Source organism: Emydura macquarii, unplaced genomic scaffold (genome assembly GCF_026122565.2).
Source record: "Emydura macquarii macquarii isolate MOO-44397 ecotype Brisbane River unplaced genomic scaffold, CSIRO-AGI_Emac_v2 contig_691, whole genome shotgun sequence".
In the NCBI taxonomy this organism is placed as follows: domain Eukaryota; kingdom Metazoa; phylum Chordata; order Testudines; family Chelidae; genus Emydura; species Emydura macquarii.
This window is the reverse complement of record NW_027130828.1, coordinates 5322012-5466190: the sequence shown is the minus strand read 5'-3', so window position 1 is coordinate 5466190 and position 144179 is coordinate 5322012. Positions and strand designations below refer to the sequence as shown.

Below are 144179 nucleotides of genomic sequence, written 5' to 3'. Positions count from 1 at the left end.
TCACTGCACATTTGTAGAGCATGTCTCTAAAGAACAAAGGTAGGAGTGATTGAAAAGAGCTGACTTTAGCGGTAGTGTCCAAAGCACACTGGTAAGACATAATGCAAAAAGGTGAATTGGGGGGAAAATGATAAAGGGAGAAATCCGGCAGCTCAGACTCCCTGTCACTTTGATGGGAATTTTGCCAGAGTAAGTAGTACAGGATCTGACCCCTAGTGCACTGATGTTCAGGAACTGAAATCTGCAGGCTTGAATCTCCTCTTGCCACAGAGTAACTCTGTTGACTTAACTGGAGTTACTCCTTATTTTCACCAGTGTATGGGGAGATCAGAATCAGGTCCGATATCCGTGAAGCCTGAAGGTCAAGTCTTCCAAGATTCATTCAGTATAAATTCCAACACTGCTAAGGTTGAATTAATATCCAGCATTTATATAGGGATTTACACGTTCAAAGATATCAATAAATTACTTCTCAAAACTTCCCTGTGAAGTAGGGGGGTAAGTATTATTATAGTACAGTGCGACAGAGCGGTGTAGTGACTTGGCCAAGGTCACGCAGTGAGTTAGTGGCAGAGCTAGAATTAGAACGCAGAGCTTCCTGATTCCCAGCCCTGTGCTAATGCCGCTCATTTTCCTCTATAATAGTCTGTTCGTTTGCACTCTGGAGGATTCCACGATAGACAGTGTGGGCAAACACTGACCCCTCCTCTCGCTATGTGTACATGAATGAAAGGTGCCCGATACCTCCAGCTTCCTACTAAATCCTGAGCTCTGCCTGTTACCACTGATGTGAACTCCACACTGAACGGTTTAATCTCTGGGGAGCTAATGTTGCCTAGTTGATCAGGAGAGTGTTAACAATATTAAAAGTCCCTGATCCAATTAGACCAGTTCCTGGGTCCAGCAGACCAAATGGCAACAGCCCTCCTCAGCAAAGAAAGGTTTCTTTCAAATCCTTTTGTTTGTGTCTGAAATGAGACGTGAAGATAGTGGGTGACACATTTGATCTGAGGCTGTTCTGTCCTCCGACTTTGCTAAGGCAGCAGAAGGGAAGAAAGTGGAAGTGGGCAAGAACAAAGTACATTTCTCCCTCCCATATAACTCACCTCACTCCCTCAAGGACAGGCTCTTAAAAAAAAGTATATGTTCCAAGTCACCTCTACCATCCCAAACTTAATTAAAACTGCCAGCTTCTAATTAAACCACTTAATTAAGTCCTACATTGATAGTAGGTAGAGAAAAGACAGAACGGACTTAATTATTTAACTTGACATAGCAAAAAAAAAAAAGCATGATAGCAGAATACCAGATTTGTGAGCATTGCTTATCCAAGTGTAGGACGTTTTCCAGTTTCCTGCTATTCCGGAGCAGGGCATCTCAAGTTGGGACCCCAAAAATTGAGACACCCCAAATTAGTGATCACTTCTGAAAATCTTGGTCTTTACATCAATACATAGTAATTACATCTGTGGAAACTCAGTGTCTGTCTGTCTCTGTCTATCCCCATGTACATTTCTCTATCTATCGTTCTCTGAGATATATTAGAAATGGACCTGATCCCAAACTGTAGAATGGAACAAATCCCCTGAACTTTTTCAATGACCAGAAATCCAAATTCCGATCTAGATCTGAATCTTGCAACTGGACCATCTATCAAAACCCTAGGGATCGCCCCATTGAAGTCAATAGCAAAATTCCCATTGACTTCAGTGGGGTCAGGATTTCACCCCAGATGTGAACAGCCCTGAACTTTGGAGTGTGGAATGTTAGTTTAGCTTATTCAGTCTATAGGTAGCTAGATAGGGAGATAATAGAAAATAGAGACAACAGATAGTCTATTATAATAGACTGTCATTGACACCTATCTGTTAGTTATTTGATCTCGTTTCTATCTCTATTTTAACGTATCTGGACAAATTCTCCTGCATGCACTAGAACTGTAGCCCTACGTGACCCATGGGCTGGCATTCTACTAGTAAGATAAATGGAAAGTCTTGTCAATAAATCCATAAAGACCCAAAGCCCAGTGATGAACATTCCGAGGGAAAAAGCAATGGTTAATACATTCAAAATAGGCCCCAGAGCCTTAGAGTGCAGAGAAAGAGCAAAGCAACAGTGACCCTTGTTAATCTTTTTATTGGCTCAAGCAGCTATTGGCACCTTTCCTCAGCCTAGAATTTGCAAGCCTTCTGGGAGCAATGATTGCACAGTCAGGGGTCTCTTTAAAAAAAAAAAAAAAATCCTTTCGCTCCTAGAATGGGACCATTCTTCCAAATGAAAATTGACATTTTCGTTTGAACTTCACGACCTCTAGTAATCACACTAATGGCCGTAGCTGGGTGGAAAAGGGGGAGCTGGCTGTATCAGGGCTGATGGGTCTGTACAGGTTCCTGAAGGCCAGGGTGGGAAGGGGAATTTGAGAGGTTGCTAACATTGTGCTCTAACCGGCCGAGATGGTGTGCATTATTTCTGGATGAAGCAGAGAAGCTCCCTGGCCTTTCCTCAGATTCGGGCTTAATCAGGGCTATTGGCAAAGACATTGGGAAAGCAATTACTGCAAGTTCCCTCCCTCCATCCATCCATCCGTGCCGAGCTGTACAAGCTAACGAGTAGCACACAGATCTGCCTGATTAGCAAAGAGGCTGTTAGGGGTGGGTGGCTGGCTGGCTGACAGCAGCCTCCCAAGGCAGATGCTATGCATTCATTCTAAGGTTTGAGGAGGGACAACATAAGGGTTTGGAAACTGCATTCTAAGTCTCTCAGGCCAAAGGCTATATTCTGGGCAGGCAGCTTCAGTTCTGGTGCCAGTGAGGTTCCTTCTAATGGACAGGTGGATGTCAACAACATCATCTTTCTCTTCAGTCTCTCTGACTAGGTCTCCAATCCCTGCTTCTCATCTTCTCCCCTCCAGCTCTCTGTGTTCTCCCAAACCTCCATAGGATGGGGGCCTAAGCCAGCACTTGGCTGGTTGGTTCTGTCTCAGACCAAACACATATTCAGCAACTTGCGGTTGTCCATGAACTGCTGTTTGGTGCAGTTTACCCTTGTTTCGAGCATGGTTAAGCTCCATTCATGCACATTGCAGTTTATATAATTTTACCCTCACTACATTAGTGGCTGGCACTGGAGGCAGCTAGACCAGTGGCCTTGTCATGGATGGCTGAAATCATCAGTGTAGACTTCAGCCTATTTCTGCATGTGTACAATGGGGACAATTATACCTTCCTTTGTAAGGCACTTGGAGATCGAGACATGAAAAGAGCTAGGCATTACTAAAGGGTATCTAAGAGCACTTTGAGAGAAAGACAGAAGACCAAAAGTCTGAAAGGTGTCACTTGGCTCAAAGAGACGGTGACAAAACTCTGATAAGAAAAGAGATGTCACAGCTGCACATGTTGACATTGTATAGCACTTTACATTTACACTGTAAAACATTGATGTCCCTATACCGAGAAGCAATATGGTCTGGTCACAGGATTAGGGGACTGGGAGTCAGGACTCCTGAGTTGCATTGTCCCAGCTCTGGGACTGATTAACTTTGTGTCCTTGTTTGTAAACTGCAGAAATTAAATTTGTTAGTTTTTAAAGTGCTACAGAACTCTTGTTGTCTTTGCTGTATACAGACTAACACGGTGACCCCTCTGGTACTCTACTTTGAATTCCCTGGATGAAAAGTTCTACATAAGTGCAAAGTATTACTGTTATTGGGGAGTTTATTCTGTTTCAACTGAGTAACTGGATGCTCTCCAAAGGAAGTGAATTGCACAACCAGTTAATACAATTCCTTTAATATGTACTTTGCACAATGAATGGCATTTCAAGAATCCTCTCAACATCTTACCTTACAATAAAAGAGAAGTATCCTGCACCCAGTACTTTACATTTTCAGAAGAATCAGGTTAAAGGAAAAGTTCTTCACTCTTCCAATTTACACAAACCTACCACACATCAGAAGCCCCCGTCAATCAATCCATTTAATACAAAGGACTGATTTTTAAGTAGTATTGAATAAATTTAAATGAAGTTGCTGCTGTCTAGAGGTGTTATGCATTGCTTCTTAAACCAGTTCCACTAAATCTGCTGATGGACAGCTGCAAAAGCACGTGACTCCTTCAGAAGAGCTTGCAACTAAACTTACATGAAGACACTTCCTTCTATTAGTGTGAGAGGAAGGAGGGGTCTTGTGTGTAAATTACTGCACTGCACTGGAACTCAGGAGATCAAGACTCAATTCCTATCTCTGCTTTTATATGCTTTGGAAGTCACTTAATCTCTCTGTGCTTCAGTTCCCCATAAGTAAAAAGGGGGCTAATAGGAATAGCTTTCTTCCTGCTTTCCTCTGTCTTGTCTATTTAGAATGTAAGCTCTAAGGGGGAACAACTGTCTCTCACTATCAGGATGGATACAGGGGGGCTAGCTGGGGCCTTTAGGTGCTGGTGAATACAATTAAATAATAGCATCCAAATAGAGGAAAAACTGGTAGCGTAAGGTTATGGAACAAACTATCTCTTGAGGGTACTATATTCCAAACAATGCTCCCCGGGAAGGAGCCTGGCTTTAAGAATCTGGCCCACTATTAATTACTGACCCCGTCAGAAATGAGCCACAGCGAAGTCCAGCATGGAAATGAAGCACTACTGACAAAATAAACCCTCCCTTCCTGCCCACAGGCCTCACTACGCTGCATCCATATTAAGTCTGGATGGGCTGGTTAAGGTCATCAGGAATGCCCTGCTCAGCACTGGATTTCCTAAAACCAATCCATTTTCCATAGCATAGGAGCACAGAAGAACCTCCCAAATGGACCTTGTTAGTTTTAATCTTGTTTTTTTACAAACTGGATGAATTCAGAGAAAATGGTGTTGTTTTGCTGCACTGAAAGCAAGTTATCCATGTGCCAAGGTAACAGGCAGGGCACTCATAATCAGAGATGGGCCTCGGATCCAGATCTAATCACTCCTAAAATCTGGGGCTGTCCTGATCTGGGGTTTGGAGGGAATCCATCTCTATTTTTAATATGCCTTCAAACTGCAAACTATAATGGCATCTGAGCCCCATTATATGTCAATTGTTTGTTTGTTTCTCTTGACCTAATGTCAAAAAGAGAAATTTATTGTACAAAACCCTCTAGTTTCAGACTATGGGCAAAATTCAGACTTGGTAGAAGCAGCTGGAAGGAACTCCAGTGACTTCAATGAAGTTGCATTCATGCCAGTTCTGAAGTTAGCCAAGTACATGGGAGGCAGGGTTGACTAGTAGTCAGAACACAGAACTGGCCTCCATGTCACTTAAGGCCAGATTCTTATAGGGACTACTCCTGGAGTACAATGCTGCTAAACCAGAGTAAGGGCACCAGATTCTGACCCTTAACCTCTCTCTGCTTCAGTTTCACCATTTGTACAATGGGGATAACACTTCATTTGGTAAGAGGACTTTGAGATCATCAGATATAAGTGCAAATTATTATGATTTTTAGTGTATTATTGTTGATGTGTCAGGAATAGGCTGTAGCTAAAGATGCAAGATGGGTATTTTATTATTATTTGTAAATACCTCATTTAGTAGGTTAATATTCTGTGTTATATTTAGGCAGCTTTTTCCATACATCTGCCACCCAAGCCTGTACAGATGTTTTAGGATTCTTTAATCCTAACAAAGGACTTAGTGTTAAGGGAAAATAGGTTACATAAAGATTCTTATCTCCTTAAGAAATAAAGCATGTTTTGTGCATATTGTACACGAAACGAGACTAAAATGGAGACACAATATTCTGGGGCCACTTACCAGATGTCCATGTATGAAGGCCTTCTTTTTTTGTTTGTATCAAGGCCAGAATTCAGTCAATTGCACAGTTATTGTTAGAGCTGGAAGAGCAATGAGGGAAAGATCTGCTAACATAAAACATGGGTCGTGCTTTGGCCAGACAACATTTTCTAGCTTTTTCACAGACATTTGTGTGACTGTGGTTCACAGGTGTTTTGGGAAAAGCTTTTTTTCATAGAAGTTCACATATCTGTGCATGAGCCAGTGCATTTACTCTCACTTTATCCAATCAGGGAAGAGAAAACCGTGCCATGTGGCTTTATTGAACATTTGAATGGTAAATTTTGAGCACTCAATACTCAACAGAATGCTACAATCATGACTGATGAACGGATTTGGGAGAATAGTGAATGGTCCGTCACCATGCTGAGAATAGAGAAAATGGGCCATACCTGACAGAAAATTGCTAGCAACAACGATTTGGACCAGTTCTACTTATTGGGCTAGCTCCTCAGCTGGGGTAAATTGGTAATGCTCCATTGACTTCAGTAGAACTATGCTGATCTAACGCCAAATGTTTATGGCCCTTTTTTTTGCTTGGTTTTCAGAGCGGCTGAATATCTTCAATGCATGTAGTGTAGTTGTAGCTGGGTCGGTCCCAGGATATTAGAGAGAGTAGGTGGGTGAGGTAATATCTTTTATTGGACCAACTTCTGTTGGTGAGAGAGACAAGCTTTAGAGCCACACAGAGCTCTTCTTCAGGTATTGGAGTACTTTGTCCAAAGCTTCTCTCTCACCAATAGAAGTTGGTCCAATAAAAGATATTACCTCACCCACCTTGTCTCTCTATTGGCTTCAGTGGAAGTTATAGGTGTGTATTTGACGAATGAATTTATTTTTAACTAATCAACGCCACACAATACCTTTATAAGACAAAAGATATTATCCCTGTGTTACTGATGGGTAAACTGAGACACAGACAAGTTAAGTGGCTTGCCCACAGCAAAATCAGCAAGTTGATGGAGCTGAGAAAAGAATCCCAGAGTCTTGACAACATTTCTTCCCAGCTAAGCAGTTTGATCTTACAGCAGGCATCAAAATTACCAGCTGCAATATATAATGGATGAATAATTAAGCACCTATGACAATATACCTGACCACAGATAATGTAACATTGAATTGGACCATTGGGTTTCCCAGTATCAGCGTTACTTTCCTCCCGCAGAACAGAAACCATTTCAAAACATAAACCTCTTCTGCTAGTGGCTCATATTCCCATATTACATCCACGTTCCCTGGGACGAATGGCCCCTCCTTATTTCTCGTTCCCTCCTGACTTGCTTGTTGTGAAATATGGTAGCAAGAGCAGCCACGGAAAGGAGGACGGGTTGATATGTAATCAAAGGTGCTGCCCAGCAGGCACATATTGAGATGGTTAAACCTCTGACTTATTTTAAGACTTTAATAATAAAGGATATCCAAGGCTTTGTCCCATCCCATGATCTGCTCTGCTGCAGATGCTGCAGGACATTTTAATCTAGCCTGTGACCTCAGATGCATCTCGAGTTCAGCTGAAGGAAACAATGGCATTCTTACAGGCGTACCACATATGAGGGAAGTATGCTTCCTGTCTGCGACTGTGCTGCAGTTGATCGGATTTTCTCTCACACTTGAGCCATCAGAATCTCTTCTGAGAAACAACGAAGCAGGCATTCCTTCCATAAGGGAAAGAAGCAAACGGAGAGGGAATCAGGATTTCCCAGTCTCCAGGGAACAGGCCTGGAGAGCCCAAGTCAGAAGGCAAGAGGGAAAATATGAGGGTACTAATATAAATATGAGAGGATTTCAGCGGAGCCTGGCATTTCCCAGCCATGGAAGACTATCTCCAATCGGTCCAGTATGTTCAACTGAGATGAGCCTAAGCCACAGAATACTGGGGTCCAGATTCTGAAATAAAACTCCCCCACAAAGTTAAGAGGTGCACAAATTCAGGAATGGAGTTGGTTTAGGCCCATATCTCCATTCTCTGCCATATATAAACAATATATGAAACACAGATCTGTGTCGCTAATGTACTCATCTCTCTATAAATACGTCCTTATGATTTATTTTTCATTTGTACTTAACAGGCCTAGTTCTCAGAAGAGGGCTTTTTAATAATAAGGGGCAGTATATTAGAGGCACACAAATTCTGTGGGTTTTAGTTCAAAGGCTGTGCATGGGGGGCATATAAGTCAAATTAACATGTAACAGAGAAAGGGTTTCACAACATAGTCCTTGCTGCTCCAATTCTTCTCCCACTGGTCATATTATATCTTGAACAGACCACCAGCCCTGGAAATAAACGACAAAGAGAGTAGGAGCTAACACTCAACAATTTTATGTTCTGGCCAAGAACGGGATTCCCGTATCTATCATGTCTCTATCATTATTATATTAATAATTTATTTATTATTATTATTATTCCAGTAGTGCCTAATGGCACAAACTGCAATCAGGACTCCTTTGAGCTAGGTGCTGTACATACACATAATAAGAGACAGTCCCTGTCCCAAAGAGCTTACAATTTAAATAAACAAGACAAAGGGTGGAGAAGAGGAATGATTATTATCCCCATTTTACAGATGGAGAACTGAGGTCGAGAGAGTAAGCAACTTGCCCAAGGTTACACAGTCAATGAACTGAATCCAGATCCCCTGAGTCTGAGTCCAATACATTACACACAAGACCATCTTTCCTTGACCAGTGGTATTTTTAAGGCACCTGTCACTCTACTGCCTAAACTTCCTCAATAATCTCAGCCACATGATTTGAATTCAGGTATTTCGCTTGGGACATGATTTTTACTTGGTAACTGCCCAGACTGATGTGTTTTGTCTTGGTTTGTTGAGGGCAGCAAAGGTCACCCCAATCTATATTGCTCTTTCAACAATGAATTGTAAGCGGCCCAGGATTAACGTACAGTATTTCATCCTGTAAAATTGACAAAGTCCTCACATATTTGTGACTTCCTGATTGATGCAGCCCCATGTAAATTACAAAAAGGAGTCTCAAGCCTCCTGGGCCTGATGCAGAACATCAAATGAGCACAAGCTCTTGCTGCTTTAATTAAAACTTAGTTTAATTAAAAACCTTGAAAGCTTTATTAGACTCAGTAATTGATTTAATTTTCTTGTGGAATTCTATTACAAAATAATTCCAGCTCATTTGCTTCTGAAACCCAGCAACAAGAAAAATCCCCAGTCTGAATGTCTCTTTTTCCTTCGCTAAGGTGTTGTTTAGAGTGCAGTCACACTAATGCTTGGCCAACAAAGTGCAACAGCTGGCCAGGTTCATGACAGAATATTCCTGACTATACAAGAAACCTGCTTCAAAACTTTCATCCTTTTAAAATTCAGAGAGTTCTCTTCATTGAACTAGCGGTGCCATACAGCTCACTCATTTTCAGATATTATTCTGGCAATGACATGGTTGATCATATATACACACAAGGCCAGGGCTCTATAAATGGTCTGAATTTATCCGAGTCATCTTTTGAAGTGAATGAGCTCGGGCAAAGAATGATTTCCAGAATGATGAAGACCACAGAGATTACTTCTTATCAGTTAGGAGTGACTGGCTGACTTTGCTGTTGACCTTTGTGTGTTGAGCGTGTTGTACCAGTTTGTGCCGGGACTAGCCAATGGAGACAATGGACTTGAACTTGATTTGAGTTACCCCATAGATTTTATCTTCAGTTTTCTTTTCACTCATGTCTGTCTTGAAGAGTTTTATAGGATGTCCATAAGGCTGCCATGTCTGCATGATCTGGATGTGCAGGGCCATTCTGTTGATGTGGAGCAACTGAGACATATACGCAAGGAGCCTTCCAAGGACAAAAAGCTATCTCCCCATTCTGAGAGACAAGAGGTGGGTTTATCCCTGAATTTTCCCTTTATGGGGAAATATCCCTATCTTCTATCCATGAGAAATGGTCCCTGAGGATGTTTCAGATGATCCAGAGAACTGTGCTGCTTTGCTGTTATTCAATTCTCTGTTGCCATTGTATTAGCTCTTCTGTCAGGATGGGTGAACAGCAGCCAAAAGTTTCCTCTCTGCTTTTCTAAGCTAAGCAGAGCTTATGCGGTGGCAATATTTGGATGTGAGCCCTCCAAAGAGTGCCTACTCTGGTGATTTTACCAGAAAATGATGGTGGTATTTTAACAATTGACCATCTTCCCAGTGAAATAGATCCCAGTTCATCATGTGCCTAAATTTAAACTCATTAATTGACCCATTAAAGTCAATGGGATTACTCCTACGGTCACAATTAGCTTCTCCTTAAGTATCATGCTGAATCTGAGCTTTCATGTTCAACCAATGTCCCAGCAAGACGATAGGTGGCTTCACACTGCTCAAGCTGGTGTCTTTTGGATGAGATCCATAAATGAAGCCCCTACACCTGCCAATGCAGATTTCACAGCACTTTTTGAAAGAGCAGAGAGGCATTCTAGGCAAACATCATGGTGCTTTAATCTTTTGTCTCCCTGTACAATCGCTGTGGTTTCAACTGGATTTGCCAGTTGCTGCTTTAACTAATGTGTAGTGTTGCTGTGCACTGTTAAACAGCTGCCATATTTCACCACAGCAAAGGTTGCATTTCCATAGTCAGTGAAATGATCCCTGAGAAGAGTTTAGAAATAAAATGCTTTGACATTCTTTAGGATGAAAGGTGCTGTGGAAAGGTCAGGGATTGTTATTCTTCAGATGGGTTGCATTAGTTGGACACTGTAAATTCTCATTATGCCCCACTGTTGCATCCATTCAGCAAAGCACTTAAGCATGTGCTAAGCCCCATTGTCAGTGGGACTTAAGCATGTACTTAAAGTTAAGCACATGCTTAAAGCCCGGATCCAACAAGTTATTTAAGGTTGTGCATAACTCTTTAAGCATGTGAGCACTCAGGTGTTTAAAGTTAAGCATGTGCTTTGCTCAGTCAGGGTCTGTGCCTAGTTGTAAAACCTTGCCCCAGACCTCAGCTTCACCGTGGCAGTAGCTGGCTAATGCTTTAGACTCTGTCAATGGGATGCTTCACAATATAAGCTTCCTGGCCAGGACGATAGGAATCAAACTGTAAAATAAGAATAAATAAATAAAAAAACATCCAGCACACAATTGTTTAATCTATATTATTTCATAACATCCAGAATTAATAGGATACAGGAGTTAAAGTAACCATGGCAATTGAATGCAGAAAGGGTTGTCCTTGTAAATAAATGAATTCATAAATAACTCACAAGTATCGATATAAAAAGTCCTGGGAACCTAATGCAATGCTAATGCAATTCAAGTTTTCCCTCTTTTACATGCAGTATTATAATATTAGGTATGCTCTGTGCTACAAGTGTCAGTCCTAAGATAATAGAACTTGCTAATTGTAACAGGAGCTGGAGGGAGATGATTGATGAGGGCTTTTGTTTTTTGTCTTCTCCAAGCTCTCACTAACAAAATGTTGCATCTTAAGAGTTGATCTGCTGTGAATAATTGCAAGCAAATAAGTTAGGCTGGATGAGTAAACGTTCCACTGCTGTGTGTTTAAAATGAGGATGTTATACCAAAAAGGACGTTTACAGTCTGCAAGCGGGAATCTACCTGGAGTACCTCAAATAATGAGCTGAGCCAGTTGAAGGTTGCCGTGTTGGCAGCAAGGAGCTTTCTCTTCTATGATTTGGTGGTTTGGTTATTAAGATTACTTGATCTACAATTAAATTTTTCTTGTTTTGGATCAACATAGATGTAGAGCCCCAATCACCAGAGAGATGCTTGTGATCTGTGTTGAGCTATAGGGGTCAAAATGTCTAGTGGTAAGTACAGGAGTGTCAAGTGTGACACTTGGTGTTTTCTGTTTACAGGGATATGTGCAGTCACTTCTATCGTTCTTCATCCATGTGGGATTTGCTGACCCCGGGCGTTTGCTTTGTGTGTTAGGTTCAACAAATCCCACATCAAAACTCAGCCCAAAATTTTACTTTTTACCTGGCTTTATGGTAAAATCATGACTGTCTACTTTCCCATCGGAGACAGGTCTGAGCATACTTGGATCCAAAACCTTGAGAGCATAGGCAGTGTCAATGCCGTGCTCACAGTTGTAAATGGCACATGTCTCCATAGTGGGCCTAAACAGCACGCCCAGAATTGAACATCCTACACTTTGGGGTGTTTAAGCACAGATTCAGGCTTAGCAACTTGGGTGTCATACCTTAAAATCAGTCCCACTTCTTTTCAAACCAGCCCCTGGTTCGGTGTGATGATCCATGCACCTTCCAACGAGCCTGCTCTGAGTTCTGAGTTTGTAACCAAACCTGATGAATACAGTTTCCTGGGGCTTGGGGTAACACTGCGAATAATTCACACAGCTCATCTCAGGACACCTGGCTTCCATCTGCTGTCTCATCATAGCAAATCATTTAACATCTCTGTGTCTGTATCCCTATTGACACAATGGGCATAATAATGACCTACTCAATGTGCAAAGCATTTGCAATCCTGAGATCGTGGGTCCTCTATAAAATAATACTTACACTTGCAGACTGATTTTCAAAAGTGTCTAAGTGATTTAGGCACCTAACTTCCACCTACATTCATTGGGCATCTCACTCCTCTTAGGTTCCTTTGAAAAACTCAGCAGTACAGCATAAGTGGAAAAAAATATATTTTTAAAAACAAATTTCTGAATTTTTTATTCTATTATGATGCACAATCCCAGAGTGTCTGTGGGGGCTGAGAGGAAGTGTTTGAAACAAAATTGTAATTTCTTAGTTGCAGAGAGATGCACGCAAGCCGCAACATTTGTTACTTTCCCAGAATTTGGAAGTGTTCAGAATCTGGGGGTTTGGACCAGATCTAACTACAGGTCAGGTTTTAGCACAGAGTAAATGTTCTCTGCCAAGTTTTAAATCCCTGAAAAACCGGGTTAGTAGCGCAAGCATTGGCATAGCCTACGCAGCTCAGATTTCGCATTTAGGGACAGATCCTGTGCAGTAATTTTACCTTTGTGAGTTGTTCCACTAAATTCAACAATATTGCTTGTGAGTAAAGTTGCACGTGTGCTTGTGTTTGCAGGATGCAGCCATTGGTGTTAAGCGTAGATAAATTTGGAGAAGTGTTTGTCTTACAAATTGGCCCAGTGAATCTTCTATTTCCTTTTTCGGGACCACTTTTACCGTGAGGACTTTATGAGTGTGATGAGGTCGCTAACGTGGTGTTTTCCCCCATACAGACGTTCTGCACATAAATAATGTGAAAGAGATTCTGAAATACGTTAAGTGACAGAAATCTATTACGTTTACTGTGTAGGTCCCGGTATACAAGAGAGACATGCCAGGATCCTGGGCAAAGGTAGGTGGAACTAATGCAGAAGCTCAGGAGGCAGAAACAACCTGCAGGGTTCAGAGTCAGTATCAGGGTGAGTAGTCAGGCTGAGGGTCAAGCCAAGGGTCAGACTAAACAGCAAAGCTGGAGACAGGTCAGGGATCAGACCAAGGGTCAATACCAAGTATTAGAGTGAGGGTTCTAGGGTTTGAGCAGAAGTCAAGGTCAATACCGGGAGTTCGGGAACAGAGACTGCAGGGTGATCATGGCAGCTAGCTACTAACTGCATTTCTGGAATACCCCTTGGGTTTATACAGGGTGGGAGCAAATCAGGCACCAGGAGGCTTCTATCTATCAAACCCCTTGAAGTGGGACTTCCTGTGGTCTGTGCATGCGGCGGGTTGTGGGTATGGGAGCGCAAGCTGGTTACAGCTGCGGCCGGCTGTTGGTCACTGCCTGGCAACTCTGCTCAGGTTCAAGACCTTACAGACGAGGTGGGTGAAGTAATAACTTTTATTGGATCAACTTCTGCTGGTGAAAGAGAAAAGTTTTCAAGCTCCTTAGATAGTCCAAAGAAAGATATCACTTCACCCACCTTGTCTCTCAGAAATGTATTATGTGAGGTTCCTTACACCAACCAGCTTGGCATTTTTCTAAATTGCAGGCTGAATTTTGCCCATAGCCAGTGCAGATTTCAGCTATGTATGCAAGGCCAAAATTTAGCCTTCCAAAGGGGCCAAGAATTACAAATAATTTTCCCAGCAAGAGCATGGGAAGAGTTCTCTTCTCCTTCTTAATATTATCCCCCTGCATGCGATGTTGTAACCATCAGGGTTTAGCAGGTTTAAGCTGATTTCTTAAGCCTTGCATTTGGAGTAGGAAAAAGGGAACAGACTGATAACAATATATGTGGATAGAAAAGAGAGAAACAGAGGCTGAGTTTCTATAAATCAAAAGGATTGCTTATGTGGCCCAAACACTATGCTTAAGTTGAAACCCGCACGTTAGAAAGTACTGGAGCAAGCAGAAAGCACTCCAACAGGGGCACTGGAAGTGATGATGAATGGGTGGCTGTGATACTGAGGGGATGGTGCATGTGATCCATCATGCTTTTGGGGATTGCTTACAACCAGCAAGGTGCTGCAGGGTAAGATACAGGCTCCTAGAGTGCTCTCTGGGAAGGGTGAAAGGCCTCCACTCTGCTCCAGAGACTCCATCCTTGGTCTAGGAACTTGGAGGAGACGCAGAGCCATCCAAGCCTCGACATGCACAGTGAAGACACTAGACCAGTGAGGCTTCTGGAGTGCTGCAATGTAAGATTTAAGGTTCCTGTTGTGTTTCTCTTCCCTCTTGTGATCCTTTTCTTCCCCCACTATTGTCCACCTGTCCTCCCCCTCTCTCTCAGCTTCTGTTGTGATCTCAAAATCAACAGCACCGTACAGCACTAGCCCAATAGCTTGAGGAAGCCCAACCCCAGGAGGCGAAGGGATGGATCAGATGGAGAGCAATGAGATGGATCCTCAGATCAGGGAAGCAAGACAGGGCTCAGAGATGCACCAATGTGTGGCCAACCTACCTGCATTAATTCCCATGAACAGCAAACAGAAAGGTGAATTCCTCCACCTTTGCTACCCTATTCCCTCGTCTCCCTTGGGTCTGTCTCGCCATCTGTCAAAAGAAGGCATAACCTTAATCAAGGGACTCTGAGTTAAAGATCCAAGTTTCCAACAGCAGTATTAATTTGTTCTCTTCCCCCACAAAGGACTGTTTAATAAACAAGGGATCCTAATTAATATCCACTCTCTGAAGAACTTTGCCAAGCCTTGGATACAATGTTCTGAAACAAACACCCCTTTGTCCTTAACCTCCAATTTCTCATGCTGAGTTTTCCCTTCTTCCTCCTTCTTTAACAGACTTTTAGATGCCTCCAAAAATTTTGCATGTTCACAGGGTGACTGAGCAAATTAAGGTTTCAATACTCACAACCCCCTGAACTATGTGCAGCAACCCTTGACTATCGGGCTTTAATCTATGTTGGCACAACAACGCTCAGCCTGGAATGGAACATCTTTTGGGCAGGAGCACCCTCTGGTGGTTCGATGTTAGAACATCTTCTAACTAAACAATTTCCATAAAGTATCGCACATTTGAAGGGATTTTTTATTTTAATGATGTCTTATACACATTGTAGTGCAACTTCTTGAAAATAGTTACAGCATTGGTAACATAAGGGTTGTGATCTTGGAGAAGTCAAAAGCAGAGAAACTTATACATGCAGGAAGAACCTCTGTCAAAAGGCACTGACGGGCCTTTGTTCTGCAGTTCATACCCCCAGGAACAAAGGCAAATGTGGCCTACTGATAGGAAATGGACCAAAACCCAGGATCCAAACAACACCGTGTTTGAGAAACCAAACTGCATCTAGATAGAAATTTTGCAATTAGCCCCCTCTCCCTAATGGTTTGAACTATAGTGGATTGAAAAGCTCAGACCCAAACCCTCCCAAACTTTTCTATTCTATTCTGTATCGGTTTTTATACCATATTCATCCTGTAGTATCTGAGAGCCTCCAGCAGTGCTTTAAGCAGTGTGACAAATATCTGCCATGTTTTGTTTGCTCATTCTCTCCTCAAGGGGAGAAGCACATACAGTGATGTGTCTTGTTTTGGTAGTTGAAGGTTTGGATCTTTGCAATCTGGATCTGAATTTTGCAGCTTGGAACCATCTCTGTTAACAACCTGAGCAAAACACTGAGACTCAGAAACCTCTCAATTCTAATCCCAGCTCTGCCACTGATCCACTGTGTAGCCTTGGGTAACTCACTTCATCATTCCCTGCCTCCGTTTCCTTAGCTGTAAAGTGGAAATAGCAACATCAGCCTATCTGGATTCATTAGTTCAATGGGCAAAATTCACTGCTGGCTTGAGGACAATTTCATTGACCTCAGCTGAGTTATATCTGCTTCTGCCAACAGTGGGTTGGGTCTGGTGCTTGTTAAATGCTTTGGGAGATGCAAAATACATGCTAAATTGTGTATTACTGATGAAATAACAAAGACCATTTACACCAATGGACAAACAAACGCCAATCAATGCAAAGTAGGGTTGGAAGAAAAGTTTTCATCAAAAAATATTTCAGTGGCAAATGGCTTTTCAAATGAAAAGCTTCATTTTATGATTTCATTTGAAATTTTTCTGCAAAAAACAAACAAAAAGTTCAAAATAAACTATTCCAAATTTCAGTTTGGGTTTTCCCCACCCCTTTTTCTCCCCCTTTTTTCTACTGGAAAAGTTTCATTTTCAAAAAATACTTTTTGTTTGTTTTTTATTTGGATTTTTTTGTTTTGTTTTGTTGGAAATTTTAAAAAAAAATCAGATTTTCCTGGGGAAAAAATAAATTTACTTTCTTGCCCAGCCTAAATCAAAAAGACTCCCTACAGCATTCCTGAGATGCTGAAACCTCCAGTCCTGAAAATGATGCTACCATGAGCAATAACGACAAGGGGTAAGAGTGAGCACTGACTGATGCTTTCCCATAATGATGCTTAAGAAATATGGGCAAATCCTGCTTTCTATTGATCTCAGGAAAATTAATGCTATCTCTAAATTTGACATTTATCCAATGAAGAGCAGATGACCTTATTGATTAGCTTTGGGTGGGGGAGAAGCAAAGCATCCTTAGATTTTAACTCTTGTGGTAATGCACCTTTTGCAATCCCAGGAGGTTTGTTCTGGCTCTCTTACCAGTCTCTCTATTTTGCAAGGGGTCCTGCCCCTCTCCAAAGGTGAATGGACTAAGTCTTGAAAATCAAGATGCACCATAGCATGATGTGGTGACAACCCACAGGTCTGCTAGAAGACCTCTCAATCAGACACACCAAACCCAGGATTTGTGGTTTATCTCTGCCAAGTAGAGCTGATGGGAAGAAAACCAGATATTTGGTTTTGTACATTTGAATGCAACCACATGGCTGTAAATGTCTAACATTCAAACACCTAAACAGGAACAGAGGGAGTATTCCCTGGAGGTGAAGGCTAGAATCAACTTGAATATCTCAGTATCTGTGTTTGTGTTTCTCACTGGCTGTTTTTGCCACTGGAAGTCATTTATGCAGACAAAATAAAGAGATCTGGTCTCATTGCAAGAATTTGCACCATCTAGAGGTTAAAACCACCTGTGAAGACCAGATCTCATGTTATTTCATCCCTATAAGTGACTCCCAATGTGATCATGAATTAATATCATCATTTAGTTGCTGATTATTATTATTATTATTTATTTGTGTTGTATTAGCACCTATAAGACCCCGCCATGGACCAGGATCCCATTGCACTAGGTGCTGTATAAACACAGAACAAAAAGACAGTCCCTGCCTCAAAATGTTTCCAGTCTAAGCAACAACACCATGCTGGGTGTGCTCCCCATCACATTAAAAAACCTGTGAAAAATGTAAACGCAGATAGGAATCCTGGAAACGCCAATACAAATGCTTAACCCCCTGGGACATCCCTACTCGTGCAGAGATGGGTGGGGGGCACCAGGTGTCGAGTCCCAGTTCTGCCACTGCCTCGTGCAAGTTCATTTTGCCAAGATGGCACTAAGATGGCATCTTCTAAACTGACTAGACTGATAGAGCTATGAAATGGGTACAAGAGCAGTTACTTTGCAGGGAGGCTGAATGAGTGAATGGATGAATGGTGAATTGAGACTCTCCGATAAAAGGTGCTTTAAAGTATTAAAATATTATTGCTATCTTTTCTGTTGTAGGAGCCTGTTGCTGTATTTGAGTGTGCACAGTTCATTCATAGGGAACTGTTTTCTAGAGAGAAATATGCACTAATAAAAGGATATTTCCCAATGCAATCAGCCTAGAAGGGAGGTTAACTGGCTCATTACAGCTATTCCGACAATGGATTTTCTCACATTTTCCCATTGTTGCCCTACAGCCAGATTAGCTCCACCAATGGTATATGAAAATCACTGGCAGACAAAGCTAAGGAGCCTGATGCTATTCCAGAAATACGGGGTACCATGGAAGACAATGAAAAGACAAGAGTGGAGAAGCATGCAAAGGGAGTGGTGGGCCAGAGTGAAGGGAGCAGTATGGAAAGGAAGCAGAGATGTCAGCAAGATGAGGGGGACCGGAACCTGTACTGTGAGGACAAGCAGCTTGTGACTCTAAGGCAGGCAACATTAATGTGGGGAAAAAGCTCCCAACGACTTCAGCTGGAGCTGTAGGATCTCAGCACTCCTGAAAATCAGTCTCAGGTCTGGGCACCCAAAAATCAGAGGCCGCTAGGGAAAATGTTGGTCTTAACATCTCCGTCCCTCAGCCTCCCACTCTGTAAAACAAAGACAATAATCCCAGTTTTTCAAGGATGCTGGGAGACCTAGCTCATTATTGTTACTAAAGCACTTTTAGATCCAGGGATGAAAGCCTCATGATGAGCATAAGAATGACTTCTGGCTGGCGAGCCATTCTTTGTAGTACACAGTTTTTTGCAGGAGGTAAAACTGAACTCTGGTCCCTTCATGAACTCAGGTATCTGGAGAAAAGTGTTGCCAGATACACTAACCAGAATGCAGCCAAACTTGGCCAAGAAAAACCCAGCCTCAGAGAGCAAGTGTGGATTGGACACTCTGGTCAGTCAGTAATTCCAACAGCGAATGAAAACCCTTGGAGCAAAGGAGCAGCCTCATTAACTAACAGAGATTTAAATCTACCCTGATGTACTCCCATTGGCCTTGGGGTCTGTAGTCCAAGAATGCTACAATTGAGCCATTTTCAAGCTTGCGTGGTCACAGACACTGGCAGCAGGACTCAAAAAGCCGCAAATTGATGTTCATGTTTTAGATAATAAAATAAAGAGCACAGGGCTGCTAAATCAGTAGGAAAATCACAGACCCAGCAGTACAGTACAGCACAGCACACACAGACACAAGCAGGCAAATATACTGCTCTCACACTGAATTAACCCCTTCCAACAGCACCAGGTTACCAAGATGGCTTATGTGTCATCTACAGCTGATTAATAAGGAATCTGCTCATCTGCTGTTACTCACATTGTGCAGGCATGGACTGGTTCTTTTAACTCACTGCAGAGCTGTGGTTGACTTCCATCCTCTGACTCAGCAATGACCCCAGTATGCAATAACCTTCCATATAGCTTATCCTTCTCTCAGTGGGAACAGATTCCATGAAGTGGCTGTAAGGGACATTCAGAGCTGATATACAGAACACTCCTGAACAAGTGGATCTAGTACACCCAAGGCATTGGCTCACATTAACAGTGCCCTTGCAGCAAATATTTGTGTTTGCTTGGTGTTATCTCTGCCAGGCTTTGTTCTGAGAAATCCATGACACTTCCCTTCAGACTTTTAACTGGAGCTGCTGTGTTTCCACTAGGGCAGACAATGTTTCCATTTGATTTCAAATTCATTATAGTCCTTACTCAGACAAAATGCTCACTGAGGTCAATAATTTTGCCTAAGTAGAGACTGAAGGGTTCAGCCCATTATTTTTTACCAAACCTCTGGTTTTGGATGCCTTGGATTTTGGGGGCCATATAAGAGACATCTTGGGCCTTATGTTGAGAAGCACTGAGGACCTGCAGCGCCCCCTCCCCCACACACATACACACACACTGACTTCAGCTGGAATTGTAGGCACTCAGCACCTCTGGAAATTAGGTACAAGTTGTCGCCAGTTGGGATCCCAAAATTTAAAGTGATAAAAATGTAGTGTCTCCTATTGAAAATATCGCTGTATTTTTCTAATTTAGACTGTAATCTCCTCAGGGCAGAGGACTTTTCTGATGTGTACTTAAAGGGTTATGAATTCCTATGGTGTTTCTTAAATTATACATAATAATACTGCACCTGGTTCACCGCTGATTTAAGCCTCAATGCAGTAATGTAAGAACGAATGATCCTTGCTCCAAAGGAAAGATGAAAAAATGTAAGGGTGACCACTAAAGAGAGTATATTTCATATGAAAGCACTTTACAAAGATTAATTCATTCTCTCAACACCTCTGGGAGGTAGGGAGAGAAACAGGCAAAGAGGGTAAGGACCTGATTTTCAGAGGCGTGAGCATCCACAGCTCTCCCTTCCTTCACATGGAGCTATGAGTGCTTAGGATCTCTGAAAAACAGGCCCTATGGCCTTGCTTACAGTAGCAGAAATCAGACACACATCAGTGGTACAAGGGTGAAAGCTATTACACACAGGGGTCAGGCCTGTTGGTATGTGGCTGCAATGGAGCTGCACCGAGGGAGAATTACAGGTTCCAATTTTGCCATTGTAGATGCAGCCTGAATGATATGACCAAGACCAAAGAGAGACTGTATCAGAATCAGAATTAGAATTCTGAAGTTCCTGGCGCCTAGTTCAGTGCTCAGAGCACCAGGCCATACCCATAAAATCATTCAAAAACAGAGCAAATGCCAATACTAGCACATGAAACATTTCATTTTTTAATTCATCCTTAAATAAAATAAAAGAGGCGACTACATAGGTTAACATACAAGACAGTAATTTATCTAAAAAGTGTGCCTCCTTAATAGACTTTTGAAATCTTTATTTGAAACAATATTCCAGAAGAAATTATAGCAAAGAAAATTTTTCCATTATAAAAGGGTTGTAGCATCTTAGCTATTATTTTCTTTCCTCTGAACCCTAGAAAGCATTTCTTGCATTCTTGTTTCAGTGCACTACCTTAACGTCCCTTAATGTGCAGTACCATAGTAATTCATCATTACCCAGCCTCCAAATTATTCTACTGTTGATTAAATTAGTAAATGCAATCACAATCTGAAGCAAGTTAATTGAGAGAATTTATTTGGCCCTGACAGTTTTATGCATGTTTGATTAAGTATTATAAGGTTTGTTTTTGATTTTGCATAATTTAACTTTAAATCCTGCACTTGAGGGGAGGGGGCAACAACTATTAATGACCAAAATAAACTCTTTTAAGATGCATATATTTATGATTTATTTCTAAACGCAATATCTTCCAGATTTTTTTTGTTCTGTTGCCAAAGTGACAAATACGCTTAAAGTAATATTTTGAGCCATTCGGTTGATGCTATAAATCTTCGGAAATGTATACAATTCATTAAAAATTTTGAAAGAAGTACAAGTTAGCATTTATATTGCAACAAGTGACATATAAATGTATATGTTTGTCTTCTAAGCATGCCATAAAATATATCAGCTCTAGCTGGCCACTTTGACTAGTACTAATGGCTTGCTCTCAGGGCCGATGATAGGTTTCATCACAAATCTTCAATCCTGTCAACACAAAACTGTTCAATCAACAGGAATATGAGTTGTGTCTTTAGTAAAATTAGCACAGGAAAGAAATACAACCAATAGCCTCACCAAAGTGCATATGGATGGATTCTCATTGGATTGAGCTTACAAGTGTTTGTTTAGGATCTGATCTCTTATCTCTTTGAATGTCAAAGCTTCAATTCCCACTTGGCCCTAGAACGTTATATTTATGAGGACACTCATTCTTTTAAACCAAAATACCACAAGCAGAAAAGTGGATCCTACTGTCTGCTTTTTGTAACTGAGACCTGAAAATACAAAGTAGCATTTTAAACCTATCACTGATATGGCTGCTGTCAGGGGTTACCTTACCTTACCTTACCTGCGTTCATTCCATATTGGTTCCTGGAGTCGCTCAGTAGAAGTGGCTGAGAACTGGACATTTCTAGAACTTATCAAAGGCATTTCTTTATCAGTCAGAGGGGCAGCTAATGGACATTAGGAGGCACTGCCATTTCCCCCGAGAGCACTCAGATTCAGCAGCACCCCTAGCATTTTCCAGGCCAGATGATGGGAAACCAAGACTGGGATGGGGACAGATCTATTTTCATGATTTTGTTATTATGCACTAGCATGCCTGAAGTTTACTTCTCTCGTTCCCTCACTGTGAGATCCAGTTTCTGAGAGTTAATTCCAGGGAATGCCTGAGGCAGATAAATGGAAGGCTACTATCTTGCTAATCTTAGTCATTGAGCAGATGTTTCCAGTTTTGAGCTATTGGGAAAATCTATGGACTTTGCACCTCCTCTTCTCCCTCCCACCACCAGGTACGTGGGAGAAATAGAAAGGGCAATTTGCTAAGAGTATAAGGCTGCCTATTGCCTTTGCTATAATTTTTCCACAGCATACAACAGGAACCCTTGTCTCTCTTCCTATATGCAGATTAAAAATACTCTCCAGTGCAGACATAAGCAAGAGAGAACATTGTAATAACCCACAAGACGGTATGTGCATTAGTAAGTTATGGTACACCACTACAAAGGGCTTGGCCCTGTGCCTTCAAATGCCCATGCAATGTGGCTATAATTTCTAATGATTAGCATGGTTTATTAGTATTAGCAGATGGCTCAAACTTTTCTTGTTCTTTGCCTTGTCCCATTAATTAGGATCAGTAGCTATTGTTCTTTGTCTCTAAGAGTTCTTGTCGAGTGCATCTTCCAAGCTGACACCAACCTACTTCATGTCTTCCTTCACCATCTCAAACCATCTTTTTCTTGGTCTTCCTCATAGCCTTTGTTCCATGATTACTAGATTTTGTGCTCTCTGGCCAACATATCCGCATCTCGTTGTCTCACATGACGCAGTCATCTTAGTTAATACCCTCTCAGCTTTTCCGTGATCACCTGCATCATGGCTTGCAGATGGCTCAAATTATTATGATTTGTTTATATTGTGGTAGAGCCTAGAAGCCAAGAAGAGCAGGGGACCGATGTGAGTTTTGTATCCTTTGATTCTGGAAAGTAGTTCCTAATTCAAGAGTAGGAGAAAATAGTAGGGAAGCAGTTTTCTTTTCCTGTTTTTAATATAGAAACTTTTTCTGACCATTCAAGTCCCACATAGACACCATCTGGAACTAGCCCAAGGCACAACACCACTTCTGAAGGCCTTCTTCCAGGCCACAAGACCTTGGTAAAGTCTTGAAATCACAGATCAGGATGATGGATTAACTGGACTGAATCTGTGCTTCATCAGATGTATTGTGGTTTACAGTAGGTCAAATCTTGGGCCTAATCTACCAGACAATGGCTTTTCAACCATAATCTTTATAATGCCTGACATTTCTGAGTGGTTCTATATGCTAGGCCAATTTAAGCAGTAGCATCCTACCTAATATTGTCTAGTTTGTTCCTGACTGAGCCATGCTTGCCATGCAAGATGGATATCGATGCACTGGAAAGGCTATACCACCTATTGCTCTCTTTGGATGTGGGCAATTCCCTCTCCAGCGACTGAACTATATAATAGAAACTCCATTAATTTAAATTTGAGTTATCTGTTGCCCTCTTATGGGTTGTCACAGCGAACACATGTACAATTTTTTTCCCCTAAAAATTTCACAGGGTTGCTACCACTGGTACAGACTCATTGAAGATAGCAATAGTGGGAGTTCTAATGTATTATTATTACTATTATATATTTGTATTGCAGTAACAGCTAGTAGCCCCAGTCATGAACCAGGACCCCATCGTGCTGGGCACTGTACAAACACAGACAATGAGATGATCCCTGTCCCAGTGCATTGGCATACACGACCAATTTAACTGTTTTGAGCAGAAGCCTCAAGTATTTTTAAAAAAACCTCAAAAATAACATTGCACACAAAATCCACATTAGGAAGCATTAGACTACAGTTGTTGAAATTTCATTTGACAATTTTCTACAGTATTGTTTTGGCTAAATAAGAATTTAGTAATGCAATATTTCCAGTTTGAATGTATGTGAAACTGAAAGCTCATTTCACATTGTTCTCTGAATGAGGCTGAAAGGCTGGATTGTGTGAAACTGAAAAAGATAATAGGCTAAATTCATCCCTGGTGTAACTCCATAGATTTCCATGGGAAAGATGCAGCCCATTATTTTTGTTATAATATGTATATTCCAGATCCTAGTACATATATATGTATATATTTATGAAAACCCAAAAACCCAAAGGTGTAACTAAAATAAATAATTCAAACGACTGGGAAAAGTCCACTTTCTCCGCAGGTTGCTAAAAAGATCATTAATTTAGTGACCACTGACTCTTTCCTTTAAAGCGGCACCTTTAAAGTTCTTATATATGGTAATTTACCAAATATTCACACCGTTTTGTAAGTTTCAAACTGTTCTGCTCTTAGAACAGCTGCTTGGACATTGGAGTGGATGCAGGGCACTTGAGGTCGTGCCGGCGAGCTTTCCTGGAGCTCTCCCCTCACCAGGAGAGGAGCGGCGAGCATGGCTGTGCTGTGCTGGCTCGGTGTAGGGAGCACAGAGCAGGGCCGGTGTAGTGCCAAAAACTGAGAACAGACAGATTTTGCGATTCAGGATGTACTGAGCATGCTCAGTAACATCTGCTGCAGCCGCTGCCCTCACCCTGCCCTTACTCCGAGTCAGACTCCATTGCCCGCTCTTTAGAGGGGCTAAAAAGGGGCAAAGGGGGCAAATTGGAGGCGGGGATGGGCAGGATCTGATCAGGGGGCAGAATTTTACTGGCCTGGGGGGTTAAGCCGATGGAGGCGGGAGTAAGAGAGGGGCTGAGGAGCAAAATCAGGGAGGAGGGGGTATGAGCCGGGGTTAGCCCAGGGGTGAGGCGCTGCCGGCCCGTGGCAGAGGCAAAACCCCAGCCCAAGGAGGGGCAAAGGGGGTAACAGTGAGAGGTCCGAGATTGTGACAGACACATGCCATCAGGCATCCTGTCTGCCAGAAAGAGGGACAGGACAGACACTGTGGCAGTTCCGCGGGGGTCACAGGTTTGTCTGGTTTGGGCATCGGGCAGTGTATGTGCCAGAAACAGAGACGGGTCCCAAACTCCGCTGGACGGAGTTTATGGCGCTGCACCCGGCTGCAGCCCGCCGGCCCCCCCAACTCCGAGCTCACCGGCAGCTCCGGGCACCCGCCGACACGGCGCCAGGGGTTCAGGGTGCAGCCCCAGGGATCTCTCCCCGCGCGGCGGGCGCGGGAATCGGAGAGTAAGAAACTGGAGGCGACAGAACCAGCGCCTCCGCCCTCGCCAGCGTTTCCCCCACTTCCCGTGCTGGTGCCCCCATAGGCCCCCCAACTAAAACCCTCCCCGCCCCCCGCTATTGCCCTCAACTCCCCTGGCTGAAACCCCTCCCCCCCGCTATTGCACCCATGCTCACCAACTCCCCCCATTATTGCCCCCCACCCCCATAGCTGAAACCCCCTTTTCCCTCCCCTCCGCCCCGCTATTACCCCCCCGACTGAAACCCCTTCTCCTCACCCATTATTGCCGTCGTGGCTCCGCGCCTGCTGTTGCGTCCCTCCTCCGTTACCCGGGCGACGAGCTCCCCTCCCGCGGCGCTCGATGATGACGTCATTACATCGCGTCACCCCCCCCCCCCGCCTCAATCGCCTCTGCCGGTACCGGCCGGAACCCGAGCGCCGGCGACCCGCACATGCGCAGAGCAGCGCTTGACCTCCGGCCCGGCCCTCCCCCCAGCCTGGGCCCGGTATACGTGCCCCCCAGTAGCGGCGGCCATGGGCAGCGCGGTGAGTGTCAGCCCTGGCCTACGGCTGAGGGGCAGTGGGGGGTGGGGGCGTTGGACGGGAGAACGGCCTCACTGGGGTAGCCCAACGGTCCTGTGGCCCACAGCGGGCGGTGCCCGGTGGCTCCGAGGGAGCGAACAGAACAGAACAGGGCAGTCGTTGAATGACCCAGCCAGCCCCTGTCAGCCAGCCAGCCCCAGCCCCAGCCCCAGCCCCAGGCAGTCAGAGGCTAGGGACTCCCGGAGCACAGGGCTGCGTCCCTGCCTTTCTTGGCTAATAGCCACTAATGGACCTTTGCAGGATGCTGAGCCGGCCACCTCACCCGGAAGGGCCCCTCAGACCGTGTGTTAGCTCCTCGTGCTGAGCAGCCTCTTCCCCCCCGGGATGTAGCTGTGTGGCAGCCCCCATGCCTTCCCCGGAGCTGAAGAAGATCTCTCTGTGGCTCAAAAGCTTGTCTTTTCTCCTACCAATAAAATATATTGCCTCCCACACCTTGTCTCTCCTTTACGGACCTATCCTCCATGAATGCGGTGGTGGTGTAGCTATGTCTGTCCCAGGACATCAGAGAGACGAGGTGGGAGAGGTAATTTCTTTCATTGGACCAACTTCGCTTGGTGAGAGAGACAGGCTTTCAAACTACACAGAGCTCCCCTCCATGAATTTATCTAATTCTCTTTTTGAACTCAGTTATATTTGGCCTTCACAACATCCCCTGGCAAGGAGTTCCACAGGTTGACTGTGCATTGCATAAAGGAATACTTCCTTATGTTTGTGTTAAACCTGCTGCCTCTTAATTTCATCTGGTGACCCTGGTTCTTATGTTACGTGAAGGGATAAATAACACTTCCCTATTCACTTTCTCCACACCATTCATAGTTTTATAGACCTGTCATATTCCCCCTCTAGTTGGAAGGAGGGCAGAGGCCACAGAGAGAATGAAAAAGAGAGGGGAGGAAGAGATGGGAGGAAAAGGATGTAGAGGAAGGTAATGGGCAGAGCCTAGGGGTAGTAGATTGGGCAAGGTGTGTGTTGGGGGGTATGTGGATTAATCCTTCTCTGAAGGCGGAGGCCCTGTCCACAGCAGCTTGTTCTCTGGATGGATATTGCAGTAGATTCTTGCTCCCGTGCAACTCCAACATCAGTCTTACCGCTAACAAGTGTCATTCTGTCCAGTGATACATTGTGATTTGAGGCTGTACCAAACTGTTTGTTTATCTCACAGAAGCTTCTTTGATGTTGTGAGTGTGCTCTGCCAAATATGTGTGGGCACGTGTGTATAATGTGTGTTATTTGGTGTGTGTGTGTGTACATATAATGGTGTGTGTCTATATATGTATACGTTTATAGGAATATACGCATTGCCAGACTGGATCACCCACAGCTCATATAGTCTAGTATCTTGTCTGATAGTGTTCAGCAGCAGTTGCTTCAGAGGAAGAAAGAAGCCTCATATTAGGTACATGTGGGATTCTCTGCCTTCTCCCCTATTTCCCCCCGTTAGATTTCCTAGTCCGTTTAGTTAGAAAAAGCATGAGGTTCTAATATTTCTCCAAAATTTTGTTAACGCCTGATCTACCATCATTATTTTATGTATTTTTATCATGTCTCCTCTTTATTTCTAAAGTAAACAATCTAAGTCTTGTAAATCTCTTTTCGATTGAGAGTTTTTCCAGGCCATTGATCATTCCTGTCACTCTTCTCTGAACTCTTTCTAATTCTTTAATATCCATTTTGAGAGGGGGTGACCAATACTGCACATGGTATTGTAGATGATGCCATATCATTGATTTATATAATGACATTATAATACTCTCTATATTATTCTTCATCCTAATCCTTATGCATCCTAATATCATGTTTGTGCTTTTGACCATAGCTGCACACTGAGCCAAGGTCTTCACTGAGTTGAAGTGACACCCAGATCCTTTTCCTGAGTTGATATTCTTAATTTTGAATCTTGTAAGGGTTATCATTCTGAGGTGATACTCCCTTGCAGCAACAGATCTTTTTTTTTTTCAAAGGCCTAAATCATCAAAGTTGGGTGCATAAAATTAGGTATCCAAATCCATATTAAGTACTTAAACTTTCATATGTGTGTGCCTAAATATAGATTTAGGTGCCTAGCATTAAACACACTATTAAAAATTTTGACGTATGTCCTGCATGGTCTGAAATGGACATTAAACATACTGTAGTAAGAAAGGGAAGTTGCCTAACAGTTCCTGTAAAAATTTCCCTTCCCCATCTTGTACAAGATACTCATGCATCAGCTTCCTGATCCTTTCTATCCCTGTAGCAGTTGTATTTTATGGAGGAGGATGAATTTAGGCAAGGATCATCTAGTTAGATCCTTGTGAGTAGAACACTGCATTTGTGCTGATCTTTAATGACTTCTTTGGAACTTCCTCCACACAAATCAAAGTGATTCAGTAGCTTTGAGGAAGAAAGGTGCTATAGATATGTGAAACATAATTTGTTACATGCTTGCAGAAAGCTAGCATTATTACAGTGTTAAGGCTAAGGCTAGGTCTACATTATACACTTACATTGGTATAATACGTCACTCAGGGGTATGAAAAATCTACACCCCTAAGTGGCATATTATACCTACCTAAATCATGGTGTACTGTAGATAATGCTATGTTGATGGGAGAGCTTCTCTTATTGATATAGCTACTTCTTGCAGAGATGGTTAGACTATGCCGACGAGAGAAGCTCTCCCGTCGGCATAATATTGTCTTCACTGAAGTGCTACGGCGGAGCATCTACACTGTTACAGTGTTTTAAGTGTAGACCTTCCCTGAGAGATCAAGCATAATACAGTACAATATAAGATGGTATTTTAGACAGCCATATATGCAATAAACTACAATATATTCTTCACACTTGGCTTTATTTATTTATTTATTTTTTTAGTCTCAGTGAGATAAGTAACAAGACAAGACAATTGTTTTAGTAGTTTTGAAGTTATGACTAATTCAAGCCAGCAATCTGAAACTTATTTTTATTTGTATTTTTTAGACCAGCTCAAACCTAGAAAACTGTGAGGCTGTGAAGCACCGTAGCAATCTCTTTCACTGTACCTACCGGATTGGTTGGCACTTGAAAACGTCAGATATTTTTTCATTGCAAGAGCTAAATTGCATCCAGAAAAGCTAACTGATTATCAACCTTTTGCTGAATGGGTAGTTAAGCTATTAAAAATGTAATATTTTTAAAAGTTTACATTTCATCTTACAACACCCCTCCCACAACTTCTCTGGTGTCAGTACTAAGTTTATCTAAAGAACCATAGACCCATTAAAAGTCATTTATGTTTATATGATGGGCACACAGCAAATGAGAACAAGCTGTTGCTATTAAATGGCTTGGTCAGCTCAGCTGATGGCAACAGATTTCAGGTTAACCTGCTGTTTGTTTCATGGGAGAGAATAACAACTCTTCCTCTATGACACGGCTTGGACATAAAGCCAGTATCTTAACTACACCCCAGCAAAACAGCATGGAGAGGGGGAGCGTTCATGGGCAGCGCAGATACAGAAGTCCGTTTTAGTGCTTTGACCCTTACACTTACGAATGTACTTAACTCTTAAGAAGGTAAGTAATCAAATTGACTTTAGTGAGGCTAGTCATCTGAGTAAAATTAAGTAGGTGCATAAGAGTTTGCAGGATCAGGGCCTTAGGGAAGGATTTTAGAATACTGTATTCAGTAACGCCCCAATTAAAGGTATTCAAGAAGAGAGAGTTTCATTTTAAAAATACAATAAAAATAGTATGTAAAATATTGTTGATACTGCTGTAATTGCTATATCTAATACCTGAGTATACCAAGTTCTAAGTTTTGTGATTTGTCCATTCACAACATTTTAATTAAAAAAATCATTTAAAAGTAGTACAGTATGTGGAAACACACGAAGTTACATATACTATCATGTGTAAGTTTTAGTTACATAGCATTGCATCTGTTAGAAAGATACTTCACATTTTCTTAATCATAAGATTAAGAATGATTCATAATATGATTAGAATAACAATGCTTTGCATCTATGTATTGTCTTTCACTCCAGGATCTCAAAGCACTTTAGAAACTTGAATTAATTGTATGTTGTGGGCTTTTTCTGTAGTGTTTGTGGTGATAGACTAAATTTGTTCCTATAACACTCTTGTGAAGTAGGAAAGTATTATTATTCCCATTTTACAGATGTGAAGCTGTAGCAAAAGGTGGGGAAGTGACTTGCTTAGGGTTATCCAGGGTGCCTCTAATAGACCCAGGAGCAGACCCTCCAGATCTCCCAAATAACTGAACCACAACACCATTAATTTTCCTCTCTGTTAAGCCCCTGGGTTATACTGTGCATTGGGTTTTAGGCAGTTTCCTTGGGGATTTCACCTTAAACAATGTAACAATATGTGGCTCTATGAAATAGGTCAGGCTTATCATCTCTACAGGGTTAACTGAGGCAGAGAGAGGTTAAGTGACTTGCCCAAAGTTATACATTGAGCTAATAAGGATGTCGTGAGGTTTGTGAAGTACTTTGATATCCTGGTATTTAAGGTGTTATAGCCTTATAATTAAGCCTGTGAGTCTGTTGTGGAGGTCATGGAACTCATGGATTCTGTAACTTCCAGAGACCTCTGTGAAATTATCCTCTTGAGCGTCAGCTCCAGGCAGCAGGGCAGAAGCTGTCAACTGCTAGGGGCTGCAGGGACCTGGAAGTGTTCAGACACCACAGGCAGCAAGGGTCCCAGAGCTCTCCAGCAGGGGGAGGGGGATCGGCCCTCAGCCATAGCAGGGGGCTCACAGCTCCAAGCCAGCGCAGGCACCAGAGACCAAGCAGCAATGAGCTGCTGCCACAGTGGGTACCCCACTGCTGTCCGCTGGGGCGGGTGGTGGGGACACCCAGCTCCAAGCCACTGCAGGCGGTGGACACCCAGCAATCTGCTGCTGTCTGCTGGGGGGGCGGCATGTAATCCCAGCTCCGAGCTGCCGTGGGTGACAGGGACTCCAGAGCCATGAGCCATGGAGGGCGGGGGGCACCCCACACTCCCAACTGCAGTGGGGACCCCTGGGCTCTGAGATGCTACAGGGGGTTCTGCAGCCCCCATCCACAATGGGTGAACCCTCCAGCCTTCAGCCACTGTGGGTGTCCCCGCCTCCCCCACCATGATGTGGGCACCCCACAATCCCCGGCCACGGTGGGTGGTGTGGGGACTCCATAGCCCCAAACTGCCACAGGCGGCCGGCCACCTGCAGCTCCCAGCCACTGCAGGCAACCCCACAGCCTCCAGCCTCAGCTGGAAGACCTTGCCACCTCCAGCCATGGGCAGGGATGGACCCCAGAGCCCTGAGACACCAAGGGGGAGCTCGGAGCCCCAGCTCTGGGTGAATTAGGCTGGCGATGATTGCTGGATCCTCCTCCTCCTCCCACAGTGGGGCTAGGGCTCTCATTCCCCCCCTCAGGCTTCAGTAACTGTGACAAAATCTTAGCCTTACATATCATTAATTAATAGTAGCCTTGGTAGTAATAGGAATTAGTTTCGAAGAATGCTGTTAAAATAAAGTGAAATATCTTGTGAGACAGTGTTTCTCATTTCTCAAAAGAAAGAATTGTCCAGGCCTGTGTGTCTGAACTTTCCCCAGCAGTGAGATGCAAACTAATAACAAGAAGCAATCTTATGGGGTGTGGAAGGAGGCTGGGGAAGTACCCCGTTATTTAATAGCATTATCTGATTAGTGTATTGTCATCTCATAATTCCTGGAAATTGGCACATTAGAAGCATGAGGTGAAACAGAGAGCAGCTAACAGACTAATGCTCATCACTGTCAAATAATAACAATGGTTACATGAAAAAATGTTCAGCTTATAAATTCTAAACACTGCAGAAGACTAAGAATATTTCATTTATCTTTGTAGAATGTGAAGGGAGAAATAAGGAACTTTTAAAACTATGAGGCACAGGCAATAGCGATGACAGTGAGCCTTCCAGGCTCATGCAAGAGGAGGAAGGTACCTCCTGTACAGCGTGAAAAAACATATTGCTTGTTTTTTCTTGCAGAATGTTCCATTGTTTTCATTTTGTTTGTTGGATGATGCTTAGCAAAATTTTAAAATTAGCAGGCGTCTATAATTCCTGCTGTCTCAAGTATGCCCTGTAGTTCATTTGCAAAGCACTTTGAAAGCCTCATTTGAATAGAGTATTACTTATAAGTGAATATGGGTCAAATGAAAACCCCATGCATCAGTGAGACTACTGACATGGGTAAGGACTGCTCATGTTGCAGTATCATGCTGTGATTCAGGGAATGTGCTATACGTTAATCAACCTTGCGAAATTGTCATGCAAATATACCAGCTCAGACACACGGTCATCTTGCCTCCACCCCATTACCATTGTGAGGTTGATGGTGGGTTAAGATTAGAACCTAGATACCATGGTGATTGGTTGCTTTGTAAACATCTAGTTAGGCAGTGATGGAAAAAATTATATTTTACCTGCCCATCAAAAAAATACATTACCCCAGGCAAGTGAGTAAGTAGATTTTGCAAGGTGGCTGTAAATAGCAGCCAAGTTGGAATAGATCCACCAGACTCACAATATCTCCCTCTGGGGTTTTTTAAATATGTTTTCCTTCTGTTCCTTCCTGCAGGCCTGTTCCTTCCTGGAAATTCAGCAGAAAGTTTGCATTCATAGGTTGCTGAATCTTTTCCATATTAATGGATGATATTTGGTATGTGCACTGCAAATCCTGCTCTGGGACTCTGTGAACTGTGGGGTGCCTGATGCCTGTAATCCCCATTCCCCGCCGGGTCCGTTCTTTCCACGGACCCCACACAACATGTCTGCATTCGGCCTGTGGCCCAGTAAGGACCACTCACTTGGTGCGCACCAAGTACAACAACTTCGACATCTATCTGAAATCCCGATGGATGTACGGATTCATTCGTTTCCTGCTGTACTTCAGCTGCAGCCTGTTTACCTCCATCCTCTGGGTGGCGCTTTCTATCTTGTTTTGCCTTCAGTACCTTGGCATCCGGATCTTTCTGCGTTTCCAGTACAAACTCTCCATCATCCTCCTCTTGTTGGGGCGAAGGCGGGTGGACTTCAGCCTCATGAATGAACTGCTCATCTATGGAATTCATGTGACTATGCTGCTAGTGGGGGGGCTGGGCTGGTGTTTCATGGTGTTTGTGGATATGTAAATAAAGTGAGCGCATGTGGGCTCAGGAGGCAACTCTCACTCTACCCCAAAACATGTGCATATCCCCTTTGCCTTTTTTTTTAAAATATAAATTTATTTATCAGTGCTACTTTTTTGATAAATTCATGTACCTGTCTCTGGCATTGGTTTTTTATTTTTTTGAGGACTGGGTGCCACTTACTTCCAATCCCTGAGTGCAAGAAGGCAATGGTTTGATTTTTGTTTGCACAGTGAGAACTATCATAATTTTTCTTTCAGTCCATAGGAGTCTGGCCTGCTGAACTGTTTCATTGGGCAACAAAAGGGAGTGATTTAACTGGAGGAGAAAAGCCAAATTTTGCACCCCACCTCTTTAATTCATCTATATCCTCTTTTTAAAAATGCTCAGTGATGTCCTATGCAAGTAATATATATTCCTGCCTACCCATTCTCCCTCTGTGTATTGGACTTTGCATTATCCTTTGCTAAATATATTGGGCCAAATTCATCAGTGTTTTCAGTAGACTTACACCAGGGATGCATTTGGCCCATTTTGATAGTTTATTGACCTCAGTCTGCAGCTTTGAATGGCTTACCCCTCTATACGCATTTACGGTGGGATTTTCAAAATCATTTGGCATTGATATATCATTCTCATTTGAAGTAATGGAAGCAATGATAGGCCAATGCTAAATGCTTTTGAAAATTCCACCCTTAGCAAGTAAACCACTGGAAAATGATAGGCTTAGAGGAACTCGTCTCCATCTCTTCCTTAATGCCTAGGATATCTGGACCTGATTCTGATTTTACTTACTTTGGGTTTACTCTAGTGTCTTCAAGGACGTTACTCCTGAATTGCACCAGTGCAAGTGAGATCAGACTGTGATGTCCTTTATCTAGAGGAACTTGAAAACTAACCAAAATCTGAATGTGCAGCACTATGAATTCTTAAATATTATAGAGTAAACATTTTGGCTTTGCCACCAGTTGTGGTAGGAGAAGGTCAAGTCATTAGATACTTTTTTTGCCAATGTAATAAAAGAGAGCCAAGTTCTGATCTCAGTCACACTGATCTTAATCTGGGGTATTTCCTCTGAAATCAATTTGCACACAACTGCAACTGAGTTTAGAGGCTTGCCCAAAGTCTCTGGTCTGAGTTACCAGCATTTATTCAAAACAAAACAAACGTGAATGTTATTCCTTTCCCTATTCTTTTGTAAGGAATAGCAGATTGTAGCCAACCTCCATACAAGAAATCAAAGACCAAGACCCATTTCTGTTTTCAGACCATTGTAACTCAATCCATTGAAGATAATGGAGTTATGCAGGCATAAAGTTAGCTTAAGTGAGATGACAATTAGGTCACTAATATATTGAAAAGAATATTTTTGTGGTCCAGTATTTGTATTGCCTTCAGCATGGTTACTTCATAGGGTCCAATGCCAACTTGGGTGCAGAGGAAAAGAGGTTGCTTTCACATTGCAGCTTGTGGGAACAGTGCCTTGTGGTTGTAAACATTTTGTTTTGCAGGCTTGTGGATGCAGAGTAGGGATGCTTCTGGCTGAAGCCTTAATCGAGAGCAAAACCAGAAATTATCCATTTAGTCTGATAATCAGAGAATACAGACTGACCACATGGTGCTGATCAAGGCTGGCAGAGTAAACCCTAGATCAGCCCTGCAGGAGCTGAGAGATGTTTCTATGGGAGCAAAGAGGTTAATCAATGTTGTGCCGTGAGCCCTGTTGTCTTGATGCTCCTTGGTAGCTGCCAGAACTCTGCATATAACTTGCTGCCCTTGGGCTTTGTTCTAGGAGAGCTCACCCAGCTGCTGTGTTTATTACATCTGCCTACGCAGCCTGCACTCATCACCCTGGCATCTGAGCACCTTACACCTTCTTAATTTGTTTTACAAATATCTTATGTTTCTTATATAAGAGTTTCCAGAATCAGTGGGATGGAGGGAGATCCTCTGTGATGCTTCCAGTCCTCAATCCTCCCATACAAAATTCTAAGGCTGGATTCTGTGCTCCAAGACACGAGTCTCGGGGCAGGGTGGTTCTCCAAGTGGTGTAACAATGCCATGTTATCTCCCTTCTCCATGCACCTCCCAGCCTAAGGGAGTGAGAGGGATTGCAGCTGGAGTACTCTGGGCACCGACTGTCCTAGCCTCCCTGACAGTTTATATAGGGAGCCATTGCTGGCAATGTAAGCTATAGTAGCCATGGAGCTCCTCTGACTAACACTGGAGGCCGTACCAGCCTCCAAATCATCCAAAATCCCAGAGGTGCAGAAGTCATCTAAAGCCATTTTTGCTCCTCCCCACTATGCCTGGCTGGCACAGCACAGAATCTGGCCCTAAATCAGGTGGAAATTCTTGGCAGAGGGGATCTATTTCAGTGCTTATTTAAAGAACAGCCAAAAGAGGGATCAGTAGAGAGTAAAGTGAGGTGCTCCCTTGATTTCCATTCACCTGCTCCAACTTCTGTGTGAGCTATCTGCAGCAGTCCCAGCCCTTGCTGATCCAGAGAGCCAGGCACCAAACAGGGACTCCTGTGTTTCAGAGCATTACATTGTTCCTAAAGCACCATGCTGGCCCTGAGTGTCCAAAATTCAATATTATGTATCAGGTGAATGTCCTTCTCAAGTCAAGTAAAAGGGTAATGTTTACCAAGTCAAGGAAAGGAGCATGGCACGTCAAGGATAAAAAGTCACATAAAAGATTAAATGTGGATGAAAATGCTGCCCTACATATGAAAATGGTTCCCCTACACCCAAATGTCTAGTATCAAAATTCCCTAAAGCTTTTCACTTACCAAAATCTGACATCAGGACTCTGTGATTCTCCTACCAAAGGTGGATAACTTGAAAGGCTGTAAGTGCATGGTGTGATTACAGCGGGCAAACACGTAGCAGGATTCCTAGGTTCTGTCCCCAGATGTGCCATTGTATTTCTGTGAGCTTGGGCAAGTCACTTAAACTGACTCATTTTCCACATCTGTAAAATGGGGATAATACCTAATCTCCTTTGTAAAGTAGTAGTAATCTTTGGGTGAAAGGTACTGTATACATGAACGGCAAAATACTATATTACAGGCACTATGCCAGTGCAAGCACCTGTATTCCTTACAATGCATAGGTGATAGTGATGTTATCAGATGCGGCTGGAGAAACAATTTCCTTTGAACACCATTATTAGCAGGTAAGAGGAAGGAGTGATTTTCAAATAATTTGCTTTAAAATGTATCAGCTTGAACATTTTAGGTCTACATAAGTAGAATAATATTTGGCACCTATATAGCACTTTTCATCTTCAAAGTGTTTTACAAACACTAGCTAATTAATCCTCACAACTTCCCTAGGAGGTTGCTGAATAAGTAAGATCTTGATAACAATTTGGGATTGTAATCAGTTTTTTAATTCCGGAATTATTTTAAGCATTTAAATTTTCTTTTAATGAAAGATTTTTCTGCAGGAGTTGAGATGTTCAAGGTGAGCTGCAAGGAGGTGAAGGTGGACTGAGGGAGAAATCTCAACCAAACTATAGCTATATGATGGACAGAGTAAATGACACAGTAAAGTGTGCTTTCAACACACAGTTTCTTCATGTAAAGCGTTCTTCATTGCAAAAGTCCTTTTTTTAAAAAAAATTGGCAGAACAGAGCAAATAATAAAACAGGTAGAAGCTGGAATTTATTCCTCTCTTTAGGTGTCAGACAAATAGCCAGTAATATTAGTTGCCAGAAATATTTTAGCCTAAGCAGGTATGTGCAAACACTACTCCACTGTGGAAATCAGTTTTCCTTTGGATTTATTCCTGTTTCCCAAACTCACCAAGACGTGAGAGGGACATGGTCAGATTAAAAGTCATTAGGAAAAAAAAAAGTTCATTATATTACATATAACACTACAGATAATTAAAACTGAAACGATTTGAAAAATTTAATCAACTTTTCACCATGGGTGCTGTTTGCTGCACTTTTTCAATTTCATCTTGGATAATGAGAATAAACTGGTCAGTTTCACTTTTGTTTGTAGGCAGTTTTCCTTAATCCTCTCATCCTGCCATCTTTAGGCTGTAAGTATTGCAGATTAATGTTTATTTGGTTTTTAAAATGTTTCCAAGGGAATTTAAGAAGAAATCATAGCAGCATTTCTATTTGTCTTAAATTTTTCAGAGAGATTATTTTTACCAAACCTACATTTTGGGCCATATTTGATCTGACAGTGTCCCTTTGGGGCCCAATCCTGCATTCTTTGCACATCTGAAACTCCCTTTGAAATGTCCTTTACAAGTCATTGAAGGTTTCAGGTGTGCAGAGAATGGAAGACCTTTATGGTTTTGAAGCAGGAACTCCCAATCTGTTACACAGGCGTAGGGACAATGATGATTGTATGTGTGGAGACAAAGTTGCATTAGCTGTGCCATTTGATGAATGTACAAACTACAATGCAAAGTGTTTGATTTGCACCATGTTAATCTTTTGAAATATGGATACAGCTCAGTGTCTTGAATGCCTGTTTGTTCTTTATGAAACGTTCCACCTTCATTAAACTTTTTTTTTAATGTGTCGATAGATTGAGTGTTTAAACCAATGAGAAAATTTAAGAGATTATAGAGATGCTACCGCTCTGCTGTGGTGTTGCTTGACACCCACGTTGCACAGATGTAAATGATTACAGCAAGTGCAAGATGCTAGAGAATCAGGCCCAATGTAATTAAACCCCACAGACAATTTGTGAGATGAGTATAATTATATTGATTTTTATAGCTGGGTAGATTAATGATGAGAAAGGTTAATCACCAAGGAATTAATGGGAGAGCTAGGTGCAGAACCTAGGAGTCCTGACTCCCAGTCCCCTTCTGTAACATGACTTATGTCTTGCCATATTCCCTGGCATGTGTGGAATAACTGCACAGGGTGCTGTCTGTTCTCCCTCTTCTAAGTGGAGATGAGGCTGCACTACAGAATTGGGACCACGACTTAGCAGTCAGTGTAGGCCGTGATCAATCATGGGGTTAATCTCAGCTGCTGCAAAAAGTGAGACGTGCTAGAGACTCCATGACATCTGCTAGGGACGTTGTTATTGCTATTGATTTTACATAGACGGTGCTCAGATGCTAGGGTGATAGGCGGCCATATACACAGATCTAAGATAGATGCTGAACGTGATTTGTCCTGGTCTACACTGATTGGTCAGCATTGTGTAATAACAGTTTATAGCCAATGAAGCCATTGGCTTCAGAGAGGCCAAGCAGGAAAAGATAAACTCCTGGAGCAGCATTTTTATGGATCCAGGAACTCGAAACTTTCACATAAGAGACACAAAGAGGCCGTAGCCTCTATTACCGCCCAAAGGGTAGAATATCAGCCAGAGTGCTTGGGAAAAGAGTAGGTTCCCCACACAAAGCCAGATTATTTAGGCTTAGTGCAAGGATGAGTAGATTTTACCCTTAATAATAAATTAAACAAAAACAGCCTTGCATGCGTGACTCTCCGACCCATTGCTTTACACCCACTTTGCCCAATGGTAAATGAATATACCAGCTGTGAGAATGTGGTCCAGTGATTGTAAAGGGCTTTGAAAGCTACCATATAAGTGCAGGTCATTGATTTATTTGTGTGAGCCTCTCTTATTTCACGAGGAAGTAGGAACTCACTTGCCCCCGCTCCCAAAACCGACTCCTGGGGTTGGTGAAGCTGAATGAGAATGATGGGAGCAAAATGGGGTGCTGGCATGAGAGCTCTGTGCATGGGCATGACCCAATCCTGAATGAGAGAGAGCGTTCTTGTGCCACATTCAAAGTCATGTACTGTGCAGGAGGCCTCGTTTAAGCCAAATTAATGAGTGTTCTCTCTGAACATACAACATGAAGCTGCACATTTCACGTCTCAATTGATATATTTTAAGAATCAGGCTGCTTTAGTTGGAGATAATGTGCTGTTTGTGTAAGAGAGCAAACTCAGACCGGATTCTGGTTGAGTTACACCAGTGGAAATCCACAGCAACTCCCTTGAAGGCACCAGTGGATGTAAAATTGGTATTTGGGCCCTTTGTAAGCACATTAGTTGGTGAAAAGCTAATTTCATTTTGCCCCATGTTCTTAGACAAGTCACAGCAACTTGTATTTATACAGCATCTATCACCCTAAAGCATTTGACAAATGTAACTAATTGATATGCAAACTGTTCACTGGGGACCACATCCTCAGCTGGTGAAAATTGGTGTAGCTCAAATGAAGTAAGTGGAGGTAAACCAGTTTACACCAGCAGAGGATCTAGCCCTGGGATAACTTCAATCATCTCCTTGCTGTATCCAGCTGCTACATTGTATTAAAAGACAGCTAAAAATACATGAACTATTTTCCTAATGTTATTCATCTATGCAAGCAAGTGCTGTAGTTACCATAGATCAGTTACGTGATGACAGATGTAACAGCGGATGTCCTAGCCAGTCATCAATGGCTGGGGAAGTGTCACAGTGGCTTCTATTAAGACATTGTGAAAAAGTCTGAGAACCCCTACTCTGAAGCACCAGGTGTTGGCCTCTTCTGGAGGCAGGATCCTGGAGCTGATGGATCTTGTGTCTGATCTGGTACAGTACATCCTTTGGTTCCTAGTTAATAGAAAGGGCAAGATTTAGTGTGGTGCAAGCCATACAATGGGATAGATTAGTTGATCAAATGCCTCCTTTAATGAGTTTGGAGCCTTGTGAGTTAACTACTTTTATAAAAGACTACCTGTGCCTCTGAAGTGCTTGAAAGCATGTTATCCTTGGCCTTGTGCCTCCCAAAGCATTTGAGGGATCCTGCCATCCTAGTAACAACCTACTTCTAGTCATGGAGGATTGCTTACGAAAACCCTATATATGCTAAGGAAATTCATACCATTGCAACCATATTGATGTAAGTCTGCCTGTTACAAGATCAAGCAGCACTGGTGCAAGCCCTGCCTTGCACTAATTACAACAGTCATTGAGGGTTTGCACTAGGGTAATTACATCGATGTATGAATTTCCTTTTTGTAGGCAGGGCCTGAGAGCCAGATGTATCTTGTAGACCTAACCCCGAGTCAGGGGCTTTGTGGACCCATGCCAACCAAGCAGAAACACCAGGAGGCATTGCCACAACTGCTTCTGGAGCTCTTCAGCGTGTGTGTGTGTGTGTGTTTCTACTGCACTTTCCATTAGGAGGGTGCAGTGTGGATGGTGCAGGGCAGTGTACCAGTTTAACTAAAGATTTTAAAGTAATTTAGTTAAGCGGGTACAAACCACTCTTAAATCAGCATAAATCTGACATATCATTTTATCTTAAATTGATTAGGAATAAATGTAAACTAAGCCAGAATAAGCCACTCTTATAAACTACTCTACTCCATGTCTGGATGTTTTTGTTTTGGTTATCAACTAAATTGATTTAAAAACCGATTTAATGAAAACTAGTACAGCTTTCTTGAGTAGATCAGGCCTAAGTCAAACCAATGCAACTTCTGGCTATAAAGAAGGTCTTAGTTCAGAGCTTGCCTAGTGTGTAATAGCATGGGGGTGGCCTCTCTATGGTTTAACTTGTAATCTTCCTTCCCTTATAAACAGTCAGGGTACCACCACTCTTAAATCATCATATGCTGATAGCTCTCCTTCTGTAAACATCCACGCATTTGACAAAGGATGCACATCAGTGTAGTTAATCAGAGTCTCTCTCGTGCACCCAAAAAAGCTTTTTTTCCCCTGAAGGTAGAGGGACCAGATAGCAAGTGTGAAAAATCAGGACAGTGGGTGTGGGCTAATTGGCACTTATATATGACAAAGCCCCAAATTGCAGGAGTGTCCCTATAAAATCGGGACATCTGGTCACCCTACCTGAAAGAGTGCACATAAAACACTGGAGAGAAATACTGAAGTCCTCGCCCAGTTATTCAGGCAAATCTTCCATTGGCTCTAGTGAGAGTTTTGCCTGACTAAGGATGTGAAGGTTATACATGTTCATGAAATGAACCACTCTTCCCTTCAGATTTCCTACTCTGTCACAGTGTTCCTACTGAGTAAAATTGCTCCCCCTGAGTAAAGAAATTTTATGAACATTTTGAACCATTTATGAACATTATAAAACCAATACATTGGAGAAAATTGCAATCCGTCTGTGTCAATCCAAAACCCAGGTGAAATTCATGAAATAAATGATTTGTTACAAATTATTTGCTCAGTAGGGAGGGGCATTTGTGATTGGGTCCTTGTAGTTTGCCAAAAGCTAAAGAACAAAACCAGTACAAAATGGAATGTAATTTCCAAGCTTCTAAATTATAATAAAAGCTTAATGCTGTCTTTCGAATGGGATATCACAATAATTTATTCCGATATCAAAGATACATGAAACCTCATAGCAGGAGACAGTAGCCACACACTTTAGCCCCTAAGGGATCCATCATTACTTCTGTCCTAAATCCATATGTCTTCCCATTGTACCTAGCATCTGCAGCATATATACACCTTCACATTATATAGGGACTATCTTGCTCCCACTGAAGTCTATGGCAAATCTGCTGCTGCTGTCAGTGGAAGCAAGATCAGGCCTATACTGGGCTTGGACCCCTGCTGTAGCAAAGCACAGATGTGCAAATTAAGAGCCTAATTCTGCAGACACTCATGCAGGTGAGTAAGGTGACTTCAAAAGAGCTATTTGGGGGTCTGATCCAAAGCCCATTGAAGTCAAAGGGAGTTGACTTCAATAGGCTTTCAATCAGGTCCTAAGGGAGTAAAGTTATATAGGAGTTTGCTGGACAGGGCCCCCTTATGTGGAGCTGTGGTTTAATTGTTGATATTAGACACCATTACTTCCATGCAGGTATACATTTTCTTTATATATTTTTGTTGTTATTGCTGGAACTTTATTGACATTGCCAGGTCAAAAGTAACTCAAAATGTGGGTTTCATAGAAGCTCAAGACCAACAGAAATATATCCAGGATTTTTTTAAACATTTCAAATGAAAACAGAGTAGAAAAATTAAAAACACATTTGCCTGCAGTCTTGGCAGCCCAGACATTGCCACTTTGTTCTAGTACATGAGAACCAGAAAGTAGAACTGACTAGAAACTGTTTGGAGACAAATATTAAACTGGTCAGTGTATTTTCATTGTTAATAGCGATGGGGAGGAAAGGGGGGAGCTAAAAGTAAATGGATTTTTTTTTACATAGATGGAATTTAATCAGTGTTCCTTTGATAACCAATACCTTGTTCCCAACAGTTATATGAACCAAATAGTCTCCTTTGGTCTTAACAGTTCATGGTGTAGGAGAGTTTTACATGTGCTCACTCAGGAGTCATATAACGTGATGAGCTTTTACCAGTTAGGAACCAGTGTGAGTTAAAAAGGCAAACTTGTGCAGCAATCTCTTACTCGAGACATTCCTAATGAGCCAAGATGAGAGTGCTGGTTTGCCAACAAATATGCTATTTACTGTTCACTGGAGCATCAGTTGTGACAAATAAACAGAAAAAAGCAGCATTTCATTGGAAGCATTTTATGTACTGATTAAGATACTCCATACGAAGAGAGCTCCTTTGGGTCCATGTGAAGGCTTAGCAGCAAGGTAGATATTGTTACACTTGAGGGGTTGCTATTCTAGTCTCAGCACTACAAACCATCTTAGAATCAAAGTCCTGGCAATTAGCCATGCATTTCTGGATCTTTCCTGTTGCAGGCCAGTGGAAGCACTTTCTTTGAAATGTTAGGTGACAGCATTCCAGAGAGACTCAGTTGGTTTAAGTTAGGTGTTTATATTTACATATTATGACAGTCTTCAAAGCAGGAGTGAATGCAGTGGCTGGTTTTGACAAAGGGCTGGATAATTTCTATGACCCATGGTGATATTATAGTTATGTGCTAAGATAAAGGCAAATAAGTCTCATGCTTCAGGCCATAAATGCTCACCACTGAAGTCAGGAAGGAATTTCTGAGATCTTCTTTCCTCCTCCATGAGAATTGTCAGGGTGTGAAGGGCCAAGGAATAATTAGCACCTTCCTTTGTAGTAGAGGTAGAAAATGAGACTGTTAGAGCCTATGGATGAAATCCTAGTTCTGTTGAAGTCAATAGCAAAACTCTCATGGACTTCATAGGATGAAATCCTGGTTTCATTGTTTCTCTCAAATAAAACTGCTCATTCTCTGAAAATGACTAATGCATTTGAAAACAGTGCTTACAGGGTCAGATTACAGCATGCATATATCCATAGATCCCAATCTCTTTGTGTCGGTATATAGCATAAAAAAGAAATGTTGGGCCAAATCTTGGAGTCCTTCCTCCATTTTTACCCAGGCCAAATTCCCACTGACTACACCACTGTTATTTCTTGCACATTATTTCAGTGCATTCTGTTGATTCTTCAGGCATTTGGGGCAGAAAAGCCCCTGGTGGTGTTCCTTATACCCTCCAGCAAATGGACTCTGGAAGGACTAAACAAGAACATTAGAAAGGCTCTTTCTGAGACAGAAACTTTATTGGGGGCTGGCTAATCTGCTGTACATATACTGAACCTTCACTGGGAAAACAGTTTTGCTATTCAAAGTGAAAGGTGAACACACACAGTTGTATTCAACTCTGGTGTACACACGTGCAACTCCACTGTAGAGACCAAAGTCAAGATATAATAAGAGGCAGGTGTGACCCAAATCTTCAAGAATCAGTCCCCCCATGGAGGAATGAAAAGTAAAGCTCCCAGCTTCTCCTCCCTTTACTGTTTGGCGTGGGGCTCATTCACAATTTGATATTGATGCGTTTGTGACCTTGAGCATCTTTTATATCCCTTATAGCACATGTTCCGGGGGAGTAAGTAGAGGATGGCTCAGTATTTAAATGTTTATTCAGCATTTGTAGCAGAGAGAAAACTTGCTTCAATCTGCAGAGATGCCAATTGATTTTTTTTATATTTTATTTTGGACGCAAGCCAAATACTGGATGGTATGAAGTCTTTGGTGGCTACTGCCTGCTTGTTCCATACCGAGCATAACTTTGTATATATTTTTATCATCAAACTTGGTCACAGGCATCTCAATGTGCTAACAAGGGCTCTGGCTGCAGGCGTACTCCTCCAAGGGGGCACTGGAGGGAACTTGTTCATTTTCCTTGGCCATTTTCCTTTAAAGATTTTCACAAGCTAAGATGTCCTTGCAGTGAGAATGAGACAGCAATGCATGCAGTCAGCTCCTACCAAGAATAACCAGTTGATTTGATGGAAATGGCAAAGTGGAACAAAGTCAGGCTCCTTTGTGGTCCCTAATACTGGCTCTTAACATAACAGTGTTTACCTATCTTAAAAGGTTAAGATGAATATGGGATATTAAATTATTAGGTTTTTTTTTTTAATTTTGTGGCCATGGGCACCTTGAATATTTGTCAGTGAAAGGGTTAATCCTCTTTCTAGCACAAGAGAGAACCACTGAGGGTGAATCATCACAAGTGTAACTCCATTGACTTTAATGGGATTGCTCCTGATTTAAGCCCTGCTACAGAAAACTCCATTCAAGAAAGCACTTCAGTGCATATTGCACTTCTGTTGAAGTCAATTGGACTTAATCACATGCTTACATTTAAGCATGTGTTTAAATGATTTCCTGAATAGGGATGCACTTAAACTCAGTGCTTTAGTGCTGGTCTGAATAGAGGCCTTAAGCTAGTGCAAGTGAGCGGAGAATCAGGCCCATTATCTCTGTCCTAACTGTTACCTTCACAAAGCCAAGGATCAGTGCTAAAGAACAGGAAGATATTTTAGGAATGTCTGACAAATATATGTACATTTGGGGACTGCAAGCCTTGAATTCATAATACCGTGCAATGTATTGAACATGACAGCGTTTTGTGGAGGATAGAATAGATTATATAATCTTGCTGAGTCAGCAGACATGATCAAGATTGTGTAGATGGCAAAAGCCAAACTAGCCTTCCAAGTCAGGACAGCGGCCCTTTGGTGGAGCCATTTGCACATCCAAATAGCAATCCATGTACTTTGAAAATGAAAAGAAACAATATATATATAGGTTGAGATTTTCAATGCAAGTTCCTGTCAATTTCATTAGGGGTTGTGTGGCTAAATTCCCTTGCCAACGCTGCAAATCTGAACCAAAGGATTTGGTTTTATGTGGGTTCTGTCAAGGTAGCCCAAAGCACAATATACAATAATAATTATAATAGTAATACACGTATAGTGTCTTCCATTGAAGGATCTCAAAAAGCTTCACCCCCAATTGTTATTGAATTGAACCTCACAACATCCCATTTGAAATAGGTATTGTTATCCCCATTTTACAGATGGGGAAGTAGAGGCACGAGACAGAAGATGCTTGCATGGCTAAGGCATTAGCCTGGGACTCAGGAGACCTAGATATAATTCCTGGCTCTGCCACAAACAACTTGGATGGATAAGAATATTTCCTTTCTTCCAAGTGTTAGTCTGTCTTGTCTATTTACATTGTTAGTTCTTTAGGGCAGGGGCTGTCTCTTACTATGTGGTTGTTCAATGGTGAGCAGAACGGGCTCCCCATATCAGTTAGGGTCTCCAAGTACTACTGTAATAAAAATAATGAATTAAATGACTTGCCTAAGGTCACACAAGAAGTCCTTGGCAGAGCGGGGACTAGAATCCAGATGTCCTAGTTCCCACTCCTGTGCCTTAACCACAAGAGATTCTAGTTGAGAAGTGACTGGGAAGGCAAAATCGCCAGTCATTGTGCATGTAGAAGTAGAAAATTCCTTTTTTTCAGTTCCAACTTTTGCTCTCTTTCTGCATCCTGGCTTTTTCTTTCCTTTGTTTCTAATAAAAGCATCAAAAGTTGCTATGGATGTCTTTTTAAATGTTCATGGTCATGTTATCCATCAGATACATATTTACAATCATCCATTAAATTAGGGTGTACATTTCATTCTTCTTTCTTAGAATATTAATGCCTACTTGTGGATGAAATGCCATATGAATATTCATTAACAAATCAATCAGTTCCTCTGCCAGGAATGATGTCATCTGAGCTACAACTGGAGAAGTAATCGAGTGCACTATGAAAAAGCAATGAATGCCATCAAATCTAATGTTTATTGAACTGCTTGTGGGTATCACAGTAGGGTTTTTGTCTGTGTTTTTCTGTGCATTAACTGGTACTCTATCTAATTCCTAACTATGCACAGCTATGGCATACACTTCCATCCCTATTAGGAGCATGTAACACTGTGGAACTGCCAGGTGTTAAGGATTTGCTCAGCTACAGTGAATGTACCTGCAATGATTCCAGGGGCGACTTGGCTAAAAACCAACCCTACAGCAACAGGGGCACTAAAAGAGAACTTGTGCTGCTATCAAAGCTATTGTTATACAGTAGAAAAAGGATAGCATTTTCTTGAAAATAAATGGGCCTAAGTGTCGTTACGCAGGCATAACTCCATGGATTTCTCTGAGCATACTTGTGGTTTATAACATTGTCCAAAGAGAATCAGGCCCAGCACCTTAGAGCTGTCTTGTCTCTTCTTGAGAAGAAAACTGTTGTGTCAAATGCAGAATAATGAAGTGCTTTGTGACTGAACGCTGTTATTCAAAATTGTATTGTAATAGAGTCGTAATCACGACTTTAAGGCCCAGATGCTCAGCTAGTGTAAATACACCTAATAGCCATGGTGCAGTGGAGTTATGCCACTAACTGGCTGAGGATGTGGCCCTAAATAATTACATGCCAGCCCCTGTGCATGTTGAAATCAATGAGAAGTTTTCTTTGGCTTTGATGGCAGCAGGGCTGGAATCTGAAGTTGTGTGTGTCAGGGATCCCTTTAGAAACCTTTCCTTTGAAGAGTTTAGAAATCAACTTCTACAAAGAAATGTTGTTATCCTTAATGTCTACCTCCCATCTTGCCCAATGCATTAAAAATCCCTTAGTCCCATCAAACCAAGCAGGAGGACCGAGTCTGATTTTAGCTAAACGTTTTTTCTGAGATGACTTTGATATGCAAGTTTTTCACCTGAAAAGGGCTATTTTTTTTTCCCTTCGCAAAGTGGAAGAGAGAAATCAAACTGAATTAAAAAAAAAAAAAAAAAAAAGCCAACGTACCGTATGTTTCCTTTTTATTTTCCTCCTGTTTTCTGCTTGCCTATTGAAAGAAACAAATTAAACTGACTTGAAAAATGAGCAAAACTTTGGCTGGTACTGTGTGTGCCGCATACATCTGGTCTTATTGGTTTTCCTGTATTAAGAAAAACCACTGACTAAGACAGTAGCATTTTAAAAAGACTGCTGTACATATGTGATCATTCTTTTCTCAGATGCTCAGATGCTGTAGTGATGTGATTGGAAACAAAATCTATCCTAAATAGAAGGGAATTCTTAGAATGTTTTTATCAAAGCCGCTAAAGTCAATAGAGGGTTGACTGGATTTGTTATCAGCTTGATGGGATCCCACTTTTACAAAGGAATAGGACTCAGGGGAAAACTCCTGAGTTTCTTATGTAGTAGTGTCCATTCTATGCATCTAGATTAGCTTCTTTGGAATTGTATTTGGTGCTTCTATTTGAAGACATATTAGCTTGAACCAAGTCTTTGCAGCTACTAATATTAATTCTTAGCCTTTTATATCTTTGGAGCACTGTACACATGTTAACAAATTCACACAATACTCCTCTAAGATGCCATAGAAATTAGGGAAACTGAGGCAGAAAAACAAATCATGTTCCCCAAACCACATGAAAATTAAATGCCAGAGACTACATAGGAGTTCAGAACTTCCGGGCTTCAATCCTCTAGATCATGCTATCTTTCTGTGTACAATGCACCTCTAGTGTTATTTCAATCTGCTTGGTACACCACAACGTCCCACAGGATCTCAATGGGACAATGAAACAGGAAGGAAGGTAGAAAGGACATTGTCTCGGCCTAACAGATAGTCTTGGAGCACAACAGCTGGATAAAAACACCAGCAGTGAAATGACCAGCACTTGTTATTTTCTGAACATCAGAGGATCTATGTCACATCTTAATGTTAATTAAATGTGGCTTTTTGCAAAATACATTATTTATCAAAGTACAGACAGAACAGGAATGTGAATTGATTGTACTCTTTGTTTTTCTAAACTGAACAATGTAACTCTGTCAGTTTCCTCAGATATCTCTATGCATAAACGCCTCCTTAATGAACACGATTGTCTTTGTTAATGCTTCTGAGCACAGCTGCAAAGAGCTGCAGAAGCGAGAACCGGCCCCTGCGGAAAGCCGTCTACCTGTATCATTATGCAAATATAGGAAAAGCACTGATCATTTTCTCTGCACTGGTTGTCTTGAATATAGCCATTTGACCTGATCTTGTGAGTTGCTGAGCACCTTCAGCCTCCCATGAAGTCAGTGGGAATTGAGGGTGTTTAACCCTCTTTTGGAGAGACAAGGTGTGTGAGGTGATATCTTTTATTAGATAACTTCTGCTGGTGAAAGAGACAAGCTTTCGAGCTTACACTGAGCCTTTCTTCAGGTCTTTTGGAGGCATTCTTTACCTTTGATCAGACCCTCTGTTTTCCTGGCTTTTTGCAGCTACTTATGAACCAGGGAAAGAATGTTTGTTTTTAAACAAACATTTCTCCTCTGTGTACAAACTGTTTAGGCTAGATAGGCCCTGTTGAAACTGATTTATTTGGACAGAAGCTTGTTGTTCTTTGAATTATGTCCATTGGAGTAAATGGAGCAGCATCTGCTTAAACCAGGTTTGAATCTGACCCAGTCACTAATTAAGCCTCATAATACCAAGTATTGCTATCTCTGTTTTACAGAGGTGTAAACTAAAGACCAGAGTGGTTAGGAGACTTATTTAAGGTCACACAGTGAATCAGTGGCAGAGTTGTGGAAGAGGTCAGGAGTCCTGATCCCCAGCCTTTTGCTCTAATCACTAGAAATCACTCACTGCAATTCTGTGTAAGGATCCCTAGGACTGGAACCCGGGACAGCTGATATTCCCATATTGCCACGTGGAGGGCAAGCAGCGCCACAACCAGGAAGCACTGTGGAGATTAGGTGCCGCAGGAAGTACTGCTCAAAGGGTCCTCTGATTGATTGGCCCATGATCACTGTTTAACCCTGTAAGGTGATCCAGGATGTGACTCCAGACCACACTTTGGCTTCTGATCTCCATTTTCTGATCCCAACCCTACTCTGACCTTGACTCTTGCCTCCTGATTCCCACCTGGTACTACCTCTGATCTCTGACCCTGCCCTGACTCTTGCTTATTGATCCCAGCTCTAGCAATTCCTTTGATCCCTGTTCACTGACTACCTTCTTATGGCCATCCTTGATATCTAGACACACACCAGCCCCACTGGGACTGCTAGGCCAAACCACCTACACCCTGGTCCCTTACACTCTGACCGTGTCCCCTTCATTTATTGTAAGGAATAGTCTTGCCTGTTCAATTGTTCAGGGAATTCAGTGTTCTCACTTTTCACCTTCAGGACTTACCCTGGAAGTGAAACAATCAAAGCATGGATCGTTCTTCTGACTACAGCGATTTATTGCATCAGTCAGATGATAGATGTTTTGAACAAATTTTGTTCTTTTAATGCAGCTCAATAAAGATAAAAGGTAACATAGGGACTGATTATTTCAGTCTTTAATTCACGTGGAAAGCGTGGAAAAATTAAGTGTGTGACTTCCTTTCAGGCATTTTACATTAGCATGTGCTGGTAACACTTAGGCATTGATGTCACCGAGACTGGAATATCAAGGTAAATTGCAACTGAAGTGTGTGCATGCATACAGCCACACTGACACACACCTCTCCTACAGTTTATTTTGTCCTTAATAACATTTGAGAAATCCATTTATAGTATTGTCCAGTATTGGAGCTGATGAGAACAATTCACACCCTGGAGTTGAAGACACTCCAGATATGGAATTGATAGTATTTGAATGGCTAGTTTCAAAAGAATACACTAAGAGTACTGTGCAGAAGTACTGGATGGGGAATCTGAATGGGGGAAGGAAATATGTTCTTGAAAAACCCTGTGGGTAGCTTACAGTGCTCTGGGAAATGTATAGCTAATTGCCTGTTTTAAGGTGACTCGAGCTGCTGAAATAAAGCTCTGTAACCATGTTTCCATGCATCTAAATCACAGGATGGCAAAGGGTTGAAAAGAATCAGCAGGGAGAGACTGAACACTATTTATCTATTAAGTGGTCTCTTTTGAGGCTTTTCAAGGTACAGGAGAACTATTACCCAGGGTAGGAAAGAGGTTGGAAGAGTGATGGCTTGTCAAGGGGTCCTAACGTATCAAGAGAATTGGGTGCAATACCAGAAGAACCTGGGATTTTATTTTTTTTTAATTCTGATTTGAGTGCCTATAGTAAATATTCTGATCTCAGTCAATTCCTAAAAAGGCCCCATAAAAGTCATGCCTGAGCTGGCAGGAAACAGAAGTTCAGATACTGCCCAATTACATGCCCAAGTAATGCTACATATCTGAGTTTCAAAATCCCAAAACTCTTTGAAGCAAATGTATGATCTCAATTACAACCTAATGCAGTAGATGCTGAAATTGATGAGAATCATTGCCTGGTCATTGTAATATGAATTAACATATTCAAAATGAACACACTTCCTTAGGGTTTTTGTTTGTTGTTTCAAATTCTGTAATAAACAACTTTTTAAAACTGCCAACATTATTCATTTTGCTGGCTGAATATAGCCACCAGATTAATTCCACGTATCTGTCTCATGGGAGATATGCAAGGTGTTATTTATTTCCACTGCCTTTCTACAATAGTTCTCATCCAAGCATCTCAAAGCACTTTACAAACATTAACTAAGGCCTTGTCTAAACATAAACTTGCACCAATTTAGTTAAACTAGTGCAAACCTCTCTGTGGACACTTATTTCAGTTTAACTATGGCTTATTAGCAGTTTCATTAATCTGTTCCTAATCAACTTAATGTAAAACAAAATTAGAGCATCTAGACATCCTTTTGCACTAGTGTAGCTAAATGACAATTTAAGTTAAACTGGTGAAACTCTGCATGTAGACATGCACTAAGCCTCACACATTTCTATTGTAAAGACTTCAGGACTTGGCTCATTAATAATTAATACTTATTCATTAAGTATTAGACCAGATTATATCATCTGTACTCATGTTGTGTAGCGTCTTATTCTGAAAGTAATTTTATTGGAATTAATGGGAATGTGCATGGAATAAGGTGTTACTCAGGAAGTAAGGATGGTAGGATTTGACTCTTGGTGCTTTTCATTTTCAAATTTAGTACTAAGTAGCTGGACAAGGCCAAAGATTAGTATTGCTGAGGCTTTTGCACCAAAATCTTCATAATGAGAGATTATTTTTTTATCCCATCTGCTGTTGTAACTGACGTAAAACACAGGAGAAACAGCAAATAAAAGGCCTCCTTACATAAGAAGAATCTCCATTGCAGTCTGTGGGAATTTTCCAAACATTAGTAATGATTTTGACTTTGAGGCCTTCATTGAAGATGATCTGTAAAAGAAAAAGTACAGCATATGCTCCATTTACAGTTCTATCATTGCTGACTGCATCTGACAAGAGCAGTTACTAATGTTACAAGTCTGTTGAAATGGCAGTTTTCTGCAAAGGTCCTGGTGTGGTTCAAGGAACTGAGACACCATCATAATTCCAATTCTAAATCTTGGACCTCCTGGTAGAATTCTGAGAGGCTAACAAAAACCCCCACACAAACAAAAAACATTTCTGGACTGGAACTAAACCCTCGGTGACCCAAGACAGATTTACCACAGCAGGGATAAAGCTTTCCCAGTGGCATCCTTATTAGAAAGTCTCCTAATGGAAGGAGAATGAAATTCCAGAATGTGAAGTGAAATGAAGATATCACAAGATGGTTTGATAGGACAGAGGCAAAAGACTAACTGATAAGAGATGTGATCACTGGGTAAGTCACTATGGGTAAGTCATTTAACCTCCGAGCCTCAGTTCCCTTCCACCCCCCAGAAAAACAGGGATAATACTTACTTTCTTTGAACAGCACTTTGAAATCCATGCCTGAAAAGTGCTAAAAATACCACACTCTATTAAAAGGTATCCTTTTTTTAAGGTTTGGCCATCTCTATGTTGAGGGCAGTGCTCTCTCGGGTCTTTCCTCCACTGACAGTGATAGTTAACCCATTGTATGTCAATTGCTGGTCAGAATCGATATATTTTTTCACACAACTGAGCTCCATGTCAAATAACTTCCATGTCAAGCTACTTCATAATGCATCACCCAGACTGAAGGGAGCCAGGAGGCACTCAACCCAGCTAGAAGTATCAAATCATTATCAGATACTCAGGGAGTCAACTACAGAAGAGCCTGTCTCTGGAGGAACAGAATAGAAAGCTACAAGGGACATACTTGATGGGTGTCTTTGCAGTATAGAACAAGCAGCTACCAAAAGCAGTTATTCAAACATCTTAAGAAGGCAAGTGACAGTCATCGGTTATTCCCTATGAAAAAGAGTGGACGCACAATTCAGCAAAGAACATAAGGATAACAAGACAGCATTCTGTCTCCCTGGAGCAAAAAATAATATGTAATAGCAAGACTGAATGCAATTATAGAGCTGTCTAGCAAGTCTCCACTGTTGATGATAGACACTGGAACAAATGACGTGGCATCACACAGAACTATAGAGACCCTAGAAGACTTCAGGATTCTTGGAAGAAAGCTGATGAAGAGGACAGTCCAAGTGATCTCCTCAGAGATCCCGTCGGTCTCATGAGTGAAAGAAGGCAAAAGGCAAAAAAATACAGAGGTGAACCATTGGCTGTGTGACTGGTATCAAAAAGATGGAGAGGTGGATTGATTACAGTACCTTCACAAGGAGAAAATTCTGGGTACTAACGGGCTCTTTAATCTAGCTGAGAAAGGCAGAATAAGGACCAATGGCTGGAAGCCGAAGCCAGACAAATTCAAATTAGAAATAAATAGGCCACACCTTTTTAACAGTGAGGATGGTTAACTATTGGAACAACCCACCAAGAGAAATGGCAGCACCTCCACAGCCTTATTGGATGCCTTTCTGGAACATGTGCTTTAGCAAAACACAAATTATGCTTTAGATGAACATATGTTAATGGACTGAATATAGGGATAACTGGGTGAAATCTCATGGCCTGTGTCATACAGGAAGTAAGACTAGATGATCTAATAGTCCTGTCTGGCCTTAAATACTATGAAAAAAGAGAACCACTTCTAGGAATTCAGGGATAATTATGGGCCATCCATTTGTTGGCCTCTGCTGAGATGGTTAGCCAAGGTGGCAGATACTACCAACTGCTGGCTTATGAACAATGTCTGATGTTGGATAAAGACCATTGCTGCTGAGCTCATCAAGGCGTTTAACACAGGCCTCCAAGCAGTCATCAGGTGGAAACAACTGTCATTAAAAATGTGGGCTGGATTTGAATGAATGATCCTACAGGTAAAGCTCTGGACAGAACAGTCCCAAGGCACCAATGCCTCTCCGCTGGAAGGGGTTTTAGTTTTGCAGGAGGACCTGATAGAGGTTATTTCTAGTCTTTGAAGATGAAAAGTACCGTATTCCATTTATAAGATATCAAACAACTCATTATCCAGGTCAATGTAGCCACAAAGCTTCTCTTCATTTATGACATAGGAGAAAACAAGCTTTTTTTTTTTTTTGCTATACATATATAAGAGGATGAAGACGAGGGTTTCTAATAAATAGTCTGTTATCTCATTTGCTGTTGATGGTGCACTGATCCTAATTAATTGTATATGGCCATAAAATCGATGAGATGTCCTCTCTATTTTCATATGAATACCAGTTATTATGCAGTTAGTTAAATGTACGTCAACATAGAGATTTATCTTAGGGGTAATCTTCTCTCCTTGCATGACAGCTCACAACTCATTACCAACCTTGGCTATACATTGTAGACTGTGGGCCTGTTTCTCCAGCATGTGGATTCACATGCATCCATCCATCACCCACCCTCCCCCAGCAGAAGTGGTAGAATCTTCCTCAAGAAATTGTCTCCTTGCCCTCCCGGCCAACCTTCCTTGAATCAAGCTCAATTTCTCTGCCTGGATAAAAGACAGAGGAATTAGTCATTGGTGCCTCAGTTTCCTCATCTGTATAATGGGGATAATACCTACCCCACAGGGGTGTTGTATGGCTTCATTAATTAATATTAATGTAAATGTATTCATACATATTGAGATCCTTGGATGGAATGAATTATGGGAGGACAAAGTATTATTACATTTTGAAGGCAATGCACAGAAGGAACATTCTGAGATAAGATAATTAGTGGAATGAGATTCTGGGGCATACTTCCCATGTACCTTTTAAAAAAAAGTTTGATCTTGCATGCCAAGAAAGTGTGTTTGTCCTTGCCTGACACTGTTTCTTAAAGTGTTAGGTGCTAATGAAATTCCTTTGCCCTAAGCATTCTGAAACATCAAATGTTGATTTGAAAAAAATATTTTTTCCCAGTCTTTAAAACTGCCAAGATTTAAAAACAAGAGAGAGAAAGAAAAGAAACTTCCAGGTGCAAAAATGCTTGATCTCAGATGCAAAATGGGGGTGGGGAGAAGGATTATACTTTATTTATTTATGTATTTACTTCTGTTATTAATTCATTTGGAACTCACTCTAATCATATTTTTAGTAAAACCTGTTCACATTATTCATACAAGATTTTTCATTAGTCATTGGTTTTAAAATTATTTCAGTTTTAGTAACATAGAGAAGCAAATCTAAATCTTTTATAATATGGAGTTAAATTCTGTCTCTGCAGAAGTCAGTGGAAAAACTCCCATTGACTTCAGTGGGGCCAGGATTTTACCCACGATTTATAACCTCTGTCTTTCTTACAACTATTTTGTGAGCTATTAAGTGTGTTAGAATTGCTACATAGATGGAAAGTAAATTACATATTTTAGGCCTGGTCTACACTACACAGTTAGGTTGACATAAGCTGCCTTGCATCAGTCTAGCTGTAGAAAAGTGTTTACTTAAATTTGGCTCCTTCCTGACATAAGTGCCTCTCTATGCCAATTTAGTCACACTATCTCCCCAAGCTGTGTACACTCATGGTTGACGTAATTAGGTCAATACAGTGTCAGTGTAGACACTGCATTGCTTACGTCAACTGTTACTGGCTTTCAGGAGGCATCCCACTATGCCCCAAGCTGACAGTAAAAACCAAACACGCGCTCCTGGTGCGGACACACACCACCGACACAAGGATCCACACACACAAGCGATTTAATAACTGCGGTGGCTGTATGCTGAAGTAAATTAAGTTGGCATAATTTTGTAATGTAGACGTGGCCTTAATGTGTGCTAGTTTAAAGCAGTCCTATGTCCTGGAGAATTTTGTTTATGTATATAACATTTAAAAGACACTTATGTCTGGGAAAATGTTATGGAAATATAAAGTTATAGCTGACTTGTAAGATTAGCAGAATCCTACATCTGGTGGCTATGTCCGCTGGACTAAATTCTATATTGACTTACACCTTGTCCAACCCCACAGACAACAACTGACTACCCACTGGGTTCACACAGCTATAAGTCTGCAGATTTTGTCCTACCTTGTGGGGAGCATCCTCCCTTGAGACTGAAACCCAGATCTGAAGAATTTGTAGACAATTTTTCTATCAGGGGCTTCATCAGTGGCAAAACTACCATTCACCTTAATAGGAGCAGGAATTCTATGACTCAGAAAGGGTCTTCCTTCTGTACTAAGCTTGTCTCCACTGGAAGGTTCTCTTTGCATGTTACTGAGTATATCATGCATACCTCCCTCTTTCAGTTGCTTTGAGATTATTTCACAATATGATTTAGGGTTACTTACCAGACTCTTAACAGAGAGCAAATCATGCAAATTCTTACTCATGTGAGTAACCCCTACTGATGCAAGTCAACAGAACTAACAAGGTCCTATTCTTACAAAACTTACGCATGTGAGTAGTCCCCTCTCAAATGAGGGCTAAGCATATTCAAACAAATTTGCCAAATCGGGGCCTGAGTTAAGAAGTGTTTGCAGGGCTGGGTTCTGTGATTGTACAGTCAACAGAGAATAAACACCAAGAAGTTGCAGGCGGCAATTTGTAATTAAAAATAAAAGTAAGACTGATAAGTGCTGAAAATCACATTGTTGACATTGACGCATGGGTATAAATAAATGAATAAGGTAGTCTCACAGGCACAATGGCCAAGTGCTAATTCAGACTCCGTAATTACATTCAGAGATGCGGTAGATCTAATGGGGAAGATGTGTACAATGGAACCGTGTATAGGTATAGATCTTTCCCATAGTACCATTTCTGAGCCAAATTAAGCTGATTTACTCATGTGAGTGATCCCATTGACTTCAACAGCATGGGGAAAGTGAGTGCATTTGGCTCTTTGTTGTTACTTATTAGTTGTTTTGCGGCAACGCCAAGGAAGCCCGAGCTATGGACCAGGACCCCACTGTGCTCAGTATTGTACAAACACAGAACAAAAAGACTGTCCCTGCCTCAAAGAGCTGACAATCTAAGTATAAGACAAGAGACAAGCAGTAGATAGATATAGACTGGAGGGTACAAGGAGACAATATTTTGCTTGGATTACATGGATAGGAACCTCTAAAAATTTTTCTTTTAAAAGGTGAGGCTAAAAGAAAGTTACAGAGAAAATGTTCTCATAAGTTAGTTATTGTAAACACGACAGGGTTGGCGGGGGCTGTGGGTTGGTTTTTTAGGGTTAGGTTTATTTCAGATTTTGTAATTCTTTATCTTAGCCTTCAGATCATAATTGAGTTCTGACAGTGAGCTTCATCTGGCCAAGATAATAGAATAAAGGGAATGTTCTTATAATATGAAATATTCCCATTCCTTTGGTGATTCTCCTCCTCCTTCCTTGACATTAATATTTTGAATGAAATTTCTCTTTTGAGAGAGAAGGGAAATTGAGAATTTGAAAGTCTTGTGATGTAGCTGTCAGCAGGATTTCACGCTTTTAGATAAAAAGATGCAGAAATATTTTAAATTAAAAAAGAAACAAAGAGAAGAAAAAAATGAATTAGGCCTTTATCTCATAAACATGTATGCAGGTGTTTCACTTTAAGCACGTGTCAATTAAGCATGTCCCTAAGCGTTTGCAGAATTGGGGCCTCAGTGAAGTGATGTTTTAATTCCAGGATAAAAAAGCATTGAGAAAATTTCCAAGTTTTGGTTCAGAACATTATTCTGGATATTTAAAAAATACAACAAATCCTGAATCAACAATAAACCTCACTTATTATGGATAACTTATGTGCAGATGAAGGGGTAGATCCAGGAGCAATGACATGAACTTGAGCAAAGGAAAATTCAGGCTGGATACAAGAAAACATTTCCAAACAGAATAACTATTAGACTGTGGTCCAGTCTTCCAAGAGAAGTGGTAGAAGCCTCATTGCTTGGAACATTTAAAACGGAACTGTAGACAATACTTAAGCATATACCATGGAAACAATTCTAAACTGGCTGGGGGAATTAACTAGCTGAGCTTTCAGGTATTTTTTCCATCTCTGATTTATGAGATTCTATGAAAACGGACCTTGTAAAAAAAGAGAATTTACATCCCCTTATTTCAAATTATAGCTGCGTCCAAGGGCCTGATCCAAAGCTCATGGCATTCAGTGGGATTTTCGCATCAGAAAGACCCTGAATGAATGGGAATTTAAATAAATTCAATTCCATTTTATTTCTTTGTATTGCCATAGTGCCCAGTAGCCCTAGTCATGGACCTGGATGCTATTGTGCTAGGTGCTCTACAAACACAGATCAAAAAGACAATCCCTGCCCCAAGGAGTTTACAATCTAAGTAAAAGACAAGACACAACAGATGGATAGAGACAGTCGGGGGAGTACAAGGAAACAATGAGACAATATTGGTGATAGCCCATCAGCAGCCTAACTGTGCTCAAGTTTGTATGGGCATCCTGGAAAGGCAGAGTTCTGAGGGGGGATTTGAAGTCGGATTCTTGGCGCCTGCCAAGTAAGAGGGGCCCCATGGGGGAAAGCACTCAGGTTCTTTCTGAAAACGTGACACGTTTCCATCAGCCCTGCTTGTTTGGTTTTTTTAAACTATGACCCAATAGCATAAGGAGTGCAGTCAGTGACAGGAGCACCTCAGAGATGGCCAGGCAGCGGGAAGCCGTGGAGGGCAGTGGAAGCTCCCCTCCCACAGGGCCGAGCCCGCAGCGTGTTCCTGCCCCAGGCGGTCGCCTGGGCCGTTTGAATAGCGGCAAATCGCGCGGTGCCCATTGCCGGTCTGCTCTCCCGCCCCTGTTAATTACCCCCCAAAGTAATGAACCGTAAAGATCGAGCTCCTCGGATCCCCGCCCCGTCCCGCCTGCTGCCCCCGGCCCGGGCGGACTGACGGACGGACGCTCTCTGGGGCTGGGACACTGACAGGCGTGACGGGGGGGCTGGCAGCTGCGAGCCCCTGCCCATGGCGTGTCACCACAGATTGGACGGGCGATGCTAGCCTACGCCCCGCCGGGATTAGGGAGTCCCCGGCCCGGGCGGGGAGCGCCTGGCTCGGGGCAGCGGGTCGGGAGGGAGGAAGAGGCGGCTGGGCGCTCGCAGGGCCAGGAGCCGGGCCCCGCGGCCCGTTGTGCGGAGGGTCCGGCTGGCCGGGGCCGGACGAAGGCGCGGGGAGGGCGGTAGTGGCCCGGGACCCGCGCTAAGCCCCGCCCGGCCCGGCCCCGCAGGATGCCTGCGGCGCTCGGCGCTGCTGGGCGAGGTCAGGGAAAGTCCATGTGAGGAGCCGCTGGAATCACTTCCTGCCGCCGAGCCGGCCAGGCAGCCGCCGCTAGGCCCGAGGGAGCCGCCGCGCGTCCATGGGGCAGCGAGCCCCGCAGGTAACCGCCCGGCGCGAGCCCCCCTGGCCGCGAGCCCCTGCCACGGCCACGCGCCGCGCCTCCCCCACCCCCCGGGGGCTCGACCCCGACCTACCCTCCCCCCCCGCCCTACCTCCCGTCAACCGTCCTCCCTCGCGGGGCACGCCCCAACCTACCCCCCTAGAGTCCCCCGAACCCCCCCCCCCCCGGCCGCGAGCCCCTGCCCTGGACACGCGCCCCGCCTGCCCCATCGGGGCTCGACCCCAACCTACCCCCCCCAGCTAGTCCCCCACCCCACCCCTTCGCTCCCAGCCTCCAACCTACCCTCCCAGCTTCGCCCCACCCTCTCCCCCTCCTGGAGTCACCCTCCCCACTCCCGCGGCTCGCCCCAACCTACCCCCCGAGTCACCCCCACTCCTAGGGCTCGCACCCTATCCTACATCCCCACCATCCTCTCCCCTGAAGAATCCCCCCCCACCCTTCTTCTCCAGGGAGACTGGTCCCCCAGCCTACACCTGCCCCCAGCGTCACCCCCACCCCGGGGGTCACCTTCCTACCACTGCTAACGGGAGACACCCGCCCCTGCTCACCCTATTCACCGGACTTGCCTCCCCATCTCCCCCCAACAGGGCAGCGCCCCCTCCCCCCCCCCCATTCCCTGGTTATTCTCTCTCTCTAGAATAATCTCTCCTGCCTGGTGCTTTCTTCCTAACCTACACCCCACAGGGGACTGAGTCACCCACCTCCCAGCCCACCCTTCTCCCAACCCACAGCAGTCTCACGGCAAACACCCCCTTCTCCCCCCACCATTAACCAGGGGACTCGCCTCTTTCCCCTGCTGATGTTCTCTCCCACCCACAGGGGACTTGCCCTGCTTGTCCCCTAGCATAGGGATCGCACCCCTTCATTCTGCCCCTTCTAACAGGGGCTTGCCCCACTAAGCCTCTCCTGCACCAGAGAGTCTCCCCCACCTCCTATACTATCTCCAAGGGGAAGTGCTCCCTCCCAAACAGGACTCAACCCCAACATATTCTGCCTATTGCACCTGAGTGCAGTCTTTTAACAGGAAACTAACCTCTACCTGTCTCCACACAGTCACTACCTGCCATGCCAGGTGATTAACCACCTTGGAGGGGACCCTGCCTGCCCCTCCCACAGGGACAATAACCCTCCCCTTTTCAAGAGGGGATTCATCCTTACCTCTGCCCTCCAACATGGGGGTAGCACTTGCCTAAGCCCTCTTCGCCCTCCATCCATGGGTCTCAGTCCTAGCCTTTTCCCCCATATGAATATCACCCTTTACTCCTTCTCATCCAAGGGAGTCACCTTTCCAGCATACTCCCTTACACACAGGAATCACCCCAATAGCCTCATTTTAGGAGCTTCATCTCAATTCTCATACCTGATCTTATTGGAGTCTCCCCCACACTTCCCCTGATCTCATTGGACTTGCTTCTGTCCTAACCTAAGGGATTTGCCGCGCGCGCCCCCCCCCCCAGAACTCATCTCCCACACCCTACCCCTGAAAAGCCACTCTCCAGTACTGCAGCTGAGTCACTCCCACATGCTTTAATCCTCTCACTGTTCCAGGGGATTTCTCCCTACTTCCCCCTGCCATCTGATTCACCTATTCAGTACATCCTCCCCAGAGGAATAAAGCCCAGTCCTGAATCTCCATCTTCCCCCACATCCTCCCTGGGGAATTCCTTCTTCCCAAGAAACAGTACAGAAACTCTTTTTTTCATCCTGTCCATTGGTAAAGTGTCACCCCCCACCCCCCTTCACACCACAATCCTTTTCTCTAAAGATATATCTTCTCCTTCCTCCCATCCCACCCTCAAAAGAACTGATAGTCCTTTGGTGCGTTTGATAAAAGGATTATGTCCAGTTGTACATAGTCATTCATTGTTCTGTACAGTGCCCAGTACTCTGCTAATGGTGACAAATAGTTATCATGAAAAGTATTTTAATCCACTCTCTAATATGGGGGAAAGGCATCCTGGACTCTTTGTCTCTCTTCTTTTCCCCAACCTCCCCAAAAAAATTCCTTTGAGGTTTTGCTGCAGTTTCCTGTTACTGGCAGGTACTGTTTTTAATTCAATTTATTGATTCAATAAAATATAAAACAGCCTTCTGACCCATGTCGTTAATTCAGTGAGCATTCAGCAAACAGGTTTTTCTTTCCCAGTTCTGTTTTTTTTTTTTTTTAATATAACAGATACAATAGATTTTAACCCTGATACTGAAGGAATAACCACAGCAAATATAACAACAAACCCCTTAACCTTTCATGGGATCAGAAACACAAACAAACATTAAGTACTTTAAGTCACATGATAAGCTATGCTGTCTTTTTGTTAATTTCAAAATTGCAGTTATTTGGGCATCTAGATAAGGAAGTGTTTTCTGTAACAAGGAGTAAAGCATCTATTAGTGGAAGAAGGTGATATTTACTTTTTCTTTTCTTTTCTTTTGTTTGGCTGGGGAGTGGGGTAGGGAAGTTGCCAGGAGAGGAGGAATGGTTTGGGAAGTATTGAAGCTTTTCTTTAAGTCTCTCTCTAAGAAAATTCTGGTAGAAATTGATTAGATTTTATGGTCTTTCCAAGTCCTATTCACCTAGCAAAATGGATTTTAGAAATAGGTTATAATTTGAAATACATTAATGAAGTGGCTACTGTGCTTAGTTGATTTTAATTTCTAAGTGTTTGTATAGATGTATGTATGTACTCTCTTGGTACTGGACGATTGTATGGCCTGAAGGGAAGGGATTTTTTTTTAAATGAGCACTCAAATGCATAGTTTATGAATAATGGCATACTATCGTTTTTGCAAAGGATGCTGTAATTCAAATGACTGCAGTTGTGGGTTTTTTCGGGGTGTGTGGAACAGATATGTATTATAATATTCCAGTATTATCTTATGCTATATCACTTAGTCAGCAAGATGCAATATGTTAAACAGCTTGTTGATGTATAAGTGTCGAAAAAATAGTAGTACTTTATTGTGGGGTGTTTTGGATGTGCCTTTCCAAATGCTGGTGTGTTATGGTACATACTGCAGTAGGCAGCATGAGGAAGTTAAAGTACATTTGCTCTGTTCAAGGACTTCTCCAAACATTGTCGCTGCTATAGGGAAATAAAATAGCAATACATTTCGCAATTTACTATGTGAGACTCACCCATCTGTATTAACAGCAAAGTACAGGATCACTTAAAACAAAGTCTCCATTACATGCTGCTTCATTAATTTGAATATTTACTTGTGTGTTTCCTCCTTTCAAAAGGCATTTGTGAGATTGTGGGTAGCTTGATGCACTTTATGCTTGCCAAGTGTTTGTCTTGTGTCCTGAGTAATTGATGATCTGGCATGCTGTTTTACTTTTTCAAACTAAAATATTAAACAGTAGTAGAAGCTGAAATCAGTAAACAAAACTGAATTATTGTTGTCCTATCAGTTGCATATTGGCTTCTAGAAGTTAATATTCCAGTGCATTAAGAGTGGGTTTCTGGAATCATGTATCTCATGTGATTCTTGAAACAATCTAATCATACTTCATACAAAGTGTTATAGTTCTGATCCGGTGAGATGCTGAGCACCTTCCAGGCCTGTTGGCTTTCAGTAAGAGCAAACAATGCTCAGCACTATCCAGAAGCAGCATCTTAAACTATATATATATGTGTGTGGTTAAAATGAAACAAAAATGCAAGACTTCTGAAAATCTACTTTCTGAAAATCTACTTTTTAAATAGCTTTAAACAAGGTAAAGCTAAACCTTTTGCCTTTTACTTGAATGTAAGTTGTTAGCCAGGCCTCGGACAGTTAGCGCACATCCTCAAGCTGTGAACGTTAGAGGTAGTAATAGCTCAATCTCTAGTAAGAGGTAAATATAAGATAATTAAGATCTTGCCCTTTATTTTTTGGGAATCAATGTCATTCCATGGGCCACTGACTATTTCATTCAGTTGTGTAAAAACAACAAATATTCTCACAATCAATGTTTCATACAGGGTTATATGAAAGAGGAGGTGGTGGAATCTGAATGCCCAAGAGAAAGAATGTATTTACGGGAGTTGAAATTGTCCTTGAAGAAAATTTTAGCAACCTTTTAAAGTAATTAATTTTGTTTAATGAAATGTGAATTTTTTTCTTTAGTACAAAAATAGAAAAATGGGCATAGAACAGTATTAAAGGGATACTCCGGTTAAATAGGATATATATTTCAGGTAAACATAATTTTACAAAACAAATTTCATTATCCTAGTTAATAAAACACTGTAGATTCTAAAATCTGGCTTAATATTGCACCATTAATGTTTATGCTTTCAACTTCTCTTAATTGGACAGTTGCAATAAACAAACAAACTGACCAGTCCATAGAAAGTTTCATCTTGTGGTTCTCCTGCACTTGCACAATATTACAGTGTTTGGTTTGCAAATACCATAGAGGAGCACTGAAAATCAAACAAAAACATTTCCATTGGAATTTAAAGAAGAAAATGCCAGGTATATAGACATTTCTATTAATTGTACATTTTGAGAAACCTTGTTTCTATAACACTTAAATTTGGGGCATAAATTTACTTGATGGCACTCTTTAATAGATCTTGAATTGTGATGTGTGTATATATAGTACCTGTAATGTAAGATGTTGCTGTGGTTAAGAGATGGGTGAAAACTTCCAGTACTGGAATCCAATTTAAAGTTAGCTTTAATAATTTTGTTCATAGAGTTTAAACTCCATTGTTCCAGCTTCCCAAAGTTTTATCTTGGAAGAAGCCTTTCTGTAATTGTGTTGCTTATTACTAGCTACACTAATTCTCTCTCTCTTTTTTTAAGGGTGTAGAAGACATGTAAGTTAAAACCATATTTAGCGTGTTGACAGCATGTGTATATACAGTATATATAAAAATTACTCCTGGAAACGATGGTGACTACTTCACACTTACGTATTTTTCAGGCTATGATAATACCTTCCTATAAAATGAAAGAAACTTCACTCCACAATTTAATAATAAATCTGATCTTCCTGGATTTTCCTAACCCTGGGAATCTTTTTGGCCTCTGACAGATTTCAGTTTATATGAAATGGTGCCATTAGCAACAGGTTGGGCTTTAGTTCTGTGAGCTCTGTCAGCCCGAAGATGTGAAGAGCACTGTTTTACTGAATTGATTGGCCTTTTCATGTGGCTCTAATCATGAATGTTAAACTGGTTTGGAGAAGATAAGAACGCTCCTTCCCTCCAAATCTTTGTCCATTTCTAGACCTGGACTCAAAACAAACATCTCTGTAAAATTCAGATAAGTCTTTTTAGCACCAGGTTTCAGTTAGGACCAGGCAGCGAAGTACCGAGAGATATGATGCTGTTTTGTGGTATTTCCAGTTGGTATTCGGAGTAGAAGTACCAAAAATATCACAAGAGAGCCTGTTTAACTCATCGTTTGCAACCCTGAAGAGATCTGGGTTAGCTTCAGAGAAACCTCCACACTTGTATGTATTTATCGAAATCAGACTGCAGACCATCGCTGTGTGGAATGGAAATATTTATTTTAGACGATCTTATAAAGTATGATTTCCCTGCCAGGTCTCCTGGAGGGTTTCTGTTCTGCTGTGTGCATCTGCAGATATGTACTTTATCTGAAAGCTGGCTTTATTGACACAATAGTTCTTAAACTGGTATATGGCGCTCTGACACCATAGGCTGGTATGTTGCTAAGTATTTTATGGAGCCATCTGATTGTGGATAAACATAGCAAAGCAATCTTACAAAATGATGATGTGACTTTACCATTGGCTATCTCCCTACAGTGTTTGTGTTTAAAAATACCTGACAAAATGGGGTTAGAATGGTGATTCGGCCGTAATTTGAATTTTCCTAGATTTTGAGTTTATGCCTAGACAACCTGTTAGTAGTAGCTTTCAGTGGGGAAAATAGAGGGGTTATTGTGAGGTAGAAAAGAATAATTGCTTCAGAGAGTTCTAGTGATGATACAAGGCACAATAGCAAAGCCACTTAAAGGGACAGTTAAACTGTTTAACATTTTAGATTGATTTGGCCAAACTCACTCAGAGGTAGAAGAAAATGGAAGGTTAAAGGCATGTCATTTTTTCTACAGACACTGATATCTTCATTATTTATTCTTTCTTTTGATTATTTAAGCTTTCTATAAACACCTGATGGCCGGGGAAAGTTCTGTGTATTGCTGTTATTCAGTCTCTCAAACTCTGCTGGAATCTATGATGCCAGCTGAGCAACTCCTGTGAATTGCAACTTTGCAATCTCTTTTCCATTGCTTACTGTAGTTCTCTGAAGTCTTAGCAATTCAGTTAACCTTTGCCCTTTATCAGAGCTTTACTAACTAGGTTTGATGGAACCCTCTAAAGTTTTTTGTTTTTTCTGAAGCACATTGAGAAATAGGTTAACCATGCTAAAGAGGGTGAGGCTCTTCGTTTTCTTTCTACCTGACTTTTTTTTTCAAACTGACAGGAATTTTGATAACCTTGTTTCTTTTTTAGCAAATCAAGTGTCATGCCACTTGCCTGTGGATGAGATCATTTGCAAAATATGTTTCCCAGTGTCTTCAGGCATAATTCATTGACAACTGTAATTGCTCATTTGCTAAGAACTGTGATTTGTTAACAAGTTTTAAGTTCAACTTGTTTTTATTTAAAAAAAAAAAAAAAAAAAGCTAATGTTTGAAAGCAGAGATTTTAAAATATTAAATTGTACACTGTATTTATCCATATATGCTGTTCTTAACTTGTTAAATTACATGATCTTACAGAGAGGTAAATAATCATGCCGAGAGACTTCAGGTGTGGGGCATTGCACTCGTTTTGCCATGTGATTTCTCTTAAATGGGGACAGGTAATAAAAAATCCTACAGCTCAGCCAGATGATGTGACATAGATCAATGCACAATGGGAACTCTCTGAGCTTGGGTCTCCCCCTTCCTTATGGAGGGCATCTCAGCCACCTCTGCCATATCAGGCCCTTTCTCATCCTCCCTCCTCATTCCAGACTGGGTGGAGGCCCCTTCCTAGAATACATGATCTGTATGAAGGGAAGGGTGGAAACATGAAGGCCTGATGTGAGGAGTGGAGGAGAGGGTGTGTGGGGAGTGGGGGATCATGCACATTTTCTTTCCCTGCCCCCTCATAGACTTTAAGGCCAAAAGGGGTCATCATGATCATCTAGTGTGACCTGCACATCGCAGGTCACAGAACTTTGCCCACCCACTGCTGTAATAGACCCATAACCTCTGGCTGAGTTACTGATGTTCTCAAATTTTAATTTAAATACTTAATCCTCTAAATGGTCTGGAAATTTGATTTTTTTAGAAAACTGCATGCAAAGTAAATTTTTATGTTTCCCTTCCCAACCAGACAAAAATGTTTCAGTGCATTTTTTTTCCCCAGGTAAATGGGGATCACTGCCACCAGTCCAGCAGTCACAAGCAACCCTATAATAACAAACCAGGGTAGGGGCTCAATAAATTAACACACTTTTCAGGAGCAAGAAAGGCTGATTTTAAACTTCAAAAAGATAATTATAAAATCTACATTTAAACAAAAGTAACTTGACTACTTTTTTTCTTTTATGTAATGACTTCAAAGTACTTTTAAAAAGTTTCTCTTTGTGTATCTTTTCAGATTACTAATTCTCTCCGACTTTAAGGGGTGTTTAAAAGCATTAACTAGAAAAGGGGGAAGTTTGTGGTAACATTGGTAGTCTGTTGACTCCTGGTTTAGTGGCACAGTTCCCAAATACTGCCAGTTTTCTTTGGAAGTAAGTGCCAAGAGTTAAGGGTAGCAGAATGAAGGGGGAGGGGGTGACTCCATCAAAGTGACCATATATAGTCATTGGGATGAGATTAAATACTTTACCTCACAGTGACATCCCAACAGCAATAAAGCCAATAATATTAATCATTTTGTAAAAACAGCAAAAAAAATTCCTCACTTTGTAGCAACTAATTGGTAGCAATCAGGGCTCTTTGAGGAATCTATTGATTAAGGGAGAGAAGCCAGATGTTTTTCATCCTTGGGAGTCTGAAGGCAAAAATTCAGCAGCAAGCTGAAGGATAGCACATGCGAAGAATTGTAAGTTAAATGTGACGGAGCCTGTATTTGTTCAAGCTGGTGGCTTTGAGCACTTGTGTGGAAAGGGGACATGTAGTCCAGTGCCAGCAATGATTTCTTTCCATTAATGCTTTAACACCACAATATTCATTAGAGAGGCCTGTGGCAGCCGAAAGCTACGTATTGTGGGTGCGTGGATACGTGCTTCGCATGCCAGTTCCCTATGCCACAGGATACTCTAGTTATGTGATGCATTAGAAAAACAGGAGGTAGGCTTGAACATATAACTTCTCGTAGCAGTGTAGAAAAAGAACATACTGTAATGTCAGTGTAACAATGCCACAGTTAAGGTGGGGATAGCATTTCTGTTATAAATTCCTGGCCCTGCAAGGTGCTGAGCCCCATTTTTAAATTATGAGGTGACAGACACAATGCCACACAAGTGCATGAATTAGTTATTGGAGTTACAGAAAGTTCTAGTTGAAAGACAACAGCTGTATACTTGGAAGGTTTGGTGGGTTATGTTGGTTTTGATAAATTAAAATCACTTGGTTTCAAAGCAAGACATAACTGGGTTTGGCAAGTACTTGAATCAAATACCTTCAAGGGAGAAAGGTCTGTGAAGCCTTGTGCCAGACTGTTTACAACCTGCAGATAGTCATTTTAGTGACAGTACAAGCAGATCCTCCTGTCTGTTGGATGCAGAAGTTCGTGGTTCAGTTCCTTGCTGGAATGGAGTCGTCACAAACAAGGATAATCCTTCATTAGATATTTGCTTACTTGGAACCCTTTCCATATTTTGCACTGGGCACATCAGGCTTTGTAATCTATATTTATTCCTGTATAATGAACTTACGCATGCTTTTTTATTATCATTAGGTTGAGATGGTACTTTTATTGAAAACCTGTATTTTTACAGCTTACAGACAATTACAGTTTGTGCTGAAATTTCTCATGCTGATTCTCATCCTAGATGACTTGTTTTGGGGACTGGACATTCAGGTAAAGATGCATCTCTGAATGTTTTGCACTCTTTGTATCGCTCCAGTGCAGCTCCACTTGCACTACCAGTCATTGGTATAAATACCTGTTCCTGCTCTACACTACTGTGTAACCTTGCTTGTACAATGGAGAAAAGACCTGTGTGTGTGACTTCTATCTTTACATACATACTATGCACTATATTTTCTCTTTCTCTCTCTCTCTCTCTCGCACACACACACCACACACTCTTCATGCAACATTAAAACTGAGGTTTTAATTGCCCAAAGTTAGGAAATAGAGAAAGATTCCCCACAGCAATCTTATGTCTTTTCTTCACATATATGCATTCCAGTATGATCATATATGCATCATTCTTTATATGATCGTTCAACGGTGAGAAATTCTCAAATTTACTGAAGTACATGATGTAACAGGCAATAATAATAATAGAACTTGCATCCTAAGATGTTGCTCTGGTAAATCACTGTAAATAAATGAATCTGTGCATTGCAATGTTTTAACTGTCTCTTTTTTTTTTTTTAAACTTTAGGTGTACATTTTGTAATACAACACGTTCTGTTGTCTTTTTAATGAAAGACTTTATTGTAGTGTGTCCGTGAAACTTTGAATTTCTTGACTCTTGCATGAAAACAATCTCTACTTTAATGCAACAACATTAACATAGTTTTCAACATCTAAGTAATTTCCCATTGCAGCACAAAGTTCCTTCTGTTAAATTTTATGTTGATTTTTGTTGTTAGTAGTTTTTCTTTTCCTTTCCTTTCCTTTTCTTTTCTTGAAGCATATAAAACCATTAGTGTGAAAGGAGATTAAAAAGATATACATTACAATTAAAATGTTAATTAAATCTTCATCGTACAACTTTTGAAACCATGTAGACATTAATCTTTATTGGTCTTGTGTATGTATGTTAACTTTGGTGATTTTTATTCTATACTGACCCCTGCTGAGAGAGTTGTTCTATAATTGGATTTTAAAAAAAGAGCAAAGCTTTTAAGAAAGAAGAAGTTGAAAGTACTCTTTGGTTTTCTATATTGCTATCCATAGAAAATAAACATTGAGAAATCAGCTTAGTAGCCAGTTATGTTACTCCAAAAATATTGGGGGGTGGGAGGGTAGGTGGGAAGAGATGTCATTTTCTATTTCTAGCCCTTAACTCTTCCTCATCTCAATGTTTTTCATTCTCTCTATATGAATACAGGCTGCACCCACTACTTCACAAAGTTTGCTTTTGATGAATGAGGTTATTGTGACTTCTTCCCTAATTACTGATTAAGAAACAAAGCCTTGATTTTTGTTTTAATTCAGATTAAGAAACAAAGCTTTGACTTTCGTTTTAATTCAGATTTTTTTTTTTAAAAAGAAAACCAGAAATTTTGAAATGTTGCAGAAGGAAGGAAAAACCTTCTTGAAAATGCATAGTTTGAGATTATAGATTACATTTTATTTACTAATGACTTGATCATGATAAACATTGATCCCAAAACTCCCGTTAATCTCAGTGCAGATGCCAGGTGCTTATTGTATAGGACCTAGGTATCCTACCAGTAGATGTACAGTTCATGGGGGTAGAGTGGTGTGCTGTGGCTAGAACAGAAGACTGGAAGACAGAATCCTTGGTTTCTGTTCTTGTCTCTTACTGACTCTCTGACAGGACATGGATAAATTGAAGAACAGAATAGTGATCCAAGTGTAAAATGAGAATAGTAATATGGGGTGTTGTGCGGATTGTTTGTAAAGTGTTTTAAGGTTCCTGGGGGAAAGTTAGAATAGAATGGCAAAGAATTATTTGCAGTAATTACCTCATCTCTTCCTCTTTCCCGCCAAAATAGTGAGGAATTTCAATGTTTCTTGAGGTTTTACAAGAGCTTTGTTAAGTGATTATTAGGGTTTCTGCAGAGTACACAGTATTTGGAATGGAGCCATCTTTTTTCCTATTCTCCAGAGCAGACTAAGGAGTAGGATTGACTAATTTACAGGCTGCGTAGTGAGTCGACCACAGAACTTCTTGATTTACCAGGCAGTTCCTAGGAAACTTGCCATGTCCTCTTCAACATAGCAGACTGTACTTGTTTAGCTTAACATTGTCAAGCTCCTAGATCATCCAGAACACTCTATTGATAAGTCCCAAATTTAAACATATTACATTCTTAGATGTTCTTTTGTAAAGTTTTGCTTTATATAATTATAAGTCTTGAGTCGTCTACACCGACTACAGGATATTAGAGAAATAGTAAGCAGAGATCCTTTGCTCAAGAGCTGAGCTGTCATTCTCAGCATCAGGACAGAGTATTGAATTGAGAATAGAATGGGTGTGCTGCTTCATGAGGCAATAATGCAGTTCACGAGTGAATAAACAAACTACAGAGTCAAAGGATGAGTACGCCCTGATGAGGGAGCTGGATTATTGCCGAGTAAAATGAAACACTCAGCCCCGTTAGCATTTATGCTGCAAGCATGAGTAAAACCTCCTAAGCAGAAATTTGCAAACTACATAGGAGAACTGATTATCTCCTGTTTGCTTTGGGTTATGCAGCAGAATCTCCTCACTTTGTCATCACAAGCTTGTTTTGCTATGGAAATAAACCTGCACTGAAGACTTTAAGGTAGTGAACGTTACTATGTAATCCTCCAAATTAGGTGAGCTGCCATCTTGGACTTGCCTGAAGCCTATGCAAGGTGACATCTTCGGGCCTTCTGAAGAAAACTTAAGTGATTTCTTAGAGGAGAAATCATGTCCTGCTTGTGTGTTGTGAAGCACTGAACACATTGTTGGCATTTAATCCCGAGTGCATTTCATTTGTTGTAAGATATGAGGTGTTGGAGAGTTTGGGTAACCAGGCCTCTTTGCTGGAGTCCAAAATCAGCTGTTCATTCCTTCTTTAATTAACATTCATTCATGTTAATTGGTCTCAAGTGCCAAATAGAAAATGTGGGGAATTTGCCTAGCAATCTGTAATTTAAGGATTATGGGTGTAAATGAGATTTTGGGGTGAGGACCCTGAGGCTGCTTGTGTTTCTTGAATGTTTGAGTCCTTAATGGAATGAGAGAAGTTGTTCGCTTCTTACTTGCTAACAGCAAGAGTTGTGGGAAGGGGTAAGGAACAGATAGTTATTTGCTGAATGCTGTGCATCAAGAGTGCAAAATATCATATGAAAGGCAACAGGCAGTTGCAGGCAGAGTTCTGATATAAGAGATTCTCAGTTTGCATTGTGCCCCGCCTGTGCAGCTCAGCTGCTTAATTTTAGGCTTGCCTTTGTGGGTGGCCAAAAATGTTTATCAGGATTTGAAATTGGATTATGCCCTTATGTACCTGCTAAGGTTCTGGGCGGATGGTTGATGGTCAAGGGAATTTATTTCCCTGACTGATTCTGAAGATGGTCCATGCAGGCTCTGAGGACACTTGATTTCAGGAGTATTTATTGGAATTGTACCATTTTATTCTGCAGAATACAGTCTTCATAGTAAATTGAATCTGAGATCATTGTATTGTACATACAGTTTGAAATATATTTGTCCTGCTTTGGTAATAGAAGTATGTGATTTTATGTGTGGGTTAGTCTGAGGTGAGATTGTGCTCTTAATGTCTATCTGAGTGTGTATTTAGATTTTTACTCTTGACCAGGGAAGGTTAGTTCATTTTTAAACTACTTGGTCATGGTTATTAAATCTTAGTCTCACATTATGCATTTAAAATGAGAATGCATTAGCTTCCTGTTGGTGTGGTCTGACAGAAATTCTCAGTCTATACCCACATGTGAATGGGATGTTACCAAACGTATTTGGTTATAGAGCATCCTTCTAGAACTCTTCTTTTTAGGTTAAGTTCCTAGCCTAATGAGGTACATAACCATGGTGCTTAACAAGGTAACAAGTGTTGAGGTCTTTTATGACTGGATAAGACTACACCTAACCTTCACAAAGAGGGTTAGCTGATTGCTATCAATGAGGATATCTTTTTGTCCTGCCCATGTTGTTTGTTATATGCATTTACACAAGGTGGTGAGATCTGGTTCTTTCAGTCTGAGAAAAGTGGTGGTGGTTGTGCAGTTTTAATTTCTTGTACTCTAGAAATGGTTTCATGATCAATTATTTGGCGTCTGGTCACATTGTCCAACTTCACTAAAACGTTTATTACACACAGTGAAATCTAAGGGACCGTGGTGAGATAAAATAACCTGGGTGATTGTAGCAAGTAATATAGGCTTAGATTCTGCCTTCCTACTCATGTCGAGAAGTAGCTTACCGTAGGTGTAGTCCCATTTAGATCAGTGGTATGGTACTACTCACCATGAGCAGGGGTGGAAGAATCTGGGCCTTAGTCGGTATGGCATTGTATTAGAACTTAAGTTCTTGATCTTCCCTTAATTTATACAGTACATCAGAAGCTCTTGTGAAATCTAATGTGCAGTAGCATCAGCACAGGAAAAAGCTCTGCCTTCTGTGAAGCCAGACTGTTGCAGTATAATTTGTTTTGTAAGATTTTGAAAGCCAGTGTTGCAATATGTAACAGTAGAATAGTGGGAAGATGGTCAGGTGGTTCTTAGGGCTTCAACAGACAGATTTCATGTCTGTGTGTTTTTGCAACACCTTTCTATAAAGGGAAACATAATTTAAAATATGATTACTTAGTGTTGTAACAGTCTTCTCAAACGTTTTTGCATTATGCAGAGATCATTATCAGAGGCTGATATTAACTTGCAAAGAATATTATGCAAATCGTTCTCCTGTTCTAGAAAGAAATTTCCTTCACAATGCAAAGCGTGACACAAAAAAATATGCAGAAGCTTTTGGCAAAATTACATTTAGAAGATGTAACTGTTTTTCTGCTTACTAGCACAATCCATTTGTGCCTTTCTACTGGATTTTTTCAACCCCAGACGATAAAGTATGAATTTTAAAATAACGAGGGTTGGGACATTGCATTGCACTGAGCTGGTAATGGACAGGAAGCTTTTTCCTTTCTAGGTGGTGGTTCTGAAGCCAGTCCAAGTTGGTACTGACCAAAAGTTGTTACCATTTAATGTTTTTTTTTTTTTTATGTTCTCTGATGGTTTCAGTCCCGTTCCTAATGGACAGATACCTATATCATATCATATACCACTACCAGTAGAGCATTTAACTGATCCATCTCTTTTTGTTAATGGTAAAATGTACTAGTATCCAAAACTAACCTAAACTTCCAGTGCTATAAAATTACCACATTATTAGTAGCCTATATTATTGTTATCAATGTAGTCAGTTTAAACTACTCTAAAGGATGAGGGGTGGGTACAGTTTTAGAGATCCAGGACTGAAGCCCTAATTCTGCCTTGAACTTTGCACAGTCACAGAGGTGTTCTTGCACAGAATTTGTTCCAGGTTTGGGATCTTTGGTTGCTTATGTCCATTTTTCAGTGCATCAGCCCATTTTAGATGAAATCCTGGCCTCATTGAAGTCAATGGGAGTTTTTCTATTGATTTCATTGGAGTCAGGTTTTCACACCCTATATTTTACTATAAATCAGCATTGTTCAGAGTTACTCTCTTTTGTGGCATATAAACAAGAGTCTTTACTAAAATGAAAGCAGAGGATCATTTTAGGAACCAGACGGAGAGTTTGCCCAAACAATAGATTAATGGCTGATTAAAACAGACTCTAACAAACACTGTAACCTGCTTAAATAACTAAAATCTCTATAGGTTCATAAATTACATTGGAGATTGAGAAGATACTTTCACTGTAAAACACAATTTTTCAGGCATTTTAAAACTGTTTTAAAAACCATAGCTTTCGGACAGAAATTTCTCAGGCTATTTCTCAGCACAACAGTGACTGAGAGAGGTCAGTAAAATTCCAATTGGCCACTGAATTACCACAGCATGAAAAAACAGGAGTGGTTTTTCACCTGCCAAGAAACGTTGCACACTATTTTTGTGCGTACGGTTAAATAACTCACTATTTTAAAATCAAGCTAAATGAAATAAATAAGCTGGCAGTGATAGCATTCATCAAGCAACTTCAGCTGGATGCTCAGACATTGACGGGCTGGAGCTCTAGCTGCAGAGTTTTCCTTGTTAGTAATGGGTGAATACTAAACCTGGTTTGTTTTCTGCTTTAATGTACAAAGAAATAGACAGATACATCTGTGTTTGTATGTTTAAAAAACCTCTTACTGAGAGAGCATCTGGATTGACTGAGAAACATTCTGCGCAGTGTAGATTTCTGTATGAACCACAGAGCTTGGCTGGATATGTGCACTTATGCCTTTTGCCAACATGAAATACATATTTTGGTGTCACAGAAGAGAACTTTAATACCCTAAAAGTGGCCTCAGGGTGTGGATATGATGTGATAATTATACTAGTGAGCAATTACAACAATTGGCTCTGCCTCATGCTCCCTGCAGCCTGCCTTGGGCATCTCATGATAACAAGTGCACCCCTTGTAATGCATCATGGATTGAATATATAGATATAAAGTGAGACCTACTTAATTAGTTGCTGCGAAGGAATAAATCCAGTTTTTAAAAAAAGTTTGCGTGGCATAGTGAATTAAGGTAGTGAGATGTTTTAACCTAAACACAGTGGCAGAGAGGAATATTTTATCTTCTGGGTTTGTGTTGCATAAATGTTTTCTTTCATAGTACAGACTTTGAAGGAACAGTGTTAAGTATATTTTAAGAGTTGAACTTTAATTCGTTTGTGGCGCCCTCATAGAAGTGTTACATGTACATTCCATTTTCCATATGACCAACGGTAAATTCCCCCTCTTTCTCTGCTTCCAGTGACCCATTCAAGTCTGCATTTGTTTACTCTGTAACACTGATAAGGAATCCTGGATATGACCAGCAGCCATCCCATCATCTGCTTTTATCTTTTCAGATCTTAAGTGAGGTTAGAAGGGAGCCCTCCAAGGAACATCTGCAGCAGGTGCGAGAGGAAGTGGTGTTTGTGATTCTTTCGGTGGTGCGCTTTCCTCTCACTCAGTACTGAACCAATGCAACATCACTGTGCAAGAATGTGTTGCGTGGTTGGAATTGCTGCCTCTCAGCTATTACCTGCAAAGTGAGGACTTGACTGTTACATATCTTGTTGCATTTAGTTTAAAGGTATTAGGTGTTAACCTCGCTGTCCTGGCTAACTTCTCACTCATGCAGTTGAATTCTGCCTTCCTAAATTTCCTGTGCATTTTCAGTTGGATACGAGAGTCCTCTTTACTTTCCATAAGACATTGCTGTACTTTTGCAGTGTGCCATTAAACAGCTGTTTGTGCTGCACCCCAAAGGTAGTTACATTTCATTTCTGGGTACTTTGATCCCTGCATATCCTTTACGTTTTGTTCCTTCTAACTGTGCTGAGGCACTAGATCACAAAATCCTGTTCCTGCATACAGTAACTGTTTTTCTAATTTTCCAGTAACAATCATTTAAAAAAAAATTTCAGAATGCTAGAGCATATCAGACTTTAAGGTTGAATTTTGACCTCAAATACTGAACTTTTTTCACTTTTAGGTCAATCTGAAAATGTGCCAAGATGCCTGACCTGTATGAGGAAAAAGTGACCGCTCAGCTGGTGCATAGTGAGACATCACTTTCATTTAGCCTAAATAATGTAGTTGTATTATGGAACCTTGTGAAGTAGGAGAAACAGAACATTGGCCAATCCACACTTGGTAGCCAAGGGAAGATGCTTCAAAATTCTTTAAAAATACAGGTGTTTTTTCCTCAAAATTAAAGCTTTTATAGGTGAGGGAAACATCTGCATATGGAAATAAAGTTTAATTTGTTTTTACAGTATTTCTGAGAAGGGCATTTGCAGTGTGTTTATCATCAAACTCTTTCCATTTTTTCCCCCTATTTATGCTCCCCCATTACCCAGTTAGCTCATTATTAGCCTGCATGTTGGCATAGTATTCACACATACTTTGCTGCAGGGAAAATCATCCCACATTTGAGAAAGCACGCTTCCAAAATGGGGTTATTACCACACATCCAGAGCCAGGTGATCCACAACAAAATATTTTGTTTGTGGCTGGAAGGTGCTTTAATGGTAAACATCTCAAAGGTTGATCCACAACAAAACAAGTCTAGGCAAGCCATTGGCTACTATATTGTTGATTATAAATCCCTACCACACCTACATTAGAACTGCACATTGTAGATGCAGTGCTGTCTATTATGCATTTAAAACACTGAGGTTAAAATTAGATTTTTTAAATTTATTTATTTTTTTTCTTTTGGGCAGGGAGGAGGAAAAGTTTTTCCTGACTAACAGAGTCAGAAACTCAGTTGATTATGCAAATTCTGAGCAGGATAAATGATTATTCCAGACCAATCTAATTTGTATGTGTAATAAAAGGTGTCTTGGAAATGAATTATAATAGTGTTTAGCACAGGTTATTCTTAAATGAATTACAGTATCATGCTTTTAGAAAAATGTAATTACTTAGTAATTTTGGAGTACTCCCCTTCTCCCTGCCTTTTGGAGTCCTTTTTGGTCAGATAAGTCAAGAAAAGTATATATTTAACCATTGAAATCAATTTGTTATTAGTTATATGAAAATTGCAGTTAAATTAACAGGGCAACTACCATATGTTCCATTTGAGGAGATGTGAGGGCTTCACAATCCACTATGAATGATTGTGACATGGAAAAATGGGTCATTGCACAGATTCAGTAAAATTCTACAAGTGGTGCGTGCTACCACACCGCTACGAGCTGCTCTGCACTGGTGTGTTCTCAGTTCTCCAACTGGTCTTCTAATGGAAGTCACACATATTACACCTTTGCTTTATATCTAATGGACAATATAAACCACTTTGTTTCTAAACAGCATAGAAAAGTAGCTATGAGTCAATAATCTTTACTTAAGAAACTAACCTCCAAATGAAAGATTAAAGTTCAGCCCGAAGAAGGTATTAAAACCATGAAGAATCCTATGACTTAGAGAAAATAAAGTTTCAAGAAAAAAATGATCCTGTGTCTGGCACGGTGGGGATATTTTTAGTATAAAACATCTTCATTTCTTTTGCAAAGTAATTAGATGAAAACCTTGGTTCTGGGGTGGCTGTGGGTTTTTTAATATTTATTCTTAAAGTTATTCTTGAAGCACTGGAAAATAATTGAGTAAAATAAAATCCACAAGGTTTAAAATTACCTCTAGCTTAATGTTTTATTTAGAAGGTTTTCTAACTGACATTCTGTTTAATGATTTAGGTCACACAGCTCTGAAGAGTGTTGTTTTTTTTTCCTTCTCTTTACATTTAAATTTGGGACTGCTTTTCTCAGCCTTCGAAATTCAGAACCATTGTACAACATTACTGGCTCCCATGAACCATTGTACAACATTACTGGCTCCATTTGCTTTGTCACTTCTTGTCTCCCGAGCTCGGAGAATCTCACTCTAATTATTCTAAATCACACTAGTGCAAATGAATATCCATGTTTGGAGGATTGAGACCGTGTTGTCATGACAATCGCTGTAAGGTCATGAGAAACTCATTGATATTGTTCACTGCCTCTCCCAGGAGACTTCCTATACACTTGCAAAACTATGAATTTTGGTGTTTTGTGTAACTACTTTCAAGTAGTTTTGAGACAAGTTTTCTCAAATGATTCTTTGATGAATAACATGCTATATCTTGAAATAATTTGTGTCAAAACCCATTCTAGTGTCTGGGAATGCTCTTACAGCGGTGTCCCCAAAACAATTGCCATATTTCAACAATCAGGTGCCCCATTATGTCTGCTCAAGGTTTTATGCAAATTGTGCTCTTTACTGCTTGATAACTGAAAGGTCTACAAGTTCAGGTGAAATGAATTATTGGCTGGCTATCATATGTCATGTGCTGCTGACTTGTGATCTTTCTTTGAAAATTAGAACTGGCCAGAAGTTGATACAAGGAAATGTTTTAGACTTTGTATTTTAGGTGACTTTTTTCCCCTAAGGGTGGGCAGTTCATAGCTCACAAATACTACTGACTGTAACAGTTTGGTATTGGTATATTGTTGTCTTCTAGGCTCACTCTGTCTATTGTGGATTGTTAAAAAAACCAAAAACCACTGTACTTTGTTTTGGTTGGGAGAGGCCTTGTTTAGATACATTTTTAATGCTGTTTCCTTAATCATATCAATCTATAGCATTCACAGTTTTTTATTCACTACTTTTGGCCAGTTTCAAGGGGCTTTAAAGGAGTTCCATGAACAGTAAGTTTTAAAATGACCTTTTAAAAAAAGTTAGGTTGATGGCAGAGAGTATTTGTAATGGACTTTACTGGAATAGGGGTCCAATCCTGAATGTACTGTGATTTTTATCAGAACACTATTTTTTAAAATTACTTATAATTAAGCTGCTGGCAAATGCAAGGAAACCAAAGTCTAAAACTCCATGACTTAGCTCTGCTGGCCTGTGCTTTACATTATGCCTAGATACCATTTGAAAGTTCCTCTAATTTCCAAACACAGTAAGGTGAATTAAGGTTAAAATTTTAGCCTTCAATACCAGTTTCCTTATTTTTGTGCCTTTAAGACACCTTCAGAGTTAGTTGACTGTGTGTAAGAGATGATACCGTTGAAAAATGTAGCCATTATAAACTAATGCAAACAAGATTTTAGGCAACATTAAATAAATGTTATTATACTGGACTCTAACTACTCTAATCATGCAGATGCTTCATACAGTTTTTTAACCTGATGCTTCAATGTAATAGTGGAGGTGTTTAAACTTTTTTTTAATTGTAAAAGTTCAAAGTACAGATATAAGTGGCAAGACAATTAAAAAATCCCTCACAATCTGTGGTTAGAGATATTCCTTCTGGTTCAAATTGGAGGGTGGTGAAGCCATAAAATGTTTTTAATAAATTTTATATTGAATCACGTCCCAATAATAGAGCTAAAAGAGAATAAAAATTAATGTGGAAGCATTGCAAAGAACAAGAGTGAGTGCTGAATGAGGGCAAAAAGGTGGCTCTGGAGAGGTGTGTCTCAGTCTCCAAATCTCGGTGGACTTTTATTTGTAAGAAAGCTAGAGTTCAAAATTTCCCCCATTTCAAAATTTATTTTAAAATTAAAAAAAAAAAAATTTAAAAAGTTTGAGCCCAAAAGATATTCAAAACACACTTACATTTTTATATACTCTGCTAGTTACAAATATTATGTGAACTTTTGCATAAGATTTCAAAATGCTCAGCAGCAATAATGACTTTTAAAAATGTTTCTGTAGTTTTATAAGGGCAGAAGACGGGGCCATTTTAAATGTACAAAATGAGTCGCAACAGGTTCTTGCGCTTCATGACCGTTCACCCATTTCTAGCAGAAAACTGAGGGTGCTGCAAGAGGATGCTGTTCTGGTAGCACAGCTGGGAGTACAGCAGTACCGTTCTGGTGTCTACAGTTTGTTAAATGACATGAGCACCAGGCTCCAAAGCCAGAAATCCCACTTCAGCATGTATTCTATCGAGCTTGGAAGAGTGGAGGGAAGGTCAAGTTGAAAATGAAGTTGACTTTCTCCACTGAACTGTTGCCCTGAAAGGCTCTCTAATTTACTGCTGACTTTTGATACTGATACTAGACACAAACTCTGTGTTTAAAGGAGAGCATATCTGAAATAGTGCAGGTGGGAGTTCTGATGGCTGAAAGATGACTTCTCACAGGGTAGGGTTCTTCGTCCTGGAACAAGATTTAGTCTTTCCCTTCCCAAGGTTTGGAAGAGGACTTCAGTCTACAGTTTAAAATTTCCCTTCAAACCTTGGGAATGAACTGCTTCTGGCATTGTTTTCCAACGCGAAAACTTACTTTTATGCAGGCAGCTGATTCAGAACTGCAGACGCTATTGGGATGACAGTGGCAGCCTAACCTTAGTTTACTGAAGAATTAGTTAACTGGCTGTGTTCCATGTAGGAACCGATCTGTCCAGAACCTCTGGAAAATGTGAGATCAGTCCCCCGGTTCCATTTTTTGAAGGATTTGAGCCCTCTATAATTTGGCACCTCTGTGTCCATTTATACTTCCAGGTCTTCATCGAAAGTGCAACATAGGCTCTTGAGGAGAGCTCCTAGCTGGAATGAATTGTCATAAACTTTATTCTCTTCTCCACTTGATCTGATTCCCATTCAGATAGTAAAGTATTTTTATTTTGCAATGCAGAGAATGAGTTGCTATATTATACCAGAGGATCGGTGTGTCTTTATAGATAAGAGGAATAATGGAATCCTTGATACTGGAAAAACATTTAATTGCATCCTCTGTAATGTCTGCATTTCTTTGGAAACCTCAGATTATTCCTTGCATTATCTTTTGTTGATCAGTTGGTTGACTAATACGTTCCTCTCTGCGTTAGTGAAAATAACATGTGAGTAAGCGGAATGCCCAAATTTCTGAGCTATGTCTTGTGGTGATTTCTTAATTTCCTGAGTGAGTGCAAGGTTCTTGGGGTTTTCAGTCCTGTGCCAGAAAGACTATTTGCTCATACAAAGTTCTTCATTGTAATAGGGGGAAAAATCAATTTGATTACTTTCATGTCAGCATGCATGTCTAATGGCTTAGAAGTTATTGCAGCCATAAAATATACAGAATCATTTCTCTCTCTCTTCCTCTCTCTGAAATTTGACAGGATTAATATAGTCAGCATGAAATCTTAGTCGTAAAGTCGACCATAAGTGATGGTAAAATTAGCTGCTGAAATCCTCTGCTTATGGAAAGCATCTTCTGTTTTTCCTTCTGGGAAAAAATATCAAGGGAATGGCATGAGAATTAGAATAGTAGTTTTCTGCATTTCAAACTCTAATACAAATATGTCTGTTTCATCTCCCTCTAGAAATGAGAAAGATAGCAAATGCTTTTAAGCTGTGTGAAATATAGAATAGCCTGAAGTATAATGGGTTTCTACAGTAGATAGGATTGCATAGATTTATCCAATGAAATGAACAGTACTGGTAGTGATGGTGCTGGTCTAATTCCATTTTCATTGGCAGGCTGGAGCCTGTAATGTCAAGTGCAGTGATATTGTATAAAAACATATTCCCCGTCAAAGGTAAACTACATTTGGTATTAGAAAATGGGAGTCTACTGGCTGGAGCTCTGGAAAGAATTCAGTGTTCAGTAGCATGTGATGTTTTGCTGTATGGCGATCCTCTCCTGGAGTGAATGATGCTCCAGGTTAGTTGTTGGCATGCTGGCCCTTCTTTCTGAAAAGCAGTGTCTTTCCATGCACCAGAGGGTGTGGTGATGAGGTTGAACTGAATTGAGATCCAAGTGAATTGAGGTGTGAAAAAACCCTTTTGAAAGGTAACTTAATTGCCATTTTCATGGTGGTTTTTAGTAGCGGTGTTCTCCCACCTGTCAAGGGCAGCCTTCTGCTTTTGATTCAGCAGCTTATTCTACTGTTCCCTTCCACCTTTACGGGACGCTTAATGACCAGATTTATCAGGCCTGAAGATGATAAAGCGGAGTAGAAAAGAACATTCCTCGCAGCTGAGATGCAGAAATTCTCAGAAGTTGAATTTCCTTCTGAGTGGGTGCACTTGGTGCACTTACAAAAAGGTCAGAGTGCCGTGCTGAGTGGCTGGCCTAACGAGCCAGTCCTGCTTCCTTTTGGTCCGCCTTCCATCAGACTCCATCAGAATTGTTCTGGGAAGTTGAGATACATTGCCCAGTTTGAACAGTTCTGACTCTGGTTATACAAAGACATGTAATATTTTACAGACCCAACTTTAGAACTCCTCACCAATGTTTTTGTTTAATAGTTCCTTGTGTAATACAATTGATATAAAATGTTCTGTAACTAGTTTTTCTCTATATTGGTCTATTTCTGTAAATATTATAATGGTTCTTGGAAACCAGTAAGAAGCTAAGGGGCATTAACATCTCTGTTATAAATCATGAAGTTAAAAGCAGGGATGAGAGATACTCTAAATGACCTAGTATGTCCACCTGCCCTTTAGTACATTTTCCACTGCTCTGACCTGTCTGTTAAATGCTGTAGACCTTTCATCACTGTTGGAGATTATTCCGCAATCAAATAGACTTTAACCTAAAGGTGTTTTTCCTGAAATTCTTGTATTTCAGTGAATTAATTTACCCATATATCTCCTGTTCTGGGTTGAACTTTAGCATCTATTTTTTAAACAAAATTTCAAAATAATTCCACTACATACAGGCATTGCATTGTTTTAAATAGATTTGCATTGCATATGAGTTGGTTGAATGTTCTTTTTTCCTTAAAGAAACATAGAGTAGTTATTCCATAATGTGCTCAATCAGTGTTTTGTGTGTGTGAGAACTGCATGATGGAGGTTTTAGTAGGTTAAATATATGGCCTCGTAGCATTTCTACAGTTGCTTTTAAGCAATTCCTGATAATCACTGATGTAACTACATTTTTTACATGTTTGTAAGATATGGATTTATAGTGTACCCTCCAGAGGCATCTTTTGATTTGTAACAAAAGATTAATGAAAAGGAAAAATAAGCCAAACAATATGCCCGTGTTTGTTTGTTTCTATTGCAGTGGCGCCTAAGGACTCCAATGAGGGAGCCTGGACTCCATTGTACTAGAGGGTTCATTTACAATTTGTACTGTTTGCCAGGAAAGGTCCCATGATATCTTCCCACATGGTCATTTCTAGGACTAGCACCCAGTCAATCCAGAACTTTCTCTGTGTTTGCAAGAAGATTTGACCATGGGAGAAAAATAGATGTATTCAAATCTGAATCTTTTAAAAGCTTCTGACTTGCAAACTGGCTATGCTAGCATCAATATCTTGGGTCCTTTTCCTCCTGTTTAGGGGTTTTTCATTCTTCACATCCCAGCCCTGCACACAAACTTGATTGAACTGGTTTCCCACCACAGGCAACCCTTCTTAGCATACCCATTGTTCAATGGTCAGAATTTAGTCATTAACCTTGATGACTCTCTATTGTCCCTGGTCTGGGGAATGCGTGACACAACTTTGACAGCACATGGCTGACTTCACATACACAGAGGCATTCCAGGATACAGCAATTACATCAACCAGAGTTCATAAGTTGTACATAGAGCGAGACAAGGTACCTGAGGTAATATCTTTTATTAGACCAACTTCTGTTGCTGGAAGGTAAAAATCTTTGAGCTACACAGAGTTCTTCTTCAGGTTTGGGGAAGAAAGCAGAGCATACCTACCACCAATAGAAGTTGTTCCGATAAAAAATATTACCTCAGGTACCTTGTCTCTTTTATGGCCTGGGACCAACATGGCTACAACAACACTGCAAATAAGTTGGACATAAAACTGGCCATACTGGGTCAGATCAATTGTCCTTCTAGCCGTCTTCCGCCAGTGGTCAGAGCCAGGTGCTTCAGAGGGAATGAACAGAACAGGGCAATTATCAAGTGATCCATCCTCCTTTGTCCAGTCCCAGCTTCTGGCTAATAACCATTGATGGACCTACCCTCCATGAACTTATCTACTTCTTTTTTTAGCCCAGTTATACTTTTGGCCTTCACAACATCCCCTGGTAATGACTTCCACAGGTTAACTGTGCATTGTGTGAAGATGTACTTCCTTATGTTTGTTTTAAACCTGCTGCCTACTCATTTCATTGGGTAACCCCTGGTTCTTGTGTTATGTGAAGAGGTAAATAACACTTCCCTAGTCACTTTCTCCACCCCATTCATGATTTTATAGACCTCTATCATACCCCCCTTAGTAGTCTCTTTTCTAAATTGAACAATCCCAGTCTTTTTAACTATCCTCATATGGAATTTGTTTCAGACCCTATGACTCCAAGATCTTTTTTGAGTGGTAACAGCTAATTTAGTCCCCATCATTTTGTATGTACAGTTGGGATTATGTTTTCTAATAGTCATAGACAGATTCCCCAGATCATTGTACTAACTCTTATAAAAATGATCAGTGTGAGATTTCCGTATCTTTCAACTAATGTACTTGAATGCTATTTTATATATCTGACATAGAAATGTGGTACTACTCCTCCCACAGCCTCTGAAATGAACCCCTCTTCTATAGTTCTTTGTTGACACCTGAAGGCTGTTTCCCCAGTAAATAGTAACATACATCTTTGTACACTAGAGACACTTGAGAGAGAATGGTAGGTGTTTCTGACTCCATACTGTAAGCAATGATGGGCAAATCAATATAAAAAAAAGAAGCCTCTTGAAATGGGAAGTACTGCAGAGAAGAATAACAAAAAGGATTGTGGGTCAGGAGACACTGGTTTACAGGGAAAAATTAAATAACTGCATATGTATAACTTAGTGTCGCATTGTGGGAGTAATATAACAATCTATTATTATTGGAAACCTTCTAACACTAAGTAGGGGAAGAAATTCCTTGGGGTGGTCCAAGGTAGATAAAGGAGGGGATAATATGATAACATTTAACAAAATCAAAACCATAGGCTAGACAATAAGAAGAATTTCCAAATAATGAGGTCTATTAGACTATGGAATAGTCTCCCGAGGGTAGCAATGGAAGCACCATCACTCAAGTTAGAGTTTTTATGTAATGTCTTATTTTGAAAGTTGGCGGTGATGGTGTCAGGCACCCAGTACTAATATACCTTGTTAATCTCTAAACTGAACTGGAAAAAGCACTAAAGACCATGCTGTAGAGAGCAATCCTGCATTGGACAGGAGGGACAAAAATATGCTAGGTCACTTCCTTCTCTGATTTCTGTCCTCCTTTGAACTTAGGTGGGGTATCAAAAAAGTGAGTATCTTCACTGAAAAATTCAAGGGTCAGATAGCTCTTAAAACAATGAGAGAAGTACACATTTTTAGCATTCTTGATTGTTCTGCTTCCTTATCCATGTTGGGAAATAGGTTTCCTTGAAATATCAGTCTGAACTGTATTGTGGTTATGAACTCCATTTGAAACCATGGCAATTAATCTGTCCTGGTACAATGTAAAAAACAGGTGGACATGACTCCTCATTGAAGCTATCATAGAAACGGTGTTGTACTTGGGAAGAGTTAATTAAAAAATTGTCAAAGAACAAGGTTTTCCAGAAGGATGTGTTATATATCTCTAGTAAATGGTTACTGTCTGTAGAATGTATAAAAGCTATGGTATCTCAGACTTCAGTCCTCCAAACGTTCCCTTCCCTTTTTAAAGAAGAAAAATTGCTGTAAGACTATTTTTGAAATGTAGCTGCTATAACTTCTAAATTTTAATAATAAATTACCATTAGTATGAGGCTTATATAATACACACCTCATTATTGCTTGCTCAGAATAATTTCACAGCCTCCTTATAGAACCTTGGAACTTTATTTGCTGAGTATAAAATATGCAGAAATGCATGAATAGTTTTAAGACTTCGTACCCTAAACTAATACAGTGTGCTTTTTTCCCTAAACCATGACTGAAGTCAAATTAACATATTTACCTTCAGTGCTCCCAGGAGTAGCATTAAAAAATTCAAGAGGTGATTCAGAATAGACTCTGATTTACTATATTTAAAGTTGGATTTCATTTCTCAATTAAAACCATGCAAACACCTGACTCCCTTTCGACTTAGCAGTCAGTTTTCTTCCTTTGAAATTCTTTGGACACTTGTAGCATTATTGGTAGCCTTATTATCATTCCCAAATGGTGATGTGTGAAGGTGGGAGAGTGATTTAATAGAAATACTATTAAAAACGTTGATTATTATTATTTATTATTATTATTTTAACTCAGAACAAGGGACTGAGAGTCAGGGCCACCTGGGTTTCAATCTTGATTCTGATTAAGAGTGTGACCTTGGATAATTTACTTAATCACTGTCTGCCTCAATTTTATCCTTCTTCCCAGACGGTTTGTAAGGCTTAATTATTGTTTTTAAACAACTTTGACATCCTCAGAAGAAAGGTGCTGTGTAAATGAAACATAAGGGGATGTAAGTTTATAACATTAAAACTATTTTTACAGTTTTATAACTAAATATGGAACCAAATAGTTCCTTTATTCTTCCTAAAATTACCCAGAAGACACTAGTTGTCTTCTTGCTTTTGCTATTACTTATTTAGAAAGCTACAGAGTTCTGCACAGAATCAAGTCCAGTAAGAGCCAATTTCAGTGGGGGAAGCTGAGTCATCTAAAGCAGAGTTTCCATGAAGAAGCCTATAAGAAAGATGTTGGAGGACGGAGGGTTGAAAAGGTCGCCTGCACCAGCAAGGTAATTCAAAGTCCATGGCTGAGAGTGTAAAAATGCAGAGGGGACCAGGGAAAAATCATTAGTCTCTTATCATGACTGGAGAAGATTGTGAGGAGCTGACCTACATTACAGGCATATCCTTAGCTGGTGTAAATTAATGGAGCTATGCTGAAAGGAGCTATTGTGAGAGACACCAGCTGAGGATCGTTCTCACCATACCTTAGAAATGCTGCTGTTTCTTTTTTCCATTCCTTCTGCAAAGCTGACACTCCTCAGCTCTGGAACCTATTTCAGCAGACATTGTTTCTTAAGAAGTGGGTTAATGATAAGGGATAAGAATTGTGCGGCAAAAACTTATTTCTGTGTGGGTTTTTGGCTAATTGCCTTGTAAGTATTACAGAGTGTTGTAGCAAACTTTCCTGGATTTCACAATTGCGATGGGTCTTTCTAACTGGCCAGGAAGATTTTAAAAATAAATAAATACAAAGAGACAAATCACTCCTACTTCTGTTTTTTTTTTTTTTTGCAGTGATAATGGCTTCTTTTGTGGTAAAAAGGCTCCAGGCATCCAGCCTTTACTTTACCCTTCGTTCATTGACCCACATTCAAATTCTTTGCACGTCTTGATTTAAGGATCTCAAAATGTGTTATCACCTTTAATTATTAAATTAAATCCAAGCAGCCCTGTTAGGCAGATCACTGTTTTAGAACTGAGTAAATTGAGGCACAGGGGTCCTGATTGTCTCTGCTAGAACCACTAGATTAGACTATGTGACCTTATGCAAATCACTTTACTGTGCCTCCGTAATTGCATACTAGTAGGAATATATATCCTCTTGGCTGACAGTTAAGAGGAAATGAGAACATCTTCATAAGGCAAAGCCCTGGTCATGTCACAGGAGAAGTTAAGATTTTAGCACTGATCTGTGAAAATGGATGTGATCTCAACCCTGTCCCAGAAGTTGTGCTCTTATTTGGGATACAGAATAATTTAGGCCATGTGTCCTGAGCTCAGGTTTTTCCTGTGAGGTGAATATTCAGAATCTGCCTGAACTGGTTCTAATTGTATCGAAGTTGGGGCTGAGGACCATTGTGTACTAAAGAGTGAGAAGCAGCATCTGCGTAGCAGCTTCAGGTATGATTCTGATGGGTCAGCCGTGGCATGGTTAAGGTTAAGATTCTGTCACCGGTATTCTTTGTAAAAGTCAGGGACAGGTTGTAGGCAATAAACAAAACATCACGGAAGCTGCGACCTGTCCCTGACATTTTACTAAAAATACCCTGGGGGAGGGAGGAAAACAGACCTGTGGGGAGCTTGCAGCTGCTCCAGACCACTGCTCCAGCAGGCTGGCTGCCAGTCAGCTGTTCCCTGGCCCGAGCTGCTCGGCTGATCAGCTGTTCGGCGGCAGCATCCAAGCCCAGCCAAATATAAATCAAATGAAAGGAAACAGTGTTTTCAGGCACAGATTGTGTATCTGTGGAACTCTCTGGTGCAGATAGTCAGAGTCAGGGGTTGGATTGAGAAAGGGATAGGATAATTTTACAACCAATAATATTTGTATAGTTATTCTTTCTTCTATCTAATAGGATAGTAGCATTGCACGCTTTGTAGCGTACTCTGATCTCTCAGATTTCAAAAGTAACTATCCCTACTGCCAGCATCCTGCCCGCTAACAACTAGCCATAGCCATTAGGAGTGCTTTTTCGCCTTCTTCGGAAGTCTCAATTTTTTATTGCTGTTGGGTTTAGGATTACTGGGCTTGGACTACTATGGTCTGATCCAGTTGGAAAATAGGATTTGTCATGTGCCAGCAATTCAGTAAGCAAGACATACATTCTAGCAAATAGGAAAGAAGGGCTTTTGTTGTTAATAATATGGGGATGGCAAGTTTTACTGTGCTGAAATGCAATAATTTGAGTATTGGCTACTAAATGCAGTCAAGTGGATGATGAATGAAGGATCTTTGACAGTTTACTGAATACCTTTATACTCTCTGGCTTTAAGATGAGATGTTGGTTTCATTGTTCTATCAAATGTAAGACAGTTATGGGGAGAAAAATGGGTTCAAACAGCTGATGTTTGGCTTTTGGGTTTTGTTTTTAGTAATCCCATTTGTCCAACACACAGTTCAGAGAAAACACTTGATTCTGAGAGAACCCCCCATACCTCTTACTTTTGAGACTGGTCGCCCTATCGGAGTGAGGACATAAAAATGTATGTTTGAGAGAGGGCAGGAAAGAGAGGGCTAACGCTGTCTTGTGTTTTCTGCTTGGATAATTTGTATCCGCAATAAATGGGATAGTGGCTGGAAGATCAGCAGGCTAAAACAAAATGGCTTGTTTGTTCACTTGAGACACATGTCGGCCTAGCTAACATTTGGTGGGCTGTGTCACTGACCAGCACTGAATCCTTACTCCACCGTTTACACTGCTATTTAGATTCCATCTGAGAACCAACATAAAATAGGAATAAATGGACTTGGCTTCATAAATTTAGTGTTTAAATATTTTCCCACGCAGGAAAAAACATTTGCTTTTCACGTAAAACATATAAATCTTGGAGAGGATCCCAAAGTTGTGTTTCACTGTTTGGATCGGTGCATTTTGTAGAGCAGAAAAACTGTTTAATCCCCTGCATGGTTATTTTACTTTTTTAAAGGGAAGTTTAAATGTATGTAAGGGAGACATATTAAGTGACGGTTGGGGTTGAACCACAGTGAAGAGGGATCCAGGTTTAATGATGATTGCTTCATTTTGCATCATAATAATTTGAAAAGCAGCCCCTTTTCCTTATCCCCCCCAGCCCAGAGAAGTGAACCACAATTGTAGCTTTTGCTGACATGTTGTCTTATGCATTTTATAGAAACATGTAGCTGGTTACTAATCTCTCCTTAACATTTACCAAAGCATATTAACTTTAGATATTGCTCAGTTGATTTGATAGTTTTAAATATTCAAAGTTCCTATGTCCATTGTGTTTAGAAATATATTTTAAGTCCCTGGTGCAAATGTTTATATAATTTACTCATTAGGAAGTTGCAGCCATCTTTATTTTATGAGAAATGGTAAGAAGGGATAATTCCGTAGTAAAGATTCTCTGATGTGGACGGGGTTAAAGTTTTGAAAAGAATGTCCTTGGAACTTCCACCCTGCTATTCTGTATCATGGGATGCATGACTCCTATTGAGCAGGACTAGAATTCAAGTTGATTTACCGGTATCTTATTTTGTAAAATCCAGTCAGATTCTAAGAGTCGTTGGGGACTCCCCCTTAAACAGAGAGAATGAGGGACTGGGACAGAGGAGGTCCTGGAGGAAATCCCTAGGAGCAGCCAAGCATCAGGAAACGCCTTCGCTTGTGGTTTGTTTTGTTGTTTGGTTATCTACCAGCAAAGCCAAACCGAGCAGGTGGTAAGTTTGGACTTATTACGATGTATGTTTACTCTGTTTGAAGCAGGATCAGAACTCGCGTGCCTGGCGCATGTACATTACAAACTGAAGCAACCATGGGACCTTACTACTATTACCCTCCTCCCTTTCACATCTGTAGTGCTAACTGTCAAGATATGTCTTAAATTAGAGCAGAATCCTGGTCACTTACTCATCTAGTTGGTGTGTATGTCTAAACTGCAACGTAAGCTCAAGCCTAACTCACTTTGCATCTACACTGGAATTGCGCTAACCCAGGGCTCGGACCCAGCGTCCCAGGACCCTGAAGAGGTGGGTCTGAGCTTGAATTAAGCCAGGACCCAGGCTCCAAGCTCTCTTGCTTTACAGCATAGACGCAGCCTCGCTTGAGTCAGGTCCCGGGAGTCAGCCGTAAGTATTCCACAATTCCATGAGACAGCTTCCTTAGTCCTCTCTCTCCCAACGATCTGCAATCCACTCTGTTGAAAATGGAGCCACACCCCTCTCTGCAAAGGGCAGCAGCTCAGGTCAGCATTAACGCCTCCTCTTCTGATCACCAATCTACAAGCACACGATAAACAGAGACCCTCCTCGGTTTGCAATGGAGAGCAAATCAAGCAAGCTTTTTGCAAAGCAAGCTGCTTTCTGATAACGTGCAGGGTTGGCAGGAAAGTTTTTCCCACATTGCACCATGGTCCTAGGGCTAGAGAGGCCATATTTCAGGAAGAGAACGGACTCTGGGATATGGTTACTTTGACTCAGCTCTGCACGCTGCAAGATGGACACCAGAGCCCTAGATTCGAACATGGGTAAGAAAAGTCTTAACATAGGGTTAAAATGTAGATGCTCAAACCCAGGGTTCCCTAACGTGGGTCAGCTGACCCAAATCCCACTAACTCTGGGTTTATGTTGCAGAGTAGACATACCCAGTGAGACTACTCACATGAATAAAGCAAAAAGGGTTTGGCCTATAAATTAGATTGAAAATCTTGTGAGACAGATACCATGTTTGTCAAGTAACATGCACATGTATGGGGCTCTGTATAGATCAAATTAAGCTGGCTTGCAACTGCTCCAAATACTTCTGTGCCTCCTTGTGTATGTTTATCTCCTACTAGAGTCACAGGGTTCAGTAGAACTCGTTCATTATACATGTGCCAACCCTGGCCGTTTCTTGCTTAAAGTGGAGTATAATGGGATTTAGACTGGCGTTCGTTACTTATCACTGGACTGTCGTGTGCTAGAAATTCAAAGGGTGGTTTTTTTTAATAGGACTAGTAGAATTATTTTTCTTGATACAGTATCAGACTTATTTTAGTACCTAATAAAATTTTATCTCTTAAATAAAGACCTGAAAGAGAGCTCTGTGTAAACTCGAAAGCTTGTCTCTCACCAACAGAAGTTGGTATTACCTCACCTGCCTTGTCTCTCTAATATCTTGGAACCAACACGGTTACAACAATGCTGCATAAATCAAAATGATGGCATTTTGTAGAAATTGGGATGAAGAGCATCAGGAACAGGCCTCTCTTTCAGATAAGTTCTTCAGATCCCGTTTTTTCTCCATGTTCTTTTTACTGCATCCAGTCACAACAAGATGATGCAATGACACATCACCGAATGACATCTAGACTTGTCATAATAGCCACCATTGTCCACAGTTCTCCTTTGATATTTGTACTTTAACTACTGCTTGTAGATTAGTGCATGCAGCTAACTTCAAGGCAAGGAGTAGCAGTGAATTAAGCACCAACCCTGTGACTTAGACCTGGAAGGAGGTGGCAGGTATTATGGTAGCTACAGAGAAAAAAACAAAAGAGGTCATTGATACAACCCTGTCTTCAGCCTAGTGAACTGGTTGATGCAAAAGGTTCCATCAGAGAGGCGCCTGACTTAAAATCCTGGCTTTATGTACAAGTGAAATGAATTTAGTGGTCTCGTTATTTGCCATTTAGGCAGAAAGTCAAAACAGGAGAATATTTGGTATAATTTGTTTGTTTTCTCAGCACGGGAATAGCAAGGAATGTTAGACAGGACTGTGATGAGCAGTATGAAGGAAGCTGGTACGGAATTTTGCTATGCTGTTGCAGGCTTTAACTAGTGCTTGTTGGACTTCGATGAACAACGTTAACTTACATTTTGAAAGAAAGTAGAAAATAAAAATATGTGACTGTCTCCGGTGTGGAGGAAAATACTGCAATAACTATTTTTAAGCGTCTCTGTATGAGCACGTATTGCATGTCTCGCTGTCTTTAATAATAACCGTTCATGAGTTATAGATGTTTAGTTTTTGTGTTCTCTTAACACCTTTCTGTTTCATAACAAGTAATTACCTTTTACAGTTTTAGCTTAAAGGCATATACAGCTAAGAAGTGGTGTCTGCCATCATTCCTTGTAATCCTCTAGTGAATCAAAGCAACTTTTTACAAAACAAGATTCTCTCACTGTTGCAAAAGAGCTTTGGGGAAATCTGGTTTTTGTGGTTAAGGATCTTACTCTGATGCACAAGGAAAATTATGTGTAGCTTTTATTTGGCCCAAAGGATTCTTACAACATTATCCGTATTTCCTTTAATTTGTGGGATTTCTAGTAAATGGGCTTAAAAATAGGTCTGGGCAAAATGCCAGGGTACATATGAACAGCAAAAAAGCTTTCTACACTCTGAGCAGCTTGCTTTCACTTCTCTCTAGATGCAGATTGTATTAACTGTGAAAAAGGGGTAAATGCTCACATTTTGGAGTTACTTGTGATTTCTCCTCTGCAAGTCCTTTGAAAGTAGAAACTACAAAAAAAGATGTTCTGCCTCTTTTTGAAAAAAACTATATCATTTTTGCTTTAGTTGAAATGGAAACAGAAGTCCCAAAAGGAGGCAGGCGGAAGTTATTAGTAATAATCATAATACCAGAACTTTGGGGGACTCACTGGGATAAAAGTGTAGTACCCCAACAATTGGTGAGGTTTCATTGCCCTGGAAACAACATAAAATTGAGAAAAGAGAAGAAAAATGTAGAGTGTTTTCATCTTTTCATTCTCAGCAGTCTCGTCTATCTTTTTTTTCTAAGGTTTTGTCTACCAAATATTTAGTCCATGGCAAACCAATCCAGCCTGCTGTGCACTGTCTGTGTGGAGCCTGCTCACACGCACTAACTGTGGTGTGCTTTTTTCTGCTCCCATTTCAAAGCAGGGTAGCACATTGACAGACTACTGTTGTGCATCAGCAGGATCCACATGGACAGATAGCGTTTGACAGGCTAATGCAGAGTAGTTTTACACTCCAGCTTGCTGAAAACTAAACGTTTGTGCAGACAAGCCCTAAGACAGGGAAACCTAAGATGGTGATGCATAGATTCAGTAGTAGTCTGACTTGAAAATGTGATTGCCTTTCTCCCTTTGGTGATATTTAGCTTATTCTTTCCTTAGAATCAGTCAGTTGAGTTCAGACGATTGCAAAATGCTTTCTTACCCGAGGACAGCCGCCCAAAAGCCGAAAATTATGGCATAGTGCACCAGTGAATGGAGTCCCAGTGGTAAAATTAAGAAAAGTGAAAAAGTTATAAAGAATGTAGATAACAGTAAACCATCTTTCCTTCATCTTAATCTGTCATGTAGCTCACGCGTTCTGCTGTTTCCTAATATTTGTCCTGAGGGAAGCTTTTTTTTTTTTTTTTTTGTCCTAGTTACTGAGATTAGGTTGATTTGATTTTTAACTGGAGCTTTGAACGTAGCTTTGTAAAAACATATTTTACTTTGAGCACCTGGATGCTTTCCTCTCCTATTGCTCCTTATTTTTTATGGACATCGAGGAAGAAGGTTTTTAGCTTCTTCAGAGCAGAAATATGCTATTAGAGTGCCTCAGTCAGAGAAGCGTTAGATGCCCGTGCATAGTAGTAAAGATAAAAATATCACTGTGGGGTCAGGGCTGTGGAGATAGGGTTATGTCTTTAAGTTTTATGGGTCACAGTTGCCAAAGAAATCTGCTTCTGGTGCTTTACATGGAGAAGGGTGTGTGTAAAAAGCATAGATATCTGTTTCCACGAGGTCACCCTTATGCAAAAATACATGCTTTTGTTAGTGATGGTCTTGGCCTTCCATAAAATCAAGACCCACTTGTGCCCATTAAAAGAGTAAGCTTGTTAAAGAGAGATTATTTATGCTGTTGACAGTAATATAGTAAAAATACTTTCTACCCAAAGAACTTGGTTTGCTTTACAGATAGTAAGCCTCACAGCATGCCTGTGAGGTAGGAAAGTATTGTTAACTTTATTTTACAGATAGGCCAATCACCACACCTCTCTACCTTAGTCACATAGCAGCAGAGTCAGGAATAAAACCTGGATCTCCTGACTCGCAATCCTTGCTTTAGTCAAATGATCATCCATTAAAAACAGTAGATTTGGCATTGATTTGAGAATTGAACTCCACACCATCGTAACACCTGGAGTCTAATCCAGTCCAGTTGGCCACTTAGCCGCACTATTAACTGCCAAGGCTCTCCAGAAAAGAGACATCAGTTTGCTCTATTGCTTTTTCTGCAGAAGAAAATTTTATGCCTCAAAAAATATTCCTTTTTCAATCACTCAAAACCTTTCCATTAGATAGCATTCTTACCCAGTTGGCTACTTGTATTTAATTTGGTCTTGAAAGACTCTGCCATGTCTCTTACCGCTGGTTGGCACCTGCAGCATCCATTTGTGTTAACTGGAGCTCTGCACTCCATAACTCTGTATAAGAATACTGGATGGACCTGATCCCATATCAGTTAGAGGCTGGAGCACCAGATCCCATCATCTCACCCTTGAATTCCCAGTCTCTCTTCCTAGCTATGGATTGAATCACAGGAGCACATTCCTCCTGCTCAGTGACCAGAGAAAAAATTGGAATTTTTCTGTGTGAAATGCAGGAAAAATAGAGAGGAAAAATGGAGCATGCTGTATCTGCAGAGTCTCAGACCTTGTCTACACTTATATCCGAGATTCAGTGGCAGTCAACGGGAGTTACGCAAGCTGCACAAAAAACTTGCATAACTCCCGTCGACTTCTCTGCTTCTCTTCTGTGTGCTGTCTTCACTGCACTGCGCCAACGGGAACCGCATTCCCGTCGACGCAGCGCTACGCCACTTGAGAAGGTGGTCTTAGTACGTCGATTTCTGGATCGACTGAGCAGGTCTTCACTTTCCGCTCAGTCGATCCAGAGAAATCGATCTGATGGCGGCGACTTTGCCGCCGTCAGTGTAGCCACAGCCTCAGTAACTTAGAAGCAGTGTTTTTCTTCTCTCACTCACAGGGCTGAGAACCATAGAATCTAGCGATCTCAGATACCTTGTTTTTCCCTGAATCTTCTGTCTCTTTTGGTTTCAGTGAACATGGCTTAGTAGCTTCAAAGATCTTGGAGATAGAAAATTCTTCCATTTCTGAGACTAACTTTTCAGTCAGGTGATTTCTTTCCACACAATCCTGCAGTGCCAAACTGGCAACCTTCAAATCTCTAAAGCTGTCACTGAATCCCAAATTCCAGCTGGTTCTTCAAATTTACCTCCCTCACTTCAGATACTGTTCTCAGCTGCCCTGAAGAAAAAGGCCTCTGTTGTTTCTTCTTAGCCCAAGGTTAAATTAGCAACTGCAGCTTACTGTAGTAGTGATAGCCGGCTCCATTTTTTTTTAATAGTTAGCATGGTGAACTGCTTGCCGTAGTGTTGGCTGATGGTAGATGAAGGAAATCCTTAACACCATTGAGTAGGAATGTTCCGGCAGTTAAGAACCATCATATGTACGTCGAGAGCTACTCTGCACCAGTTTAGATCTGTCTTGGAAGATGATAGAGGTGAAAATTTGAAGAAAAATCTAACGTTGTGGCATGCACAGATGCCACTGTTCTCCTTCTCCCCCGACCTCCAGTGTTAACGTGTGGACTCAAAGCCTGAAAACCTTGTGTTCACGTTTCAGTGTTGCAACTGGTTCTTGGCTGTATGTTTCTTGCCCTTTGGGCCCTGCTCATTGGATGCCAAACAAGAGGCTTGCTAAAAGCATGAGTTGCTACTGTCAATTTACTGTGCCTCCCTAAATTTTCTCTCATCAGCAAGCTACATACATCTAAGTTATCATCTTCTCACCTTAGGCCAGCAGGTGAGCATGTGAGTTAGCTGTTGGAGATGAGGAAGAGGTTTGATGGTTGGCACATATACCTTTTGGAACTGAGCAGAGAGATTTATGGCTCTTCTGTAATTAAACTTAATCAGTTTTACTTTCCAGATAGCACTGCCAGTGCAGTAAACAGATACGGCCACGTTAGGTGATGGGAGGAGATGCAAGTAGCTAACAAATGGCAGCAACATTCTCTGCTTTTCAATTCTCCTATTCTTGGCAGAAGGTACAAGTCATTGGGTCTTTCTCCTGGTTTGGTCAATATTGAGGTGGAACATTATGGGATCACCAGAGAAAACGTCTGAAAAACAAAGGGGGAACATCTTTTGTTTCTCCAAGCACACTGATGAAATTTGGCAAGAACACAGCAGTATTGTTTACAGAAAAGAGTTATGCAGTAATACCTTAAATATGAATATCATAACTTCCTTTATTCTCCCTCTTGCAAACAAGCTGGAGGTTAGCAGCAAGCGTTATAAATGGCAATAGCAAAGGTTGCATGACAATGGAAGTTTTGGCACCTTGATAACCTTCAGCCTGAAAAATTGACAATAACTACTAGGTAATTGAGTCCAACTATGTGGTTGAACACCTTTTTCCTCTTCCTCCCAAGGTTATAGCTTGAACATGTTTACTGGCAATTTAAGCCAATACAGTCCCTCATACATGTACATATAACCCTCTTTGCTTCTTCCTTTTATAGATAATTGGGTTTGGTTTTTTTAAAGACTTTAACTGCAAGACAGCAAATTTAATATTTTCTCTGTCTTGGATGTGTTGTGATTTACATTTGATTTTAGGCATAATTAGAAATGCAAGTAGAGCGCTTTGTGTTTTACCTCTGCTTCAACTATTTATGGCATGATATGCAAATTAACCAAGCTATGAATATTAAAGATTAGAGTATGTTACAAAGTATTGCTGTCTTTAATGAGTTCAGTAATGGGCACAGGGCTCTGTACACATTTTAATATGGGCGTATTTTATCTTGTGTACTGTATTCTCTGCTCTGCAGCTATTTATTCCATGGTTGGTTACATCCCAGGAGAGCACGACCATTATTTAAAACATATCAAGCCCTGTATCAGCTGCAGTAGGTAGGTGCTGTTTTCAAAGGTGCCCATGACAAACACTGCTGCAGCTACAAAAGAGTTTAGATGGCTTATTTCACAGAGACTGTTTCAGTTCTTGTATAGGTCAGTCCGTTTCATCTACTGCAGTGTTGTAGATGGATCTGAGAATATAAAAGTGCTTGCCGACCTTTCAAGGGGCTTTGCAGTACTGGAAGGGAATCTTAAACACGTTTCAGCAAAAATGGGACTGTTTCATACAAAAAATCTCCGTCCAGGAAAAAACCAATTGGACTCATCTGCATAGAATTCTTTTGAGTTTGTGTACACACCCCGGTCATTTTAGAGAAAGTTTTGTCTAGTGGTTATCGAGAGACTGGGAGCCAGGACTCATGGGGTTTAACCACTTACTTGCTAAATGGCCTTGCACAACTCAGTTAACATCTTTTTGTCTTGAAAATGGGCATCGTAGTGACACCGAAGGAATGCTGTGAGGCTTCATTAACATTTAAGTGCTTTGAGATCCTCAGACGTACGGTGTTATGTAGATGAAAATTATTAACTGCAAACTCAGAAAATGCACTTCGGAGAACCAGTTTAGGAACATTGAAAGTGTAAACGTTTTGGTCCTGATCCTGCAAGCTCTTTTGCTTGGACAGTCTCTTGTGTGATTTGGTGTATCACTGAGATCAGTGGGGCTCCACGTGGGTGCAAAGGCTCCAGCCACACACAGGAGTTCGCAGGATTGGGTCCTTAACGAAGGGCTAGAAAAATACTGAGATACTCAGGAAAACTTCAGTTTTCATGAAGAATGGGAGGGGGAGGTAATTATGCCACAGGGAGAGTGCTTTTCAAGCTTAAGGTATTTAAATTACAAATTTGGGTGAGGAAGATTGTCAGCAGTATTCAAAACAGCACTTAAATTCTTTTGAAACATTGTCGAGCAGTGCTGTAGTAGTTAAGAAGTTTGGCACACAAGGGTATGGCCCTGGAGCAATTTACATTTAAAAAAAAAATCAATTCATCTGTATTTGAGTATCGCACATATTTTGGGGGAAAAAAACAAACTAGGATTATACTTGTTTAAGATACTCTTGTGTTTAAGTAAAATTGGTCCATAACGTTGTTTTTCTGGTTATTGAGATTCAATTAATAGCTACTTAATTTTTCCTACAAAAATGTAATAGGAATTCATAGTGCTTTAACTTGCACCTGCTCTTAAAACAATAAAAACATTATTTAGAACATTATGATCCATTGAATTATTAAACCATGTTCAATCATCTATAAATCAAACATGGCTTTTTTAATAGGAGGTCAAATCACTGTATGCAGCTAATCTACCTACAATGTTAAATTGAAAGCTTGGAGATTTCCTTATTGTTCTCCTGCCAATCTCCAGATTTTTCTCTGCTACTTAGGGATAAAAAATATCAAGTATATAAACCTTGATGATGACCTGTTCTGTTCATTCCCTCTGAAGCACTGGCATTGGCCACTGTCGGACGACAGGACACTGGGCTAGATGGACCATTGATATGACCCAGTATGGCTGTTCTTATGTTCTAATTTGAATTTTTTTTAAAAATCATCAGGAAAATATGTATCTTGCTTTAAATAAATCTGGTCAGTTGTAGGCCTCGCGCTGTGGTTGTGGTCTGTGTAGGCTTTCTCCGTCCCCCTTTATAATGTTCGCTGGCACTTCATAGGGGCACAGCTTGTGCCCACGGCATCTGTGGTGCACCACAAAAAGTTCTCAGACTCTTGGACTGCCTCCAAAGTCTTAGAATTTCCCTGTGCCACTGGGTAGTTACCCTGTGGATTTGTAATTGTTGTTGTTTCAAGGCTGCCTCTGGGATGCATTGCAGGTATGTGCCTTGAAAATTAGGGCACTGAAATTCTGGAACCATTCTGTTCTGTTGGGTCAATAGAATGTAGCTAACAATGGCCAAGACACATTCAAAACATGCAGGTGTTGTATTCTCAAAGTACAGTTTTGTAACATCAACAGGAAAGTCAGAAATTTGAAAGTTATAGGTGACTCTCCCACCCTAGTCCTGCCTCCTTGCGACTTTTACTTCTGTCTTATAGCTCACCTGATTCCAAGTCCCACTGTGGTGATCCTTACAGTAACTAGACACAGGAAAGGGGAATATTAATCTTAATTCTCCTAGCTTTTGTGTGTGGTGTGCATACGTATTTACTTCTCTATCAGTCTTTAACAGAGGCTATGTTGTCAGGACTCTTGGGTTCTGTTACTCCTGTGATTGCCAAGTGACATAACTTCTCTTCACCTATCAGTAGGGTGTAGATCATGTGTATGGTCCAATAATGTACATAGGTTTTTTTTTAAAGCTCTTTGAGATCATCTGGCTAAATGCAGTACTTGGTGCATGAGGTTTTTGGTTGTATCCCCACTCCCAAAAATCAGTACAAAGGGATCCAAAAGAGCTGAACTCCTGTACTGTAAGACCAATGTTTCATCCCACATTCAGTTAAAAATACCATCTTTGGAGGCAAACCTTTGGGTGTATATATAAAAAAAAGGTGTTGTAATTAGCACTGTTCTAATAAGTTTCATATGGTGGTTTGCCAGCTTGCTGTAATTTTGTATACAAGGTGTGCCATAAAAAAGCCTTCATAATGTGGGCAGAAAGCACTGTATGTTCATCAGCTGCTTAGTACTTCACCTAAAATTTGGCACAGGTTTCATCATGTTTGCTCTCTACTTAAATGCCTTTGATGAACAATCAGATGCAAGAACTATCTTTGAAATAGCTCTCATATGACCATGGATGCTGGATGTGCAGTTAAATTTCTGTAGAATTGAACTTCCCTTACTTGAACCTTCAGCAGGCTTATATTTCCACTAATGATCAAGCTCATAGGCAATTGTAGCTTCCCTTTATAGAGGGTATTAAAAGTTTAATGTATAAATGCCTTCACTGGCCAAAACATTTTGGCAGTGTTGTCTGCTTACACTGGATATGGTACAAAAAGAGGCAATCTTAATAGCTTCAAAGAGATTCCTGCCCTTGAAGGGTTAATTATATTATGCCTAGTTGCTTTCTTTTAGCACAGAAAATAAACTGTAGCCAGAAGTAAGGAGTGGTTAATTTGAGACACATATGTAAGCAAAGTTCCCTTCTTTTATGCAGTTTGGTAACGGTAGACTATGCAGTAATTGAAAAGTAAAGGCAATTGAATTACAGGCTCCTGTCCAAACGGAGTGCGCTTTTTTTTTTTTTTTTTTTTTTTTTTTTTTTTTAAATACAACCTCCATTGCATCAGAACTAGGCAGTATTCCTGATGTTCTCATGTGTGTTAATGCTGACTCACAGACTAACTTGCACAAGAAAAAAAACACACAGGCAGCTCCACCATACTAGGTAATGAGCTCAAGCAAGAAGCAGCGTCTGATGTTTTGTAAGCTCTCTTAATTGACCTTTTAAGACATGTACTTATTTTAAGGTTTTTTGTTCCGTATTGCCATGATGGTAGAACTGAGTCATGCAAGATGTATGCTGCTAGCAAATGCTGTTGTGTAAAAGGAGTGAGGGTAATAAAATTCAGCATGACACTTGTCTTTTTGATGTGTTTTGGATATGAATTAATGTCTGTAATGGAATGCAGGAAAGACACTTTTGCAGAAAGCATAATAATGGTATACAGTGTTCTCACTGAAGATGCTTATAGTTATAAGTTAGCCTGGGACTTGAGAAGCCTTTATTAGATTGTTAAAATTAAATTTTGCAAAATAATTTTATTTTTATGTCCGTGCCTCACCCTCTCCCTGCAGCAATCTGCAAAAATTAAATGTTTTATTCTTCAGATTTGCTTGTCCTTGATTTGATAGGCTCTTAAAATCTGTGGTGAACAAGAAGAAGAAAATAATTTAAAAATAATGGAAATAGCATGCTTTGCCTTGATTAAATTACTGTACTTTTTGAGGCAGAATCCACTGTGAGTGTGTGACCTCGAGCGCTAGTGTTTCATTGAGGCTCTGTGAGTGACTCACCTTGCAGTATGACAGATCCCTTCGTAAATCTAATGCATGGGTGTCAGAGGCTGCTGCTGGAGTGCTTTGTAATTTCAGGGGGAAAGCTCCAAGTCACTGTTATCTTGGGCTTCTTTAATAAAGGATTGGTACCCACTTTGTTAGGCTAGATAATCATCATTAATTTAATTAACTTCATCTTTTCCCCTCTTTCCCTCCGATGGGATAGGTGAACATCTAATGTATTCTTTTCTGTGCTAATTTTTTAAAATCATAAACCAAATATATCCGTCCTGTGTGTTGCCTATCTGTACTGCATGCACTGCTTTTATGCTACTTATTAATATTTGCAAAATTAGTTTCCACTATCTTAATAAACCAGAATTAATCCTATTCACCAATTGCCACTTGCTGCTACACTAAAAATAGGGTGTATTAGCATTGGTTACTGCTTCCAACTCCCATCATTTCAAAAATAAATCATTACTCCTTTTTAATGCTTTGAAGCTACAGAAACAAATGCAGCAAAAAAAAAAGTTTCTCAATATGACTGTCAGTTGATTACTGAAGATAACCTTGTTTTCCTTCTTCTGACAGGGACTGGCATTTGCACAGTTTCATGTTTGTGACTGAATTCTTTGCACCCTCTTCGTTGAAAAGACAATGACGTGTAATTCATGTTCTTTGGAGAAACAAAAACAAACCTTAAACGTGTAATGCTGTTTATTTCCTTATTGTGGAGAGTTGTATCTCTGACCATCCTTTGTATCCCACTCCACCCTCCAACATGATACTTTTGATACTGGTATTCCCTTTTTGGTGGAGTTATTAATGATCAGACACTTCAGGTTATAACTCAGCCACCAAATGTTGTAGTGAACTGTTGCATATTTTTCCTTAGTCTTGTATAGATAATATGTTTCCTCACAAACACTGGGGTGGGAGAAGGGTCCATGCTTCTGTTAACCATAAATACCCCTCCATGCCCTTGTGGATTTACCTGAGGAATTTAGGAGTAAAGGAACTTGATCACTTCTTACACAGTTAATTCAGTGAGGATGAGCCTAAAGAGAACCATGTATTTCGGTGACCAAATTTTAAAAGGGAATTAGGCATCTCGGTCCTGCACCATTACGTTTTCAGCAGAGAGAATTCTGTTCGTTTTTCCTTCTGAAGCTGGTTCTATTGTTCCTTTGAAAAGTGCCTCTTCCATGTTAGAAATCCCCTAGCAGCCTTAAATCGAAGGGTGTGATTTTCTTTCTCTCTCCTCATTTACAGAAGAAAGGGAAGTTTCTTTTGACCCATCATGGCCTTCAAGGGCAGGACTTTTCAGCTATTTTCTTTTGATGAGAGTTTTGGCTGGGGATAGTTGTGAAAGCTTTTCTGTAAAGTTTTGTTTACGGCCCTTTGAGGGTCACTGAATCTTTTATTTTTCTGAAGTCCAGCTGCTTTTCAACACACCTTACTTTTAAGAAAGCAATTTATGACCAGGACCTTTCTTTTAAAATAAATAAGTGGTGTTTTAGTTATCTCTGAGCTTCATATGTTGTCTAAGGAAAAGACAATTTCAATACATTATCTAATTACTTCAGAATCCTAAAAGAGCTGTGGGGGTAGCATCTTATTCTAGGCAGAGATAACTTCCCCTGAGGAAAAAAGTTAACGGGGTCCAGAGCAGTTGGGCATTTAAACAAACAAGTCATTAGAAGAAGCAAACCTCCAGCGTCCAATGTGCGTGTGTAGCTTCAACAGAGCCGTATTGGGATATTCACAAAAACTGTAACAGGTCTTTATGTCAAATAATACCTAAGCTTTTTAGGAACATGTTACGACTAGGACTATGGCTTTCTTAAAAACATGTTTTAATGTAAGATTGTCTTGATAGATGCCTAAAAGTTCCGTACAAGGGGTTCAGGAAGAAAAAAAAATGATATTTTTTCTGATGACTTGCAACAGCATCTTAATTCTTTTTTTTTTTTTTTTTTAACAAAATCTAATGTAGTTAGCTTTTTTCCCCGTTTGAGCTGAAGTGTTGTGCATAGGAGGTAGGAAGGCTTTCTTGTTGTGATTGTCCTTTATTTAAAAAAATGTTTAATCTAAAAAAGATTTTACTGTGACCATGTGAAGAAGAAATTGTATTGCCCTGCACAGTGACTATGACTTGGTTACGCAGAAGTAGCCCCATTTGGTGTAGTATTGTGAACCAATAATTGACACCTATAGGACATTTTCCTTCCATTTCAGCACAGAGAGCTCATGAGGTTGATAGAGTATAAGTCAAATTTTAAACAATTTGAAGTACTTACTGGTCCTCTTTTTCAGAACAGAGTTTGGAGAAAGACTAGCATTCCTTAGGAAACATTAGATAAGACCTCTCAGGTGTAAGACAACGTTATATGTAACAGAAGCTTACACCAATTTCTTCAAGCATTTATAATGTCCTATAGTGTGTGTCTGTTTTCTTCACTCTTCCAAGATGACTTTATGTTAGCTCTCTATCCACCAGTTGGATTCACTATGATAGAATATGGGCCATAGAAGGGTGGAAGAAAAAAATAGGAAAGGACTAAAGAACATTTTTCTGAAAACTGGTCCAGGACTAGTGCTTTGAAAAGCTTGATGGTCCTGACTGCGTTTGCTTTGGCTTTCTTACAGTGTTTCTAGACCTGGTATGTCATGAAATATCAGAAATAAAATTGTCATTTTGATTACTATCTTGTCTTTTTTCCACTTGAGTTTGAATTTGATTTCAGCAGCTTTTATCTCCTGAAAATGTAGAGGTAGCAACTATTGTTTTATGCCGCCTGAAAGCCTGAGTCCCAACTCTAGGTTTGTGAGCGTAGTAGCTGCTACAGTAGGTTGAAGTGGAGAAGAGTCAAGATAGTAATCAGAATGGTGTGATTTTTAAATTTTGATCCTTCATGAAAATCATAGCAACAATTGAATGCTATATATAGAATGCCACTGGAAGTCCAGGTTCCCAGTTGCTTTGTAAGGACAAGGCCAGTTTGGACAATGGAGGTGTGAATAAGAGTGCACATCAAAGTGCTGCGCTGGAATTCCCTCATATGTGCACTGCAGGTGCAAACTAAAAGCAGCCCCAGCATGCACACAGGAAAATTACAGCACAGCAATTTGGTGTGTACTAATGTTCACAACCCCGTACACTGAACTGCTGGGCAGTGAAGACATGCCCTATGTCTGTGGAAACTCAGGTGTTCCCTGATGGTTTAAGGTAAAGTCTGCTAGTATTCCCTTTGTCTAGTTGTGTTCTTTTGGTACTCATCAAGGACTTGACTGTATCCTGGACCACTGACTTTAATTCCCTGGGATAACTATGTGGTGGTATCTTCTTGGCACGATTAATTTATTTACAGGGAAAATACAAACGAAAACCTATTCCATCGTATCTGTACCCACCCAGCATTTCTAAGAGGTAGCAAATATATTTTGAATTAAAATAGGGAGCAGACAGCAATTTGAAACCTTTAAGCAGGCTTGCCAGAGAAGATATTCTAGAATTCCATTGTAAGGGTGCACATTTTAACTTAGTTTATTTTGCATCACTAAAAGAAGTTACTTCAAGTAACTTCAAGATGTTATGGTAGATACAGAAGGTAGGTAGGCAACTAGGTGATGTGGTAGGTGAGAAAAGTTGCATGTAAACATGAAGCTTTCAATGCTGTACTCCAATCGGATTTGTGCTCCATTGATTTTTTTTCAAGGAAACTCTGTTGTAAGTTTCCCCATAAAATGTTCTTGTGTTTTAAATTCATTCCATCTTCCATGCAAAATAATCTGTCTGATATCCCCATTGATGCCATTAATTGATTAACTTAATGGTAGTGTTAAAGGAAGACAGTGATTGTGTACTGTACACTACCTTTTCTTGGCCACTTCTCAACAGAAGCCTTTGTGAAGATCAGCAGTCTTTAGCTCCTTCCATTCATGTTACATTGTCTAATTTTCAGAAGCAGGGGATTGTGATTGAGTACAAAAAAAAAGTACCATCTGGTACTTCCCTAATCTCTCTCATCTCTCTAAGGGAGCTCTTACTAAAAGAAAAGAGAGATCATTCTTGACCTAGGACTGGTTTTCCATATAGCAGTAGCTTCCTTTGTAGGAAGTTGAGGGGTAAATATTTTTTTTGCTTTTTGTTTTCTGTTGCATGAGGACCCTGACTTTGACGTGATCCACTGAGATTCAGTTCTGCTGAGGTTTCTTTTAGCATTGTATTGCTTCCTTGGGTTAAGGTTGCTGTAGTAGTGAGATCTCTTATGAGAACATGATCACAAACATTTCCTTTAGTCCCAATAGAGGTGATGACGAGAGAGAACCTTAAATAGTCAGTAATTTAGAGAGAATAACTGGTATGGGGAAAATCTCTGGTTTGTTTGTTTGTTTTTTTTTCCAGGTAGGATTGTTTTACTTTAAAAGGATGGACAGTTCTTGTCAGGGAAGATGGTGTTACGGTGGTTAGCGCATAGGATTAGGAGCCAGAAGACATGGTGTCTGCTTCCAGCTCTGCACAGAATTGTTGTGGGACCTTGGGTACCACTCTGTGCCTTAGTTTCCTCATTAGCAAAATAGGGAAAACTTGCCTACCTCACGGAGTGTTAAAATTAAATTGTTAATGTTTGCAACGCGCTCTGAGATCCTTGGTTGGAAGGATTAGAGGACTGCCAAGTATTGTTATGAGGTCTCTGGTCCTGTAAATGTGTTTGTGTCTTCTGCTGGAAAGAAAAGGAAAGCCAGGCATGCTTCCAACCCCTGTAATCTCAAAAGTGGCAGCGTTTTGCTTTGATTCTGCAGAGTTGAATTCAATGCACCAAATATACATGTGAACAGTAAAAACCAGGCATGCACACACTATATAGGAAGTGATTGGGCAGACCCCCACACATCTGCATTAGCTATAGCTACTCTTGACTAAAGGTGACCTGAATTAATCTTTATTAAAAAAGTTTAGAATTTTATCTCTGACACTATATGAGCAGAGCAATTGGAACCAACCTCAAAGCATTAATTGAAATTAAAAATGTTCTGTGCAGGAAACCAGTAAGAAAAACACCCACCCCCTTTCCCAGAAAAAGCACCAACATGCTCAATAAATGTTAAGGTAATTTAAAATCTGAATCTGGGAGACAATGTGACTAGGATTTCATTACTTAAGCAAATGGATTTGCTTTTAGTGGATGCAGCCACAGACTGAGAAGCTTTCCCTAGGGGTGAACGTTTTCCTGTGTGTGAAAGGCTTTCTTGTGTGTTAAGGAAGGGGTGGGGGGGTCATGAATGTTGCTGTATATGCACTTAGGAGCATCTTTATACTGGTTTGGGTACCCCCAGATATTACATTTTTAGATGTTTGATGTAGGGAGATTCTGGTATAGGTTTTAAACCTTGCAGCTGCCGTTGTGGGGCAGAGAGACTGGATCCAGAGTGAAGGAATGAGAAGCCGCCTTGGTGGGATGGGTAGTTTTTTTTCTGGAGCAGATGTGCTTCCTTTGACTAATTTCTTCCTCACACTGGAGGAGTTAAACAGCAGCAGTGCCAGCTCTGCAGACTGTTTGGAATAGTTTAAATGCTTTGACACTCTGGATGTACTAGATGGCAGAGGAGGCAGTTTACAGCGTAATTCATATGCAAAACTGCACTATAAATTTAAAACCTGTCTCAGTTGCCGTGGCACCACTAAGCATTTCATCAGCATACAGTACAGTATTTCTGCCATCTTTGTTTGCATTGCAGTGACTCATCAAAAGTCTGTCTTGTACCAACACTGAGAGCATTCCTCTGGCACTGATATTTCTGTTTTTAAAGCTTCGGTTTGAAACTGGCATTTACTTCAGGTCCCTAATCAAAGGGCTCTATTCATTGCAGAGAGCAGCCTGAATGTTAATCTGCATCCGGCCTATTCATTTAGATGCTATGCACTGCCGTGGAGATTTGACTTGGTAAAAGCTTGAACTACAGCAGATACAAACGGAGGTTTTGATACTATTTTTTTTCCCCCCTGAACAATCTTCGTTGCTGCACTTTGTGTAGCAGACGGGGGCGGTAAAAAGGGACTTGAGATCCTTCATAGAGCAGCAGTACCTTGGATCATTCGTTGTTTAAGGTATGTTCACATGGTATCAGAGGAGGGGGGCATAGAAGTTCCTTGCTCTGAAGAATTCTTTTTTTTAAACCATGCAGATACAATTTAATTGGCTTTGAGTGTGTTCTCTTTTCTTCCTGTTACCAATGGCTTTGCAGATAATACTTTTTTCCAGCAGTGTGAACAGAGAAGTTCTTTGTGGGTTTATTTTTCTTTCCAGAGGAGATTTTTTTTTTCTTTAAATAGCAGGTAAACTTGTTTTTGTATCATTAATCGTTAGGATTTGGTGCTCATTAAACCCAGTTTACTCAGTGCCATCAAATGCAAACATAATTTAAGATCTTCTGTTCTCTTGAGGGTTTTTTGGGGGGGGGGCGGGGGTTTCTTGGGGTGTAGCCTCTATTTGGGCTAATAAGCACTGACTGCCTTTTCTGGTGTTTTATGCATTAAAATTAACCAATTTAATCCTATAGGGTTTGTTTCAGAGCCTGCCTCTTTCTGTACAGAAAAGGAGAAATTATTCTCATCCCCAAAAGGTGCCGATATCCTAAAACACCACAGTCTGTGCTGTAATTTAATGCAAATCAAAAGCCCAATAGGCTGACAATAGGTTATTTTTGACTTGAGATTGTTCAGACGCATTCTTGATGGCACTGTTTCTGATTTCAGAAGATGGGGCTGTTCTCATTAGAGGGTGCGTGTCTTGCCTTGGATTAGATTTGTACTGTGTCACCCACAATCTCCCTTTTTAATATGGCCAGGGACAGAACGTAGGGCACTTGCCATAGGGGACGTGCAGAGACTCTCCTGCCCTCGTCTGTATTTAAAAGAAAAAACAAATGACTTGGTGTTTAGCTTACTGAAGTACATTGGTTTTGTTTGTTTAGGCTCAGTTACCTGGCTTAATTTTTACATCCTTTAAATGAAATAGAGCTTTAATTCCACTTAGAAGCAGTTTAATTCTGAATATTTTTTTTAAAACAAGTGTAGGGGCATCATCTCGGATTGTTAAAATACGTCTTCATTACAGTTACTGCATAGATAGAACATTCTATTTATTTCAGACAAAATGACACATTGTTTTGTAACTATCTCATCTCTAGTTTCAGCAGGTTTATTATCCATTTCCAAGGGTCTCTTGATTATTAATAGGACGACCTTACTATACATTCTTATCTGTAACCATCCATATTATCTTCTTTAAAGTAAATTCCAGAGGAAAGAACCAATGGTAATTTAAAAGAAAACAACTTTTGAGAACATCTGAATATTTAAATACATTTTAAAAAAAGTTTGTTTAAAAACAGCAATACGTAATTTTATTCACAGTTGGTGTTATACATCAGGTCTTTGGGTTTAGTTCTGGGTCTTCAATTGTGTTAGGCTGTTTTGTTTTTATTTGTCGGTTGCAGAGAAGTATCTAAAAATACGCTGTTCCTTTCTCCCTGCCTTCTTCATTTTTCAGATGTGCCCTACTTTGAATACGCCTGCATTGCATGTCTGAGGCGCTCCAACTAATCCTGAGCCATGTCACAGATGTTGCACATAGAAATTCCCAACTTTGGGAACACCGTCTTGGGCTGCCTGAACGAGCAGAGGCTGCTGGGGCTTTATTGCGATGTCTCCATAGTTGTCAAAGGCCAAGCCTTCAAGGCGCACCGTGCGGTGCTAGCAGCAAGCAGCCTGTACTTCAGAGACTTGTTTAGCGGGAACAGCAAAAGTGCATTTGAGCTCCCAGGTACCGTGCCACCAGCCTGCTTCCAGCAAATCCTTTCGTTCTGTTACACTGGGAAGCTCACCATGGCTGCAAGTGAACAGCTGGTGGTGATGTACACAGCAGGTTTCCTACAGATCCAACACATCGTAGAGAAAGGGACAGACTTGATGTTCAAAGTGAGCTCTCCCCACTGTGACTCTCAAACTACCATGATAGAAGACCCTAGTTCGGAACCTCAGAGCCCTTGTAACCAATTGCAGTCTGCTTCTGTGCCCTACGTCATGTCCCCTTCCATGCCCATTCCGCTCCTCACCCGGGTGAAACACGAAAATCTGGAGCTGCAGCCCACAGCTGTGTCGGGCCTTCCTGCCAAGCGACCCTTGGAGGCCAGTACCCGGGAAAGCACAGGAGGGAGTGTTTCTAATGCTGCTCCGCTGAAGTTATCTCGTGTTTCATACTATGGAATGCCCAGCTTAGCTACTCTCATCCCCAACATACAGCAAGTGCAGTACTCCCAAGGGGAGCGGACGAGCCCGGGGGCCAGCAGCATACCAACTACCGACAGTCCGACTTCCTACCACAATGAGGAGGATGAGGAAGATGATGAGGCATATGATACCATGGTAGAAGAACAGTATGGGCAGATGTACATCAAATCCTCAGGAGGATATTCAGGTAATAAACCAAAAAGTTCCCTTTCCCTATCCCCTTTGTTTCTCTTCATCTTAAGTTGCCACTTGGTCCTTTTCTCCTTCGTGCAGAATATGGTTTTTGGACTGTTCATTAGGATTTTTATGTCCTGTTTGTTTATACATTAAGATTTATGTGTGTGAATTTAATGCTGTTGAAAACAGCTGGCCTGACAGCCCAGGAAACTTGAATTCTCTATCCACAGAACAGGTGCAACATGGGCAGAGGACTGTATCAACTTCTCCAACCCCACTCCACTAATGTGCCTCTTCTCGGAACTAGAGCGATCATATGTAGGTGTCAGAGTGTAGTTCAGTGACCATTGCCTATTTAACACTTAGCCTCCTGTTGGAGTCTCAGCCAAGGGCTCCATTTTTTGTGTGTTTTTCCAACATGGACACTTATCCATTAGCTGCTGGACTGAGATTGCTAACTAATTTCACATACAGTAGGCCATCCAAGTGCTATCTCAGCTATCCAAACCAGTTTGGATTAAAACAGGCAGTCTGAAGGTGAATCCAATTGCAAATCACCTCATCCATTTATTTCCCCACTACTCCCTCCTTTTTTTTTTACAAAAATCAATTAAAATTTAGGTCTTGCTCTCTCTGACCAAATACCTCAAATAGTTCAGCTTTCTGGTATATCAGAAAGAATTTAAACAAACCTTTCTCCCCCTATCCTCACCACATATATCCCTGCCAAGATTTTTATCTTGTACGCTATCAGTTAAGTTTCCTTTTTCCCTTCAGAAATACTTGCTTGGACTAGTTAAAGGTCTTCATGAACCGAACTCCTCACCTGGTAGTACTGCCCTGTGAAAGCATTAGCTAAAGGAGAAGATTCCCTCAGCGATGAATTGCTAGACAAATGCAGAAGTATTTTGATTTTGCAGTAATAGTATATGAGGGGACATTCTCTTTTCTGCTTCCACCACAAGCGGTAAACTTTTCTGAAAAGTAACTTTATTGTCCTTGTTCATCTTCAAGATTTTGAACTGACATTTGGAAATGTCTCTGGTGCCTGATTTGTTTTGGCATTTTTTGGAGGGGTAGAGAGGAGGATAGAGGGGATGTGGTAGCAAACACGCTGGGACACTGATCTCAACAGCTAGCATTTCTTTCTCAGAGGCATTTGAAAAGGACGTGTATTGGGAGATGTATGTTCTTTCTGCATTCCAGAAAGAGAGGCTCCTGGGTGAATACAGTGGACTCTTAATTGGTGCTGCAGGTGTTTGAGAATGCAGCTTGGATTTGTATTCAGTTCCTGGGTGGAAACATATTTCATGGTTTTCTTGAGATTTGTCAAGATTGGCAGTACAGAATTTTCTTTAGTCTGTGCGTAGTGTTCACTGTTACTATTTCCCTTCATAATTGCTGGATCAAAAATGACTAATTTGAAAATATTAACTCTCTCTCACATATGCTGAAAAGTTGGCTTCCTTTCCTTGGAACCATTTTATTTTTAGAGTTGAGATAGAAAATGTTGCATTAACAGCCTTCTGTTTGATCCAGTTCTGTAATTTATGGTGATGGTAATTCTCAGCACCAAGACACTCCCATGTGTGGCCTTCCAACCCTCTCCATAAAAACAGAACCCCAAACTTCTCTTTGAACAGTAATGTCCTTGCTGTTCAAATCTGTAAGTGGATAGATGAGACAAAATCACTGCCATGTGTTTTACTGTGAGGGTAGAGGAAACTATATCTTGTTTAAACTGGCTGTTCCACTCTCACAGCAAATTCTACTGGAAATTTTTTATAAAATAAAAGTAATGTATTCTAGGGAACAGTGTATATTTATTGTAAAGTCCTTGACCGGCTAGCTAGCTGGTGGGATGGAGTGTGATGAATAGAATGTATTTTAAGCTTTCCATCTAACTGGACAGAGCTGAGGCGGTTTGCATGGATGCTTGTTTTTTTTCCTCCACTGCAGAGCATTCTGAGTGAGTAGTGTTTGTCTTCACAGTGATGAACATTTCTAACATTGTTCCTTAGAGAAACAGGATTATACCCCTGTATACAATATTTTCTTTCTCTGTCATGGGGCCAGTTTATATAGTAGCAGAACAGAACAAATTCAATAGAAACACAGAAGACTGTCATCGGATAAACAATAGGATGGTGCAGTATGCGACTACTAAGGAAGCAGGCTATTGCATATAACTTGTATTACTGTGTAACATTAAAACAGAGCTGCTCCACTCAAAAAACAGAAAACTTGGACAGCTGACTTGTTGGCTTTGGTAATTTTTCAGTTGTCCAGGCTTTCGGCTGGATCTGATGATCCAGAAGAGGAGTAATATTGTGTTTCTCCCTATGCATATTGTGAGCAGGCTTCTGAACTGCTGTGTGTGGCCCAGCCATGCGTAGTTGTTTGGGGGGGTAAGGGGAAATGCCAGAGGAACTCACACCAAGCATGAGTTTATCGTCCCCATTCTGTCCAAGGGGCACCTCCTCCTCAGGGTTATACGATATCATATTCGAGCTAAAACACGTCTCTCCTGCACAAGCACATTTAAAAAGGGTTTTCTGTTTTAAATAGCCACAGCCATAGCCCCAAGCTTCCCTGAGAACTCAGGAGGGGAGAGAGAAATTTTAAAAAGAAAATTAAAATTGAGGCTATTCCATCCATGTATGGACTTGTATAACTATAACTGTGTTTTAATGACTCTGAATAAAACCTTCCGTCAAAAGACAAAAAAAAAACAAAAACAAAAAAAAAAAGAAAACATGGAAGAGAGAGAAAAAGCTAATCCTTCTCCTGGCATGTAGATCTTGACAAGCTCACAAAAAACAGAGCAAAACAGTTTAAAATAGTGATTGCCAAGGTTTCTAAGAGCCTTCAGTAAAAACAAAAACAAAGCCAAAAAAAGAACACATAGCCAGGCCATGCACTGAATCTCATGGATATCTATGAGGTTAGACAAACACCTGTCAGGGATGGTCTAGATAGTGCTTGGTCCAGTGCAGGGGACTGGACTAGATGACCTCTATGATCACTTTTTCCTTTTTTTTGCCTCCTTGCACAACTTAGTGTCATGCAGAAAAATGCCCGGTTTCCATTGGGAGGGGACATTTGAAGCTGAAACTCAAGTTTTTGTTCAGTGTCATCTGTCGTCTTCCATCTCCATGTTGGGGCCTGGTTCTGCAAGGTGCTGCATGCTGATGTTGAATGCTCTGAGCACCTCACAGGATTAGGCCCAGGCCATACTTCATTAGGTCTGTTCTGTGAGTATTGGGTATTGTAGATTCTTGTTTATTTTTGTTTTCTCCTTTATATAAGCCTGTGATGAAAAACTGGACTGAATCTCTGAAACTAGGCACAGACCAAAGAAGAAACATGCAAATTCATGACCTTGGCAAAGGGCTTTTGATGGTAGAAAGTCAGAGTAAAGCTTAAGCGTCATTAAGTAGCTAACTTCAAAACCAATGGCACAGTGTGGTGAACCAGAAGGAATGCTGAAGTGCAAAAGAAACTGCAAATAAATCCAGAGGCGGGCAGACTCCCCTTCTAAAAACATTGTAAATGTAAGGATTAAGTTTAGGTGCCATGAAAAAGGTCCCTGGTTTTTGGAAGGAAACATAGGAATTGCCATTCTGGCTCAGACAAGGCTTCAGAAACTGGCCACTCCTCCCAACACATTCCAGCAGAGTCCGAGCATGTTAGAATTGTGTGTTAATATGGCTTTGGATATTATTATATTATTCTTACCAGGATTTGCATAACTTGTGTGTGTGCATTAATAGCATTTCCATAAAATGGCTCTTTATTCTGTAAATAGATCTAGAGTTGGAGAACATTTAGACCTTACAGAAACTCCTTAGTCTTCATATGGGCTGTAGCATTTGATTTAAGGAGTTTGCAGCTAGACAGGTTATTAAACAAAAGCTAAGTCCTTGTATCTTTAACGGTAGCACCAGTGGCCTGATCCTGAAAAGGTTTCAGTGGAACTTGCAGAGGCACAACATCTTCAATATCAAACCGTGTCAGTCACCTTACTATGTAGCAGATGTATTTTGATTTTATTCAGTTTCAACAGGCACAAGTGAACTTGCACCAAGTCTTTAAATCCTCATGCAACACGTTGCTAGAGTAGACAGGCTGGACCTGGAAGTTATGAAATACCAAACTGACAAAGGCACTTTTAAAAATTCATCTAAAATAATGGTTATAATTGCAGTAATTAGCTAATAGAATCGTTTTCTCTCCTTGCCCTCTGATTTCTTGACAGTAAGGAAAGAGGGCAAGAAACAACGTAAAATCATTAGTGCGAGGGTACATAGCTTGCTGTATGAAGATGATCCGAAACCAGGCTTAGAAAAGAAATGTTACAATTTACACCGCAGCCAGTAGCAACGATTCTGTGAACATCTTGAAACCAAATAATTGCAATCTGAATAAAACTGCTTGTATTAAGTACTGTGATGGTTCTTTCATCTGTTACCTCCTGTGCAGATCAATGGGTAGTCTGACCACTTCGGATCAGGCAGGAAGCAGTCAATAGAAGCCAAGAATTAATATGTTTTCCAGGAGATATAAAATAACACCAAACCAGGTACAAACATAGAGGAGATGGAGAGAAATGAGTCTGTGAAATGAACAGGGCATCACATTCATCAGACAAAGCCGGTCTCACCTGCTTATTATTACAAAAGTGGGAATCCTCTAATGGCTATGAGGGAAAAAGCAGGAAGGTGTAATGCCGACCAGACAGGTGGGGAAAACCTTTGGCTTCCATTGGCTGCCTCCTGTCTAACCAACGTGAATTGTTCTGAACTGGTATCAACCAAATCACAGAAAACAACTTGCAGGCAAGAAATTCTCCCTCTTCTTAAGAACTCCGCAGCCTGTGGAAACGTAAGATCTACATGGGTGTCATTCTGCATCAGACCTTTTTTGGCATTAAATTTCTAGTCCCTGTTTCTTCACAGTAAAACACAAATGTTTAATTTTAGACTGGCAGATGTTTCACTCATGTCTGAGAGCATTTATAAACCAATAATATTGTTCCAGATTAACTCTGTGTATAAATAGGACACAAATCATATCTCTACATTTTAGTGTACTTTTGCAAATAGCACTGTTAGTAAAATATGTATAGTTCTGTGGTGGATTATATTATAATTTTTTCTTCTTGTGTGCGTGCATGCATGCGTCTATTTATCTATAAAAACACATATCCGTTGCCAGTAAATCTACTAAGAATCTGTGAAAATAGCTACAGATGTTGGGTACTGTTTTCATGTCAGTTACCTAGCAAGTAAAATGTTTAAGTTTGAAAGGTAACTTCTGATTCTGTGGGTGAGGGAGGGGAACTAGCTGTGTGCTTCAATACGCCAGTCATCCATTATAGGTTAGAAGAGGATGATTTTGTGGACAAGGCAATGGTCTGGGACTCGGAACTTCTGGGTTCTTGCATAGACTTCCTGTGTGACCAGGGTCAAGTCACTTCAACCTCTCTCTCTGTTCCCTAGCTGTAAAATAGGAACAATAATACTTTCCTACCCTGCAGAAAAGTGAGTGAGAAGAGGATCCAGACAAAAACCTCTGGAGTTGTGAACCACCCAGGGGAAATCAGAATTTCTGCTCTTTGAATTTGCAAGAGCAAAGGAGTTATTAAAGTAGCTGGTCTTTATGGAAAATGGTCAACATTTTCAAATTTGGATGCCTGAAACTGACATCAAAATCTTGGCACTGATGTTCAGAGGTGCAGGGCATTCGCGATGCTCATTAAAGTCAGTGGCAGACCAGGGTGCTCGGCCCCTCTGAAAATTAGGCTACCGATATAGGTGCCTAAGTAAGCGCCGAAATGCATGTGAAAATGTTGACCACTGACATATTACTGCAAAAACAACGAGTCCTGTAGCACTTTAAAGACTAACAAATTTAATTTCTGCAGGCATAAGCTTTCGTGGGCTGCAACCCGCATATTACTGTCACTCTTTCTGAACTGATGCATGTCCATTAGGCCCATTAGGTCTGGCAAGAGAAATGTGAGGCCCTGGAACATCATGTTCACTGGGGCTCCACCCCCTCCCATTTCACCCAGTTAGACATTTGGGAGAGGGGGGCACACTGAGCTCAGGGTTCTGGTACAATTGCCTCCCTTTTTCCCCTTCTTGTCAGCCCTCTCCATTAACCTCCTCCTCATTGTCTAGGTGATCAGAATTTCATTTTTGCTTATAACTTCTACCTAAAGGTTTTATATGTACGGTAACTAATTTGTATTAGAATTTAACATCACCTGAATAATATTTACAAATGTGTAGCCAGTTGGATTATTGCTTCTTACAGCTGTGTAATAAAAGGTAATAGAAAATACTTCTAAAGACCTAGTGCCTTGTAACAGCGATGCTTAGAAATGGAGGAACTTGCATAACAGACCTGCGAGGCGGAGTGCACCTTACGGGCATGCGGACCGGAGGCATTCAGCACCATCAAGGAGGTGCTGGGAAGCGCCCAATGCCACAAATTGTTGAGCCTCACTAATTTCCATTGATTGCAGCCCTTCCCACGATTTGGTTTTCACCTAACCAGTTAGCTTTGAGGCAGTTTTTTTATATGAACTCCTGGATGTTTCCTCTTGTAGTTCAGTTGCAGCATGTTGTGAAACCCATCTAAGTTTCAGACCCAAATATATATTGGTGTCATGTGTAAATAAAGTATATCGGTGCTGCTTCGTAGCTACCACTGCCTTTTTAATTATTTCTTGTTTTCCTCTCCATCCGCGGGAAGGCTGCTTTCTTAGCTTAGTACAAAACTATATTAGACAATACCTCACATTGTTTGCCATTTCATTCAGAGAAAGAGGAGCTGCTGCCTTCTGAAGATACAGATTAATTAGAAGCAAATACTCTCCTGTTCTGTAGAGTACAAAGGCCGAACAGACTTGCTTTCTTTGAAAACATGGAACCAAAGTATACTGTACCGTGGTTCTTTATGCTGAAGTTCTGTGTGCAGTGATTAATATCTATTGAATTGATGTAGCATTCAAAAAGACCTAAATCCTTGGTAAAGTTTGTTTAATCTTGTTTGAGTTGTACTAATTCTTTAACCAAAACAAAATCCAAAAAGAAAGTGAGTGTCTGTATATAAATGTGAATTTTTGTAGACAGAGGTAGTAAACGAGAGAAACGTTGTGGAATTATCCTAGAATGGATTCGTTTGGATTGTACCATTTTAAGAGAGAATGTTCATTCACCTCTGGCCTCGTCATCGGTTCCAAAGTTTAAAAACAGGGCACTTAGAAATAAATCAGAAGAATATTTTTTTCTGCCAAAATGTCATTGACATTTCTGAATATTGTGTGTGCGTGGATCTCCAAAAACACTGTTTGGGTAGGTCCGTGTTGCCTGTACTGTTAAAGTTGTTTTTCAGAACAAGTAGCTGGATTTCAGGAAATGGAGCTGACACCAGTTTCAGCTACTCTGGGAAGTTAACAGATACTGAGGTGGTACAGTCATTTGACTGCCTTATGTTGCTTTCTTTGCATTCTTTGTTATTGCAATATCAAGACTGGTTGGCCCACAACTTGACATACCTTTAGAGTCATTCTGTGTGACATGCACAAGAACTTAACTGGGTTCGCTGTCTGTCGATCTGGTGCAGTTTGTTTGTCTGAGTGCTGTGTATGTTGTTTAACTTCCTGCAATGACTACAGCTCGTTTGAAAAAGAAGTGCATGAAAGCTAAGCTTGGTACAAGGTACAAAATATAAGAGTGGGAGAAGGAGGGGCCTATGTTCTATTACCAGACTTGTGGTATGACCTTAGGAAAGTCACTTAACCATCCTATGCTCCGTTTTTCATGTTTACCCATCATTGTAAAGTGCGTTGAGCTATATGGATGAAAGCATTCTAGACATGCAAATAATTCTTGTTGTTTGTTAATTGATTTATGGGAGGGGGTCATGTTTTAGCTCTGCCTATTTTTAGAGCTGCTAACAAACTTTATCTAACAAGATAAATTAAAATCACATCTATGTGATTATGGAAAACAGTAATTAGCCACAATCTCAGTCTCAATGTTTTTGTTTAGAATATATAAGTATTTAGATGTATAATAGGTAGAAATCACAGGGTCTGCCTTCTGTTGTGAAGTGTTTGTACTTTTGCTCCATGGGCTGCAACTGTTCAAGGATTCGTTCTCTGCAGTAACACCAGCTTTCCAACCTGACATTCATTTGTCTTTTTATAAAGACATTAACATGGAACCATTTTAAAAGCTCTTGTGCAAATTAATGCCGGTTTACACAACTTTTTGCTCTTACCGTTTTAACAGCTCAAGATTTGCCAGTTTTTAAAGTGGCAATAAATAGTTTTGGCACTTTTCTTCCAAAGCCATTAATTAAAATAAGAATCGCAGCTTCAAACAAATAGTGCACGGTGTGTGTGTGTGTGTGTGTGTGTGTGTGTGTGTGTGTGTGTGTGTGTGTGTGTGAGAGAGAGAGAGAGAGAGAGAGATTTTACACCTTTGCTTAGCAGTATTAAACCATGGCTGTGTGGAAAGAATTGACAAGCTGCTGGAATGCTTTCTCTGGCAAACTTACCCACGATTAACACAAGCAACATGAAATAATGTGGCCTAATCCTTATTCCTTGCTGTGGTTCTAGCATTTCAAAAACATTATGGCATCACTTAGAAAAAAACCACTGCTGCCTAATTTGAGTATGTGTTGACTCCTAAACATATTCTATCCTCTTCTTGAACAGGATCTGTTCAGGACACCTGTAACCTAAGTGACCCATGTATCCCCTAATGTTGTGTATGGTATTTGTGCTATACCTGAATACTTCCTGCCATAGGGAGTCATGCAGAGATGTACAGTATATAGTGTGCTCTCAGGGACTATAAATGGGAGTAAAATACTGGGCCCTTCTGCAACCATAGTATCCCTACACCTGTCTGCAGGATATATTTTTGCAGTGGCTGTTGTGGTAGTGGAGTTGGCTCATATGAGCAATTTTGGGAAAACCAAAGGGACTTTGAAAAAAGAAGAGTTGCTTTTGTCTGAATGTTAGCACTGGATAAAATGCTCTCCAGGTTTGTATTTGTTTAAATGAAATACTTTTAATATTTTTCAGTTTAATATCCTTCCCTTCTCATTGTCCAAAAGTACCAGCAATATACCAGCCCCTTTAGATTCTTCCACCGCATGAACCAGCTATTTCATTCTAAAAAAGTGCATCTGAATATTTGGAAGTTATCCTCATAGGAGCTTTGAAATAGACAATTAGTTCTGTTGGTGAACATTTCCTTATGTAAGTGAGCTGCACATCAGCATTACACAGTACTTCTACTTTGCATAGATAATCGGGCTATGCTGGTAGGAGAAATTGTGCTTTAAAATATCATCTGGATTGTTCTTCCACTGTTTGTTCCTCATCCATTCATGGTAATACCAGGCTGCTGTTCTTGGAGCACTGGTACATTAAAATGATCTTGTTATAGAAGACGCATGCTGATGCCATGGTTCTTTAAATAAAAAAACCACATCTCTCACAAACAACCAAAAACTTTCCATTTTAAAAGGCTTGACACCTAATAATAGTATTGGAATGCATTGGTAACCAATATAGCCTTACGTTTCATTGGCTTTTTACAGCTTTGTGTCCTGTAATGTGCTGTCACATAACAATACAACGTTACAGGATATGTCCTAGTTAGAACACTAACTTCTTTGTAAAAGAGTCATTTTGGTTGTGGTAATTCAGCAACAACTACACAAAAGTCTCTAGATTTGCTATTCTATCAGACGAATGGGAAAATCTATAAAACGTAAACATAATGAGAGTAAGATACATTTAAGGGACTAAGTGATGTGCATATTTGATACATAGCTTTTGTCTATCTTTTTTTTTTTTTTTTTTTTAAAGAATCATAAATCTACACCCAATTGTTTTAAGGCTGTATTTATCCTTTTCAAGGAACAGTTCTGGTTACATGTATAGAGTTTGACATACGTTATCAACACTTCTTGATCACGATAGTGCATTATATGGTTGGATGTAGTTTTATAATTTATAAATGCTTAAAATATATTGTAGATGATGCAGTTGACACCTATACACACCTGTCTGAGTCCTATTCTGCTGTGATATGTAATTTTAAGCATGATAATGGATTTCAATGATAAACATTTTTTAGAAAGCTAATCCTCTGTATGTTCACAAAACCTAGAATTGTGCAGTGTTTGTCAGTAATAAAACTCATTTGTTTTAGCTTTTCAGTATTATCGTATGCTAATAGGCAGCGGCAGCAGCCATCAGTTGCATGTAAGGAAATGTTTTAAGGGAAATCACAGCAATATCCTAGTATTTCAGTGTAATTTGTTTTTAAAACCAAAGCTTAATAAACCCTTAAGTTTTTTGGTGCTGGTGAGATAAAAGTTTACATATTTGGAAGTAGGAGTGGGAGAGGAAAGGAAACCTAGGAATCATGTTTTGATCTAGAAGAAGTGAGTGCTGATGGATAATATTGAGTTGCTAAAATTAGCTTTTGTTGGCTCAATGTGTATCTAAGGTTTTTCAGCAGCAGAAGATTAAAGAAAAGTAGTTATAGTAGTAAAATAGTTACTAACCTAATTGGCCAATGTATGTCCTTTTTGGGAAACCTGTAATACATTTGCATAACGTTTTATTTTTGGTTAGTTGCACACACTAGTTTGTGTCTTATCTTTAGAAAGCTGATTCTGTATACTTGTCCACATTTAGGGGGTGATCTCAGATGTTCAAAAATAGCAATTTCTCTAAATGATTAACATTTTAAAAAAAGAAATGAAAGCATCATTAGGTTATGCGAATCACTCCCTCAGGATCCATTCAAAGCAAGGCTATTGCAAGGGCTATTCTTCCCAAAAGAGATCAGAAAAAAGTTGGGTTTAAACTTCGGGACAAAAGAGACGTCATTCTGAAGATCACACATATTAGTGCTGACTCCAGTACTGTGGTGCTCATTGCCTTCACATAGCAAAAGATCGTGCTTTTGTATAGATGACTGTTTCCAAGAACAATGGACCTTAAATGTATTCAATGTAATAATACACCTTCAATGTATTTAATGGGTCTCCCTCCTCATGTTTTTTTAAGTGGCTCAAGAGAAGCCAGAGCAGATCCCGTTAGAGAGTCGTTCCTGTGTTCTCATCCGACGTGATTTAGTTGCTCTCCCAGCGAGTCTGATCAGTCAAATTGGATATCGGTGCCACCCAAAACTCTACTCGGAGGGAGATCCCGGAGAAAAACTTGAACTTGTTGCAGGTAATAACTCTTCTTATGTTTCCAGTAGAATGACTGAAGATTAGACACTTTTCTTTTAAAAATTCACTCCTTATCTTGCTTGAACCTTAGTTGCGATCATACATATTGTATGCAAATTGTCTTTTTTTTTTTTTTTTTGTATTATTATGAACAAATGTATCCATCACTGATCAGTGGGGAAAAAAGATAGAACATCTTAAATTTCCTTCAATTCACTGTTAGATGAATGTGTCATTAACAGGAGTTATTCAACTGAATTAATTTAGCATTTGAATTGAGTTCCCTAAGCTTGTATTCTTCCTGGCTAACATGGGCTGCAACTGTATTTTAATTTCCTATCAGAGATGAAAAGATTTTAGGGTTCTTTTTAACATATCAAATTAAAAGGTTTACAGAATAGTGGTGGTAAGCTTTATATAAATGAACATAAATTTAGACATTTTGAGTTTTAATTAAAACAACAAAAACTTTACTAGTGGGTAAAAATTTACACTGTTGGGCTTGTGGATTTCTTCCTAGATAAGAGTTGCAATAATTGATCCTTAAGGATGCAGTTGGTGTATCTGTGGCAAGGATGAGGCTGTAATCTTTTGGCTAGTCACAAATTGAACTGGTCACTTTTTGCAAGCAGTAAGACAATAGGATGCCAACGCTGGAAACCAATTTAGCATTCTGAGGACAGATACCCTTGATAGTGGGGGATGTTCTCGAGGAGGCCAGGTTTTTCAAGCATTTCGCTTTTCCCACCAGATTCTTCTCAGTCGTCACTGGTTCAGCCACAGCCAGCGACTATTCATCCAGATGCAGATTTTGGCTAAGCATTGAGAAAGCTGGGAGATGGTGCTGTTTAGGTTTGATATATTGGAGTTGTAGATCTGCATGCAGATATAATTGTAGCCCTGTCTTTTTGTGGCCATTAAACATCCCATGGCGCTGGTATGTAAGATGGATGTGTTGACTTTGACATTCCAATTTGGGTAACTACATTCTACCTCCCTAAATTCCCACTGCCGTTTCAGCTGGATATGGTGTTCTCCACTTCCTGCCCTCCATTGTTGTGTAGTGTTATGAACTGCTGTCTTCTACCCCGGAAGTGGCTGCATTGGGGTGAAGTGATTCCTATATAATATCCCTTACTAATTTCACAGGTTGTTGTGAGAATTAATTAATACCTGTCAAGTGCTTTGAGTTCCTCTGACGGAAGACGTTACAAAAGGGAAAAATGGGTTAGCACAGTTGACCCAAACCAGTTGTCCTTTCTTTCTGACCGTTTTATATCTTGGATACAATGTTATGAGTAGCATAGATTTATTTTCAGCCTACAGTTGGAATGTTAATTTCAAGAAATAGCTATACAGGTTTCTCTCTGATCAAGGACATATATTTTCATCAAGAGGCAGAAATAAAACACACACACTGTAACATAGCATAAAACAAGTATTTATTTTGTAGCTAGAATATTCATTTTGTATCTGCTTGCATTTTATGTGAGACTTCTTCGAAACAAAAAGTGTTGCAGGTTATTTTCACAGTGAGAGCTGCAAATTGGCTCTGGGTATTTTTGCTTGATTTACATTTTTCAATCTGGAAAAAAGTAGATTAATATCTCTAACTGATAGTGGCTGCCTGGGTTATTTTTTACTTATTAAAGTGAAGTTACCCTTGGTAGCATCTGGCTTTCTCTCTGATGGCTTATCTCCTAAAATACTGTTACCGAAATAAGACTCAGTGGCTAATTACTGTTTCAAACTTAGCAAAAACTGATGGGGGTGGTTCTGCCCAAAGTATATAAGAAAAATTCTTCAGTGAAAGTTTAGTAACCTCCATATACCAAATATTTTCTTTCATCTCAGATTTTTCATGCCATAATTGAGTCTGAAAAGTTTGACCAAATTCCTCTAGAAGGACCTTTAAACAAGCTTTGAAATGATCATAGGAAACTGATTGATAGATATAGTGCACAAAGCCTGGTGATAAGCTGCAAGGTTCAGAAATCCCATGGTGCCCTTGCTTTTTTCCCTTCCTTTTCCCCTCCTTACTCTTGTATTCAACAAATGTGGTGAAAGATCAAGCAGTCATCTTACTGCCTAGGTTAGAACAGTACAGATTTTGTCTAGTTATCTATTTCACTACAGAGGGAAAGGATCAGACTCTGATCTCATACCACTGTAAATCGGGAATTACACTACTGAGCTCAATGGAATTATTCCAGATTTACTCAGCGTCCATCCCACTAGTTTTTTAATGTTCTTTATTCTTACTGTTAAAGATAAGTATAGAACTAATCATCTGTAGGCTTTCCTGGAAATGCAAGAAGTAATTTTATTTCTCCTGTAGATCTCGATCTCTGCAAGAACTTAGCCCGCTGAAGCTCTAGATATGACCTACTATTTAAGCTTAATATAAAAAACTTATATTGTAACTGTGTATTTGAAAAGAAAATATGCTCTTCCACATCTTTGTGCAAGCAGGCAGATTCTGAAGCATACAGTAGGTTTGATTTTGCAAGCCATGTGCTATATAAAAGTATTTGATGATGAAAGGTTAAGAGACCTACTGTAATACACTGACAGTCTGTTTCCAAAGCTCTGGACATGTAAATCTTCCTTAGCAGAGTTGATTTCTCTATCTGCAAACATACTTTAAGCCAATATATTTGAGATCCAGCAATTCCTCATCACTAGAAACTCAATTCCCAGCTCACCAAAATTACCAAGGTGTTTTGTGCCGAGTTTCTTGGAAATAAATGGATTTGTAAAATAAATATATTTCTGTTCCATGCCAGCCTCCTTTTGTAGTCTAAATGTGTATTCTGCAGCTCTTTCCTTGACAGAAGGAAAGGCCAAATGGATGGTTGCTAGAAAGGTGGCAATAGTCTGCTATGTATCATTTTTAAAATGGAATAAATCATAGCTCTGTGTGTCTTTTCAGTAACTAGATCCTTTCATCAGACTGCAGTGGATCTTTTTTCTGTTTGGATAAAATTAGGAGATTGTTATTGACTATGATTCCCACTAGACCCTGGGGGAGAGAGGTGCCAAAATCCCATAGACACTTAACTCACTTAGGCTTTTTTGAAAATCCCAACCATTATTGCTACTTATTATTTATATGCATTACAGTAGATTACAGTAGTCCCTTGAGGATGCATCTGAGATCCTGGCCCTGCAGTACTAGGTGCTGAATAAATAGGTAATAGAAGACCACCCCTCCCCTGAAGAGTTTGTAATCTAAATAGGAAAACAAAAATATTTAGTGCTGCATTCTGTAATGGGATTTAGACTTCTGGAGGAAATAAGGGTGTGGATTTTAAACTCTCTATGTTTTAACTCTTGCAGGCTCAGGTGTTTATATCACCCGTGGGCAGCTCATGAACTGTCATCTATGCGCAGGTGTCAAACATAAGGTTCTTCTGAGACGTCTTTTAGCCACTTTCTTTGACCGGTATGTTCCTTTTTGAGTTTATACCAGGTATTAAGAATTCAGTGTTTCCTGTGTTTTAAATATACTTTACAAAAAATTGATTTGAGGCTTCTTTCCCCATACTTGTTTTTGCTACTTTACGATGGGTTAATCTGAAGCACCAGCTTTTCTGATTCCTCAGTTTAAAAATATACAATTTGGTTACTATCTGAAAGAGAATAAACTCAGTGAGGCATCACTTTAAGCATTCACTCTTACATGAAATCCTGGGTATAAGATCTGCATTTCTCTCCGTTTCTTTCAGGAACACACTTGCCAATAGCTGTGGAACTGGAATTCGGTCCTCCACTAGCGATCCCAGCAGGAAGCCCCTGGACAGCAGGGTTCTTAATGCAGTGAAATGTAAGAGGAGAGAGATTTACTGCTGCTGTGTTAGATCAGTGTGCCAAGAACAAAAGCCTAGGAAAGAGCTGACATTTAAACCGCGGAAGGCCATCAAGATTGTATAATAATTGTAAATATATACACTGAAATTGGGATTATGTGAAAATTCAAATCTTTTCATTTAAAAATTTGATTTTTTAAAAAATGCTTTACATTTTTGTCCAAAGTTAGTGTTTTGAGTTTGACAATATCATAGCGTGAAACTGAACATTATTGTTCACTTTATCTTGAATTTTGTTTGGTATTTTTTAAAACACGTTATATTTGCAGTATAATACTTTAATTAATAGATGTGATTTTTACGAAACGGGTTTTTTTTTCGTGGGCTTACATGCTGATAACTGTGAAGTTGACTGTTTCAAAGTGTGAAATAACTTTATTAGACTAGGGCTCTGATTCTGCAACCAGATTCATGTAGGTGCAGGAATCCATATTTGAAGGAGAGATTTTCCATATGTGCCCTTGGTGCGTCTCTCTCTCTCTCTCTCTCTCTGCCCCTCCTGGGCATAGCAGTATCTGAAAGGGGCAGTGCATTATGGCACACAGTTTTGTGTTCTTAACGAGTAAATTGGTCACTGGGAATTAGAAATTCTGCAATCTGCATCATAATTTGTTAATGTGGATTAATCTATTTCATCATCATGGTATAAGCATTTGTGGTAGTTTCACAGCCTATTTCCCTGAAAATGCTTTTTTATGAATCTTTTTTTATTTGGTAAGTAAAAAAGGGAATCTTGCTGCAAATAATTACATTTTAAAAGGGATGTATAATAGCAAGGATAGCTTCTTTTTTTTAAAAATCTTTTTTTTTTTTTTTTTTTTTTAACTTGGAAACTGGCCATGGTTCTGTATAATATCGAGCAATTTATCCAGTCTGTATGTAGAGGACCTAAAATCCATTTTAGAGCTGATAATGTAATAGGGTTCACCTATTTTAAAAACAGAAACTATCCCCAAAGGCCATAAGGTAAGACTGTACATTGTAACTAATAAATAATTCTCTTTAATGTCAGTGAGCCAGGTTCTGAGGTACTGGGAATGGTATTTGTGATATCTAAATGCTTCGGGCCAGCCACTGGACCTCTGCTGATACTTACTAGCTGAGAGTCTGGCCCGTTTTCTGTGTTCTGAAAATGGGCAAACTAATGGAAACCCTAATAGATTTGTTATTCTAAGAAGAGAATTTTTACACTTAAAAATATGTGCATACCAGGCACAGAACCAGCGGATAAAATATGCCTATTACAGGAATTCTTTTAAATACAAGAAGCACATCAGTAGGGCAAATGGCGCTTGGTATAGACAGCAAGTGAGGAACTCAGTGGGTTAGAAAAAGTTGGTATTTTAGTACAGTGAAGCCCATTTAATATATGCTTGATATACAGTGCAAGCCAATGTAGTCTCATACTTCCCCCTCAATGGATTCTGTCTGCATAGTAAATCTTTATGTAAATGTCTCACTGGAAGATGAAAGCCGAGTGAATTTTGTTTTAGATTTGTTAAATAAATCTTTCCTCTCCCTAATTGTTGTTCTGCTGCTGAGATCTGAGGATCTTCTAGCCCCAATCGCAGCACTGTAGGGCATGGATGGAACAGAGGTAGCAAAAGGCATCTGATATGTAAAAGTCAGAAACATTGGACTGCATTTTTATTACCCAAACCGTAGATTGTTCATGGTGCTTTACAGAACAAAGACTGAGTCCCTGAGAAGGAAGAACCTGCCAGCGAAAGGATCCATTTTGCAAGGTGCTGAGCACCTCCCAAGAAGCACTTGGCACATGTCACTACTTCTGTGGGAGATGACCACACTTTCCCAGTGTAATTTTGATGACTAGCTATGGATGCCCTGAAATCATAGTACAGGGCCAAATGGATCAAGAGAATGGAGCAAGACCTGTGTCCAGAAAAATCCCTGGGCTCTTTAGTCTGTGTGTTACCCATTTCATTATTCATAGTTCAATGAAGGAATGAGTCAAATGCCCCAAATATACAGCGAGATCTGAATGAAGTGACCACCAAAAAGTAGCCACCTGATACTGACACTGGTGGTTTACCTTTACTGTCGTGATAACGTCCCATTCATCACGACTGCAGAATTCACTCCTTCTCCCCACAACATTTTTAGTGCCAATGAACCTCCTAACTAAAGATCTGATAAAATCCTACTAGAAAAATTTGGGACCAGTTTAAGGCATGGAGTTGCCTATTGGATGGTAGTGATACCATCTGGGATATAAACTCTCATGTTTCCATGTGTAAGCCAGCTAGTAAGTGCCTGGGTTTTAGGAATAAACTTTCCCTAGGGATAAATTGTCCATTATGGGGTTTCTTGCACCTTCCTTTGTAGCATCTGGAACGGGCTGCTAGTGGAAATAGGATATTGGACTAGATGAACCACTGGTCTCATCCAGTATAACCATTCTTATCTTCTTGTGATAAAGCCATATGTTTTCTCTCCGATATAAACACAGCTGCATGTGATTGATGTCTTGTGGTACAATTCTGAGATGGGACAAAGGCTCTGATCACACAAACTTCTTTGTATTGCTTACTGTAGTTGTCCTCAGTTAAATGTATCCCTGTCTTTGCAGTGTATTGTCAGAATTTTGCCCCAAGCTTTAAGGAAAGCGAGATGAATGTTATCGCAGCCGATATGTGCACCAACGCCCGACGGGTCCGCAAGCGCTGGCTTCCGAAGATTAAGTCCATGTTGCCAGAGGGGATGGAGATGTACCGCACAGTCATGGGTTCCACGACAAACAGCGTCCCCCTGGAGCCGGAATTCCAGCCCAGCACTGCCCAGGTCTTTGAGCAGCGAATCTATGCAGAAAGGAGGAGTGATTCAGGAACTATAGTAGCTTTGAGAACTAACGCAGTAAATGTAGATCTAAGCAACGGATCCAATCAGTCATTTGAACAGAGTGAGGAGGCTGAAGGAGCTGGCTCTGTTATACAGGAGGCAGCTGGAACAGAGGCCATAGCGTCAGATACCCAAAGCACTCCGCCACCTTTCGAACAAGGTTCTGGTTCCGCTAGCCGGCCAGCGACTCCCGTGAGAAGACAAGACGGTGCTTACGCAGGGACTTTATAAAAGAGAGAAAACATTTTGTGACCTATAAGGGATCTGTAATACTAAAGCTGCTTGCATGCATTACTAATACAAAAAAATGTGATCAAGCCACTTACCTACTGAACTGCTACTGTTGCCTGAAAAAAATGTGATTTTTATTATGCTTGTATTTAAAATTTATGAAGGAAAGAATCGCATTCGTTACACTGTAAATGACTAGGTCTATGGCGACCTACTGAAAAAAAATATTGGGCTCCTTTTTGATATTCCTGAGATTAGTCTATAAGATTGTAGCTTTTTTCTTTTTCCTTTAAAGAAGGGGAGGAAAAAGGCTTGACGCTCCCCGTTGCCGTGTCACATCACCACCACCCCATGCATTATTCAGCTCCGAAGTCAAGCCATCATCAACTTCTTCCTCTAAAGAAAGTTTTACCGTCACTTAACAGGAAAGAAAGCTGTGTTAAGGTCAAAGTCATCTGACTTAGTCATTTTTGTCTGTAAGATTGGATCTAACAAGGTGGGGTGAGGAATTGCTTTAAAAAACAAAACAAAACAAACCCTTCTGTTACGTTGTCAGAGAACAGATTTTTAACATTAGTGTTATTAAGTGTGATGGTCTTCAGTGTCTGTCCACTGATTTTTATTTTTTTTCAGTTGCTCTAGGATAGGGGTGACCACACCTGTTGTTGTTGTTTTATACTTGTCTGAATAGGGAGGACTGCATGATAATTGCAGATTGAGACCCTGGGTGTGATGTTCTCTTTCAGCATGACTGCTGTCTTTCTCTCCTGGAGCTACTCCATTTCTTTTTCCCCCCTTGTCGCTTTATACCACTGGCCTTCTCGATTTAATCAGCTCACCTCTTGCTGCCCCCTCTTTTGCCTTGTGGCAATGATGAATACAGTCAGTCGACTGGCCCACTTGTTGGGCAACCTCTTGGCCACCTCTTTAATAATACTCCTTAATATTTGATTCAGGCCAATCACTGAGCCAGATTGTAACAGTTTCCGAGAGGAAACTTAACTGCAGAAATGGGAAAACATCTCTAGATCTAGATAGATGTAGATATCTATGTTGGTTTTTCCTTAAAGCTTATAAGCAAAGGTAGTAGGAGAATGATACTTGGAAGTAAGTAAAGCCTGCAGATGGAATGAACCTCAGTGAGAATTCAGCTATACGTAGTAATGGTTTGAGTGAACTTCGTTTCCAGGGGTGCGCTTGTTAAATGGCTTGGAGTGATCTGATCATGCACTAGTATGAGCTATACACTGGGTGGAATGCACCAATCGGTCAGACCTCCCTCACCCAGAGGCGCACATGATAGGGTTAAAGAAAATTAAGATCCCCCGGCCCCCCCCGCCAGCCACCCATCACCCCTTTAAAGTTTAACTGAGCCCTGCAGGAACTGAAAGTCTACAGTAGCTTTCAGGAAACTAGTTTTCAGCAAGCCACACAGCAGAATACCCTTGTCAGCTGGCGGGGATGCATTCAATCCCTCCAAAAGCAACAGGAACAGAAAGCCATCTCCCTCTTTTTACTCTAAGCAATAGAAACCTTTGCTCCATACTGGCTTGAAATAGTAACTCTTCCTCCAGCTGTGGAAGGCTACAAAGGTGCCTGGCAAAGTCAGACTGGCCTAGGTTGAAACATGGTTTCCTTGACAGCTGTGACAGTCTGTGACCTCCTAAAGAGGACTATTGCCTGCCCTATGGTTTTAACATTTCAAGTATATTAAATACAAAGGGAAAAAATCAGATTTGTTTGAATCATTTTTGGTTCTATCCTTCTATGAAGTACTTTTTCCTTCTACCCTCTCACTCCAAATACCTCTTCATGGAAAGCGTATCCAGGGGAAATATTTGATCCCTTGCAAAAGAAACACTTTCCATGCCCTTCTGGGTACATTTGATGGCTCTTGGCCCTGTGTCTAAGAAGACACTTAGGCATGCATTATTATGCAATAATACACACGATGTCGTGTCTGACTGTTAGACTCATGTGCTAGGTGCAGGCAGCTGGGATGTATGCAGGTATAGGCGCAAGTCGTAATGGAAGTTTGTCCTTTAGTGCTGTGGTTGAACAGTAAATGCGTGCACTCTTTCGATGCTGACTTCTTCAGAGTGCTTTCATTTTTTAAACCAAAGGTCAGACTAGATCAGAAATCCCCCAAAGTGACAGTAAAGCTTTCCTGAAAGTAACGATATCCCCAGAACTTCTGAAAACCTGTAGAGTACAAAGCATGGCACGCAGTCCCCAGGTTGCGCTTCTCATTACCATGCTTCTTACGCAAGTTCCATTATTAAGTTTGTTCTACTTGCAGAGGCGAGAGAGGATTGCAAGGTTACCTGGATGGGAGTTAGGGAGGCTGTGAGTATGTGCTGAGAGCCAACATGGAGACAGTGGTATGTGTAGAAAAGGGAAATACCACGTGCTCGTTGGTATGAAGCTGGTGCTTGATGATGCTGAGTTTGAATGCTTTTCTGGGGGAGGGGGAGTGATATGAAAGCCAAATAAGGCTTTTTTTTTTTTTTCCTTTTGTTTTTACGGTGACTAAAATGCCTGCTTTAACGTTTAGTTATAATTTCTTGTAAAAACAAAGTTTGAAACTACGAACCAGTGCAAAGTGCACAAATAGTCACTTACAAAGGCTCTTGATGGCTATTTATTGTTGTTTTTGGTAACTGAATTGACAGACAGCGCTTTGCTCAGGGGTTTACTCCTCTCTCTGCGTAAAAGGGGGAGGTAAGAGGGTGACCCAGCCTTAGGCCGTTTTTTTCTTCAATACTTGAAACTGTGTTTGCATCTTACTAGCAAAACTCTCCAATGCTTAATGTGTTCCAACTTCCTTCTCTATTTGCCCTGAATAAAATACACAGGGGGGTCTATTCTACCTTCCATCTCGTGTAGCTCTGAGTTTTGTATGATTGGAATCCGGCTCTCTTAGATGTAACAAAGCCGGTGTTCTGCTCTCCCCAGTCACATGGATTGGTGCCAGTAAGACCTATGCGAAGTTGTGTGGCTGAGAGGGTATGGTGTGTGTGTATTAACGAGCAGGGCATTTGTGGGCCCTATTTGCACTTTGCCCACCTCTGCAAATGAAAATGTTCCTCTCGCTATGTTCAAAATGCCCATTCGCTCCTACACGCGGTGCCCAGAGCTCGCCCCGTGATCTGTGTGCATGCTTTATCCAAGTGGCTGGCAGAATATCACACAGAGCATGCACCTTTAGTGGTGCATGGTGGATTGGTGCTTATGTACCGTTTGCCAGGCTATGGTCCCAGGAACAAATCGTATTAGGGACCATAGAACTAGGCTTGCACGGGGCTGCTTTTTTTTCAGGGAATTAAGCGGTCCAGTTCTTTAGCCATTTCGCTGTCGCCCCAGATAAATAGTGGGAATCTATCTCAGATAGACTGACCAAAACCTCATGGTAGCACATCCCAGATGAAATGAGGCTTGGTGGGTCAACAGTGTTTGCAGTGAACCTCTGCTCTCACTGCAAATCCTTCAGCTACCTGGCAAAGTTCATTGCAGGCCAGCAACTTTGCTAAGTCCAACATTAAAAGAGCTGGGAAATACCTGCCCTTGGGGAATTCAGTCCTATAATCAGAGTGACATTTTGAGCACTGACTATCCCTTTATAGATTTTTTTTCAAAATGATACTAAAAATCACCTCCTTCTTTTGTGTGGCACTTTTAGGGTTTGGTACATTTACTGAACCCTTAAATGAAGATTCACAGTTGGCTAAAGCTACTCTGGACCAACCTAACTGCAGAGTAAATGCACCTAATGCCCTGAACTGGGAGACCCTAGACTGAATTAGCAGCAGAAGTACTTGAATGGTTTAGAATGGCTTAGGACAGAGAATCTGAAGAGAGTCAAGTTGCACAGTGAAAAAATATATATTTTTATATCTAGCACAACTTCCTGTGATTTCTTTTCTTTTTTTTTTTTTTTTTTTTCCTTTCTCTTTTTTTTTTTTTTTTAAATTAGGAAGGCAAACTTTTAAAATGTGAAGAGTCGAGGGTTTTCTCCTTATCTGGTAGATGAGGGCAAGCATTTTGCACTAATGTTTCCTGTGTGTGGAGGATTAATGATATGTTTGAAAATGTATATGGATGATGATTGTATTCTTCGGGGGAAAAAATAGTCCCTTTAAAATACTGAATGTAAAATGATAACAGAGCAGTCCATTGATTGTGTGGGGCTTTCCTGAGTGCCTTAGAATTTTTTGATCATTTTTCCCAGGAAAACAGATTAAGAAAATCAGATCATAACCAAATCCTCCCTCTTCTTTGTTTACGACACCCTCTTAAATCATAGAATTTGGGGCTGCTTTATAATGTGAATATGAAACTGCATTCACCTAGGTCTGGTAGTACAGATCAAAGCATCAGTATTTATGGTATGTCTGCACCTTTATTCGTATGCTTGACTATTAGCAATATTACGTGTATATTCTATATCTAAAGTTATATCAAGCACCTTTTGAAAAAACTGAATGGCATTAAAGCTTACAAGTTATATGCAGTTGCCATATGGTGTAGAAACCGGACTCTCCTCCTTGCTAGCTCAGAGTAAAGAACAATGTCCTGATTCTAGTTGCTGTGTAGAAGGGTAGCATGACCTTCTACTGTATCTATCCACCCTATGTTAATACTGCGCGATTCCAGTTTTGGCTCAGATTCGTAACGAAAACATTATCAGCCTGGGATGGGGTTTCTCAGACTGATAGATCGGCAATCACACCACGCACCTTCTTACTGGGGGTTGAATTAATGCCACGCCCACAATTTCTTTGAGGTTGTCCAGTCTTTCCGGACCTGGTTTCCTACTCACATGCACCTGTGTAAATTGGTAGTAACTACACTGAGGTCAATGGAGTTACACTGGTGTACGGCCAGTGGAAGTCGGAAGAAAATCAGGCCCACTGTGTTTTCCTGAGAACTGCTCTCTACATGCTGGAGAGGGGGAGACCATATGACTAGGAAAAACTCCTTAAGAAATTCACATTAGGTTTTCAAAAAGCGAAAAATAGGTACATTTTGCCATGCGTTGGACTCTTTGTTTTGATACTTCCTTAGCGAGTGTAACCTTTTTGCAGTCTGTTCATACTGGCGACTCTACTAAGGGGACTAGAATTATTGCTGTATCAATTCCCAGTGGATTCGAGCCCAATCACGTGTACTTCTATGTTTCTCTTTCCTCTTATTCATTCTCTTGCATAGTGCAGTGCTTTAATGTGGAAAGAGAAACAAAGGGTTAAGCTCATCTTCGTACAATCTTTTTTTAACAGCAACACAAAACTGGAATTGTTCCCTATTTAACATATGTTTAAAGGACCATAGCATTCTAGACATGGTATTCTGCAAAGGACTGATGCATTTCCTCAGTCATTTTACTGCTAAGGTTTTGTTCAGATTGCTTATTTTTATGGAAATATCTTGCTGCAAGTGGAGAAGGGTGTATGGCCCATTAACCAACTGAAAACGAAGAGACAACCCCTGTTTGCTTCTACTGGCAGTAAATTCTAAACAGAAAATTGAGAGTTCATAGCTGTCTTGGGCTTCAACTACTGTTTCAAAGTGTTCCTGTTGTATAAATTCGTCATTATGTCAACAAGCAAGCTCCAGACGTGCATATTACCATGCCCCAGATATTCAGGGCTTGCTGAATATGATGGTTATAAAAATGAGGCTTTAAAAAAAAGTCCATATAAAAAAATGTTGAAGTCTAAAGCACTCAAATTGGAAAACCTTCAAGTGTTCTGATCAGTTTCTTCTATTCTAAGCATTTTGCACACGATTGTGATTTCTATGTCAAAATTAAAGCCAAACTTGCAATACTATTTTTAGCAGACAAAAAACAAAACACAAAAAATATCTAAGTATAAATGTATAAATATTTTTGACTTGAACATTTGGATGGCACTTGATTCAAATAGAACATTAATCCTTTGGACAGAATGTTTGGAAAAAAGACTTAAAGTACAAGGTTGTTTTTAAAGAGTCTGTATAGGGTATTAAGTAGTACTGTAATTCATGACTGTTAAAAAACAAAACAAAAAACCTTTCTGTGCTGTAAGAAAAATTTCACAGTACCACTGAGTTATGTTTCAACTGTCTCAGCCACGAAAGACGCTAGCTTTTTTTAATCGTGCTTTATTCACTAGTATTTATGTGCTGTTACTCCGTATAGTTAAGACTGTTATTTTTTAGCCATGGCTGACACAATATATCAGTAACTAAAAAAAAAAATAAACCCCAAGAGTTCGGAGTGTGCTCATAGCTGTTTTCATATGATGAGAAATCCATTTAAAAAAACTCGATGTGATCATTAATTGTAAAATTCACATTTACATAATAATAAAGTAAATTAAATTAAAAGCTCTTCTGTGCCTCTTTCTTCCCACCCCTCCCCCCCCTTTTTATTTTTTTGGAATAGGGACACAAAGGATGGTTAATCATGAATGGATGGGTTGGAGGTAGAGATGAGAAATCTCTGGTGACTGGGAGAGGCCGCATGTTGGTGTGTTGTGAATCTTGGCTTTGAAAAAAGATGACTGCTATCTTGCACTGAGAGGTGGATCAGGAGCTAATCAAAAGCACAAACAAAGATAGTGGAAGAGTAGCGAAATGACGGCTGGTTTTCCAGGCCGGGTACAAGTGTCTGATCCAAACCCACTGAAGTCAGTGGAAGGACTCCCATTGGCTTTGTATCCATGCCATAAAACCTGCAGTAAGAAAAACAGTTCTACATTCTGACCTCTGCTCAGCGCTTTTCATATGCCTGGTACTGGACGAAATGGTCCAAATTCTTAGAATTAAACAGACAAACTGTATGTCATCTTCACAAAGGCACAGACTGCTAGTGGCATGAAGTTATAAAAATCCCCCAATCGTAGGCGTGCGCAGCACATTGGATTAGGGTGTGCACACATTACCTATGAAATTTTACCTGCGTCTTACCTGCCGCCGTAAAAAGTACTAGTGTGTGCTAGGTCCTTCCCCGCTGACGATGTCCTTGTTGTCGGCGGCAGCTCGCGTCACGTGATTCCCTGCCGCAGGAAAAACTGCCACCAAGTATCTCGAGCCCTGCATTAGGGTTTGCGCACGCCTATGTCCCCAATATATACAGTCCTAGCATTGCTTGTGTGCCCACAGGAATTGTATAGAGTTGGAATGTGAGTGGGCCTATGAAACCTGCTTTGCACTCTACAGGCCTGTGCGGGCGGGTTTGTGTTTGTTTGCCATAGGAGTAACTTGCCCTCTGGCAACTGGCCAGGAAGAAGGGTGTCAGAAGGTGTGAGTGTTTCAAGTAAAGATGACTGACGTTGTTCTGCAAAGGCTTACAAGGGTGGTATAGGTAGCGTCTGGGAGCCCCGGCCATGTACTAGGACCCCATTGCACTCGGCGCTGTGTACACGCAGTATAAAAGGGCAGTTCCTGTCCCAAAGAGATTACAAAGTACAAGATGAGATGACAGATGGGCACATGCAGATTGGGGAGCAGAAGAAAACAATGAGACCATATTGGTCAGCACAATAGAGTGTGGACACAGGCAGCCTAACTGTCAAGTTTGATGTAGGCATCACAACAAAGGGGAGTGTTCGGGAGGGACTTGAAGGTGACTGACGAGGTGGCATTGCAGCCGTTTATGGGGCGCTCCTCCCCAATGGGAGGGTCAGCATGGGAGAAAGCACAAAGGAGCTTCTTTGAAAATGTTCGCAGGTGGGCAATGGAGGCTGGCATGTGGGCCGCTCGGCGTTCCGAGTCAGTTTCTGCTGCGAGATGACCAGGAAAGGGTTAATCTTTCCTTGCCTACACACACGAGAGTCAGACAATTCGGGCACTTCGGTTTCATAGCGCCTCTGAGGTATGTGTTTATACTGCACGGACAGCTGAATGGATGACTTCAGCTGACCACAAACTGTGCCCAGATCTTTCACCGCTTCAGCAGTATCCTGAATTAGAGCTGAAGCTTCCGTTGCCTCACAGGGTACAGGGCTCCCATGAGGCAACTCACTAGTGCACTAGATAGAATGGTGCCATACGCCTGCTGCTTCCTCGTGCCGATACGTTGAATTCCTTTTTACTTGACCGACGTGTTGCTGGCTCCATCACAGATTGGTCGTCTCGGGCGTTCCAATGGCAAATTCAGATGAATACGCTCATTGCGTACCATATCTGCCATTCCCTGTCCCGTAACAACAATGGGTTATTAGAATAATGTATTCGTGGTGCCAGCCATCTTTACTGGCCAAAGAATGCGCCAAAAGAAATCCCCAGCATACGCAGAACTGAGAGCCCGCCCAACGCAATCCCCCCAACCGACCCAAAATGAATACATGAAATGAATATAATATAAAAACCAATAAGGGAGACCTAGAACAATATCGTTGGGGATTCTGGCAGTTTGGAGCAACCCCAGCCAGGGCAGCGGCAGCTGAGGAATTCTGTCTCCTGGGGAAGAGTTTTGAGGACGTTCTGGGGTCTCACTAACTTCATTTTCCTTCCATTTTGCTCCCTGTGCCCTGCCCACGGCTGCTTTCCCTAGGTTTCTTCCCTGTGCTACTGGGGAGAAGGTTGGTATTTTTGCTTCTAGCTGCTCTCTGCCTCCCTCCTGAATCTGCCACTGATTCAGTGTGAGCCTGTTAACCTCTGTGTGGCTCAGTTTCCCCATCTGTAAGTGATATTTCCTTATCAAGCAGGTGCTTGAGGTTTATTTCTAAAGTACCTCTGATGGAAAGGGGTAGAAATGCAATATTGCTTTAACTTACAACTGAAAGAGTGGCTTCTGGGTAATCTATCCTTCCTGTACTTTGGTCAGTCTCTTTGCTGTCTGCTCCTGGAGTTGTTTGCCATGATTATCTGCACCGTAAATGCCTTCTCTGTGACACCACGATGCAGCGTTGATTTCAACACTGAACTTTAAATAGCACTATTGCTAGTAACTGCTGAGATTTTGTGTGTTTCGGGGAGGGAGGAGCTTTTATGATCTAGTGAGTATGTGTGCCCGCCTCTGGGAAATAGGTTTATAGATTAATTTACAGTAGCTACACAGATGAGTGTACTACATGGTGAGACTGATAAATGTGTCATGTTGGGGGTTTTATATAGATTGCAGCAGTGAGAAACACCATCACAAAAATTAGCATTCGTCTGTTCAATGTTTCCCCAGACTTGGTTTTACTGAATATTATCTCAAGCTCCCCTTCAATCCACCATCTCTTTTTATTTGCTCCACCATTTTCCATGGAAATAAATTAAGCATTGGAATCTTTTCGTGTTTAAAAAAATAATTTAAGTCACAACCCTCCAAATCTCTGTCTGGCTCTTTGTCAGATTCAACTGCCGAGGTCAAAAAGGATGCAGCGTCAGCCAAAAAAACCTGGCTTCTTTGCTTCACTGGGCACTTTATGCCTATTCACAAAGGAAAACGTTAAACATTTCCCAAAAATATAAGCACATAAATTACTTTTGTTGGGGAAGGGGCAGCTTTTGGTGTCCGCTTAACTCCTACATTGCCTTGGACACTGGCTACAGGGCAGGCTCTTAACGGGATCAGCTACACCTGGTGGAGAACACGACGGAGTCAAACTTTGAAAATCTGGACAAAGAGGGTTCCCTTCTAGGTCCCTGCCTTGAATTCTGGCCCACGTTGGTAGTGTCAGAAAGCCTTTACTGGCCAATAGCACAATGCGCCCTGTGGGAAATGAGTTTGCTAGGTCTCCGTCCAGTTGCCTGTTCATATTGTGCCAGATTAAAATGCAGCAGACTGTAGTGACTGTTTAGTAGCAATGGTTGGCACAACTGAAATTCCTGCTAGTGATGGCTGTTGCGAATGCAACCCAGGCCCTGGGGTACAGCCTTGGGCATAGGAACCAGCCGGCGAAGTACCCGATGCTAACGTGAAGGATGTTCTTGCAGGTAGAGTATAAGATTAGGAGGTGGGAGATCTGGGATAAGTCCCCAGCTTTGCCTTCGCCTGTGTGTGTTTCTTAGGGTTTTCTACAGCACCCAGCTCCATGCCTTAGTTTCCCCATCTGTAAAATAGGGATAGTCTGCTTCATGGAGGTGGGTGCAGCTGAGCTTTTTAATCATAGAGTCCTAGAGTTAAAGGCCAGAAGGGACACCAGATCATCTAGTCTGGCCTCCTCTATATCACTGGCCACCAACCCCACCCAGTGGGCTAATGTTTGTGGAGCACTCTGTGAACGTTGGCAGGCGGGTAAATTCTTGGGGAGCAGAGTTAAAAGTGGATTCATATAACGAAAGGGAATCCACCCAATCTGTCTGCAGCAGATCCCTTTAAAAAGACCATTAAGCACCATGTATCACTGTCCATTTTCCATCAGCTTGTGTCAGTGTCAGACATCATTAGCGTTTCTGGTTCTACTGCTGCGATAAAAACATGTGGGAGCGCTCCCTCGACAAGACGTTCTAATCACTTCTCTGTGCTCTGGGGCTGGCCCGCCGGTGGGTTTGTCTTTCCTGAGGATGAATCACATGAAATGTTTGCTCAGGTACGATGGCTGTCCACCATCATCCTGAATGGACCAAACACCCCGACGTCACCGTTTGGTGAGCAAAGGGGGAGAGGTAGAGAGATGCCTTATTCCACTTCAGGCCAACGAGAATTAAACCTTACATGGAATTTTTAGAAGCGGGATTGGCTGGCTAAGGAGATTGGTGGGAACTGAGCCCACCACCTCTTGCTCGTGGCTTTCAGGCTGGCGCTGCTCAGCCATTGACCTCTGACGACTATCAGGTGGCCTGTGCGCAATAAATGGTGAGTCTCAGTCTTCTTCCTAGTGGCCATCTGCACACATTTCACATCCTACCTTGGCACTTGTGGGCTGCCTCAGTAAAGAAGCGGAGACTTGAATGGGTCACATAGAACGAACTTCAACAGGAACTGAGAGCTTCACCAACCTCACTGCCTTCCACTCTGATTGCAAGGAGTACGTCCTCTGATCTGCCTTCTCCAATACAGACACGGAGCACATGCTCGTTTTAACAAAATTATCAAAACACTACCCAAACAAAACCCTCGGCAGCACACAATCCACTGGGGAAAGGACGAGAGAAAGACCAAGCCACATGTACCAGATGTTAGTCACGTTGCTTAATGCACTGCTGGAAGGTGCTCAGACATTCCAGTGACCATGGTGGTGTGAGAGAGAATAGCATAGCGTGGAGTCTCAGCCAGCCGAGAATCTTAAGCATTGCCTTTGCTTTTCATGGTTTCATTTTTTTTTGCATTTCTCTCAGCTACGACAATGAAAATCGAGGAAGTCGGTTTCACTTTTGTTTGCAATCAGTTGCATTTCCTGGTTCTTCTTCAAGTGCTTGCTCATGTCCATTCCCAATGTAAGTGTGTACGCGTCACATGCACCGGTGCCAGAAAACTTCTTTCCCTCGTGGTGCCTCTACAAGCCGGCTCTAGCGCCCCCTGCAGCAGTGCACATGCGCCCGCTTATAAGCACCACCGGCTCCCCTCCCTCTCAGTACCTCCTTGCCGCCAGTGACTGTGCTGGAACGTCTCTTGCCTTCGCAAGTTCTCTAGCCAAACCTAGTGGTTTATTCTTGGTTCCAGTGTACGTGGTTTGTTGTTTAGTTGTAGTTAGTACTAGCTGGTTAGTTGTTAGAGTCCCAGGGTCGGGGCATACTCCGTTCCCTGGGATTTAAACCCTGCGTATCATGTAAGAAGCCTATGCCGTGGAGCGACCCGCATCGAAGTTGCCTACAGTGTTTGGGGGAAGCATTTTCGCACACGGACTAAGAAAGACCGAGATATTTGTCTCAGGGCCATCCTGACAGAGTCGGCCCTTAGACCGGTGTCGGAGCCTGGTAGATCAGACTCGGCACCGAGCACGACGGCCTGGGCATACAGCACGCCTCCGGTGTCCTCTTCCTCCTCGCGGCACTGATCGCCATCTCCAGTACCAAAAAAGAGGCCGAAGAAGACTCGCACGGAGCGAGTTCACTCTCCCACGGAGAAGGCGGGAGAGGCCCTCACCAGCTGGTGGTGCCATCAACTCCAGAGGCCTTCCAGGCTATGAAGGACCGGCGCTGAGGGATGGCAGGGCGCCTCACCAAGATTCAGTACTGGCACTGGAGGGTAACATATCGAGGGACAGATCTGCCCGACAGTCCCTGTCTTTGAGGCACCATTCACCGGTGCGCAGACACTGCCCAGAGTCGAGACTACGCTCTCCGGGTCAGGAGAGTATCAGGCCGGGCTCCCGCCACCGGTCTCTGGAGGACCAGCACCGAGCAGAACACCGCTATGTGCCTTGATGCAGCAAGCCCAGGGATGATGCTGGATTTAGTAGAGCAGAGCTTCAAGGGTCACGTCCATGAACTCCTCCGGAGACACTGCTGGTGAGTCTAAACTGGGAATGGACATGAGCAAAGCACTCGAAGAAGAAAGACCGGGTACTTACCCTGTAACTGTTGTTCTTCGAGATGTGTTACTCATGTCCATTCCACACCCACCCTCCTTCCCCTCAGTCGGTGTTCCAGCAAGAAGGAACTGAGAGGCAGGGGGAGCTGCCCACACCTATATGCGGGCGATGTGCGCGCCGTTGCAGAGAGCACTAGAGCCAGCTTCTATAGGCACCACTAGGGAAAAAAGTTTGCCAGCCCCGGTGCATGTGGCATGCGCGCACACACCTAAATTGGGAATGGACAGGAGCAACACATCTCAAAGGACAACAGTTACAAGGTAAGTAACCGTTCTTTCTTACTGCTGCAGCCAATGCAGCGGGAAATATTCATTTGTTTACAAAAACAACTGTTGCTGCTGCTGTTTTAAAAAGTCCTTGAAAAGTTTCCATTGGTCTTAGGGTTTTGTATAAATCTTTTTAAAAACAAAATATAAATGGAGGGCTAAATTTCAGAGTCTCTCTATGGATGGAATTCTTTTCAGCCTAATACTTCGGTGGCTGCCAGTGACGTTATCTTATTTCCACTTTAATTCAATTTGCCATCAGAATGAAACACACAGATACAGCAGTGCATGCAATGCACTAGTGATGTTTTACCTTGAAGTTCATGCAGTAGATATGTGTGAATTATGACAATCAGACTGTATAACAAGTGTCTACAGAAATATTTCGGCCACCACTTTTGTCTAAGACCCTAATTCTGCAAATGCTCTGAAGCCAATGGTTTGCCCCAGAGCAGGAGAGCCTGAGGCTAAGCCGGCCTTGATTTCAGGACGAGCCACGCCTGGGTGAATTGGGTGATTTCCCCATATAAAAAGAGCAGGAAGTTGCTGTTAAAGGGGGGAAGCCCAGGAGATTGAGCTATGTTTGGAGATGCTGCATGGAACAAGAGGCTTCCTGCAGGCCCGTGAGTCAACAGGGAGAAAGCGGAAGAAGGAGGCGAGAGTGGGAGAAAGGTCTCCAGGTAGGGAGGCCTGGGAGAGATAATAAAGGTCAACTGGGCTGAAAAATGTGAGAGTTTGTGTTGTATGTTGTTTTGGATTAATGAGAGAGAGACTAAAATGGGATTATGGCCTAGAAGGCCTGTATGCACCAGAGGACTCAATAGGGAACTGTTTGAACTGTTGTTGACCTGAGTGAGTTGTTAAAGGGCCCTGAGAGGTGGGGAACAGGCAGCGCGTTGCAACGAGAACTCGAGCCATGAGGGGGCACTTGGGAGGCAGTTGCCTAGGCTATGCAGTGGTACTACTCACGGTGTGCAAAGTTACAACCAAGGAACATATCTTTGCAGGATTGGGACTTAAGATAGTAATTGTGAGTAAAATAGCATTTATCAGGGTGGCGGATAATGTGACATTAGAATCATAAGTAAGAGCAGGAAAAAATAGGTTCAAACGTTGGCCTAGTTCTTGAAAAATGATTCCTAAGTCAAGAAAAGAGAGAGCAAGAGAGGCTGTGAGGACTAGAATTCTGTTCTCTGTACATTTTGTCTTGATTTTTTTCCCCCTAAATGAACTGGCCATAAAATTGCTGAAATGCTGCATTTCCCCTAGTTTGTTTATATATATATATATATAAAAATAAAATTTAAAAGCCTCGCAAACCCACTAGCATTTGGGATTTCTAATCTCATCTCTGTGAAGGAAAAACACAAACTTGGATTCTCATGTACAACACATACCGCTGAGTTATATAAACCATTTCAAACTGATTTATTCTAAATGAGTTGTTATAATCAGAATTTTCCTTATGAGCAGCTTTCTTGCAAACGTCAGTATTTCAGAAAAACCATCATATGGCTGCTCCAGTATTTCAAACTGATTACTTATAAACACCATTTCTAAAATTAGGTCTTTGGTGTGCGTTATTGTCAGAGTGGGTGTATTATGATCTGCAGTGTATAAAAAGATAAATGAGTTATTTAACAAAGTAAACGATGTCACTGTAGAAACGTGGAGAGGGGAAATGAGGGGGGAGGACGGCCTTTTTAAACACCAATATAATGTTGGTTTCATGATAATGTAAAACTTCTATAGGCTGAAATTGGGACGGGCAGCAATCCTTAGCCAGCTCCAGACAAACGGCTGGAACCAACCTGGTGCAAATAGGAAAAAGGTTTAATCCTTTTAGTAGTAGTAGTATTGTTGTTATTAAATGCCAGGCCTTCCTCTACCGAACGAAGAGCTGTGATTTATGTAGGTTGGTTAACGTGGTCAGTACTGTACGTAGTACCAGGGCTGTAAAGTGAGGGAGCAGATGGCAAGAATACAGGCAAATGGCCTCTTTTCTTTTTTAGACATAGCCTAAGTCGACAAAGACAGAGTGGGGAAGCACCCAGAGCTGGAGTTGTATAAAGCGCTGCCCTGTGAACCTTTTCAATTTCCTTTTGCATGGACTGGTCACCCCCTAAGTATTGGGAGGAACAAGCCACACACGCCACCCTTCCCCCCTCCCCCGGATAAATTAAACTGAACCGCCACCCTTGTTAATTTATCCCCATAGGACTGAGTGCAGGGATGATCCCAAATGGAGTATCCACTGCTAAATCCCCCCCATCTGATCCTGGCAGATCACCTACGGCAGGGTACGTGGCGTTGGAGGGGCGGGGCCCTGGAATTGCACCACCCCTCCAGAATTGCTGTTACGTGCTGCATTCAGAGGAGCAGAGGGAACATTTGGTCTGCTGCCAGTCTGTCAAGGCATTTCTACTGTGCTTGTCCCCGCTGTTGATACTGTTGATCAGTGTGAATACCAGTGAGACACAATACGCCCGATTTACAGATCAATAAGGTTTAATGTGCAAGGTTTTCGATAGATATACTAGTTAAATACACCATGAACTACATTATCTCATACTCACTAAGCCTGGAGAGCTAAGCAGTCACTCAGAAGGCTGTATACAGGAACGGCTTTCTTCAGGGGCTCCGCCAGGGAGTCAGTGGATCCTCTGGTCTGACCGGCAGCACCTCCCACAGAGTAAGGTGTTGATGGAGCGGGCCCCTTTGTCTAAGTAGTAGCTTCTTATACCCTTCCATAAACACTTTCACCTAATTACCTCTCTACTTATTATCATATATACTAATTACCTACATTGGGTTTTCACCCTTAACTACATTCCATTCTCACCATGGTAATTGGGGTTGTCAAAACAACATCTGGTGATCGGAGGGGTGGTGTAAAAATATGCCCCTTGGCAATGAAACTGTGTACCCCAGATGTTCAAAAGTAACTTCTTGTTCCCATCACCATTATCTATGTGCAGCTGCAAGCCGACATGTTGTGTATTTCGTCGTTATAAGGAAACTGAGACATCTGCAAGATTACTCAGTAGTCTATTCATTTCTGTCAACCGGAAGATGGCATGCTACAGGGGTCAGAATAGCCAAGCAAGCAACTGAAGCTATGCTAGACCTGTAGGACCGTGGTCAGGAAACTCAGATTGTACTGGGCCTCCAACACCCGCTGCATCTGATCACCTTGTTCTTCTCTACTGCATGTGAAGGGTGGGAAATCGACACGGAACACTGCAACACTTCCTGTGTAGGACAGGACAGCTGGGTACACTCAGTTTGCATTTTCCGCCTAACTTCCTCTGAATCGCACAGAATCCAGCCCTGAGGGACCCAGTGCTCTGATCTGCTATGGCCAGTTCCACTTTCCTCGTGACTCAGAGCCTCAGGAGAGATTAGGAAGGATGGTTAGGGCACTCAGGAGATCAGGATGCCATTCCTAGTTCCGCCACAGATTTCCTGTGTCACCTTGGGCAAGTCACTTAGTCTCTCTCTGCCTCAGTTCCCCTTCAGCACTTCCCTACCTCCTTAGGATGATGAGAGGATACATCTATTAATAACTGTGAGGTGCTCAGCTACTGCAATGATGGCCATATGGTACCTTAGATTAGGAAAAGGAGTAGTGACTTGATGCTACGGAAGGACTGAGTTTAGGGTGGAATATTAGGCCTGAGTTCCTTAGCAATAAGAGTGACTGAGCTGTGGAATAGAAGGGGAGGGGAGCTGGCCAAGTCACCACAATAAGGTTAGAGGAGACACAAGTGAGAGGAGTCCTGTGAAATGCGGGTGGCCGGTCTGGGTGACATACAGAAACTCTTTTCTCTCCTGATCACCACTATAGCACAGAAGGCTCTTCCCAGCAATAACGTGATAGTTGATCACTCGGGGCCTGCTTAGACCACTCTGACAAGGAGTAACATTTACTCACCAGAGCAGGCCCTTTGAGCTCAATGAACTATCCCTTAATGCCATGAGAGGAAGATAGGTTCAGTTTAATGAAGGTAAAATTTATTGGAGGCAGAAATTAAACATTAAAGGCCAAGTTTTGCAAAAGGGGCTAGTGATGTTAGAGGGGCCAACTTGGGACACCTTCTGAGGTCCAGATTTTCAGGGAGCGCTGGGTGCCTGCCCTCTGATAATCAGGCCCCTTTACAGACAAGTTGGCCCCCCAAAATCACTAGTTGCTTTTGAAAACGTTGGTCTATGGCGCTACGT

The 144179-nt window shown here is 41.1% G+C and overlaps 2 protein-coding genes across 6 annotated transcripts; both read left to right on the top strand.

The window, feature by feature from the left end:
* Window positions 1-25516: 25516 nt before the first annotated feature.
* On the top strand, window positions 25517-32990 carry TMEM250 (transmembrane protein 250). 3 transcript variants are annotated; one of them, XR_010918589.1, is made up of 2 exons: window positions 25517-25656; window positions 28675-28938. XR_010918589.1 is itself a non-coding variant. In XM_067541811.1 (2 exons), exon 2 carries the CDS (start codon window positions 32436-32438, stop codon window positions 32853-32855), a length of 420 nt encoding a protein of 139 aa, XP_067397912.1. In that variant the 5' UTR covers window positions 25525-25656; window positions 32303-32435; the 3' UTR covers window positions 32856-32990. The 3 variants fall into 3 exon arrangements, 2 of the variants coding, with proteins under 2 accessions (XP_067397912.1, XP_067397913.1); XM_067541811.1 differs by lacking the exon at window positions 28675-28938 and adding an exon at window positions 32303-32990 and having other exon boundaries at window positions 25525-25656; XM_067541812.1 differs by lacking the exons at window positions 25517-25656; window positions 28675-28938 and adding exons at window positions 29105-29250; window positions 32303-32990.
* A 25267-nt stretch (window positions 32991-58257) lies between these two features.
* NACC2 (NACC family member 2) lies at window positions 58258-133609 on the top strand. 3 transcript variants are annotated; one of them, XM_067541809.1, is made up of 7 exons: window positions 58258-58731; window positions 106406-106643; window positions 108088-109014; window positions 120118-120285; window positions 123624-123729; window positions 124013-124110; window positions 126744-133609. In XM_067541809.1, the coding sequence occupies exons 3-7, from the start codon at window positions 108150-108152 to the stop codon at window positions 127241-127243; spliced, it is 1737 nt and encodes a 578-aa protein (XP_067397910.1). In that variant the 5' UTR covers window positions 58258-58731; window positions 106406-106643; window positions 108088-108149; the 3' UTR covers window positions 127244-133609. The 3 variants fall into 3 exon arrangements, with proteins under 3 accessions (XP_067397910.1, XP_067397909.1, XP_067397911.1); XM_067541808.1 differs by lacking the exon at window positions 106406-106643; XM_067541810.1 differs by lacking the exons at window positions 58258-58731; window positions 106406-106643 and adding an exon at window positions 85013-85932.
* The last annotated feature ends 10570 nt before the right edge of the window (window positions 133610-144179 follow it).

Bases quoted from the DNA above. Each gene is read 5' to 3' on its own strand.
- NACC2 (XM_067541808.1), top strand. From the start codon at position 108,150: ATGTCACAGATGTTGCACATAGAAATTCCCAACTTTGGGAACACCGTC. The intron at 123,730-124,012 runs GTATGTTCCTTT...CGTTTCTTTCAG, and splicing joins TTAGCCACTTTCTTTGACCG to GAACACACTTGCCAATAGCT. The intron at 124,111-126,743 runs GTAAGAGGAGAG...CTGTCTTTGCAG, and splicing joins GGTTCTTAATGCAGTGAAAT to TGTATTGTCAGAATTTTGCC.
- TMEM250 (XM_067541811.1), top strand. From the start codon at position 32,436: ATGCCTGTAATCCCCATTCCCCGCCGGGTCCGTTCTTTCCACGGACCC.